Source organism: Marmota monax, unplaced genomic scaffold (genome assembly GCF_021218885.2).
Source record: "Marmota monax isolate L192 unplaced genomic scaffold, Marmota_monax_Labrador192_F-V1.1 WCK01_AAM20220418_F8-fsc00153, whole genome shotgun sequence".
Lineage (NCBI taxonomy): Eukaryota > Metazoa > Chordata > Mammalia > Rodentia > Sciuridae > Marmota > Marmota monax.
The window spans coordinates 36,429-165,631 of NW_026692146.1; the positions used below are offsets into that span (position 1 = coordinate 36,429).

General features: G+C 36.3%; 3 protein-coding genes across 5 annotated transcripts; 2 read left to right on the plus strand and 1 right to left on the minus strand.

Annotated features, from left to right (window-relative positions):
• Window positions 1–328: 328 nt before the first annotated feature.
• Window positions 329–49,437, minus strand: Aida (axin interactor, dorsalization associated). Its single transcript, XM_046418938.2, is given in 11 exon segments — window positions 329–2,116; window positions 2,261–2,378; window positions 3,200–3,267; window positions 3,269–3,317; window positions 4,998–5,120; window positions 25,975–26,081; window positions 26,343–26,406; window positions 33,726–33,780; window positions 34,137–34,190; window positions 41,614–41,683; window positions 49,159–49,437. Coding segments are annotated over 11 exon segments (915 nt in total). The 5' UTR covers window positions 49,269–49,437; the 3' UTR covers window positions 329–2,019.
• Window positions 49,438–49,490: 53 nt separating this feature from the next.
• Brox (BRO1 domain and CAAX motif containing) lies at window positions 49,491–69,849 on the plus strand. Of its 3 annotated transcripts, XM_046418929.2 has the most exons (14): window positions 49,491–49,700; window positions 49,857–49,888; window positions 52,001–52,117; window positions 55,486–55,592; window positions 55,944–56,040; window positions 59,205–59,300; window positions 60,294–60,366; window positions 61,843–61,948; window positions 62,626–62,715; window positions 64,040–64,125; window positions 64,985–65,066; window positions 65,389–65,539; window positions 66,563–66,722; window positions 67,608–69,849. In XM_046418929.2, the coding sequence occupies exons 3-14, from the start codon at window positions 52,017–52,019 to the stop codon at window positions 67,692–67,694; spliced, it is 1,236 nt and encodes a 411-aa protein (XP_046274885.1). In that variant the 5' UTR covers window positions 49,491–49,700; window positions 49,857–49,888; window positions 52,001–52,016; the 3' UTR covers window positions 67,695–69,849. The 3 variants fall into 3 exon arrangements, with proteins under 3 accessions (XP_046274885.1, XP_046274887.1, XP_046274886.1); XM_046418931.2 differs by lacking the exon at window positions 49,857–49,888; XM_046418930.2 differs by lacking the exons at window positions 49,491–49,700; window positions 49,857–49,888 and adding an exon at window positions 50,206–50,354.
• Window positions 69,850–77,700: 7,851 nt separating this feature from the next.
• On the plus strand, window positions 77,701–81,574 carry Fam177b (family with sequence similarity 177 member B). Its single transcript, XM_046418926.2, has 4 exons — window positions 77,701–78,105; window positions 78,411–78,477; window positions 80,193–80,290; window positions 80,638–81,574. The coding sequence occupies exons 1-4, from the start codon at window positions 77,932–77,934 to the stop codon at window positions 80,818–80,820; spliced, it is 522 nt and encodes a 173-aa protein (XP_046274882.1). The 5' UTR covers window positions 77,701–77,931; the 3' UTR covers window positions 80,821–81,574.
• The last annotated feature ends 47,629 nt before the right edge of the window (window positions 81,575–129,203 follow it).

Consider the following 129,203-nt stretch of genomic DNA (forward strand, 5'->3'; position numbering starts at 1 on the left):
TCTTTGGTGGCAGCTGGGGTTGTGGCTCAGTGGTAGAGTACTTGAAGGCCCTGGGTTTAATCCTCAGCACCACATAAATAAATAGAGGTTAAAAAAATAAAGCATTCTTATGTGAAGGATGCTAAATGTTTCTTCATATAAATTTTCACTTTGAGGGGCTGGGGTTGCGTGTGAGGCACTGGGTTTGATCCTTAGCACCACATATAAATATAAAGGTACTGTGTTCATCTACAACCAAAAAAAAAAAAAAAGTTTTTTGTTTTTTTTTTAAATTATCACTTTGATATACATGTTTTATAGTCTATGAGAAAACAGAAAGAACAATGTATCAGTTTTGCTACATTTTAATAGTAGATTTTAAGGGAGCAATATCAAACATCAGTAACATCAAACAAAAAGGTACTGAGTACTCCACAGGGTACAGAGTGCTGCCCAAGCACCTTGGAAAGTTTACATGACATGGAGAAGATGAGGCCCTTCTCTTGAGAAGTTTACAGTCTGGAAATTTTGACTACTCAGAGTTTCAGTTGAGTGAACATTTTATTAAGGCAAATTCTTCATTTCCTAGAACTACTGTAGACTGAACTATTTTTGCATTTGTGAAATTAACCCAATCCAGATGAAAGACTAATTTTGGCAGAGAATTCTTTCGGGCTCATATAGTTTTATTAATATTCATCTAGTAAACAAAATTGACCTAACAGACAACTGAAAAATTAAAGACTAGATCTCTTGAAGTGCAAGGGCTAAAACAACTGTTATTCATTTTAAAAAGCAAACGGATGGTATCATTAGGGTTTACACTAGTTTAAAAATAGGCCAAGTATTGCATTCCCTTCATGCATTGTTCATTTAAAACAGTGAATATTAAAATACATGGGTTCTACATGTAACCCACAAAAAAGCTCCTCACAAATCTTTATGTTCTGTGTATCAAATATCCACCTCGTGTACTATGAAAGTTTTATTTATGTCTCATCATTAAGTTAAAAGTAACGTAAATAGTGAAATTATAATAGGCTAATGACCTGCATATTTTCATATGGATATCAATATATCTAAATAGGAAATAAATGTCAGTTGTATCTACCTATATTATAAAAAATAGAATATCTTTCCAGATTTTGCATACTCATCACTTTATAAAGACAAGGTATGCAGGTTTTAAGGTTTCACAATCAGTTGTCAGAAAAACAGCAGTTGTTCCTGCAGTATCTCATTAGCATCTGACTCAATTATTTTTAGATGACATGATTTAGAAGACGTAAACCCACCCCAAAATTTGTAATTATTCTGAGAGAGATGGTTTTAATGTTAACCCTAGAAACAATAGCAATGTGATGTAGAACAACTAATCAACATGACTAAAAATATGCTCACTTTCAGAAAAACAATCTGGTCATCTGGAAAAAAGTCACAGCTACAACCTGGAGAACACTCCCATATAAGATATTGATCTGGTCAAGGCACACACACTATTTCTAAGTAGAACTATCAGATGAGGGTGAATTTAGGCCAGCTCTAAGGAACAGCCTATAAGACAGACCATAACTGATCCAATTTCCTTTCAAAGCAATCTGGTACTATCCTACCCACTTCAATTCAAAAGTTTGAAGTTAATTCAAATCAAAAGACCATATCGGAGCAAAAGTGAGCAAATGTGTAAACTCTAGCACATTCTTATTGCTCTGTTAAGTTTGAAGATGAGCATACCTACCACAGCAGTATTGTTCCAGGAAGCAGGGTAGGAACAGTGGTAAATTAGGAAACAGACTATTAATTGCACAATTAATTGAAAAGTAAAAACATGTTTCAAAATCTACAATAAACCTGTATCCAAAGGAGTCATAAAAATGAGGTGCTGGACTTTAGTTCTGTGGTACAGCTTTGCAATGGACTCACTGGCCTATAGGTACGGCTCACTTCCTGCCTCCTGAAGGATGAATATGCTACACAGAGCTATGATGATTTCTACTGAGTGGTAAAATTCACAGAAATTCCACATTACTCATGTCAGAATCATTCCTTGTGCAAAGTTTGATGTAGATGAAGATAAAGTGGTTTCTTGGTCAATAACTGCAATTTCTTTCTTTTAAAGTCAGTGGGTTTCTTGTATCTGTAACCACAATAGAAAGATCATTGTTTAAAATACTTTGATGATTGATCTACTCCAATGTTACATTCTAGATAAGAGGGACTAAGAAGAAACATGAACTAGTAACCATTAAAACAGTAAGAATCCTATATGTATATCACTTACAGTTCTATTACAATTGGCCCAGGTTTAATCTCATCCATCTCCATGAAAGCAAAACACTTGGTGCTGGTAAAACTTTTTTTAGGCTTGTAGTGTTTGAATTCAAAGAAGATAGCTGCACCTAAGGAATTAAAACAAACCACATAAGCCAGAGACCACACATTTCTTACGTGTCACCAGAAGCCTATGATTTTACAAATTAACATGTGTCAAACAGTCTGATGACACAACTGTTGATAACTCACTGTGGCTGTCACTCCAAGCTCTTCTACCATGTCTGAGTGACATTTCTCCATATCATTTAATTCTACAAAGTACAACAAAATTGTATAGCAAGAATGTAAGTTATGTACACAGGTAGAATCATAAACTACCAAAGAATATAAAATATTAAATACCACAAGAAAAACAGAAGTTACTTAAGTATCAGCAGTACCTATAGAAATGGTTTCAATAAGCACCTATATTAGATAGAATAGAAATTTAAAAGAGTTCCTTTAAAAAAAAATTCTAGCTTACATCATTTCTCTCCCTCCTGAAACCACCAAGCCCAGATTGTCCTTTCCATATTCTTACAAACTAACTGCCAGTTATAGTATCTTTTTACCCAATGCATCTTATTGAAAGAAAAATAAATAATTCTTTAACTGTTAGAAAGTAATCATTAGGTTCCTAAAAGGACTTAAGGTAATTATTAGGGACCCTGCTTCCTTAACTCTGTATTATGAGAAAAACTTCCCTATCAAATAATATTTAACCACATTATTACACAACTAGATAATGCAACTGCTAATTCTCATATTTTTTAAAAAATGTTGATTTGACTTTCTTTAAGTCAATATTCATAACTATGTGACGTAAGATCTTGTGTTAAGTATACTATGAACACAAACCCAGATAAGTACTGTGTCCTTAAGAAGTCAATAACTGATAATTACAAACCTTTGGTTAATTTTTCAATATGCTTCTGGAGCTCAATGTCCACATTAAAATGAACATATGTATCTTCTTGAAGCCACAGGAGTATCTTGCACAGGAGTTAAATCTATGCCATTCAGATCTGGAGAAACAAATAAGTTTCTGCTTATGAGCATTCACATATACAGAAGGAAAATCTAGAAACTGAAAAGGTTACAGTTCCTAAAGAGGCATGGAAGGAGCTGAGAGGAGATTCTCAGGCTAAGAGATTCCTATTTGGTGTGAGCAAGTATGTGAGAGTTGTTGAAGTTCATGGGGTATGTGGAGAGAAATGAATATAGACTGGATAGGAGACCTCATGAAGGGGACAAGGAAGCCTTTACATGGCCAAGTGGACAAAACTTGATCTTCATAGTGAAGTGGTAAAAAGAACAAACATGTTTTCTTTAGGGAATAGCCCACTATATTTTTTTATGCAAAAAAAAAAATCTGGAGTATATAATTTGCCACAATGGAGCTCTGCCACCAATTTCTAACTTTGATCAAGTATATGGCTTATTTAGAAAAGCCTTTAAACCTAACCTTATCATAATTTCCCTGTTAAGAACCAAAAATGGATGAGAACAGCCAACAAAAACCCTTTTGTTAATGAATAATTTTTCATATATATTATCTAAATTCTGGTTATACTGTTTACAACATACCCTGAATTTACAACAACCAGATGGTACATTATATATAGTTTTAATTTTCCGGGTTTTAAAATTCAGTTTAATCAAATTCAACATGGACTCATTTAATAACTCCTCAGTGTTTATGTGTTATTCATTTATGTATCTCAAAAAGCTCAAAAACAATTTAGTACAGTTAATAATTAAAAAATATTTACATAAAATATTTCAGTTTAACATATGCAAAGGTAATTTAACATTTACAACATCATTAAATATTTTTGTGTTTTAAGTATACTTTCTGAATGAGTATGCAGTTTTACAAATGGCCTATCAAATAATATAAATATTTCCCAGTACACTATATATTTGATAACTGGTAACATCGGCATTTAAAAGTGTACCAGTATTAGTGCTGTGGATTATGTTCTTTAAATAAATGTTTTTCTTTGTGGTCATATTTTTCTTTTAATTAGCACTAATGAACCCATGGATCTGACTTTATTTCTGCAATTGATAAAAGTTCCTCCATTTAATTTCAGCGCCGATCTGTTCCTTTGGTGCAAAACTACAGATTAAAATAAGCCATTTGTACTAACTATAGTTATTTCTATAAAATGGTATAATTTATTCCTTAATCACATCATCATCCCACGGGATTGCATTCAGGGCATGGATGTTATGGACGCACCCTACTTCCCTGTCCCCTGATTTTCATCTGCCTCTGTAGGACTCACCTATGTAGATACCTCAGTAGCACAGGAAGAAGAGGGGCTGAAGCAGGAGAGATGGGAAAACAGGATATGGGGCTTTGTGTAGAAAACTACACACCCATGGAAGGTGAGGGGTACTATTGTTAATCTACATCCTGAAGGCTGTAGCTGCTGTTAAGGACAATGTGTATGTTTAGTCCGCACGTTAGATGGAATCTGAAGAGCAAAAATCTATACAAACTCAAAAGCAAAAGTGAGTGTATAAGTAGGAAATATTTTTTGTAAGTCTTTCAGAACTATGTTCTGTTATGATCTCTTCTAGGATTTTGCCTCATTATAGAATGCATTAAAGTAAGTTGTCACATATACAAGACCATCCCCTGTCAAAAACTTTGTCCCATATGAGAAAAAACATAATGCAATTTGCCAGTTATTTACCCTTTACACTAACTGTAACATAGGGATCGATGCACTGTCCAGCATCTTTCAGACCAATTTTCTCAATCCTGATAGTGAGTAATGTCATTCCCGGTTCTGATGGCAACCTTGGTAATAAAGTACCTGGCAACAGAGAAACCTCAATAAAAGTTAGCTCCACCAATAATTCAGAGTAAATACTTTGACAAACAGAAGATATAGCCTACCTCTTAAGAACTAGCTAGGCATTATGTATTTTTATTTCCAAAATTCATGAACATCTGATGTTATACTTTTTTAGAAAAATATTTAATTTTACACATAATATATCTGCATTTCCCAAGCATACAATCACCTTTAAGCAGAAAATAATAATTTCTATAATAATAGTGTATAGTATGTATAATAAAAGTTTGTTAAAACATCACTTGAGGAAGACCAATTATACATAATAGTATAATACGCTCACATAATATTTATATTCCATATGTACTTCTATATTATACTCAGCATCTTAATATGAAGTGGTAGAACAAAGACAAGAAAAGCTTTTAAAATACTTGTTATACTGTCCTAAATCTGAGACATTTAATATCAGAGTTGATCAATACATTCTTTCCTTTAGTTACTCCTAATAAAGAAAATAATTTACAATTTGATATTTATGTTTCAATTTAACTATATAGTCTAACTTCTATTCTTCATTCTATTTTGTATGATTTATTCTCTCAGAAATTAGTACTATACAGACTGCCATATAAAAGGGCCATTTGTATAACTGAAAATTTTCCCCAAAACCAACTAAAAATTTTAAAACTAAAAACCCACCCAGAACAACATGACAACATTCACCCACCAAGAACATATGAAGGAAGAAATCAACTGTTCAGTATGTTCCCTTTTTTGAAACTACCAATAGAGAACAGATGCAAATAAGCTGATTTTAATCAAGTATGTATACAGAACCTCAAAATACACTTAACAAAAGATTTTGGTTGATGTTTTTCAAGTTTCTATTCAACAATGTGTTATGCTACTTTTAATGATGAGTTATTTGAAATACATGAAGCAATCAACACACTACATTTGAAAATACACATTTGATTGATGGCAAATATGGCTTGAGGAAATTTTGGGAGGTGATGGGAATGTTCTGAACTTGTGTAGGGATGACAGATGCAAAACTCTATAGAGGTGTCAAAAAATCAATGAATTTTATACTTACAGAAGGGAAATGTTATGATATGCAAATTATACCTCAACAGTGCTGTTAAAAATGTATTACTTTTAATTTAAACAAATATGAAGACAATACAGACAAATGCAAGAATGGGAAGGCCTGGAGGCTGCATTCCACTGTTGCATTAACAAACCTAAATGGGCTCAGGCTGATATCATTAAATATATACATAATACCTTTTATGCATCTTCTTTGATTGACAAATTAGGGTACTTTTAGAAGAGGGGCTTGTACCTGGACATCTGGGATGAACTTCAGAGAGTTAAGAAACACCTCTGAAATTTTATGAAAAATGTGAATATGTATACATTTATATTTATATACATACATATTCACATGTATGTATATCATATATGAATTTTTCTGCAGAAAAGTTCATTGTATTAAGTAGTACATGGCTGTATAAATATGCTACAGTTTATGTACACATTCTTGTGTTGATAGATATTTGAATTACTTCAAGTGTTTGGATATAGTTAACAAGGCTATTATAAATACTCTTCTGAACATCTTCTGGTGCCCATAAGCACCCATTTCTGAAACAGAGGAATCACTAAGTCACCTGGCATGTTACCTCCATACCTACTATGTAACGACAATCCATTTCCCAAGGTGGTTGTGCCAATTTTTTTTCCTAGCCCAAGTGCAGTAGTGTTCCCATTGCTCCACATCCTCACTAGGTACTGTTTTCTCAGATTCTTCATGTTAGCCAATTTTGGTATAAAGAGATCAATCATTTTAATCTGCATTCCTCTGAAGATTAATAAGGTTGAGCACCTTTTTGAATAAATCAAATATATGATTTCCTCTTTTCTGAAGTGTGTTCAATTATTTTGCTCGATTTTTTATTGAGATGTCTATCTTATTGAGCTGTAGGAGGTCTCTATTATTTTGCTGGACAAATGTTTTACAAGTAGCTTCTTAGCAGTTTTCCTTTATAAAGACTTTTTGTTGAAGTAGAGCATATACATTTTAAAATGTACAAATTGGAGATCCGGGCTGACTGATCCATGCGGCCCGCCACACGGCTACAGACGGCGGGGCACCACCAAGAAGCGACCAGCAAGCAGGGAGAAACGTTGCTGCAGATTCTGTGGAATCCTGCCGGCTGAGCCCCCACTAAGCCCCGGGCTGAGTTCCGGATTTCAGACGGGGAAGGAAGTGGTACAGTTCTATCCCCCACAACGGAAACTCCACCAAAGAAACCAGCGGCCACCATCTTGGAGAGCTGAAGTAACCACCGCCACTCTCCGACAGATTGCAACAATAAAACAGGTGTGGATTACTCAGCTCAGCTCCCATACAGTGGGGAATTCGCATAAAATCTTTCCTAGGCTTTCCGGGGGTGGGATTATCAGAGCGAGCCTGCATAAAGACGTGGGGAAAACTAGAGACACCTGACCTTCAACTCCCCCTCCCATTAGCAGCGAATAGGAAACCTGTCTAGCCAGCGCTGGGGGAGGGGCAAGCGGAAAAAATCAAAACAGTAGAGTGCTGAGGTTCCCAATAGACACCCTCCACACCCAACAAATGGCAGGCCCAGAGTACAGTTTGAACTGCCGAGAGGCATCACTCAGGGGAAATCTGGTCTAGCAGGAGAAACCAGGACTAGCAGGAGAAACCAGGGGACTAGAGGCCAGACCCTCGCTACTGGGCGGCTGGAGACCGCATGCCCGCTGGCGACCTATCGCCCGCCGGCTGCCCGCGCGACTGGGCGGCTGGAGATTGCCCGCCCGCCGGCAACCGACCGCGCGACTGGGCGGCTAGAGATCACCCACCCTACGGCGACAGCCCACCCACTGCCCCTGTGACTGGGCAGCTGGAGACCGCACGCCCGCTGGCGACCGATCGCTCACCGGCTGCCCGCATGACTGGGAGGCTGGAGACCGCCCGCCCGCCGGCGACCGATCGCTCACCGGCTGCCCGCATGACTGGGAGGCTGGAGACCGCCCGCCCGTGACCAACCGCGCGACTGGGCCGCTGGAGACCGCACGCCCTCTGGCGACCGATCGCTCGCCGGCTGCCCGTGTTACTGGGAGGCTGGAGACCACCTGCCCGCCAGCGACCGGGAGCTGAAACCAACCAGAGACAGTCCAGTCCCACCCCCCCATTCGGACACCCGGCAAGGAGCCTGGGGCCAGCCATAGCAGAGAGGTGACGTCACTGGAGCTCAGCGGTCGGAATTCCTTCCCAGCGGATTCCACTTTAGCAGGCATAGTCTACCAACACAAAGGAGAGACAACAGAGATATACAAAACCAAAACAAATCTATAGAAGAGAGCAGAAACACAGCAATCAAATAGAGCTGGAAAGTAACGTGAACATCATGAAAAAACAAGGGAAAAAAGGAGTACAAACAATGCAGGACAACTTAATTCTACAGGAGGACCTAGAAGCATCAGAAACAGGGATAGGGAAAGAACTCAAGGCATACCTAACTCAGATGGAAAGGAATATTAGAGAAGACATGAGGTAGCAAGTCCAAGCAATAAAAGTATATTTTGAAAATGAATTAAACAAACAAATTCAAATGGCAAAGAACGAGCTTTACCAGGAGATAGAGATCTTAAAAAAATATCAAACAGTAATCCTAGAAATGCAGGAAACTATAAACCAAATTAAAAACTCAAACGAGAATATTACAAATAGACTAGATCAAGTAGAAGTCAGAACATCAGATAATGAAGACAAAGTTTATCAACTTGAAAAGAATATAGTCAACACAGAAAAGATGCTTAAATCCCAGGAGCAATTTATTCAAGAGATATGGGATGTCATAAAAAAACCAAATTTGAGAGTCATCGGGATAGAAGAAGGCATAGATTCAAACCAAAGGAATGAACAACATATTAAATGAAATAATTCTAGAAAACTTCCCAGAGATGAAAGATGGAATGGATTGCCAAATCCTGGAAGCCTACAGGACCCCAAACATTCAAAACTGCAATAGACCAACTCCAAGACATATAATTATGAAGATAGCCAACATACAAAACAAGGAGAGAATATTAAAAGCTACGAGAGAAAGGAGGCAGATTACATTCAAGGGTAAACCAATTAGGTTAAAGACTGATTTTTCATCACAGACTTTGAAAGTGAGAAGATCCTGGAACAATGTATTTCAAACGCTGAAAAACAATGGATTCCAACCAAGAATACTGTATCCAGCAAAATTAAGCTTCATATTTGACAATGAAATTAAAATCTTTCACAATAAACAAAAGCTAAAAGAATTTGCAGCCAGAAAACCAGCATTGCAAAGCATTATGAGCAAAATACTACAAGAAGAGGAATTGAAAAATAGTGGCCAAAACAGCGGGAGGAAAATAACCAAAAAGTAAAAACTAGCCAAACTAAAATAAATAAATAAATAAACATGACTGGAAGTACAAATCATATTTCAATTGTAACCTTAAATGTTAATGGCCTAAACTCACCAATCAAGAGACATAGGCTAGTAACCTGGATCAAAAAAACAAATCCAACAATATGATGCCTTCGGGAGACTCATATGATAGGAAAAGACATACACAGGCTGAAGGTAAAAGGTTGGGAAAAATCATACCACTCGCATGGCCCTCGGAAGCAAGCAGGGGTGGCCATACTCATATCGAATAAAATCAACTTCAAACCTAAGTTAATCAAAAGGGATAAAGAAGGACTCTATATACTGTTAAAAGGAACCATCCACCAACAAGACATAACAATTATCAATTTATATGCACCAAACAATGGAGCTGCAACGTTCATAAAACAAACTCTCCTCAAGTTCAAGAGTCAAATAGACTACAACACAATAATTATGGGTGACTTCAACACACCGCTCTCGCCATTAGACAGATCCTCTAGACAAAAACTGAATAAAGAAACTATAGAACTCAACAGCACAATCAATAACCTAGACTTAACCGACATATATAGAATATATCAACCATCATCAAGTGGATACACGTTCTTCTCAGCAGCACATGGATCCTACTCAAAGATAGACCATATATTATGCCATAGGGCAACTCTCAGTAAATATAAAGGCGTGGAGATAATACCATGCACCATATCTGATCATAATGGAATGAAACTGGAAATCAATGATAAAAGAAGGAAGGAAAAATCCTACATCACATGGAAAATGAACAATATGCTACTAAATGATCAATGGGTTACAGAAGACATAAAGGAGGAGATAAAAAAATTCTTAGAGACAAATGACAATACAGACACAACATACCGGAATATCTATGGGACACAATGAAAGCAGTTTTAAGAGGGAAATTCATTTCTTGGAGTTCTTTCCTCAAAAAAAGAAAAAAACAACAAATAAATGAACTCACACTACACCTCAAAAACCTAGAAAAGGAAGAGCAAAACAACAGCAAATGTAGTAGAAGACAAGAAATAATTAAAATTAGAGCAGAACTCAATGAAATTGAAACAAAAAAAAACTATTGAAAAAATTGATAAAACTAAAAGTTGGTTCTTTGAAAAAATAAATAAGATCGACAGGCCCTTAGCCATGCTAACGAACAGAAGAAGAGAGAGAACTCAAATTACTAACATACAGGATGAAAAAGGCAATATCACAACAGACACTATAGAAATACAGAAGATAATTAGAAAGTATTTTGAAACCCTATATTCCAATAAAATAGAAGATAGTGAAGATATCGATAAATTTCTTAGGTCATACGATCTGCCCAGATTGAGTCAGGAAGACACACACAATTTAAACAGACCAATAACAAAGGAAGAAATAGAAGAAGCCATCAAAAGACTACCAACCAAAAAAAGCCCTGGAAAATAAGATACTTGGGAATCAACCTAACAAAAGAGGTGAAAGATTTATATAATGAAAACTACAGAACCCTAAAAAGAGAGATAGAAGAAGATCTTAGAAGATGGAAAAATGTACCCTGTTCATGGATAGGCAGAACTAACATCATCAAAATGGCAATATTACCAAAAGTTCTTTATAGGTTTAACGCAATGCCAATCAAAATCCCAACGGCATTTCTTGTAGAAATAGATAAAGCAATCATGAAATTCATACGGCATTTCTTGTAGAAATAGAGAAAGCAATCATGAAATTCATATGGAAAAACAAAAGACCCAGAATAGCAAAAGCAATTCTAAGCAGGAAGTGTGAATCTGGAGGTATAGCGATACCACAGTTCAAACTGTACTACAAAGCAATAGTAACAAAAACAGCATGGTACTGGTACGAAAACAGGCGGGTGGACCAATGGTACAGAATAGAGGACACAGAGACCAATCCACAAAATTACAACTTTCTTACATTTGATAAAGGGGCCAAAAACATGCAATGGAGGAAGGATAGCATCTTCAACAAATGGTGCTGGGAAAATTGGAAATCCATATGCAACAAAATGAAACTGAATCCCTTTCTCTCGCCATGCACAAAGGTTAACTCAAAATGGATCAAGGAGCTAGATATCAAATCAGAGACACTGCGTCTAATAGAATAAAAAGTTGGCTACGAGCTACATACTGTGGGGTCGGGCTCCAAATTCCTTAATAGGACACCCATAGCCCAAGAGTTAATAACAAGAATAAACAAATGGGACTTACTTAAACTAAAAAGTTTTTTCTCAGCAAGAGAAACAATGAGAGGTAAATAGAAAGCTTACATCCTGGGAACAAATTTTTACCCCTCACACTTCAGATAGAGCCCTAATATCCAGAATATACAAAGAACTCAAAAAATTAAACAATAAGATAACAAATAACCCAATCAACAAATGGGCCAAGGACCTGAACAGACACTTCACAGAGGAGGACATACAATCAATCAACAAGTACATGAAAAAATGCTCACCACCTCTAGCAGTCAGAGAAATGCAAATCAAAACCACCCTAAGATACCATCTCACTCCAGTAAGATTGGCAGCCATTATGAAGTCAAACAACAATAAGTGTTGGCAAGGATGTGGGGAAAAGGGTACACTTGTACACTGCTGGTGGGACTGCAAATTGGTGAGGTCAATTTGGAAAGCAGTATGGAGATTCCTGGGAAAGCTGTGAATGGATCTACCATTTGACCCAGCTATCGCCCTTCTCGGACTATTCCCTGAGGATCTTAAAAGAGCTCACTATAGGGATACTGCCACATCAATGATCATAGCGGCACAATTCACAATAGCTAGACTGTAGAACCAACCTAGTTGCCCTTCAATAGATGAATGGATTAAAAAATGTGGCATCTATACACAATGGAGTATTATGAGGCACTAAAAAATGACAAAATCATAGAATTTGCAGGGAAATGGATGGCATTAGAGCAGATTATGCTAAGCGAAGCTAGCCAATCCTTAAAAAACAAATTCCAAATGTCTTCTTTGATATAAAGAGAGCAACTAAGAACAGAACAGGGAGGAAGAGCATGAGGAAAAGATTAACATTAAACAAAGACGAGTGGGGGGAGAGAAAGGGAGAGAGAAGGGAAAGCATATGGAAACGGTAGGAGACCCTCAATGTTACACAAAATTACATATAAGAGGTTGTGAGGGGAAAGGGGGGGGGAAACAAGGGAGAGAATTGAACAACAGCAGATGAGGTAGAGAGGGAAGATGGGAGGGGAGGGGAGGGTGGATAGTAGGGGATAGGAAAAGTAGCAGAATACAACAGTCACTAATATGCCATTAGGTAAAAATTTGGGGTAAATTTGGGTAAAATTCTGCAATTTGTATTTGGGGTAAAAATGGGAGTTCATAACCCAATTGAGTCAAATGTATGAAAGATGATATATCATGAGCTTTGTAATGTTTTGAACAACCAATAAATAAATAAATAAATAAATAAATTAAAATGTACAAATTGTTAGTACAGTTTGCTGAACTTTCACAAAGTGAATACACCTGTATAACTAGTATCAGATCTAGGAAAGATATGATCAGCCTCCTGGGAGTGTCCTTCCCCCCACCCTATCCAATTCACTCTTCCAAAAGATAGCAAACGTTGCTAACTTCTAACACCAAGTATTAGTTTTGAATGTTAAGAATGACTTTTCTCTGCCATGGTGTCTTCTGATTATGATAAATACTTACTGCTAGTAATATCAAATTTCTTAATATCTTCCTTTATAATCAGTGCTTTTAATGTCATATTTAAGAAAACTTACCCCACTCCAAAATCATAAAGGTATTATCTTGAAAGCATTTTATTGTTTTGCCATTCACACTTAATTCTATATGTCACACAGAATTATTGTCTATGGTGTATAATAGGTGCTTTAATTTCATTCAATTTCACATAAATACTCAATTGTCTCAGCACTACTCATTAAAAAGACTGACATTTTCCACCACTGATCTGCAGTCCCACCTCAATCATAAATCATGTGGCAATCACTTTCTGAGTTTTCTATTCTGTCTTACCGGACTGTTTATCCTCTTACCACTAATACAGTATCTTAATTCTATAGCTGTATAAAAGGTCCAGGAACTACAATAAAAATTCAGATGAGTTTCAGAAAGAGTCTATCTTTATAAACTGCTTCTTCTAATTTATGAACTAGTATATATCTTTACATTTTAAAAATCATAACATTTATTTAATAGAACTTTATTTGACCTAAAAGCCTTCAGAAATAAAGACCTACAGATCCAGGGAAAACTCCTGTTTTTATGTTTATGTTCCATGAAGAATGGATGGCCATTTAGAAGTGACTGGAAAAAGGGGTGTGAGCTAATGGTAAAAGGCTGCCAGGGTCCCAGCAAGCCCTGTCTGGTCAGATTCTTCTTGGCCTCTCTGTATAGCCTTCTTTCCTTCTGGACCTAAGGCAGGTCCTGTCTGGAATGAGGGTTTTAAGGGAGTGGGGAAGGGAGGGTAGGGGGACAGGAAGGGAATAGCAGGGAGGGAAGGAAAGAAAGAGAGAGAGAGAGAGAGAGAGCGCTTTCTAGGTTTTATGACTGGCTTTGGGAGAGAAGGGTGAACGGACAGGAGGGCAGGAGGAGGGCAGAGGCTTTGCTGCTGAGGTTGCTTTTGGGATTCCAAACTCCTTCAGTTAGAAGTTCTCAGCAGGCCAAAACCCCACCCTTTGGGCTATCATATTCTGATCTGACCCTGCCCACCTTCCCCCTCTCCCTCCCTCCTCCTCCCTTTCTCCTTTTAAGAAGGGAATGTATAGATCTTTCCATCTTCTAAGATCTTCTTTGATTTCTCTCGTTAGGGTTCTGTAGTTTTCATTGTATAGATCTTTGACTTCTTTTGTTGATTCTCAAGTTATCTTATTTTTTTTTTTTTTGAGGTTATTGTGAATGGAGTAGTTTTCCTCATTTCCTTCTCAGAGGCTTTGTCACTGATATACAGAAATGCCTTTGATTTATGGGTGTTGATTTATATCCTGCTCCTTTGCTGAATTCATTTACTATTTCTGGAAAGATCTACCTTGCTCTTGGATAGGCAGAATTAATATTATCAAAAGGACCATACTACCAAAAGCACTATATAGATTTAATGCAATTCCAATCAAAATCTCAATGGCATTCCTCATAGAAATAGAAAAAGCAATCATGAAATTCATCTGGAAAAATAAGAGACCAAAAATAGCTAAAGAAATCCTTAGCAGGAAGAGTGAAGCAGGGAGTATCGCTATATGAGACCTTAAACTATACTACAGAGCAATAGTAACAAAACCAGCACGGTATTGGCACTAAAACAGACTGGTAGACCAATGTTACAGAATAGAGGACACAGAGACTAACCCACAAAATTACAATCATCTTATTTTAGACAAAGGTGCCAAAAACATGCACTAGAGAAAAGATAGCATTTTCAACAAATGGTGCTGGGAAAACTGGAAATCCATATGCAACAAAATGAAACTCATAACTCTCACCATGCACAAAACTTAACTCAAAATGGATCAAGGACCTAGGAATTAAGCCAGAGACTCTGCATCTAACAGAAGAAAAAAGTAGGCCCTAATCTTCATCATGTGGGTTAGGCCCCAACTTCCTTAATAAGACTCCTATGGCACAAGAATTCAAACCAGGAATCAATAAATGGGATGGATTCAAACTAAAAAGTTTTTTCTCAGCAAAAGAAACAATCCATGAGGTGAACAGAGAGCCTACATCCTGGGAGAAAATCTTTAGCCCTCACACATCAGATAGAGCACTAATCTCTAGGGTATATAAAGAACTCAAAAAGCTAAGCACTGAAAAAACAAGTAACCCAATCAAAAAATGGGCCAAGGACTTGAACAAACACATCTCAGAAGAGGATATACAATCAATCAACAAATATATGAAAAAATTTTCAACATCTCTAGCAATCAGAGAAATGCAAATCAAAACTAAGATACAACTCCAGTCAGAATGGCAGCTATTATGAAGACAAACAACAATAAGTGTTGGAGAGGATGTGGGGAAAAAGGCACACTCATACATTGCTGGTGGTACTGCAAATTGGTGCAGCCAATCTGGAAAGCAGTATGGAGATTCTTTGGAAATCTGGGAATGGAACCACCATTTGACCGAGCGATTCCTCTCCTTGGACTATACCCAAAGGACTTAAAAACAACATACTACAGGGACACAGCCACATCAATGTTTATAGCAGCACAATTCACAATAGCTAAACTGTGGAGCCAACCTACATGCCCTTCAGTGGATGAATGGATTTGAAAAAATGTGGCATATATACACTATGAACTTTTTAAAAAGAGAATAAAATCATGGCATTTGCAGGTAAATGGATGGCGTTGGAGAAGATAATGCTAAGTGAAGTTAACCAATCCCCCCCAAAACAAATGCCAAATGTTTTCTCTGATATAAGGAGGCTGACTCATAATAGGGTAGGTAGGAGGAACATGGGATGAATAGATGGATTCTAGATAGGGAAGAGGGGAGTGAGGGAAAGGGAGGAGGCAGGGGATTAGCCTCCTAATGAATGTGGAATGAATGTGATGGACATCATTATCCAAAGTACATGTCTGAAGACACAAATTGGGTGTCAACCTACTTTATATACAAACAGAGATATGAAAAATTGTGGTATATATGTGTAATAAGAATTGTAATGCAAAAAAAAACAAGTACATGTATAATGTGAATTGGCGTGAACATACTTTATACAAAGATATAAAAAATTGTGCTCTATATGTGTAATAAGAATTGTAATACACTCCATTGTCATGTATTTAAAAAATAAAATCAATAAATGAAAAAGAAGGAAATGGGGAGTGGGTAGGGAAAAACTGTGGAATGAACCCAAACTAACTTTCCAATGCTCATATGTGAATACACTATAATGAAACCCATCATTCAATATCTATAAGATAACTAATTTTAAAAAATGTAAATAAATAGATCAGTAAAGTGGATGAAAGGGAACAGTGGGAGGGAGGATGGGGAGGGTGAAGGGACTGAATTGGAGCAAATTATATTCCATGCATTTATAATTACTACAAATGAATCTAATGTCTAATGTTCACTATTATGAACAAATGAAAAAAAGAATAATGACTTCACTGTTTTTATAAAATGCATTCTCATAAACAATTCAATCGAGAGAAATGAAAAAAATAAAAGAGAATGTACAATTCAACATCTCACCAACCATAACAATTATTAAGTCACTCTTCCATCTTTTTCCCTAATTTCAAGATTGCTCCAGTTTCCTTTTCCTTTTGATATTCTTTTATTTCTTTCAACAAAGGTTTATTTTCTACATAAAATTCTTATATTTCTTTTGTTGAATTTATAATAACGTCCTTGATGTTATTTAATACTACTATAAATATTATAATAGTTCATTTTCTAAGCAACTATTACTAGTTTGAGATAGAATTGATTTGTCTGTACAGATTTTATATCCAGGAACCGCATTATCTTATTAATGAGTTATGAATAGGTTTTTTTGCATATTCTCTATATATTCATAAATATGCAAATAAAGAACATCCCCCCTTTTATATTTCATTTTTCTTGTCCTAGTGCAGTAGCTAGGGCTTCCAAAACAAGGCTGATGAAAAGAAGTAATAGACACTCTTGTTTTGTTCAAATTCACCATTAAACGATTTTGGGCTGTAAATGCCATGTAGCCATGTTTTATCAAGTTAAGGATGTTTTTCTGTTCTTTGCCAAGAATTGTTTAAAATCAAGGCTGTATTTCAAACTTAACTGAAAACTTTTTCTGCATTATTGACAACATTATGAAATCTTTCCCCTTAATCTGCTAATGTGAACTACCTTGATAAATTCTGCTAACAATATATTTTGAAAAATCACTCATTAGTTCATGGAGATTTTCTGAATTATTTTCTACAGCATCCTATGTATCATAGTTTATTCAGTCAATCTTCATATGGCAGTTACATTATTATACTTTTTATCATTATAAAAAACACCTCAACAGAGAATCTTGTGTATATGCAAGTGTTTCCCCCTCTTTTTCCTGTATTTTGGGGGTGCATCTTCAGAGTAAATTCTCAGGAATGGGATTGCTAAGGAAAAACATATGTACTTATATGTTGTTAGAGAATGCTCAGTTCCCCTCCAAAGGAACTGTACCATTTTTCTATTCCCACCAGTGATTAATAAGTACCTATTTCCCCTAAGACTCACCAACAGTAGCTTTAATTTATGTTTTTTATTAAAAATAAAGTTGAGTATCTTTTTATATGTTTAACGGGTATTTTTAAATGTGTGTGTGTGTGTGCACGCTCGCGCGCTCGCTCATGTTGTCTGTTCCTCTCATGTATTCTGCTTTGGTTATTACAATTAAAATTTTTCTTTATATATTAAGAATGTTGGGTTGGGATGTAGCTCAGTGGCAAAGTGTCTGCCTTGCATTTGCAAAATCCTGGATTCGACCCCCAGTTCTAAAAAAGACAAAAAAAGAACCCCCCCCCAAAAAACCCCCAAGAATGTTATCTCTTTTATGTCTTACCTCTTTACTACCTTTTTTTGACAGTCAAAAGATGATTGCTTTACAACTTTCAAAGTCTTTTTGATGTTAAGATTATTTTTTTTCCAAGTTGATATTAAACTTGTTGTTACTTTGGGGTGAGTCAATTTTATAACCTGTCATCATCTAGATCTTTCAGTTGAAATGGTAGGGCTGATGCTACATTCCTTACCAACAATCTTTTTGCCTGAGACTACACAGTAAGGTTTAATGTAATCATTATACTTCGAATAATTTAATATGGAGGCAGTGATTTCAAGTCTGAATTTCTTGTTTAATTCAAGGTAGAATGTCAAACATTGTGCTCCATGATGAAGGAAGCTGACTGTAATTAAGATCATAGATTACATAGAAAGGTGCCTATTTAAGGTGTTTCAGAATGGTCTATGATGTGCTCTCTCTCTGCATGGTCAACTCCTACATACTCAGTGAGTCCTAAATCTGGCTAGATTTATTGAACTCCCTCAGTCCTTCTTTTTGCCAACCTATGACATTGGTGCACATCTCTAATCATAATCATGTGCTTTTGGCTCTGTCTTGCTGACTACACAATAAGCATCCTGAAAGGTGTGGGAACTGTTCCTTTTGTAGTATGCACAAGGAATAAACAGATCTTTGTTGAAGAAATATTTTATTGAATGAATGACTGAATTTCCAGTTCTAGAGGTTATCATGCTCTAGTAAACAAATGGCTAGAGAATCTATATCAATGAGTGAAGAAATAATAAACATAAATGAAGATCAAATACTAAAATAATACCATACCATCTATAGCTCCCAGGTTAGATGAAAAAGGGTGCATGTTTTTGCATCAAAGATAAAACCATGATAGTTGTAAATTGAGCCAATGCATTAAAAGGAAGATTTCTAAGTGAAGGATTAACATATCCAATTACATAGTGTAATATGAGAACAAGTCAACTACATTCATAAAATTCGAAGACTAACAAGGATAAGAAAGAAATCACTACACACAATCCAGTGTAAACTGTGCTATTACAGCTAGATCATCTGCTCTCAGATCTAGAGCAAAGATCAGAAGAAATGTTCTTCCACATGGAATTGCTATGTAAATAAGAAATAGCTAACACTTGTGAGTATTTGTGATGTGCCACATACTATCCTAATCCTCTCATCTAATCCTCACAACAATAGTTTAGTTCTATTTTTCAGAGGTGAAAAGTGAGGCATAGAAAAACAAATTATCCATAATCACACAGCAGTTTGGCTACAGAGTCCATGCTTTTAACCATCATGTCCCATTTTAACATCTTTATTTTAATTGTCCCTAAAGCCTTAAAAGGAACTGCAGGAGAACCTCCCCATCTCAAGCTTCTGCAAAGTTCCTTTTGCCATGTAACATAACAGTCACAGGTTCCCAGGATTAGAATATAGACATTTTTGTGAGGCCACTATTTATGCCTCATACTTTTAAATATGGAAAACTCTAAATGGCTACAGCTGTCCAAACCAAGTTTTCAATAACATCCCAGGGATGTTATTGAGCTGTCACTAAGAACTCCAAGTAAGGGAGTGATTAAAAAAGAGTAACATTTGAACTTTGTACACTGGGCAATGCACATTCACAGGAATGGACAGAGACTGAGTAGCCCAGATAGCAATATGATAGGTCTTTAACACTCATATAGCAGTGAGCAGCAGGACTGTGTTCATTTGGTTAATTCCACTTTCAGTTTTTACTGCAAGACAAAGGAAGCCATTGGTAGTTCGTGAGCCCCAAGTTGTACTGAACACAGAAAGCACGTCTTTTTCTGACTTATCTGCCCCAACCACCTCTTATGCACCAACCAGAGCAAGCATGCTCTCACTGGTGTCAAAAAGAGTTGGAAGGAATTACTCGATTCAGTGTGATTTTCTGCGAGAGGAAGATTCTAAGCCTAAACCTAAAGACGACTCTGATAAAGTAATGACAATGAATTAGAAGGTTTGGAACCATTTCACCACACTACTGTAATAGGGGACACCAAAAAGTCCATCTTGTTGATGGAAACTGTTTATTAACAGGTGGTACTTGGGTAAAAACTCAAGTTGCTCTATTTCATTGTGCTTCATCTGTGGAAAACAATTTATGAAGGTAGCTATGGATCCCCCAAATGGCTGTTTGTTAAACACAGACAAGTTCGCTCAAGAATGTTTTAAAAACTGTGTAAAAGTGTCTGACCTAGCCAAGAATGTTACAGCCACTGCCACTGTGGAGAGGAAAGGGAATTGTGCAAGTAAGGCCTCTGCTGGGCACCCCACAGCACTGACACAGACCAAGCAATGAAGCACCACTCTACCTGCAACAGTACAGAAAAACAATGGGAGAGCATCTGAAGCCCCCCACCCCCTGCCCACAACTTCTTTGTTCCAAGAGGATGCTGAGAAAAATGAAGGTCTGAGTATCAAAAGTAGGATGGCCCCACATTCAATAGTCTCTGTGTAGCCATAGAGATCATGGAGAATCAGACAATGAAAGGACCACCAGCCTGAGGATGAGTCTGGAGTGACATGGATATGAAGGTCAGTGGGATCCTTAAGACCCTGTCCTCACATGCAGAAGAGGAAGTCATTTTTTTCTTTCAACTTTTTATTTTTGCTTTTTAAAAACTGCTATTGTTTACATCTCATATCATACCATAAGGACAATTTCTAGTCCAAAATTGGAAATGGCATGACAGTCTTTGTTCCAAAACACTACATTATTGTCTAGGTCAGAACATTAAAAGAGGAAAATTACCAAAGATTATATTTTTTTAAAACACTGATTTGAATTTGCTTATTGAATAATTTCATTTGCTTGGCTTTTTACATGATATTGTACAAATGTTTGTCACAGGCATTTACTTCAATAAGAGGTGAGTCAGTCTTCATTTTGCCTTGGTGCTTGGTGAATTACATGTCATGAATAAGGAGTACAAAATTTTTTGTCCATACTTTTAGGACAGAGATGTACCTGATATCTAAAATGTAAACTAAGCATTATCATATGTATGTGATTATATATGTCTTCTTTGTTTTAGATTTATCATACTTGTAATTAAATTCAGATGTCTGATACTACCAATTCAAAGTCTGTCACACACTTTTTTTAAAGTGCACATTTCTTTGTAAATGCAATAAAATATATATAAAATAATATTTTCTATTATTTTGGGATAATTTTAACATAATTTAAAATAATGGTATTGTCAAATCATTATTTGGTCATAACATTTTGTAGATGGCACAAAACATGAAATGGGTCTTAAAAATCTAGCAAGAGAAAAATTTTGCAATTTGTACTGCACATCTGCAATTTGTACACACATACAAATTGTGTGAAAATATGAAAACACATGCACAATTTCTTTTGGTTGGTAACTGACTAGTAGTTGAGGAACTGCTCCAACCTTTCAAGATAAAGAGTAAAATCATAAGAAGTTTGTTCACTTTGAAATTATATTAAAAGTTGGATAAAAATCTTAGAGGTCATTAGCATTCAAATAATAATATTTCTAGGTCTGTCAAAAATTATATCTGATTAAAGTTGTTTGTATATAGGTTATATGAGTATATTCTTGTTTTTATTTTCTTTATTGACTGGTACTAGAAATATGTATTTTTCTGTGTTCAGAAATATGTGATTTGGATAATGGCTGAATTCTTAAGTGTCACCATCATATCTGGAAAAAAATAATAAATACTCTCACAAAACCTAAGATGAATCAGTGGGTATATGCTTCATACACAGATGCCATTTAGCATGCAAGGAAGAGTTACTACAGGTGTTGGGTTAAAAATTTGAGTGGCCAGAGCACTTTCAAGAAAAAGCAGGCCAGATGTTGCTTAGAGCCTTGATGAAGAGCCTACTCAATAGACATTTCCTATGAACCAATTTCTGCAAAGCTCTGGAGAAAACCTTTTGACTTCAAGTGACAAGATTCATGGATTAAAAAAAAACTGAGCCAGACATAGTGGTGCATGCCTGTAATCCCAACAACTTGGCAAGTTAAGGCAGAAGAGGCCAGCTTGGGCAACTTAGCAAAACCCTGTTTCAAAATAAAAAAATAAATCAAAGAGCTGGGGATGTAGCTAGGTAGTAGGGCACCCCCGACTTCAATCCCAGTACTACAAACAAACAAGAAACAAATTATAAAAAAGAAATCTTAAAATGTTTCCAAAACTGCTTGAGAGTAATAGAATATTAACAAGCCTTAAAACTATTGAAAAACAGCTAGGAGAACTACCAGATAACATTGAATGGTATTTTCCTTTCCTTTCAATATAAGTACATGACTGGATGAGGGACTCTGGCTCTGACTGTTCGGCTCAGTCTGAGAATTTGAGACTTTGAGAGAAAGGAAGTGCTCGGAGAGCCAGAGTCTAACTGCACACTTTGGCGGTATTTACTGCTTAACCCTAGATATATTCTGAAATTCTGTGAAATAAGGATGCCCTAATATTCATGGAACAGCAATGAATATTTTGTTGCAGTTTTCAACTTCCTATATGCATGGGTAAGAAAAAAACTGCACTTTAGCTGAAAATGAAATCCATATTTGCTTAACTCTCAAGTTCAACTCAGAATTGAATATTTATGCAGGAAAGAAACAAGTACAGGTTTGATATTAAAGAAGTAAGATTCACTCTTCATTTTGAGTTTCAAAAAAACATTTTTTGTACATATCTAAGACTATATAAAAGATGAATAACCAATACAAATTTAGAATAATGTTGAGATTGCTAGGCTTACATTTAGGTCATTCAGAAATGTTTTTTTAAATTTTGTCTAAAATTGTGTCATGGCTATTTGTGCATGTGGTACTAGGAAACGAATGTAGGGCTTCACACAGGTGAGGCAAGCACCCTACCACTGAGCTACATCCCTAGTTCTTTCTATTTTGAGACAAAGTCTCTCTAAGTTGCCCCCACTGGCCTCAAACTTGCAATCCTCCTGCCTCGATTTCTCAAGTAGCTAGGATTATAAGCATATAATCCTGGCCAGCTATTTTTTTTTTAATTTGTATTACTCTGGTTTATCATTTAGAAGCTTTAATAATCAACATGATAAATAAATTTTCAGGTAATAAATAATAGGTTATAAATTTTTATCCTCTATTTAAATGAAATCTACTGAGATTACCTTAAGAAAATTAAACTACTATTTGGACTTAAGCCAGTTAGTGTTTAAAGCAGTGCACAAAAGTTACTGTTTGTCTTATGAGAATTGAAGGCTTTGAAAATGATATTAATGTCAAAGAAATTTTAACAATTTTTTATTCTTTTCAAGAAAGGTTGGATAAAAATCCATTTTTTCTTTTAAATGGGAATAAACTACTCTTGGTCATACCATATTCACATATTATACTTCATCTCATTAGCTTAACAGTAGTAGTGTTTAGCATGTGTGTTTGTCAAAACTCATAAAGCTGCACACTAAAAAAGATGCCTTTTATATATGTAAGGGACACCTTAATAAATCTTTTTTAAAAAGATCACAATAAGCTAGATGCTATGGTACAAGCCTGGAATCCAGGTGATTTGGGAGGCTGAGGCAGGAGGATCCCAAGTTTAAGACTAATCTCAGCAACTCAGTGAGGCCCTCAGCAACTAAGTGAAATCCTGTCTCAAAATAAAAAATAAAAAGGGCTGAGGATGTGGCTCACTGGTAAAGTACCCCTGTGTTAAATCCTCAGTACCAAAAAAAAAAAAAAAGGTACAACAAACTTACAATTATATAAATTACATAAAATAAAGGTAATAAAAATGTTATAATTCTTAGAAGCACCCTGCCATGATAATGTAGACACAACAGCCTTATCACGAATGAAATCTTGGATGTCCACAGTATAACAACTTTTTTCCCATTCTACAATTAAGTTAAAGGTTAAATTGTCCTTCAATGACATTTTCAATTTTATAATGACACAGGCCCTGGAAAATATGATCGCAAATCAAATATAGCCAATTGAACTATATGTACTCTTTCTTACTTTGAGGAAAATAATTCAGGGAATAGAAGGGTTTAGTGAGCTTTCTGTATCTCTGAAATAAAATACCAAAATGCTATATCAGAATACAAAAATCTAATTACTTTGGGCTTAATCTTTCATAGCAAATAGACTTAATTTACAGAGTTTCTTTTCAACTCAGCAACCTGAACCCCATAAAGACCTTAATCTGTCCATTTCATGACTTACATCATCTGCTTCAAGGATCTTGTCTGCTACAGAAGTATAGCTAGTGAACAAATAACCAAACCAGAAATTTATAGAACTGGAATCTATTTCAATTACAGCATGTGGTTTGAAAAGGAAATAAAAAATACAGAAAAATTTTAGCAAATTTATTTACCTCATCATCTCAGCAATCTTGAAATTTCCTACAAATATGACAAGTAAAATATAGCTCTTTCTTCATAAGGACAAGCAGATTGGAAATAATTACCTTGTACCAAAGAAACACTAACAATAACATTTTATAGTGACTGTAATTTTTCCAATAATCCTATGGTATAGGACTGTTAGCACCATTTAGAGGTGATAATGAAAATACAGTGGCCACCACTACCCCAGCAAATGAAAAGTATCATGCCAAATGCTTTGTATGTGGTGCCTTAATTTTCATTGTAACCCTATGAATTAGGCATTGTCAACATCTGCTTTTATAAAGAATTAAGTACAGTCACTTAACTACTGATTGGCAGATGTTAGACTCAAAAGCGCAGGTATCTTGTTTGTCTAAGCCTATACTGTTTATATTTCAAACGTCTTCTACCAAAGAGTATTTAAATTACTGGAATATGACTTTAATTATGAAGTTTTCTGGATGATATGTATATTATATTTAATTATACCATAAAGCATAGAGTCTTTTAAAAAAATGCATCACAATAGTACAGTGTTATTTCTACACTTCCAAAAATGAACTAGTTCATCAGAAGTAAAAACTGTGCACTGTATAAGAACAGAAGAACGTATAGAAGTGGAAGAGGCAAATAATTTACTCAGGGTGCTTGACTAGGGTATTTTACAACCTTGTCAAGATCTTCCACAAATAAAAAGGACTTGCTATGTATTCTTTATTTCCCTGTTAAGGGCAACTGTTTAGTATCTATTCCTCCAGGTCCAGGTTTCACAATCATATATGATTATTTAAAGAACAGCTAGATACATAAAGAAAAGAATTAACATAGCAAACAGTTACTCTAGAAAGCCTACTTACAATGTTGGTCCATGGGAACCTGGATTTCAGCAGGATTCCCATCATGCCCTGTTAAGAAGATCACTGTGCCTAAACCGTCCATGCAAACAATATGGTTTGTGCTGAACACTTGCTTTCTTCCTGGAGTCTGTAGTTTTGGTTCAGGCTAACCCCAATAAGTGTCTTGTGCACTGAATCTCTACAGTGCTTCCCCAATAGACAATATTTTTCATTTCACAGGTGTGAAAGAATGTTGAGAGAATCAAGTACATATTTGACTCTGCTGGGAGAGGACTCTTAGAAGTTTGGTTTCCTCTGGAATTTACCTGTGTGCTTTTACCCTTTGCTGATTTTGTTCTTGTGTTTTCTTGTTGTAATGACTCAGAATACAATTGTGAGTACAGCTATATGCTGAGTCCTGTGGGTCTTCCTAGCCAATCACTAAACATGGGATGTTTTGAGGATCCCTGACACAAATAGTAAGATTCTTTCACAATAAACCGATAGCTACCGCTAACAGAATGGCCATGGTAATTTGCTTAAGATTGGCAAACCTGGAGATGATTTACCCGCCACTAACTAGTACAAAAGTAAGTTCCAAACACCTGACCTTGAATTATATAATGTACATTTTTTTGTACCCACCAGGCACTCTAGCAGGAAAAGAATCAGGAGACCCTGCTCCAGCACCACCTTCTTCTTCATCTTCTTCAAATTCCAAATGCTCTTCCTCACCAGGGGCTAAAATTCTCCTATATAAAAAAGGACAGAAAAATTAGTGAGCTACTCCACTTAATACACCAGTTAACCCTCATAGCCACTAACTTCCCAGATAAGATGCTGATTATTAGGTTAATGTTGATATAAATGTCAATCATCTCATTGCTACCAATGGTATCAGTCATATCACCAATACCAAATTTGATAGGGAAAAAAATCCAGAAATATTTGAAAAACAGGCATAAAATAGATAATAAAATCAGAAGACAAAATATGGATGCTTATTTATTTACCTTAATGGGACAGGCTGAACATCAAATGGAAATTCTTTATTATATGTGAGAATATTCTTTAGGACTAGAATAAAGACATAGACAAACATTAGTCTTATATCTTATATCTTAGTTTTACATGTTATATAAGTCTTATATATTAGTTAGTCTTATATGTTATATCGTAAATTGATACTTTTAATCATATTTTATAGTGTGTTAACTACACATTAATATATGTACTTTAAATTCCGAGCTTCACTATCATTTCAAGACTCTGCAATTGACTACTGAGTGTCTTAGCAAAATAAAAATGTCCATAGTGGACTGCAGGTACCAGTATTTTCAGAGCACTGTAAGATCTCCAAGGAAAGTCTCAGAGCCCTCATAGAAAATGAACCATAAAATAGTTCTCCAATATACAAGGTCCTAGACGATATGGGGTACCAGTGAAAGAGAATACCTCTTCTCCTGAAGTATTTTAATTAAAAGACTGATACTGAAGATGACTAATTAAAGAGAAATAGATAATCACATCTTATTCTTTATCCTAAGTAGATTTCCCTCAATACTTATCACACTGGTAAGGTTTGTAGCAGCAAGGTTATAATTCTAACATTCCTTTTATGATGAAATTTATTGTATATGTGTGTGTGTGTGTGTGAGTGTGTGTGTATATATATATATATATATATATATATATATATATATATATATATATATATATGTGTGTATATATATATATATATATATATTTACACATGTGTACACACACATACACATACACACATGCAGACTTTCTCCTCAGGGAAGTCATCAAACAACATAATGCTATCACCTCTTGTGTCCTGGTTGATTACTTTCTGGCATGTAAGCCTACAGACAGATGTTCTACAATTCTATCTGTATCTGGAAAAGTATTTTATGAAATTTATTGTTTAATTTCCCAATTTATGGGTTCCTAGTGACTACCTGCAATTATTTCAAGGTGAATATTTAGCATTATTAATTGGGCAACCCATGGTTTTTACTCTAATTACTCAGACTTTAATTTTGGAGTCTTGCAGATTTGAGTTAAAAGGAGTATGGCATATTGGATTCCTAAATAAGGAAATTCAAAAAGAACAGGTTGTAATTACATAACTTATTCCAATAGGAGTCAATCATCCAGTGAGAAAGAAGTTGGAAACTTGTACCTAGATTCTCATTACTCACTCTTATTCTCTCTCCCTTTAGCTCTTCCTCATCCTTTATCTCTTTCTTCTTCTCAACAAATGCATACCGAGTACTCACAATGTTCCAATCACTGTTTTAGGTGCTAAAGATACACAGTAATCAAGAACTCATATTTGGACCTTAGACCTTACTAAGGAAAAGTAGACAATAAATATGCCAACAAATAAACAAGATAATGTAAGATGTGATTAGTGGTATGAAGGATACAAACAGGATGCTGTGTAAAAGCAGAGGGAACTTGGTAGAGTAGCTAAGGTAGACAGGGTGCCTTTCAAAACTAAACTGTAAGAAGACATTTGAGCCAAGACCTGAGTTGAAAGGAATCATCCACAAGTGGCTCTAGCATAAGGACTTCCCAGGTATTAGAGAACAGGCTGGAGCAACAACAAAGGTTCCAAGTAGGAAACAGTTTGCCTTATTCAAGGCACAGAAAGGACTGTGGGAACTTAAGTCTGACAAGCAAAGGGGAAGCAGCAGGAGATAAAAGTAGAAGGTTTAAATCAAAACCTAGCCCTACAATTATAACAATAACTTGAACATTTACATAAATACTCTAATCTCCCCAGTTCTAAAATGAGAATGCTACTTCCTTTACAGGCTATTGAGAGAATTACAGCCTAAATAAATGTATACAAAATGGCAAGGGAAAATCTAAAATGGACATTCACTCTCTCCATGACCTTCTTGATCTAGTTGACTAGAATCCTAATATTTCTTATCTCACTAAGAAGTACTGTTTATTTTTTAATACAAGAACATCTTTTCTATACTTCTACATGATCATTGTTACTAAACTATTAAATCAACTCAATATTAATAAGTAATATTAATAAATATTGATCACTTACACAACAATGGAATAGATACCAGGGAATAGATATCATATAGATATCAATAGATATCAATACCAATGGAATAGATATCACTTACACAACAATGGAATAGATAGAATGGGGAGCAGATAACAAAAAGATCATGTCTCACTCATATCAGAAACAAAAACACAGAAATGATCATATTGTAATAAGAGTTCAATGAAATGGGCAAAAAAATCAACCATTAAAAATGTATATAACAATAATTTTTAAAAGTTGATCCTGTTATGGTGGCATGTGTCTGTAATCCCAGGTACCAAAAGCCTGAGTCAGGAGGACTAGAAGTTCATCTGCCTAAGCAACGTAGGGAGACCCTGTCTCAAAATAAAAATAAAACAATAAAAGGGCTGGGGTTGTAGTTCAGTGGTAGAGTGCTTGCCTTGCACATGTGGCACTGGGTTCGATCCTTAGCACTACATGAAATGAATAAATAAAATAAAGGTATTGTGTCCATCTACAACTAAAAAAGTTTTAAAAAATAGAAATAAAAAGGACTGGAAATATAGCTCAGTGGTAGAGCACCCCTGGGTTCAATCCCCAGTACGTCAAAAACAAACAAACAAAAAAGTTGAAAAATATCTTGGTTATTAAGAATATCTTCGCTGAGTGTGGTAGTGCACACCTGTAATCCCAGAGGTTTAGGAGGATTAAGAATTCAAAGCCAGCCTCAGCAAAAGTGAGGCATAAGCAACTCAGTGAGACCCTGTCTCTAAACAAAATACAAAATAGGGCTGGGGATGTGGCTCAGTGGTTATCTTGCATTTGTATTGTAACAGAATAATTAAATAGTATTTTCTTTTCTTTGGTATCAAAGCTCTAAAGAGGAAGTATTTGCTTTAGAATAATAGCTTTGTTATATTATTTTTACAAGTTAAAGTATTATCAAACATTTAATTTATGTGAATAGCTTTAGAACTAAAAAAACAAATTGTGTTTTACTTTCTATAACTGTAGTATAGGTTTACATTTTCAACAACTATGGAATAACAGATTCTATTGTTCTTTTAAAATAGCTTAAACTTTACATAGAGTTTTCTTTCTACCAATACTAGCAATGATGTCTTAGGAGGATCTGAAGAGGAGCTTGAATTTTACAAAAGATATTATCATAAGTATGAAGCATGTCATGGGTTGGAGATTCATTGGCTGATTTGGTAGGACTTACACACTTTGGATCACTACATGGCAGACATCTGATGCTACTCCACCATGGAAAATTCAGCACTCCCAGCCTTTCTCTTGGAGCACGGACCTACCCTTTTGAAGCTAACCCTCAAAAGATGACACACAGGCAAATATCAAAATGCATTCTGCTTTTGTGACTGACGTGTTTCATTTTTGTGGTAGAAAAATGGGCAGCTGCCTCAATTTTGAAAGGTTATTTTTTAAATTATAGGAAAAGATTCCTTCAAAACATTCAAATCTATTTAAGTCAACACAATCTTGCCAAGTTCATACTACATTTAAAGCATTCAATAGGCTCTGGGGTGGGGGAAGAGTCCATTCATAATCTTTTTGAGGACTGAAACAAATACAAGTGAAAATAACACATGTGAGAGTCTGACAATGGATAGTTAAAATGATCCTATACAGGAGAGGAGGCAGAGTTTAATTATGCCTCTATAGAGACAGCAGAGAAAGCTTTCAGGGAGAGGTGGGATTTCTGTGAAGCCTTGAAGGGTGGCTTAATAGAAGGGAATTTTGCAGGGTGGTGGTGGGGAGATATGCTTGAGTAAGCAGCAGTACATTACTGCAATTAACATAAGAAAAAATGGCTCAGACTTTCACAATCATAGTTTTAGTATTTTCAGACAGAATATAAAAGATTTCAAAATGTTGAAGTAAAGAATACATAAGCCTAATAAACCAGCCAAGAGCTAGGGATGTAGCTCAGTGGCAGAGCATTTGCCTTACATGGGCAATGCCCTGGGTTCGATCCCCAGCACCCCACACGCACAAAATTAAATTTAAAAAAACTTTTTTTTTAAAAGAAAGGAAACCAGTTAAGTTCAACATATTAAAAGTTAGAATTCACTATTTTTCCTTAGAAGAGGCTTAACTTTTTAAAAAGCAAGCTTGAATAAGTATACTTAATCTGAAATATTACTAAATACCAATTTGTAGAAAATATTTAATTCCAACTCAATAATTAACTCACAACAAGTGCCCTGCTTGGATAAATTCCAAATTACAGAGTCTACCCTACTGAAATACAGAATACTTATTTATGTTTCTTTGAGAAGCAACAGCAAATTAAAATCATCTAAAAAGATAATTATCAAGAAGGGAAAAGTACAAATGAAAAACATTATATAAAGTATAATAAAGTGAATCTCCAAAATACTCTTTCCATTTCTATTCAAAATCTTTTTTAAAAAGCAAAAAAGTAATAGATTTTAACCTGATCTTCGACTAATATATGGGTCAATAATTTCTTAGGAATTTGAACTGGAGAGCTGTACTTAGGAATGATGTAGTACAGCACCACTACAGGTATTAATAACAGCATAGTGAAAGAACCGGTCCAGGTGACCCTAAAACTCATTCCTGGGATTTACAAGCTAGTGTCGGTGTTGTCCTTAGCAAAATGTAACTGAGAGGATTCGAGTGCTTAGCATATAGATGCTATTCTAAAAAAAAAAAAAAAGGGCAATTAATGAAAGAACTTGTGAGGCAATAGAAGTACTTGAGCATGCTCAGAGGAAGAGAAGAGATAATAAATATATGAAATAAACATCCACAGTCTTTACAGCCACTCTGTGTATCTATAAGATTCTTAAATTTTGTTTGGAAACAAACAACTAATAGGAAATAGTGACTGAATAAGAAGCCAAAATCCTAATTATTTTTATCATAAAAAACTGAGGGCTGGTGACGTAGTTTACTGGTAAAGCACTTGTCTAACATGCCCAAAGCCCTTGGTTCAGTCCCCAGCATCGTCTCTCTCTCTCTCTCTCTCTCTCTCTCTCTCTCTCTCTCTCTCACACACACACACACACACTCACACACAAACATAATTTTTAGTAGAACCACCGTATAAACAACTGTTGCAATCTTTTATTTAAAGCCATCAATGTGTTTTTCTCAAAATAATCTTATATGTAGCCAGTCATAAAAGATCATATATCATATGAGTCCATTTAAATAAAATGTCTACAATAGGACAATTTATAGACAGAAATCAAACTAATGGTTTCCTAGGGCTGGGAATTGGAAGGGATTTTAGGGGGATGGCAAGAAGTGAATGACTGCTCATGGGAATAGGGTTTCTTCTTGTGGTGATGAAAATGTCCTAAAATTGATTATGGTGATGTCTGCATAACTCTTCCAATTTACTAAAAAAATTGAATATGATACGTTAAATTGGTGAATTGTGCTTTATATAAATTATATCTCAATCTTATACAAACTATTTATTAATGCTTTTGAAAAATAAAGTTTTAGGTACAAAAAAACCCAAAAATTTGTGAGAAATATTACATTGATTAGTATCCTTATATACATTGGATATAGGCATAAGAACTATTTCTGAATATAAGTTGTGTCTCTTATAACATCTCCAACTCTTATGATCTAGGGCTGGAGATGTAGCTCAGTGGTAAAACGCTTGCCTAGCATGTGTGAGGTCATGGGTTTGATCCCCAGAACCACAAAGAAAAAAAAAAAACTTTATGATCTGGATTACATAAAGTAACCAAAACTATTAAAATGACAGAGTTCATCAGAATTCTTGCCATATTCAGAAGGATGGTGTTCTGAAGAAATGAAATATGATCATCTAAAACTGTGGAAAAGCCACCAGAATCACAACAAATCTGCTATGCATTCCTTTGTTGTTGTTAACTTCTCTTTTCCAACCCAAACAACAGAAAATCAGATCCCCTTCAGTATACTCTGAGAATCCTTTTTCTACCCTGGATCTGCAATACAATCACATTTCAGCTATCTCAATAATATATGTCTTTGTTAGAATTGCTATAAATGAATTAGATATTGGCAGTTTGTGAAATTTATAGGAACATTCTATTTAGTTCTTTTTTGGCAGGGGGTACTGGGATTGAACTCAGGGGCACTTGACCACTGAGCCACATCCCCAGCCCTATTTCGTATTTTATTTAGAGACAGGGTCTCACTAAGTTGTTTAGTGCCTTGCTTTGCTAGGGCTGACTTTGAATTTGATATCCTTCTGCCTCAGCCTCCCGAGCGGCTGGGATTACAGGCATGCGCCACTGTGCAAGGCTCTCTTTAGTTCTTAAATTAATTTTTTACCTCTTACTCAAAGCATGTTTACATTAAAAGGATTGCACTAGTGTGAACTGAGATAGACTGACAAATGTTCTGAGATTTAGGCCCTGCTCAGTTACTGGGGATTGAAGTGAAACAGGACAAACAAATCATTTCATTTCTTTCCTCAATAGAGAATGTGACCACAAGTCTGAGACTCCTTTCTGTTTGAAAATGCTTTGATTTTATGATTCCCTACTTAAAAATCTTACTTAGTTGGATAAATAAAATCTACTATTCCCTAGTCACATAAATGCACTGAGATGTGCAATCTTATCTCAATAAAAAAAGAGTACAGGAGCTGGGTTATAGTTCAGTTGGTAGAGCATTTGCCTTGCATGTATGAGGCATTGGATTCGATCCTCAACACCACATAAAAACAAATAAATAAAATAAAGGTATTGTATCTGTTTACAACTAAAAAAATTTTTTTAAAAGGCTACATTAACTTATATTCATTCAGTTATTCACACTGTGCCTTTGCCCATACTGCAGACAGTTCTAAGAGAGCAATAATTTGAAACAGTAGAAGGCTTTATTTGGGAATATCCTAACCAACAAGATAACTGAAGGAATTTTTTACTTTTTAAAAGTTTTGAAGAAGGGAAAAAAATGGAGACAACAAAAAAACACTTTGTAATGCATTCCCAACATTCAGACTGTAGTTTTCAATAACATGTAATGTGAATAGGCATTAATGACTGTAACCTTATATTCTCTACTGGACTCTACTGAAAATGTTTATCAAAATAATTATAATCTTATTAAAGCCATTAAGACAAATTAAAGGTTAATTTGGATATTTAGATGAAGTACAACATATATATTCTATAATAAAGATTAAATCCAAATGGTAATTAAAAATGCAAGTATTGTAGGAATTTTAAAAGCACCAAAAAATAAGAGAAATAAATCCAATCACTTTCTGTGCTAAACAATCTTAATATTCACAACGGATAAAACTCTCTTCCTAAAGGAATATCACTAAAAAATATAAAACAAAACTTACTTGGTTCTAGCTTCTTCAGGTCCTCCAGTTTAAATTCTTCCTGGGACTGTGTGGACTAAATTTAAAATATGCATATTATATCTTTTCATTACAAAGATTTCACTGCACCCTATGTCTTTTAAGTGGCAAGAATCAAATATTTAAAATAAATATATTTCTTGCTTTAAAGGTAGAAAATGAAAAGTTCCAAACTGAATTTTGGAATATTCAAGCTAATAGAAACAGAAAAAATTAAAATCATATCTTTTATTTCTACAGTGTACAAAGTATGAACTAAATCATTTAAGTGTGAGTTCAACTGATCAATTCCAATTGTTATAAAACCCTTCTGAGATAATATTGCTTTGGGCATGAATGTCTAATATCTTATCAGAACAATTTAGAATAATTCATTAAAAAAAATCCATTTACCTGTAAAGCTGCGCTTCGCAATTCCAAGCATGTTGCAATTTTGCCTATGGTTTTCTGTAGGGAAAAAAAAATGCTATAAATCCCAAGATAATTTTAACTGTCAGTTACTAAAATCAAGAATTTTTATTTATAACAGATCTATAGGGACTGGGATTTTAGCTCAGTGGTTGAACACTTGCCTCACATGTGTGAGGCACTGGGCTCGATCCTCAGTACTACATAAAAAAATAAAATAAAACAAAATATAGTGTCCATCTACAATTTAAAACATTTACAAAAGAGATCTATACTTCTTTAAATAAATTATTATTCCTTTTCTAGCACCTTGCAGATTTTAGAGAAGAGAATCAGAAGACAAAGGGCTGAGAAGTGGGAGAGAGATGAGTATATATTCTCTTCTAAACTAATATGCCACAACCAATTCTAAATCAAGTTTGGTTTGGTGATAGGTCTAGATATGATTTAAAGGGCAACAAAGATAGCCATTATGGAAAGCAGGGTGGAGGTTCCTCAAAAGATTAAAAATTGAACTACGATATGATCCAACAATTCCACTCCAGGATATATGGCCAAAGGAAAGGAAATCAGTAAGCTGCAGAGACACCTGCACTCCCATATTCATAGCAGCACTATTCCTATTAGCCAAGAAATGGAAACCTAAGAGTCCATCAACTGATAAATGGATTAAAAAAAAAGTGTTATATATACATAATGGAATACTATTCAGTCATAAAAATAAAGAAATCCTATCCTTTGCAACAACATGATGGAACAAGATCATTATATTAATGAAGTAAGCCAGGCACAGAGACAAGACCCACAAAATCTTATTCATGTGGAATACAAAAAAGTTGATTTCATAGAAGTTGAAAGTAGAATGGTAGTTACCAGGGGTTGGAGCCAGTAGGGGTGGGTGGGGGGATAAATAAATGCATCCTACATTTCAAAAGAAAAAATTTTGAAAGTTTTTAAACATAAGAAATGATAAGTGAGTAGAAAATGTTAACTGGATTTAAATATAACACAATATATACATGTATCAAAACATGTTACCCCATTTATATGTACTATCTTTGTTATCTGTAAGTTAAAATATTGACTTTATTTATTTTAAAAAATAGCTTTTTTTTAGTTGTAGATGGACATAATACCTTTATTTTATTAATTTGTTTTTATGTGGTGCTGAGGATTGAACCCCAGTGCCTCACACATGCTGGGCAAGCAAGCACTCTACCACTGAGCTACAACTCTAGCCCCAAAATACTAACTTTAAAAAAGAAAACAGAAAATTAAAAAGGGGGAGGGCAATGAAAAGGGATTTTTGACATCTTCCCTTCCAACCATCTTCTCATAAAGCCTGAAATTTACTAAGATATCTGAAAGATAGCACAATGGTCTAATTTAATTCTGATTTAAGCTCAATTCTGACTTGTTTAAAAACGTAGGCAATATTAACAAAATCAGTATTTGTGATGAATGGTGCAAATTTTACAGTCAATCTGTTTTTTAAAATAAGCTATAAAACAGATGTGATAGGGCACTGTCCTTGCTTTTAATATGCTCATGTTCTATTATATGTGATAAAACATATACAAAATCACTATATTAAAAAGAGAGACACTCAATCTATAAGCTTCAGCAAAATAAGTTCCTTTTATGTCCTAAAGGAAAAGAACAAGATCTATATTAGGAATCCAGTCCCAAAGACTAGGGAGGATTTCCAAATCAAAGAGTTTGGAAAATTGTCATGGTTCAATTACTTAAAATCCCCAACTGAAAGCAGAGGGGTAGGTTTGAAAAGTAAAGTGAAGTAGGGCATAGTCATTCTGAAATGGACCTTCCACAAACTCCTTGCTGAGGAATCTAGGATTTCTTTAACAATAAGTTACACAGAAGTGTGTTTTTATTGTTCTTTTTTTTTTTTTAACAGACATGCCCTTAAGAACACTGTTGTGAGCTGGACATAGTTATGTGTACCACCTACTGGGAAGGCTAAGGCAGGAGCCTAAGAGTTTAAGGCCTGTGTGGGCAACACAGTGAGACTCTTTCTAAAAAACAAACAAAAAACCCCTTGACTGTTGTGATACAGGTATGCAATGCATACATAATTTAAAGGAAAGGGGAAAAACTGAAGGAAAAATCATTTAAATTATTTCAAACTGTCTAAACAATATTCAGAATAAGAATATGAATAGCTAAGGTGGAAATGAAAAGGGGAGATTCATGAGATTCATAAAAGAAATTATCAGGGCAGGCAGCTGAACAATGCCACTGAGACTTCTAGGTCCTTCCAAAAAAGATATTTCTGAAATGTCTTTAGGAATAAGTCTAGATCATAAAAGCAAAGAACTGTGTACATCATTTACAATGCTTACAAAATGACATATTTTGGGAAAAAAACTGACATGTTTTTCTGAATGTATTTTATGTATGACTTACAAAAAGTTTAGTAAATTGGGGATTTGGTGATTTTGTGTTTGGTTAATGTTCTTTGAAAGGTAAAAGAGGAATAAAGGGAAGTAACAGTATTGTCCTGGCCCCTGGTGCTTAGGCTAGTGGACACTCTTCAATTACTGTATCTTCAACAAACAGCTAGGATAGCAACTCACAAAAAAAACTATTATTGAGCAAGATATGCCTCTCAGACACACAAGTAATAATATTTAATTATCTCCATAATCTTTTTAAAATTTCAATATAAAAGCTTAGAAAATATGCAATTTTAATCTGAAAAGAGATTACATTTGAAAATTATGTTTATACATAGTTTGCAAAATACTCAGGTTTATTCATCCTCTTAAATAGCTATGTATAGAAACCAGCAGTAAGCAATCTTTTCTACATAAAGTCTAATATCCCCAATCATTGTTGTTCAAATATACCACTCAACTCCAGCAAAACTAGTAAATAATTAAGTATAAATATAATAATCAAATAATTTATTAATAACAAACACTATTAATTATTAACCACTTATTAATAACTAATGAGCACTTACTGATAGGCTCTCCTAAGTGATTTATAAACATTAATTTAATTAATCCTCCCCACAACTCTGAGTTAGCTATGATCATTTTACAGGTGTGAAAACTGAAGTATGGACAGGTTAAGTAATTTGTCCCAGTCATCAATGCCTTCTATACAACACACAAGATATTCAATAAAACCACACACTTCCATCAATTCCATTTAGCTATGACTTACTATATTCTTTCAAAACTGATCTTATAAAAGAATTTTGCTTGTACTGAGATGTATCAATGAGCTAATCTTCAAAATAGTAGTTAGCTTTTTTTCCTTCTTGACTTTAAAATCCATTTTATTTCACACTTCAAACATTTAAGATAAAAATGTTATAGCTGAACAATAAGAGACCACTAACAAACTATTCTCACTTAAACATTTCTTCAAGTTAAGCAAAGGCAATAGCTTTTTATACAGAAATGTACTGAACTATGGCAAAATACCACCGGCCTTATTCATAACTATTTTAAGGGACCACACCCAGCTTCAGTATTAAAAAAGAAGTGAAACACTATTATTTCAGCTGTGGCAATAACTTTTAAAACATGTAGAATTTATTGATGTCAAAATCAAGTGCTTGCTACTGAAACAGTGTCACCTTCCTTAAAATGAACAGTTCAGAAAAGTGATAAAGAAGCACAAGTTCACATATGCCAGAGTATAAGTATTGACTAATTTAATTAATGTACATTAAACCAAGCACTGAAGTGATGTTTGATTTTTAGAAAGACTTAAATCACTAGCATTTTATTCAAATTAATTGCTCATACCTAATATGATAAGAAACAGAAAACAGTATCATTTTTAGAGTATTAGCTACTTTAGTTTATCATTGCTAAGAAAATTGAGAGCTCTAAAGATCAGTTAAAGGAAAACATGGAATAAAAATGGACAATTAATGAGCTAAATGAATTTTGCTAAAATGTATTCAGTTTATATAATGAATAAAATCAGTTTAAAAATAAACATAATTCAGTACAGTCTTACTTAATCCAGACTTAACTTTTAAATATTTAAGCAGCCACTCATCTTCCATCTAGCTGTTGGGGGAGAGAAAACACTGGGGTAGAGAGAAAGTGGAAGTAGAAAGGTGGAATCGATAAAACATAAAACAAGTATATAGTGCTGGGATTCTCATTACCACCAAGTTTGACTCAAAACAGGGAAAAACTTTCTAAGTGTCATGAGACAGGATGTTCTATTTTGTCCAGAAACTTACATGAGAAAATCTACTGCACCAAAGTAGGGAATTCCATGGAATGAAAGCTTTTGGCAGCTTTTTGTTGGCCACTAAACCCAGTTGTTATAATGACAAAACTATTGAAAACTGAAATGAAAGCTAAGTGAACTAATCGTGAGGGAGGATCAAATAAGAATCATAAACTCTTGTTTTAACTAGAAATCTTTGAGAATATTAAAAATAGGAAATAAATGTGAAGTTTTTATTCTATCACCAATTAATATGGTTTAGACAGATTAGTAGTTCTGCTTTAGAATTCTTTAGATATAAAATAAACATTGGAAAAATATGTTATTCTCTTAAAAATTAGGATTTATTTTAATATAAAATAAATATCAATAATCTAAGATCCAATAAAACATTTATTCATCAAATATATTTGAGAGCTCACTGTGAACTAGACAGCAAAAAGTTTCATAAAGAAAGCACTTTAGTAATAACATTGGTTTTTAAAAACCAAAAACATTTTTCAAAGTTCCACTAACTACTGAATGGTTGGCATAATTATATAACTTGTCACTGCTATCAATACATGAAATAGTATAAGCATAAGAAATATAATTCAAAATAAAACAACATTTTTGCAAAGAATAAGGTTAAAAGCATTTTCTATTTTCCTTTTTGGAGAAAAATATAATTCAGTTTTCTCTCCAGCTTATGTACAGGCATAGTATTTAATGCAGATCTAACAGTATGTGTCAAAATTTCCTGTATTATGTTCTTTAGAACACTAGATCCAATGAAATATTCTGTAAAGAAAGGAGGGGAGCTTTTCAAAAGCAAATAATTTTTAAAATACTGCACAACCAAACTCTTTAAAATATCCAACATACACATTAGAATATTAAAAGTCCAGAGAAGTCACAAACTGTGTGCAAGTAATGCCTATTGGGCTGGGGATATAGCTTACTGATATACAGAGTGCTTGTTTGCCTAGCATGAGGACCTGGGTTCCATTCTTAGCACAACACACAGACACACAGACACACACAGACACAATCTATTAATTTTTAAGAGCCAGTGTTTCCCAGAACATGTCTTGAAGACCTCTCTTTTCTAATCATTATTAACTGAAGACTTTGATAATTTTTTTCTTATGGAACAATCATATAAGGCCTACACATCAATATGAGTGTTTCTGTCTGTTGTGAATATTTCACTTGCATTTTCACAGAAATTTAAACCTTTAAATGCATATAACTTGCCTTATATAGTAGAACAGAATGACTTGGGGTTCTTCTCCAAGACCAAGGAATAGACAGGCAGACAGAAGCTCTGTCTGTAGTTACACCTGGCAGCCAGAAATGCCTCCTGGGCAGGTATTATAAATAATATGTTCCTCAGAAATCAGGCTTCCAGGAAAGGAGGAGGTACAGACCACTTCACAGGTAGAGGTCACTGGAGTTTTAGGAAGGAAAGACCTTTTAAAGTCACTTAAGAGTTCTCTAATCTCTCATTTCTTATATAAGGAAAATCAGGCCCAGAGCCAAAGCCAGGATGCAAGACTTAAGTCTTCTGACTCTAGGTCTCAGCTCTCTCCTTTAGGTCCTGCAGTCTCCTGGATCTTTTGGAGTACAAGATCTGGGGGTCTTTATAACCAAAGACAAGCTGAACAGCTATAAATTAAAGAATCAATAGCATTATCAACACCAACTCTAGTCTCAGAATACTAAAGAAAATCAAGAAAAAGTTAATTTTTTCCTCATCACTTAACAAGGTTCATTTTTTGATATTAACCTGTTTGTTTTGTAATTTTAGAATGTTTTAGGAAGTCAAAAGACTTTAATCTCAGGCCATGTGGCTCACAGGTTCTACTCCTGAGCAACAAATGCTGGAGAAATCTAACTAACTGAAGGCAAACAGGTGACTAAAATATGGGATCATTGAAACTTTGTTACATTTTTTTATTTTGTCTTCATATTCATAACATACTTCATTAACTATTAATTTATGTACCTGGATATCTAAGATTCTATTCATCAAGATTTAGATATTTTAAGTCTTAATTCAGTGATGCCAGCTGATCACTTCCTAATCAGCTCCTAGACAGATTTCACAAATCTTACAGAAGTGGTATAGTGTATAGTCTTTGTTCCTTTCCTTAAGCATATCAGCTATTTCCTTTGTGATAATTATTTTCCAGGACTAAGATCCTAAGTCTCTTAAATCTATTGTGGATATTAGCACTTATTAAGGAAAAAAGAAAAACACCCTTTTAAATTGCAGTAACATAATTTTTTTTGAAGTAGATTTTAAATATTTTAAAAATACAAATATACGTGGGCAAGAAATACGGCTAACCCTCTGGGGGCTTTTTCTCCCCAAACTCCTGTAACTAAGAATCAATAAACACAGGCCTATGGACTAAAAACTTGCTTAGGTTTAATTAAAACAGTTATGCAAAAAATTACTCCCATTTCCCCTTGTGCAAAAAAAGAAAAGTATTAATAAGAGTGAATTAGGTCACTAGGGTTTTCACACTACCTTTTCTTAAGAGATGAGGAAAAGACTAGCACATATTTTTCACTATCTACAAGATTAAAAATTGACTTAACACTAGTTACTCTGAGCCAGGAGAAAATGGGAGTTGTTTCCTCCCATTTCTTCTCTTCTTTTAGAATAAAGTTACTTTAAAGTATCCCCTTTTACATAATCTCTATCAGGGAATCAACTTGACATACAAAAATTTTAATTCAAGGAAGAAAGAACAGTACTGAAACATTTTGCAATCTTATATATTTATTTGGCTGACAGATCTGTACGCCAACTTCTTGACTTGAGCTAATTTTTTTTCCATTTGTTTTTTGGTTTGGGGGGTTTTGTGTGTGTTTTCTGTTTTGCTTTGAGAGGTGATACATAAAGAGTTATGAAAATTCAGAGTTAAGCATTGAGGTGGAATGCACTTATTCCAAATCCTTCTGTTTTTCCAAGTGACTCGGAACAAACTCCAGTCTTTGGGTTACCAATGCTTTTGAACTAAAGTGTGGATGACTTCCATTAGAGGTAAATAAGGCCTAAATAGTTAAGTAAAGAAATTCATTAAGTGATAAGTTATATATCTGTATAAATGTTCACTTAATGTTAGGCAAAGCATAATCAATCTGATTTTTTTTTTAACTTAAATATAAAAGTTTTTCGTTTATTTTTCTGCTTAATGGACTCAAGACCAATTTCATTTGGAATTGAATATATCTAGATATTATTTGATGGTACCTTTTGCTCTTCTGTGAATTCAGAATTGTTGTGTTGAGCTTGGGCCTCTTTTTGTAGATGTCTTGCTAATCTGTAAGAAGAAAACATTTTTTTTTTTTTAAACTGAAAGCAAACTATCTCAACTGCAACAAAGTAAAACAAATTAAATCTCTTAAAAACAATAAAGTGCATAATACTTTGTTCTGTTTTTGAAGTAATTCCACATTTTCAAGGCAAATCTACATTACCCTGAGAATCAAACTTTTTACAAAAAAAAAGTTTGTACAAAATAATGATGAAATAAGATACTTTTCATACCATTTCACTGGGATGAATTTCAGAATCTTAGAGCTGCAAAGAATCTCAAAAAGCACATAATTCAACTTTCTTTACTATGCACTAATTTCTTCTATAAACAACCAATAAATAGTTGTCTAGATTCTACTTCAACACTTCCAGTGAGCACCAATAATAGTATCAACCATACATATGTTATCATTCTATCATAATTAATTTCCCAATAAGATTTGCCCAAATCCAAATTACAGCCATGACAATAACTCCATCAAAATATGCTTTTGAAACATTTTTTAATGGAAAATAAAGAAAAGCCGTCCACCAATCAAAAACAGAAAATACTGCTTGCCCAGTTATCATCATATCTAAAAATGGCAGGAGGCCTTGAGTGAGTTTTCCAGGATGAATTTATGATGCTAGTCCAAGCTCAATGGTGAAGATACAAAGCTATTTTCTGAGACAGCAAAAGGCAAAGACTTACTCTTATGAAGAAAGAGAAAAAAAAAAGACCAATTTTAGACACAGTATTTGATTAGACATGTTTCTAAACAAGATATAAAAATGGCCAATAAACACATGAAAAGATATTTAGTATCATTAGACATCAGGGAAATGCATATCAGGATCATAAAATAATTACTTAGCACCCATGCAGATGGATATAATTTTAAAAAAAAAAAGAGATGAAGAAAATAATAGGCGTAGGGAGAATACGGAAAAAACTGGAACCCTGATGCATTGCTGATGGGAATGTAAATTGGTGCCAGCCGTTGTGGAAAAGTTTAATATAGTTAAATACAGAGGAACTGTATGCTCCATCAAACTCCTAGATGGATATATCCAAAAGAACTAAAAATAAATGTTCACACAAAGCACATGTACACAAATGTTTACAGCAGCATTATTTGTAATAATCAAAAAGTCATACAACCAAAATGTCCATCAATTAATGGATGAACAAAACGTGGTACATATATTCAGTAGAATATTATTCAGTCATAAAGAGGAATGAAACTCAGATAATATGCTAGCTACAGTATGAATGAACTTCAAAAAGATTATGCTATATAAAAGAAGTCAGATGTAAATGGTCATGTTATATGATTCCATTTACATGAAATGTCCAGGAAAGGTAAATTCATAGAGAAAGAAAGCAGATGAGTGGTTGCCAGGATATGGAGAAATTTAGAATGACTGACACCAGGTATGAAGTTTCTTCTGGGAGTGGGAGAAATTTTTAGGAATTACAATAGTGATGGTTATGACACATTGTGAATACATTAAAGACCACTTCACTGTACACGTTAAAATAGTGAGTTTTATGGTATATGCTAAAAAATGCAAAAAAAAAAGCTAGCAAAAGATTTTGAAAATAAGATTGCTATTCTGGTTGAGGTATGGGAGTAAGAATGGCAGCAAGTGCTAGCTAGAAAAGGCAATTAAAGAAGAGAGTTCATCACAGTTCCAAAAAACAAGTACTAGATAGGAGTTCTATTCTATGCAATCATATCCTTAAAGATCAAGTAGTATTCTCAATGGCCTCTATCCTCTTTATGAAAAGTCTGCATTCTTTATAATTAAGCAAGAAATTCTTACAAGAAATCTTAACATTTGCTAAGATAGCTCCACCATGTTACTTAGTCAAATTTTCATCCATTTACTTACTTGCTTCCAAAGTAGGAAACCACACAATATATTTTCCTAAAATGTCATTCATTGACTCATAGCCTCACATTTTTATGAATTCTTATGCAGGAGAAGGTACAAATAAATATGGCCCATTGTCCTTTTTCTGGATTTGCTTTCTTTTTTTTAACTCTTGCTGACCTATGTGGACTCTTACAGAAATTCATGGTCTATACACCCTTAGCAATGTCAACTATACATCCCTGAGTTCAGGGAAGTTATAGTGTAATAGTTTCTTTATTTGAATATTTCTACATATAATTTGCTAGGAGTGGCTATCAACCTAAGCAGGATTCTTTCTTTTTCTTTAAATAGTTTTGTTTTGTTATTTTTTTAGTTGTAGTTGGAACCAATACCTTTTATTTTATGTATTTATTTTATGTGGTGCTGAGGATGGAACCCAGTGCCTTGCACGTGCTAGGCAAGCACTCTACCAATAAGCCCAAGCTCCAGCCCCAGCCCCTAAGCAGGATTCTTGTCAGGAAAAAAAAGTATAGCTTTCAACTCCTGCTTTTTTTTTTTTTTTCTTTTTTTTTTATTGGTTGTTCAAAACATTACAAAGCTCATGACATATCATCTTCCATACATTTGATTCAAGTGGGTTATGAACTCCCATTTTTTACCTCAAATATAAGTTGCAGAATCACATCGGTTACACATCCACATTTTTACATAATACCATATTACTCCTGTTTAAATACTAAAAATCAGGGCTGGGGTTGTGGCTCAGTGGTAGAGTGCTCGCCTAGCATGCACAAGGCACTGGGTTCGATCCTCAGCACCACATAAATGTAAAATAAAGATATTGTGTTCATCTAAAACTTAAGAATAAATATTTTAAAATAAATACTAATAATCAGAATAAAGGAGACTAAATTAAAACAATCTTGTTTTCAAAAATTAGGCAACAGATTGGGAGGAAATACTATAAAAATAAAGAACTTTTATCTGTAGTACATAAAGAACACCTACAACTCAATAGGTAAGAGATAATTCAATTTAAAAATAAGTAAAAGATTTGAACAGACATTTCACAATCAAGATTTACAGAGGGAAAAATAAGCATATGAAAAGACATTCAACATTATTAGTCATTAGAAAAATGTAAATTAAACCTATAGTTAAGTATACTGATAATGGCTACAATCAAAAAGACAATAATAAATGCTGCTATACAGAGAAACAGAAAACCCCTTCATACTGCTGGTAGAGATATAAAATGGTACACCCAATTTGGAAAATTTGACAGCTACTATAAAAAGTTACATACTTAACATATGACTCAGCAATTCTACTTATAGGTATCTATTCAAGAGAAATGAAGAATATGTCCACATAAAATATTGCACATGAATGTTCAGTGCAGTTTTATTGATAATAACCAAAATTCAAATGTCAACCAACTAAGGAGTGAATAGGCACATAAAACATGATACAGCCATACAATGTAATCCTGTAAATTCACCAATAAAAGGGAATAAAATCATAATACATGCTATGACATGGAAATATGCTAACTGAAAGAAACTATATGCATAAGATCACATATTAGATGCTTCAAATCATATGAAATGTCCAGAAAAAACAAATCTATAGAGAGAAAATATAGATCAGAGGGAGTGGTTGCAAATGGGCACAAGGAATCTTTTGAATGTGATGAAAATGTTCTCAAATTTGATTGTGGTGATGACTGCATGACTTTTACTTTTAGAAATCAATAAATTATACATGTAAAACTGATGAACTTCATGGTATATAAAGCATACCTGAGTTGTTTAAAGAAAAAACTTTTTAAAGCCTCAGCAAAACGCCCCCCCCCACACACACCTTCAAAATCTAAATCCACAAAAGATTGTATCATTTTAAGACAAAGTGAGACCTGATTTTGTCTACTGTGAGAAAATCTACATGTTCTGGATTTTAGATGAGCAAATATAAGAGTCGACATTCTACTAGTAAAGGTGAGAAACCTATCAAACATTCTTCTCTAGAGACTCCTCTCACAAGTAAAAGAGTATTATTCTCAAGGGGGAGTTTTAAATATATGTTAAATACATAAACAAGTGACTGATGGAAATCCCACATGATTCCAGACACAGAAATTAGAGCTTTTCAACCTGCAGCAAAAGGATAGTTTTTCCTCTCAATTTGTCCCAAGCTAATATTTTTGTAAAACACAAAAATATGGTCAAGATGTCAAGTTGCTTTAAAGTTCCTAAATGTTAACTCTTTATTTCTTTCTTTATTTTGATGCAGACCAGCAGGTTTGTGGACCGGCCCCAATGCATGGACCACACTGTAAGCAGCAGAGACAAAGCTTTCTAAAGATGACTAAAACCAGGTATTACTCAGTCTTTAAATTCATCTACTCATTTAACAGATATTTATTGAGCATCTGTGTGTTAGAGAAATATCTCAGGAGCGATTCTGTGGAACCTCTTACTCTGGACAAGCTTCTATTCCACTACACCACAAGTTAAGAGTCATGTATGCCCAGGTAGCTGAAAGAGGTAGCCGCTGAATGGAGATATTGTTTTTAACTGGCCATGTGTATTCTGAATAACAATTTTAATTTGACATTATTTCTTTAAATCTTCTAATAGTATTTTGGCATCAGCTCATTAATGCTACAATGTACTCCTGAATCCATACCTTCAATAGAATGTGATAATTATATAATATATAAATTAAAAATTATGTCTCAGTAGTACTCTGGAACACTAAGTTTACAGAAGAGAACAGAACAGATACTGCCCCCAACCCTCAAAGAACTTATAGTCCCTTGGGGAAACAATAAGCAAAACAAATACATAAAAAATATTTTAGATGAAGTTTAGATTGTAATAAGTCCTGTAGGAAAAAATTAAGCAGGAGGGAGGTAGGAATGGTGGGAAAGGGAAGGGTCAGTGGAAAGAAACAGACTAAATTAGAAGAAAGGAAAAAAAAAAAAAAAAAAGCAGGAGCGGGGAGAGGTGCCAGAGGGGATGTGCCAGAGGATGGAGTGGGGATGGACAGGAGGCTTTGCACTTTTAGACAGGGTGGCCAGAAAGGACCTTGCTGAAAGAACATTATTTGAACACAGACCTGAAGAGGAAAAGCCCTAAGGCAGAAGTGTGCTTCAGGAAACAGCAAAAGTATGGGAACATTCACTTTTGTTCTTCACTGACTGAAGTACCTTATTGGTCTAAAATGTTCCAGTAAACTCAGCGCTTTGGGGTCAGATACCAAATTTTATTCATCTTTCTCCTCCCAATCCTCATTGTTCAATGATGAAATTGTTTAAGTTATAGTATTCTCACATTATGGTAGTAAAAACATTCTCTTCCCACCCCTAAATCATGTTGACTATAAAGACATCACTGCCTACTTAATTAGGAGTCACATTTATCCTAGACTTTCCCTCCTTCACTCTAGATATCCAGTGACTAAATCCTGTCAATGATCATTCACATCATCATTGTGGTCCTCATTGGTCTCTTTTGCTGTAGCCTTTCTTTCCAAATAGTTCTTTCAAATGCAAAATATAATTTGCCTTTATTTCTGAATATATTCGAAAATTTAAACAAACTCATTTTACACGTGGCCTGTATGTCTACAAAACTGAAGTCAATCATGACATATTTCTATTGAAATTTACACTACAGTTTTTATAATTGGAAGACTACTTCGAATCCTGGAGTTCAAAGGATAGGGCTGAGATCCAACAATAGCTTTGTATGTGCCTATTACCTTCATTCAGAAGTTTCTAGAAATTCCGACTAAACAGCTTGCATATTCGATTTTCCTTTGTAATTTCAATTAGACATGGTATTCTTCACTTTCCATTGGGAGGTCTGCTGCTCAGTGCCCACAGCTGCTAAATCCCACAGTATCACAAGTAAGAGGCAGCTTTACATTTCAGGCTATGCAATTTTCATTATCATATAGGATAAGTATACATCGATGCTAACTGGTTAGCATATGGAAGGGTATGTTCACCAATGAAAGAAATCCTGAAATTTGTCCAATTCACTTACAGAATAACTCTATCAATGCTTTATCAAACAAGCACCTTAAGCATTTATATATTAGAGAACACCAGATTTGGAGTGAAAAAAAAATTCCAGACTTCAGTGATATCATTTTGCGATTGTGAGTAATCTGTTAACTTGAATTTCAGTTTCCTTATTTTGTAAAATGAAAATAATTATATTCACTGGACAGTTGTAAAAGCAAATGAAATCAAGTGGAAGTGAAAAATAAGTGCCAAAAGTTGTTAGGCACAACCAGATATCCCAGAGCACAGTTGTTTTCAGGTACTTTTTGAAACTACAGGCAATTCAAAGTCAGAAAGATGGGGTAGAAAACATATACACATCTAAATTATGTTGGTGGTCAGATAAAAACAACTATTGTTCAGGAGAACAGAAGTTTTGGATTTTCCAAGTACCAATTTTGTATTCTCTCCAGAAGGTGTGTGTGGGGCGGGGGGTGGTGGTGAATTTTACTCGTGCATGATTTCATATTCCATGAAACCTCAAACAATAATTTGTTTTAAACCAATAAGCAAGTAATGGCAAGTTTGGAAACAACAGCATTTTAGTAGGCAGTTCTTAAGTTCAGTAATATGTTCAAGAAATTAAACAAGGTTTTTATACATACATAAATCTTGTCTTTTCATTTTAAAACCATCTTTAAAGTTTTTGGGCGAAAGCAGAAAGGGCAAAAAAAAAAAAAATCAGTCTTAGGTTGATAAAGGAAACTGGTACCCACATGTACCCTGAGGCTATACATTATACACAGGAAAAGGAGGAGGGATCCTAGGAGGGAGGGGCAGCTCCTGTGCGTGGTCTATTAATTCACATTTTGCTCTCTTCTGTTCACATCCTGCGCGGACTCCACCCAAAGAAACCGAGCGAGGGGGTGGGTGGGACTCACAGTCCAGCAAATAACAGTCCCAGAAACCGAAACGAAATCGAGGTGGAATTGTGAAAACACGGCTCACCAGAAAGTGGGGTGGAGAAGGAGCGCAATAGCAGACCCTTCTTTTGGCAGAAGGAGAGGCAGGATCCCTGGCCCTCGCTGCTTCCTGGGGGTATCCAACTCCTCTCTATCAAAACCAGTTCCCTCCTCTCCTACACATGGGAGGGAGGAAGACACACACAGAGAGCAAGGCCACTCATGCCTGGAACGTGGGCGGAGAACGCACAAGTATTCCTTCGAGATTCAAAGAGAGATTGGGGGGTGGCAACCTGGGAGAGGCGGAGGAAAGGAAATTGACCGCCGAGCTGGGGGCCCCGGGAGACACTCAAAGGAGCTAAGTAGGTAGCCTGTGAGAGCCGGCGCCCCAGCTAAGGACTACTACCTGTTGAATGGAACTGGTCTCGTGGAGGTGGAGGGGAAAGAAGGGCGAGACACCCCAGGGAGCGGACCCTTCTCCTCCAGAGCAGCCTCGCGGGGCCAGTGGGATCTCAGTCCCCCGTGCAGGGGGCCCCGCCCTGGGAAGCCTTGACTGCAGACACTGTGATGAGAGACACCAACAGAAACAAGGGGGAGGCGGCCCACTGCAGCCGGTCTGGCCCGCTCCCGCGGTTAGTCACTCACATCTGATACTCGTCTATCGCCTCCACCAGCTGGCCCCAAGAGTCGAAGTCGGCGCCTCTCCTAAAACTGGCGCCCCAGCGCTGCAGCAGACTCCGGGTCACCTCCGACATGGCCGGTCCCCACCCCGTCCCCTCCCGCCCCTACCCAGCAAGGCCGGGCTCTAGGGCGCCATCCTCCCCGGGCCTGGCCCCGACATTAACAGAGCCAGGAGGAACCGCTAAGGCCACCACCGCCACCCGCCGAGGAGCCGCCCAAGCCCATTTGCCGCCACAGCCAAACTTTGCGGCTCCGAAGCGGCCGCCCCGCCAAGGCCCCGCCCCCGAGGCCCCGCCCCTGTTAGGTTGAGGCCGCCCCACTCCGCCGAGGGCCGCCATAGCTATTGCGGCATCCTTTCTCGGCTTGGGAAGCCCACCACCTCTTTCCTTCCTCTCGGGGGACGACACTGAAGCCCAAGAGGAAGGACCAGGGAGAAGTTAGAAAAGTCCAGTGAAAGGAGCGTTTTGAGGTGGCTGCGACAGTGCGGCAGCCCCCGCCCATGCTCGGTGAGCCCTGCCGCCTCGGTAGCTGTCATGGCCGTCAGTCACGTGACCCAGACTCGGCCCGGGCTTGGTTTCCAGTCGCTCTAGTTCAGTACTCTTGTTTCTTCGATTCCCTCCTATTCTCTCTTGCGGACTCTAGTACTGCTTTTCTTTCCTCAGGAAGAGTGCCGTACAGACTCTTGAGAACCCGGGTAAGTATGTCAGAGGACGGGCGTTCCTCACTAATATCCCTCTCTGTTATTTCCTGGAGTCCAAGCATTAGGATCACCCCCCTTTTACACCGGTCTCTTTAGATCCTTGGATGGTGATCTAAAAAAGCCACCTTCTAACGCCTTAAAGAGAAAGAAAACCCATATTGGTCCCGTGAATCAATGGCATTAACAGCTGGATTCGCCGAATCCCTTTGCCCCGTATCTCTATTAGCTGTTAAGAGCTTTTATAAGCGAAGTAGGATTTCTTTCGGTAGTTGTTTGCCCGCCCCTCTTGGGTTAATACTATCGGCTTTCCACCAAAATGCCTATTCTCAAAGAAAGGGGCGCGCTAGTGTTGGCGCGTGCGCAGGGGTGCTGCCCGCTGTCTGGAACGCGACGGGGCTCGGGAGGAAGAGGCTGGGTGGTAAACAGGAAGTGGACTCTCAGAGCTCCGGACCCCTCTCAGGTAGGTTTCTCGGGGACCCACGTTAGTGTTGGTGGTCTTATGTGCTGCTGGGCTAGTTGACTTACTCGAATGTTGTGTTGGTGCTTTTAAAGGCACTCTTGCACCTGCGGAGGGGGCTGTCGCTTCCACCCACCCTCGGAATTCCTGAATACGGTAGAGTGCAGGGTCACCGAAAGGTTGGAACGGTGGGGGAGAGGCAGAGTACAGTACTTAAAATCAGTATTTGCAGAAAGTATGCTCTCGGAGAATTAAGCTCAGAGTGTGGCCCTCTCTCTAGAGAAAGCTTGGGAGTAAGCGCACGCAGATGCTGTCTGTAGGCTGAAAAAGAGGCTTATGTGGAAGATGTTTAGATGACATTTTCTAAAAGGACTTGTTAAGTGTTTTAAGTCGTAAATGAACCTGCCCAGTTTTTCCCTGAGTGCACAAGGCATTCTGTTCACGAAATCATTCGGTGCTTCTCAAAACCAGTTTTGTCATGAATAAATATCTTAAAGGAAGTGCTTAATGTAGGTTTTTTGTACACTGTCAGTCGACGTATTTTTTCTAATAAGAAAATTTTGATTGGCAACCTGTGTAACAGTTTTCAAATTAAGTAAACATGGGAATTTTTTTCAATACTGTTTCCGGGAATCTAATTGCCATATGTAAATCTTTGGCTTGACTTTCCTGTATTATTACATACACTACCTACCCGGGGACTTTTAGGTAAAAGATACAGTAATACTTTTCTTTTTTAAACTTAAAATCTGTGAAACAATTTTTTTTTTAAATTTGGCATTTCACTTAGGTAGGTTTTCAAAAGTTTTTAGGTTACAGTTATTAATCAAATATTGAATAACATTTTTATTATAAAATATTGACTCAGCTATTTTATAAAAATACATTATAAAACACATAAGTTATCCATTGGTGCCTGCAATATGAGGGAAATATAATTAACTTAAAGCCTTAACAGTATAAATGAGGGTCATCATTTCAACCTCTTATGGAAATTTCATTCCTCTGATCTTGTATTCTTACTTGCAGCTTTCCAACCAAAGTCTAGTACTTTACTACTCAAAAGTAGTCTGGGGAGTTGCAGCATTACCATTTCAGGTTTTCTCCAAGACTGTTAAGTTAGAACTTTAATTTCAACAAGAGCACTACACCCTCAGGTGATTTTTTTTTTTTTTTTAACCCACCCGTTAACATTTCTGCTCTGATATATTTTAACATTAATGTTACTGTGAGCATCTTTCCAAATGCTGTTTTTGTTTTTGTTTTTTAATTTTTTTAATATTTATTTTTCAGTTTTTGGAGTATACAACATCTTTATTTTTATTTTATGTGGTGCTGAGGATTGAACCTAGCGCCTTGTGCATGCCAGGCGAGTTCATTACCGCTTGAGCCACATCCCCAGCCCCAAATTCTGTTTTTTAATAGGCCTGATATAAACATAGACTACTATAAATAAGCCACCACCTAAAACAAACTTGATTTGTGTAGGTAAAGTATTTTATTTATATATGTAAGTAATATATCTTTTTTATATATAAAATGAACATATTCTATAGTAAGCTCTCAACTTAAAAATAACTATTTCTATACTACATTCATTGTTTATGAAATATTTTATTTAATTTTATGTATTTTTGTTTTGTTTACAGAAAACATCCAGAAAAAATGACCCATTGGTTTCATAGGAACCCTTTAAAAGCTACAGCTCCTGTCTCTTTTAACTACTATGGTGTGGCCGCTGGTCCTCCTGCTTCAAAAATTTGCAAGTATGTGTTAGACTCACAAGTATTTTTGCCACTCTTGGATAAATGCTACTCTTTAGATTCCATGGTATTACAGAAATATGTAACACATTGTTCCTAACTTGCAAATTTATAAATGATAGAGGAAGAGTTAAATTTCGGCAGTCATCTAGCCCTTGGTCCTTAATTTAAGACCATTAAATGAATCTTAAATTTACTGGGTCTAAAGCAATGACAAAAAAGTCAATAGTAAGAGACTCAATAAAATAGAATATGGACATTTTTAATTGGCCAGATAGTAAGTTCACTGAGTTCAGAGCAGGGAGAGATCCTTATGATTTGCAATGACTATTAAAGTGATATAGGAGAAAGAACTTGAACTGGAATTTACATAAATTCTGTGACTTAATTCAGGGATTAGCAAACTGCTTCCCACAGGTTCAGCCTACTGCTTGTTTTGGTAAATGAAGTTTTTTTGGAACACAGATCCACATTTATTTATGTATTATCTATAGCTCCTTTGGGCTGATTTCCTCTACAATAGCAGAATTGAATAGTTCTGGCTGAGACCTTATGGCCCACAAAGCCTGACTATCTAGCCCTGTATAGAAAGTGTTTGAGGATTCCTGATTTAGACAGGGGTGAAAAGAGTGATTTCTATCAAGGAAACCATTGTTCTAGGGATAAGAGAGCAATTTGGCTGGAGCAAAAAGGATAGATGCAAGAGGTATTTCAAAGGAACAGTTAGCTGACTGGACTGGCTCTGAGATTGAAAAGGTTTCAGTCTGTTTTAGATGTAAAACAAATAATTCAGATATTGGTGATACCAATATAGGACAGTCAGGAGAGATACTGCGTTGGAGGAAAGAAGTGATTGTAGTACAAGGCAGGAAAATTTGTCTTATTAATCTAGACCAGAGTCTGGATTACTTGGGCATGTGCCACTGTGCCCAGCTTCAGCAAACTTTTTGAAAAGCACTAAATAATTACTATTTTAGGCTTTATTGGCCACATAGAGATGTTGTTTTGTATTCTTCTTTGTTCTTTTAAGTAGTCATTTTTTAAAATATTTTATTAGTTGTTGATGGACCTTTATTTATTTATATGTGGTGCTGAGAATCGAGCCCAGTGCCTAATACATTCTAGGCAAGCACTCTACCACTGAGCCACAACTCCAGCCCTTAAATAGTCATTTAAAAATGTAAAACACATCCTTATTCTGTGGGCCATACAAAAATAAATTATAGTTTCTTGACCCTGAATCTAGACTTCAAGAGGCAAGGCCCCACTTCAATTGCTTTTTCCGTAGCCTTAGACAAGTTCCTGAACTTCTTTGGACTTAATTCCTAATCTATAAAATAAACACCCTACATCAGATATTTACATTTTTCTCTAATTCTATAATTTTAAAATGAATATTATTTTACCCAAGTTGAACTATAGGTGATGATTGAGGACCTACATGGAAAATTCTGGCAAACTATTTTAGTCTAGAATAGGCCTTAAGGATTCACATTTCTTCCGAGTTTAGGAATCACTTCTTTCATTTTCTAGATAAAGTGAAATCTAGATGCCTCAAACAATGACGTATTCATAAGGTAGCCTGTCCCATTTTCAGTCAACTACATGTAATTATTGGTATAATAAATTAATAAATTTAATAATTTAATAATAACTTTGAAATAAGCCTCCTCAGAATTAGTACTAATGAATAAGCACTGTATCCACCTCATTCAGGATTTAGTCCATGCTCTTTTCTAAACATCATGACTGTGTTACAACCCTCCTAATCTCAAGAAAATATTTGCAAAGCTATTATTCTTTCACTCAACAAGTAAGTTTGAATATGTGTTTTATCCTAGCTACCTACTGAATTCTATGTATGCAGCCCGTATTCTCTTGGTGCTCACATTTTAAATCCAGTCTGTCTTTAATTACCTAATTGAACTTGCAATCCTCCTGCCTCAGTCTCCTGAGCTGCTGGGATTATAGATGTGTGCCACCATGCCTAGCAGTTACTTAACACACATTTTAAGTGTCTTCAGTCATTGTTATGTAATATGATTTCTGGAACACTGACTGAGCTATTTGCCTTTGGGATTAGATGTGGATATGGACAGAACCAAGTTAGAGCTGACAATGAAGATCTAGGAATAAAAGGTAGTTTTAAGATGTACTAATAGATGAGATCTCAAAAGATAAAACCAGAAAGCCCAAGATTGAACAGTTTCATAGGTGGAAATAAGAAGGGGACATAGAAAAACATGGGGAGAACTTTTAGATATAAAAAAGAGCACCTGGAAAATTTAGTAACATTGGAATTATGGGAGAAAAGAATTTCAAGAAGGAAAAGGCAGATCTGTGGTGTTTTGTTTTGTTTTGCAGCAAAGAAGTAAAGGATAATAGAGTGTAGGGAGCCATTTTAAAATGATTAATAGCCACATGTTCTATGCATTGAACTACAGAATGCAATTTCACTTTTAAAACTTTTCTACTTAATAAAGTGTATTTTGACATTCTGTGAGTAATGTCTAGTTTAGCCATTTTAAACCATTAAGTCCCAAGTTTTAATTCTATAAATATTTCAACAAAATTGACAAAGGTACTTTAAAATAGGTTAGAAATCACATTCTAGAGCTTATATATTAATATTATGGTATATTGCATAATTACATGTTCTATACTGTATTTAAGTTTTTATAGGTATTTCACATCTGGGATGATTGGAAAAAATGGATTAAGGAGATACTAAAATCAAACACAAATATGACTGTCAAATTTCCATATTTCAAGAAACTTCTGCGAACTGGTTATTCAGTTCTAATTCTTCCTGTCAATCTTAAATGCATACATTTGTTTGATTGATTTTGTGTGTGTGTGTGTGTGTGTGTGTGTGCTGGGAATTGAATCCAGGGGCACTTTACCACTGAGCTACATTCCCAGCCCTTTATATTTTTTATTTTGAGACAGGTCTCAATAAGTTTCTTAGGGCTTCACCAGTTGCTGAGGCAGACTTCGAACTCGGGATCCTCCTGCCTCAGTGTCCAGAGTAGCTAGGATTATAGGCATGAATGCATGCATCACCATGTCCAACCTTGATTTATTTTTTATAAATTAAAACTTGCTAGGTATTCTTATTGCATAATTTTTATTCATAAAAATTGGACTAGGTTTATTTAGTACAACTTTTTAAATGTTTTTAGAAACTTCATTTATCTCCAGTGTTAGTCCTAATCAAATTTATTGCTCTGTACTTGATGATACCTTAAAGGAGATAGTGGAGGATGATGGGTGTTATTTTTTTAAAACTTTTACATTGAAATCTTTAAGCCACTTTTACACAGTCATTGTAGTACAGCTTACTTAATTTTATTGTCTCTGTTTTGTACAAGTGACTTGAGAACATCCAGGGCACGACTTCTTGAATTATTCACTGATTTGAGCTGTAATCCAGAAATGATGAAGAATGCAGCAGATTCATACTTTTCACTCTTACAAGGTCAGTTACTTGTATGAACTTCTCAGCTAAAAAATAAAAAATTATGCAGAAGTTAATATTTAACTCTTATACACTTTTCAAATTTGGACAGTTTAATTTCCAGGCCATACTTGTATGCTTGAATTTCAAAAATGTGAGAGTGTAATGGTAGTGTGTGGTTTAACATTTTGAGAATTAAATATGTACATATTTTATATTACATTATCTCAGAAAAAGGTGTGGGATGTGGGAAGAGAGAAGGGGGCCAAAAAAATTCATTCAGGCACCTGGAAAAGTAATTATCTGAAAATATGTCCAAATAGAACACATGATATTTATTCTAAATCTAAAATGTCTTGTATCTTTTTGTAGGTTTCATAAATTCACTGGATGAATCTACCCAGGAAAGCAAGTTGCGATATATTCAAAATTTCAGGTGGACTGATACGTTGCAAGGACATGTTCCAAGGTAAGCAATGTTAATGTACTAAATGGAAGCCAGTTTTTGTAACTATATAGCCAGCCATTAACTCATAGATTCTGTATTTGAAGAATAAAAATAAGGTCTGATCAGCATTTTCTCTTGTCAGGAAATTAATTAGAAGCATTGGATTCTAATTCAAATATATAATATTAAGTAAAATTATTAGTTGTTTCTCCCAGAGCATGTCTATTTTTTATAAACTCAATACAAACACTAATAAAAATTGAACAGTCTTATTTTAATAAGACACAAAGAATGTTTTAGAAATTTGAAACCTAAACTGACTTTCAGTCTTTGCCTATCTTCAAGCCAAACAGAATTTTGGTTTTCCCCTACTTTCTTTTTCTAAGGGATAGTTCAGAATACTTTGGTCAGTCTGTATCTGTCTTCTTAACTCCATAGTCTTTTGATTCTAGATATTTGGTTTTTTATTTCTTTTTACTGTTTCTACTCTGTTTACAAACTTTCCTTCAGAGCTTTTTCATCACTCACTTGAAACTATCTAAGATGAAATTATAGCAGGAAATATGTCATAGTATTAACTTTATTCAATTACTTTTTTTGTTTTTAAACATCTTTGAATTATTAAAAATACCTGTATATTTTCATCTCAATTTGCTGTAGAATTACTGTTTTGTAAGAAAGAAAGGGCTGGGCAATTGCTGGAAGAACAGGGCAAATAGTGCATTATATAGAAAGAGAATGGAGGTTGAATTTACACATAGCATCTAGGTATGTAGCACAGCATCATACCTAGATGCTATTCCACGTTTTCTGCAAAGGAAACATCTGCTTCTTCAACTAGATTTTGGTGTTATAAGACTTTGTGAGGAACAAATAAGAAAACTTAGGTTACGTGAATAATATTATAATGCCAGGCATTTAAGAAGACATTCACTAAATGTTAATTCATTTTTTTCCTTGGGAATATCTCGTGTAGAATTTATAATTGGATAGGAAGTAGGGAAGATGGATCCTTTCTAAATAGTTTCAAGTTAATATTCAAACCTTTATTATTACTATAGACTTTGGCAGATTCTAAAATGTTTTGCATTGTGTAAATTTGGCCTACCTACCAAATTTTTATTCCATGTTACAGCAAGCTACTATTTATTGTGGGTTTTTTTTAGCATTTTATGAGAGAGTGAAAAATTATGTGATGAAAACCTTAAGTAACACTGAAAACTTAGTACATATGAGATTTCTAATTTACTTTATGCTTTATTTCTACTTATTCAGCTGAGATTATGCTGTGAATCTTATCTGCTCGGAAAAATTATTTCTTGGATTATAAATGCTCTGACTGCTACTTAGATGTGGTGTCACAGAAATGGATTGTTTTGGAACAAGGTGGATTGAAAAAAATGAGTATAAAAAGAAAAGAGTTATTCATTAGGCTTCATGTAAATTAAGAAAACTGTCATGTGATTTAAAAGTAAAATTATAAATTAGAAATACACAGTAGATCACAGGGTGTAATTCATTTGAAATTTCTCAAGTTTCAAAAAGAATAAGCTATTTAACTGTGAATAACTTTTTTTTAAGATGGTAAAACTGTTTTGTGAGGTTTGTTTATAAACTTTTTCATGTAATGTACATGAAAATTACATTAATTTATGAATATAATTTGTAAATTATATTTAAAATTATTTATAAATTAACTATCTATAACTTATTTTAATTACAATGTTTTCTAGCTTTCTGTGTGTGTATGTGGTGCTGGTGCTAGGGATTAAACCCAAGGCCTTACACATACTAGGCAAGGGCTCACACCTCATAAATTTTGTTTGTTTTGTTTTTGTGGTACTGGGAACCCCAAGGCCTTGCACATGATAGGCAAGCTCTCTACACTGAGCTACATCCTCAGCTCTTTAATTTTTATTTTGAGAACAGGTCTTGCTAATTTGCCAAGCTGGTCTCAAATTTGTAATCCTTTTTCCTGGGATTACAGGTGTGTGCCAGTTTGCCTGGCCAAAATCAATAAATAAAATACAAAGTAGAGACATCCTTCAAAGCTTTTCCCTTTTGGTAACTTTTCAGTATCTATCTTATTTTGCATAAGGATGTTATTTCTGCTTTCTTATTTCATCAGTTGAAATGAATACGATAGTGTGTAAAGAATTTGCAGGTTCTTAAAATGATGGTGAATAAATTGGTGTTCATATCATTTACTTAATGCCATTTGCCATCTTTTAATGTTATAGTAATAGAATAGGAAGGAAATAAGTACATATACTTGTTTTCAGGACCTTTTCTTTGTAAAATACTGATTCAAAATCTTCTACAGTTTACTTCATTTTGACATTTCATCTTTCTTTTCATCCATTTCTTTTTACACTATCTGCTCTAATCAAGCAGTTTGGGTCAATTCTATCAGAAAAATCTTTATACTTTCTTGTGCTTTGACAGCTTAAGTTTCTCACCTAGAATGTCTTTTGCTTCCCTTCTAATCATCTCTCAAGGCACAATTCAACTTTTATATATACCATTAATCTCTTTGTAATCATCCTAGCCTAAAACTACCTCTCCTCTTAATTCTGTTTTCTTAATATATGGTATAAGAACCATCCATTTCAGAATCAATTGAGTATTTTATAGATTCTGGGCTCCATTCCAGACTTTCTAGCTTTTTGAGGGTAAGTCCCAGAAATCTCTGTTTTTAAAGCTACTCTATCTACAGTAATCTTTGGAAGTACTATTCTTATATTATTCAGTTGTATAGTACATATTGCATTACTATATTTAGCTATTCATTGATAATTATTGGGTCTTATCTCCCCATCTATATTAAACACAGAACCATTTTCATTATTCCTACTCACACATGAACACACACCCAACCACTTACTTTGTAATTCTGAGTTGGATATTCAATAGGCTTCATGTAGCAATAGCTCAATAATTTTATAGAACTCAGTTGGGTGTGGTGGCACATGCCTATAATTCCAGCAACTTGGGAGAGCAGGAAAATTGGAAGTTGGAGGCCATCCTCATCAATTTAGTGACACCATGTCTCAGAATAAAATAAATAAATAGAAATGTCTAGGGATGTAGCTCAATGGTAAAGTGCCCCTCAATGGTAAAATCTCCAGTTCAAAAAAAAAAACCAAAAAATTTACAGAAAATAATAATCATGTTTTTAATTTCAGTGCCCAGCAGGATGCTGTTTTTGAATTAATTTCCATGGGATTTAATGTAGCTCTGTGGTATACCAAATATGCTTCAAGACTGGCGGGAAAAGAAAAGTAAGTTAAAAGAGAAAGGGTTTATGTATGTAATATGATGTTTTTCAAATATTTTGAGTTTCATTATAAAAAGTTTAGGCTGTTGATTAAAGAATACCGTGTTGAGTGAGTGCACATATTTTAAGTTTTAGAATTAGGGAGCCTAGTGTTAAGAGAAGAAAAAATTTTAAAATAATCTTGTAATGTGAAAGATTTTCCTAAATAAGACTCCATACCAAGAAACTGTAAAAGGAAGGATTGAATATTTGTCCGCTTAGAAGTCCTATGAACATAGCTTAAGAAGCACGTGACAGAATTGGTTTAAAACATTGCAATGCATATGGTAAATTATTCATTTCTTAAAATGTATACTCTTACAAATCAACAAAGACCATCAAATTAGTTAAAAATAAGCAATGGACATGAATAGGCTATTCATAGAAAAAGAAATGCAAAAGGTTTTAAGTATATGAAAAGATCTTGAAGGTCTAAAAGAATTACAAAATAAAATGAGGTGAAATTTTTATAATAGCTAAAGTGTCTAGAGCAATAGGAAATTGGCAAAATTGTTATAATTTATCCATACATAGGAATAGTATGATACCATTGAAAAATGAAGTTGAATCTTGTGTACTGATATAAAATTATCTCTAAAGTGATTAAAATTAGGAGAGTAGCGAATATAGATAGCTGTCATTTCATTCATTTCATATGTATAAGTGCTTGTTTATAACAGAAGACTGTAGACGGTAAGACCAGAAGACTTCATTTCAGAGTTCACCTCTAGGCAGGTCTTTTTTTTTTTTTTTTTTTGGAAGTATCTTCTCTTTGGATCTCGTTTGCATTTGTTGCTTTGACACTTAAAAGTATCAGGATTAGATTTTTTAATTAAATGGAAGAAAACTAGTGATGAGAAATGCAAACAATTAATTTGGCTTAATGATAATGTGTTAGTTGTTGTTTCTATTACCTGAAATGCGATTCATCCTCTAACAATTTAACACTGTCTTTAAGCATAACAGAAGATGAAGCAAAGGAAGTCCATCGAAGCCTGAAAATTGCTGCTGGGATTTTCAAACATTTAAAGGTAAAAATATAAAATTTTATGTAGAATTTCTAATGCTTTAATTCTTAAATAATTTTTCCTTTCTGGCAAGAGAGGAAGAATGTTTACACACTTCATTATGTATAAAGAGCTGGTACTGTCCCTCCAGTATCTGCAGGATACAAACTGCTCCCTTTCCCTAGGGATGCTAAAATATGTGGATGCTCAAGTCCCTTTTATAAAATGGCACAGTGTTTGCATATAATGTATGTACTCCCTCTCGTATTAAATCATCTTAAGGGCTGGGGATGTGGCTCAAGCGGTAGCGTGCTCGCCTGGCATGCACGGTGCGCTGGGTTCAATCCTCAGCACCACATAAAAATAAAAAAAATAAAAAGATGTTGTGTCCACCAAAAACTAAAAAATAAATATTAAAAAAATTCTCTCTCAAAAAAAAAATCATCTTAAGTTTGCTTATAGTATCTAATACAATGTAAATGCAAATGTCGTGTCAATAGTTATTACACTGTGTTGTTTAGAGAATAACGACAAGAAAATAGTATACGTGTTCAGCACACATGCAGAGTCTTTTTTTCAAATCTTTTCAGTCCAAGGTGTGTGTGTGACGATGTGGTTGTGGAAACTGAATATGTAGGGCTAACTGCATATGTTCTGTTTTCCATATTTAATAGTACCTTATTGATGAGTTCAGCCAATTACTATCGGTTTCTGCATTTTACTTTTAAAAACATCAGAGACTCTTACAATTAGAAATTTTCAGTTGTAATACACTGTTTATTTTTCTGTCTCTTCTGAAAAGTTATAGACAGAAACAAAGCGTTTCTCATTGTTCTCTGAAGCAGGTATCAGCAGCAGTCACAATTCCACAGAACTGAACTTCTGACGTATTCTCAGTACATCAGTGAAAATGTTGGAGAGGCGATTATGGCACTCATACATTAAATTGCCTGGAGCTATAGTGGGCATTAGGAGAAAGAAGAATGTGTTTTCCAACTAGAATTCCCCTTCTCTTCATTCTAATTAAACTACTCTTTATTAAAGAACTTACGGAGGCTCAATGTCAGGGTTTCTTCCCATGATAAAATAAGATGCGTCTACAGTGATGAAAAAGCTAGGATCCTGAATTTAGGTGGAGAATTGTAGTATTTTCTTTGTATCTTTAATTATTAATATAAATGAGCAATTCAGGCTATCATACAAAAAGAAATTTTGTTTACTATTTCAGTGAAACATTTTCTAAGGTAAAAGTATGGATTACATATGGAGTAGTCTACTATAACCAAAATTTTGCTCTTGAGTTTCTTTTTCTTATAAAAGCTAAATTTTAGTGTACAGAGGCTGATATTATCTGTAAGCTTACTGTTGCTCTTTTTTTACAATTTTTGTTTGTACATTAAATTTCTGGCAAATTTGTCAATTGAATGTCTCGTTAGTTTCATTTTTTCATCTCTTAACAACGGGTTAACATGAAATTTGGCATCTTCTGTTTTCCTTCAGGAAAGTCATATCCCAAAACTTATTACACCTGCAGAAAAGGGAAGGGATCTAGAGGCACGGCTCATAGAAGCTTATATTATCCAGTGTCAGGCTGAAGCTCAAGAAGGTATCCTAAATATTGTAAGATTTTTCTTGTTTTTATTTTGGAGAAAGTCTATATTTGCATTTAATTAATCTTTTTTAAATAATCAGAATTAGCTGCAATTGAGTTTCAGTTTTTAGAAATTTCAGGAGGAATAATTCTACCTTTGACATTGAACTAGCAGGAACAGATCTTACAACTTAATGACTCTTTTTTTAAAGAGGATTTTCATTCCCTGCCATTTCTGACAGTACAAAACTAGTTCTTTAACTCTTTGTTTCCCCAACTACCACGTTCATTCTTTTTTCTCTTCCACTGTTTGGTTTAGTTTGAAGTCTTTATCTTTTCAGTGGCAAGAAACAGTGGGACTTATGTGATAACAGGAAACAACTTTCTAAGCTTTTGGATTTTTTCCAAATGCCAGTGCTCTGAAAGTATGTTTTATATCAATCTACATTGTAGTAATTCTCTGCAGTTAACTAGTAGTTGGCTATTGATTTATTTAATGAAATGGTAACAGAACCAACAAGCTGTGTTTTCTGTTTGTATTTGCATTTTCTATTCTTTTCATAGTAAAACTTAACAATAATTGTTTGAAAACCCAAAAAGATTATCAGACTTTCTTTTGCTATTAAAACTGAACTTACTCTGAGTGGAAAAGAATGTAATTATAGGTTCCTTTTATTGTGTGTTGGTTTTAGTAACAATTGCCCGAGCAATTGAACTTAAACATGCTCCTGGACTAATTGCTGCACTGGCATATGAAACAGCCAATTTTTATCAAAAAGCTGGTAAGCTAATTCTGTTGTTATACTTTTATTCTTTATATTTTCAGATTTATTTGCTTTTGATTGAATAGGAAACAGAACAAAAAGATTCTAAGTTTTCCATTATTTGCAAAACTAGAATCGTATCTTCATTACTTCATTGATGTTTAAAGAATTAGAGTTGCTCACAGTTAATATGCTACATAACTTTTAATGGAAAGGACAGTGCTGTACTTTTTAACCAGTCATCTAATAACTATATGGTCTTTTGCTTTTAAGTTTTTGATCTTTACTGTAATCTTGTAATTACTATCCTTTCTTAGATGAGAAACAAACCAAAGAGTTAACATGATCAACCCAAAACTTAACTGCTAACAGGTGGGAGGTTGAGACCAGAACACATTTCCTCTAATTATCCTATTATTCTTTTCATTTACTAATTTAAGAGCTTTGCATGTGTTTCTTTTTATGAGATGGTTACTATTTTACTTGCTGAGTAGAGATAAGTTGAATAAATTCACAGCTGAGGGGAGTAGACAAACATGTAATTATATTATTGTATCATGAGTTTTATGATGATGTTACAGCAGTGAGATGAGAACCTCAACAGTCTGGGCATGCTAGAGAAGGCTTTCTAGAGGAAGGTTACATCTTAGTCTCATTTTGAAATATACATAGAACTTTTTGTTATGTTTCTTAGAAAGCATTAGTGTGTGAGAATAGAACATTTTATGCTATTTACAATTTAAGAAAGAACTTAGCACATTTTGGCACTTTCAGACAGTTGTAGCTGAAACACAGAATGAGTAAAACGAGAAGAGATTGGGAAAATACATTTGTGTGAGATAAAGAAGTGGTTTATAAGCCTACCTAAAAAGTTTGGCCTTGATTCTGTAGATATTTGGAATCCATTTTATCTTAACCAGTGAGTCTGACTGGATTTGATTTGAATTTAAGAAAGATCTTTCTGGTTGCAGTATGAGATAGGCTTGCTGCATGAAGTAGTAGGCTGACTTAGCACTTAAGAAGAAATTCTGCCTTTGGAAAAGGAGAAAATTTGGAAGCAACATTATTTAAAATTCTTGGTCCATATCTATTTTTATCTATGTTTTTGTCTTAATCATCAAATCAAAGAAATGCCATGGTATTTAACTAACCCTATTATGTAGCTTGAAATATAATTATGGGAAGCTAAGTCATTTTTAATAAAGAAGGTTTTTTAAAATCTATAAATGCTTGAGTCTTAGACTTGAATGGCATTCTGCTTTTAGCATGAAAATACATGAACTAAAAGTCTTCTAGTGAATCAGGGTGAAATTATGTTTTACTTTTTAAAATGTAACTTTAGATCATACTTTATCCAGTTTGGAGCCTGCATATTCTGCAAAATGGAGAAAATATCTTCACTTGAAAATGTGTTTCTACACAGCTTATGTAAGTATTAATAGCCCTAAATATGATGTAAATTACTCTCTTTCCATCCCCTTAAGTGCCAGGTCTCTCATCTTACCAAAGTCTTAGCATTTTGCAAATAACGAGCAGTTCTGAGTAAATGTTCACTGACATTGTAGCCATTGTGAACTAACACAGGTGGAAAGAGATGATGTAGAATTGTAGACCTAGATTATAGCAGTGGAGTTGCTGTTTGATTCAAAACTCCCTATAGCCTTCTATGTGCTTAACAGAAATTTTCTCAAGTACAGTTGACTAAGTCTAGTCTTAAGGCATATCATATACTATACATATCACCTAGATTGGTGAACCATTACTACACACTATTTATCTGCTTATTATACCCACCAAACTTAATTATTATTTTATTGATTTAGTGCTATGTGAGAGAGTCAAAACCCTTTTTTCAAGTCTAAATAAATGTATTTATTTCTTATAGTTTAAAATCTGTTTTTACATTTACTACTTGGGACCACATGTAATCCCTGCACATTTAAGGAGTAAACTTTCAGGCTGATACATTTCTTTTAAAACTTCTTTAGTCCTTAACCTCAAAACAGTAGCTCTGCATTAGCGCAGTAATTTCCTCCTTTATCTGCCATGTCCTGATTTAACAGATTTTAACAAGTAATTTTTGCTCTCAGGAAATGGTTAGAAGGCTAAGTTCAGCTAAAGGCTTGATATAATTCTATCTTTTATATGAATAGAGATGGGAAAAGCTTACTCAAGTAAAGAGATCTAGTAGATTATTTATACTTAAAAGAATGGATAAAGGCATTTATCTGAAACATGTATAAGGATAGGGAGAGAATGAATAAAAGTGTGTTTCTCTTTTTATTAGGCTTATTGTTATCATGGTCAGACTTTGTTGGCTAGTGATAAATGTGGTGAAGCAATCAGGTCTCTGCAAGAAGCAGAAAAATGTAAGTATTCCTGTCAGAATTTTAATTCTTTTATTAAAATAGGTATTTTACCATAAAGGGGGATAAATAGGCAGTTAAGAGGTTTTGGCCAAGATCATGAAAGGGAATGAGGACAGGTGAGGTAATTGGAGGGAGAAAAAGTATTTCAAACTTAGAAAATGTAGAAAATGCCCATCTTTCCATTAGAGTATTATTATTGATATTTCTATTACTCTATGGAAGAGAAAGCAGCAGAAATCTTATCTTCTGATTTAAAGCTTTTTAAGCATAAATAAGGAACGTTTTATTATTATTAAACAGCTTTTATTCCTTTCATGTGCAGTATATGCAAAAGCAGAAGCATTATGTAAAGAATATGGAGAAACTAAAGGACCTGGACCAACAGTCAAACCATCGGGACACTTGTTCTTTAGGAAACTTGGAAACCTTGTGAAGAATACCCTAGAAAAATGTCAACGAGAAAATGGATTTATGTGAGACTAACTTAATATATAATATTAACATTATATCAGTTTATAGTTATATTGGAATATTAATTAGTAATATCATGGTTTCTATTAGTCTGTGTTCTCAAAGGGTTTATGTTAAAGTGCACTTAAGTTTAGCATTATTTTTTTCTTCTTTATAGTAGTGATAAAGTTCAAGTGTGTAGAACCTTTTGTGGTACTGGAGATTGAACCCAGGGGCTCTTAACCACTAAGCCACCTCCCAGCCCTTTTTATTTGTGTTGAGATGGAGTCTGTCTAGATTGCTTATAGCCTCACTAAGTTGCTGAGGTTATCTTTGACCCTGCAATCCTTCTTCCTCTGCTTCCTGAGCCACTGGGATTATAAGCATGTGTGACTGTGCCCAGTTTAGAACCTTTTAATTACTGATATGTAGCTTACTTCTTTAGGATACTCCCATGATGTTCTTATTTTCTCTGCATGTTTTATGCGTACCTTCCTACAAACAAACACACGCACATACATATACATATACAACCATACATCTTCTCAACTCCCTTTGCATGTTCACCTCACTCTGATTTTGGCTACCTGTTAAGCAGGATAATTAATTTTTTCCAATCCTTCCTATTCCTTTAAAATAGTTTCCCTTATTTGTGTTCAAACTGTGAACCACCACCTTCGTTGGTTTGTAGAATCTATCTTGTCCCTGTTTTTAATCTCTGTACATTTTCCTCTTTATATTCTGCATATGATCGTTCCAAACTTTTCACTTTCTTAAACATGTCTAGTTCACATTTCATCACTTCCTTTGGAAATAGTTACTAATCTGTGTTAATGATCCTCTTTGTATTCTCATGGCACTTTATATCATAATAGCTTCAGTTAACTCTGCATTGTATTTGACAAGGTTTCTTAACTTTCTCACCTACTCATCTGTGAACTACATGAGACAGGGAAATCTCTGACCCCTCATTACATTGATGATTATATTAGGAGATCAGTTACTGAATAAATGAATGAATCACTATTTAAATTGCTTTTTTGCAGTTACTTTCAAAAAATTCCAACAGAAGCCCCACAGCTGGAACTCAAAGCAAATTATGGGCTGGTAGAACCCGTGCCTTTTGAATTTCCTCCTACAAGTGCTCACTGGACACCAGAAACGCTGGCTGCATTTGATCTCACCAAGAGACCTAAGGATGACAGTGTATGAGAGAGATTTTTCTTCTGCTCACGAAACTTTAAAAATGCTAATTCAGAGTTAGCATTTTGATGTTTTTCTCTATTTAAATAGATACCTGTTTGTCTATGTTAAATCAGCTAATTGTAGTGTAATCTTTTGTAGAGCACTGTGAGATAAAGCCTTTAGATCCTCAGTGGCCTCTGATTTTAAACATACTGAATGACATCAACACATTATCTTGCCTTTTTACAACTTGTCAGTGCTTCTTCCTTAAAAGAGAGTGGGAGGAAAGATTATCCTTGTTTGTATTACCACAACAATACTCTTTTTTTCATTTAGCATATTGCAGGGTATCTAATTCCAGCATTCCATGAATCATCCAGGAGTAAAATACTTTTATTCATTTATATTTAAGTAAATCTTGGTGTTCTAAATCAAGCTCAAGAGGAAATTTTGAGATTTAACTGCCAGCAAACTAGAAATCTATGACAAAAAGAATGGGAATAATTTTGCAAGAATAGCTCCTCCCTTCAAACTGCATTTTTTATGTAATTCCCTTCCCATACTAAAATCATTATTCTTTAAAATAACGATCTTTATATCCTGATCAGACTCTTAAGAAATAGCCTATTACTGTCATAAGTTCATTCCAAACTTAGGGGTTCCATAGGCATAGATTGATTATTCGTTTCTTCCTCGGAGAGTATAGGTTAGGAAGACCATTTGCTTGACTATAGGCAAAAGTAACTGTTTCTTAAAATGAGTTGATTTGTAGCTTCTGGGACAGCTTGTTATTCTCAATGTTACTTCATTCAGTATTGTACCTTTTGAAAGTCTAAAGTAGAAAAGATCTCCTGTTTGTTTTCTGAGTTTATGTAAGTGCTTAATATTTTATTTTTCCTTCTTTAGGCCAAACCTAAGCCAGATGAAGAAGTAAAACCTGTGAAAGAACCAGATATCAAACCTCAAAAGGACACGGGGTGCTACATCTCCTAAAACACAATATGTGCTTAGAATTCTACAAGTAGAAGAGAAAACTGAGAACTCTACAAGTAGAAGAGAAAACTGTAGAACTTTGGTACACATTTCTTGAAATGATTTTTCTGAAGCTTATAGCATAATTATTACATTCAGAGGGAATCTGCCTTTAGTTCGTTTGTTCTTGATTTTTAAGGTGGTAGACATGTTTTTAATCAGGACAACATTTGAAAGGTTTTATTGTGCCTCTGACAGGTGTATTTGAGGGTTAGATCTTTTTTGAATTCTGGTTAGTAAGTTTCAGCTTAATGTATTATAGGCCTGAATTGTTTTTCAGGTATGTTTTTCTATCTTCACAAAAATGTTTATTTTTTTTCTCTTATTTGATACCAGAAGAATGGCAAGAATGAATTTTGAGCAGAGATGGTCTTTTTCCCCTCACCATTGTGTTAATTATAGCACAGACTTGTTATGTTCTGAGTCATTTATCTTTTCTGGTGGGGGAAAAAAGCTCTTAATAGTTGAAGATCAGAAAATGTTCCTGCGAAATCCCTCAAATATACTGGAATCTATAATTTACTCAAAAATTAGTGTTTATAAATAAGTTGAGACCTCTAAGAACTTTTTCTTATTCTTGTATCTGCTTCATTCAGTCTCAAAAACCCTACAATGTTTTTTTTTTTACAAATACCTTTTCTAATGGGTTTTTTACTTAGAGGATAGAACTTTGTAAGTGTTTAATGTTTATATGTAAGGGAAGACAGAATGAAGAATGTTTTTTGAAGAAGTAATATTGCATGATAATAAAAAAAAAACTAAACGTGAATGAGATAGGTTGTCCTGTATTACACCGGTAACTACTACTTTGTTAGAGAAGTTTTAGTAAAATATCTTTGTTAGCTGATTTTAGTGTACATTGTTTTTATATGGTTTTCTAATATATATATCTATATACATATCTCCTATCAGAATTGCATTGTTTTAGGTCAAAGGCCATAGCAAAAATTTAGAGAACAAACAGATACAATATAATCTTATAAAATGGATTTAATAAGGCTGGGGATATTGCTAGAGCGCTGGGTCCAGTTCCCACTGTTGAGGGGGGAAAAAGATTATAATCATTTGAAACAGTTTAGTATATACACAGAATTGAGAAATAATGCATAATGCTTAAACAAAATTCACACATCTGTAGATTTACCTTGTGTTGATTATTCTCCTAGAGTGTTAGATAATTTGCTATTATAAATGACACATTGGTTTTTACTAGAAAAATAAAAGTAGTGTATTTTGAGAGCTTACTATGTGCCAGTCACTGTGCTGAGCACATATATAGATACACCATAACGCACCTTTAATAAATATGTAAAATCTGCATAAAGTGTCAAAATAGGAATATATGCATTTCATTTTGAAGAATGAACAAATTATGTCTAGCTGAACCAAGATTGTGTTCAAATAAATAATTGCTTAAATCAGATATCATAGCTTTCACCGCTTTTAAAAAGCTGCATAGAAATCAAGTTTTTTTTTTTTTTAATATGTGGAAATGCTAACTACTATTTTCAGTATATAATATTTAATATTTGAAGCTACAGTTTCCAGAATATTTGGAGCAATAAATGAATAGTTTTATTTTGCTGTTTATGGGAAATATTAAATTTCACTGTAAACAGTCACTACAAATTGACTTGTTTCTGTATGTTATCTGCTGACAATTTTAAACAGTACTTAAGGACCTATTTATCTTAGGTACTAGTGCTTATTTAACCTAGTTACTAAATTTTCACATTGATATTTTTGTGGATTATACTACCTTGTATGAAATGGAAATATGCAGTATGCTCAGTGCTTCTGTAAAATGCAGTTAATACTGGTATTTAAATAAATAATTGTCAATTTTGACATGATCAAATAGTATTTTGTTGACTCAGCAAAGGTAACACTTTATCCTTTTAATACCCCATTATATATAAGATTTTTTGAAAATGGTGTTGGAAATGATCAAATGTAAAGAAGTTGCATGAAGGCTAGAGGGAGATGTAACTATTTGTATTAACCGTTGCATAAATTTCATACCAGGCTATGACAGCTTACATATTGCTTCTGCCAAGTATTGTTTGTATAATGAATTATCTTTTTATTTATGAAAATAAAAGCAATTTTACCTACATTTTCATTGGACTTTTTGCTTTTTTTTTTTTAATTTTTTTTTTAGTTGTTGATAGACCTTTTCTTACTCATTTATTTATATGTGGTGCTGAGAATTGATCGAAGTGCCTTACACATGCAAGGCAGGTGCTCTACCACTGAGCCACAACCCCAGCCCAGAATTTTTGCTTTTTGATGAATATTTTTATACTTCCTAAGCCAGTAGCATTATGCGAAATGTTAATATTCACATTAATGATTAAAAGGACAAATACAGAGCTGGGGTACAGCTGAGTGGTAGAGCGCTTGATTAGCATGCACGAGGCTCTGGGTTCAACCCCCAGAATTGCAGAAAATTTTTAAAAAAATGACAGATTCATTTGTTTTTTGCTTTGTGTGCTTACTAATAAACCTTAATCACTCCTTGACCTGTTTGGTTTATACTTATGTTTATTGGTACCTATCACCTCTTAATCTCAAAGTAGGATTTTGATGGACCTGTTTATTTTTGATGCAAAAATATAAAGAATGATGCAGCATTTGTGTACTGTGGTAAACTAAATTGGGGAGCTTATCATTGTTGTGCCATAATCTGTTGAAAAGCTTTTGTACTTTGCACACTTGAGGTGGCATTTAAATAAAACCACTTGGAAATATTTCCTTACTTTCCAGAGTTTAATTCTAGTGCTTCAGAAAATACTGCATTTCTAATCTCATATATAATAGTAAACTCATATCACATTGGGTTACCATAACTGTCTAAAAACTTTTTTATTTGTCATTTGAGTAATTGCTTAAAACTTAATTTTTAAAATTTAATTAATAGTTAATAGTTTATGAATTACAGAACAGAAAACATATTTGATCATGCTCATCTAAAGGCCTTAGCTGTCACACAACCCAGTTGCATCTGATTCCCGTGATGTACTTGAGATAGTCCTAAGCTCATATAGTCACTTAGTATTCCCCTGAGAAAATGGTAGATGACCCAGTATCTTGAATCTTCATGTTGGTTTTTAGCCTTCTGGGAGCCTAACTGGCTAGGACCTGAGGTGGCTAGAGCTCCTAGGCTGGTCACTTTCAGAATTTCAAACAAGTTTTCTATAGTGTCATATAGAAAAAGTTGGGAAACACCCCAGTGGGGAAGCAGGTTAAGTAATTTGGTGCATGTATACAGTTTAACACTGAATGAATAAAAAGATTTAATAATCTTGCCAAGTGCTACTCTGTCAATAATTTTCAAGGATCGAGCAGCAGTGGTTTGCTTATACATTGTGTTTATTCATATTTCACCATCCTGCTTCTGCTGCACATATGCGTGCGTACACACACACACACATGCACACACAGACCCTAGGGCCAGTTGTCTCTGAAGCACTGTGTCTAAGGCCGAGAAGTGGGGTTTTGATGGTCCCTGCCCTGCTCTTACAGAGGTTAGGCCTTTAAGACAATCTCAAGGGAAGAGGGAAAAGTGGAAACCAGAAGGGGTGCCAGTGGTGGCCCAGGCAAACAGTGCCAATGAGCTCTTGTGTAAATTGCCCGGCACTGGTTCTTTGCTGCAATTTAACCTTATGCATTTGAAAACATTGTCTAGATAAAACTGAAAGAACTCTTTGCAAATTTTAGATATTACACTTTGAAGTTAAATGCCAAGCTGTAGAACTATTAATAGTGTTAATATAGATTACAATTATGTGTTTCAGCAAAGGAGTTAAATGAGTAGTGCACAGATGTAATGAGAAAATATTCATTTTCAAAATCAGGAAATAAAACAGTTGCAAGGCTGTTCTTATTCTTCCAACCTATTATAGAGTACCTTCTCCCACCCATTAAAATTAAATATGTGATTCATTCATCAAACGTACACTGAGTTCCAGCTATGCATCAGAAGATAGCAGCAGAAGATAGACCAGTGAACATACAATTAAAAACCTTTCCTACTCTGCTAAAGGGCTCAGGGAGGGAAGGGAAGAGGGAGGAAAGATGGGTGAAATGTTTTTGATGTTGATAAGTACTAAGGAGAAAAATGAAGCTGGAGGTAAGAAGTTCAGTGGTGGAGGGTGGTGGCGAAAGGAATGGTAAGTTGCCTGGGAGGAGTTACAGGAGCTCAGGGTGCTACTTGAGTTAAAGACCTGAAGTAAACAAGGGAACAAAGTCTAATAGAAAAAAGAACTGTGGAGAGAGCATCGAGCACAAAGGTCCCTGCAGGAATGGTGTTCCCTCAAGTGACTAGAGAGGAGGCCATGTGGTTGGAGAAATGTCACTAAGAGGAGAGTCATACAAGATGGAAGTCCAATGACAGCCTGGTAGGCCATCATAAGGGCTTCATCTTTTACTCTGAGTGACTCACTGGTGAGTTTTAAGCAGACAAGTAGCAGGATCTGTCTGACGTAATTTTTTTTTTTTTTAAGAGAGAGAGAGAATTTTAATATTTATTTTTTAGTTATCGGCAGATACAACATCTTTGTTTTGTATGTGGTGCTGAGGATCGAACCCGGGCCGCACGCATGCCAGGCAAGCGCGCTACCACTTGAGCCACATCCCCAGCCCTGTCTGACGTAATTTTAACAATTCTAACTGCTTTTTAACTGTAGAATGTAGAGGGCTTAATAAGACCATTGCAATAATATAGGTGAGAGGTGATGGCTTAGAGCAGGTGGTGGCAATGAAGTGGTGAGAAGTATTAGAATTCTGGAAATACTTGAGAAAATTTCCTGACAGATTTAATGTTAGGTGTGATTAAAGGAAAAGAATCAAGAATGACTATGTTTTTGGCCATAGCACCTGGAAGAATAGAGTTGCCATTTATTGATATGGGAAGACTGCCAGAGGAGTAGATGTAAATTTGCGAATGGGCGTTGGGGGTTGGGGTGGATTGGAGGGGTTTGCACTCAAAACATGAGCAAAGATTTAGACAAATCAGAATCGTAAAGTCTATTAGACATTCAAGAAGAGGTGTCAAGCATGCAGTTGCACATGTAAATTAGATTCAGAGGAAAACCCTGATGTGGAGAATGTAACTGTCCAAGTCATCTGTGTGTAGACAGTATTTAAACCACAGGGTCAAAGAGGAGCATCAAGGGATGCAAAGAAAAAAGGCCCAGTCTCTGAGCCCTGGGTTACTCCAATATTGTACAGTTGGACAGAGTATACGATCTGCTAATTATATGTTTTATCCTTGATAACCTAGATTGGAGTTTTTAAGGCAGAGGTGTTCATAAGAACTAAACTAAAGTCAAAAGAGCTTGATACAGAGAGTATTTGGTCCACTGAAAGAGCACTTCTAGAATATTCATGTCTAGGTAGTGGTGTGAAGTTAGCAGTGCTCCCAAGGTTTATGAAAACAGATTTCAATCAGCTATAGAGCCCCCTCTCCATGACAGGCCCTGTGATGACAAGGATGGATTCTGCATAGTATATTCTAAAACGCCCATTAGGTGGCAGAAAAAACATTTACTAAATCAACTGTGAGCTAGATCTCTTCCCTGCTCCTTTAAAATCTCCCTAAAAACCTCTAAATTAAAACATGTCTCTGTCTGTTTGATGTATATAACTATTATGAGGAACAGAGACTAGTGTTTGCTTTAGAGAGCCAACATAACAGGATTGAACCAGATATGTGAAGGATGGGATGTGTGCACATGTATGTTTTATTTGGTTTGGAAATACATGGGTTTGGATGGTCTTAAGAGGAGTAAATCAACTATAAATGAGATTAAAATCCTTCTTTTAAAATTTTTTATAGTTGTAGATGGATAAAATATCTTTGTTTATTTATTTATTTAATGTGGTGCTGAAGATTGAACCCAGTGCCTCATGCATGTGAGGCAAGTGCTAACTATTGAGCTAAAACTCCAGCCCTTTTTAAAATTTTTTTTTATATTTAAGCTTTTTAAGTAGGGTGGAGCAGAAGGAGGCTTAGGAAACAGAAAGCAAGAAACCTTCATGGAAGGTGTTTTGGACCCAGCTTGCTGTTTAAGCTTTCTGTAATACAAGTTACTGAATCACACAAGACTTTCTGTTTCAACTTCAGTTTCTTTCCTCTCGCTTCTTAGGGCACTGGACTCCAAACTTGTCTATATGGTGGGTTCACCTGAGCAGCCTTTAAAACAACAATGATGTCTGGTGATTTAAAAGATGGTGATTTAAGTAGTCTGGACCGTGGCCCATGTTTGGAATTTTTTTCAAAGCTCCCTAGCTGATTCTAATATAAAGACAAGTTTGAGAGCCACTGAGTATTGTTAATGGTGACTGTGTAAATCCTATAGACCTTTCTACAACTCAATCCCGTCCCACCCTACAAGACAAACACAGGAGAACACTTCCACGTCAGCATACTCAGGGGCTCTGTTTGGCCTCAGCCTAGTTTTATCATCTATCAAACAAGTGTAGAACCAAATGTTGCCATACTTCCAACACCAAACAGAACTAATTACATCAACAAAAGAAAATACAGCAGGATTATGTGAGTTGCTCTCTGGAAATGTTCTGATTTTGTTTGTTGTTGCACATTGTATTTTAGTTCTTACAGCACTGGTAATATTTACTTTTTCAATGCTATTATGCTTAGCAATTATTGGTCTTAAGTAACAAATTTAAATGGGTATTTTTTGACTGCCCTATGGCATCAGAAACTAAAGGGTAACATATCTTCCTATTTCTTGCTCAAGGCTCTTCTGGGATAGATTGGCACTAATTAAGTCAGGGAAAACAAATGTTTCATTCAGGTCTCCTCAGAGGTCCCTGGAGGGTCAGGTATAACTTCATCTCCCTGTGGAAGACCAGTTTAACCCTTTGTCTTCTAGGCCTTTGAAACTCTGAGCTTGGTAATGACAAACTCAGCATTACACAATAAGATTTGGTGATTAAGGGCTGGGGATGTGGCTCAAGCGGCAGCGCGCTTGCCTGGCATGCACGGGGCGCTGGGTTCGATCCTCAGCACCACAAGAAAATAAAATAAAGATGTTGTGTAAAGATGTTGTGTCCACCGAAAACTAAAAATAAATATTAAAAAAATTCTCTCTCTCTCTCTCTCTTTAAAAAAATAATAAAAAAGATTTGGTGATTAATTTAAAACTACTTAAACTTGTATATGAGTACATATAATATATGCATGTATTCATATGTTTGTATTGCCCATAAAATGTTCTTAGAATTTGTTAGTCCCCATTTTAATATACGGCTGACAATCTATTTACATTTGTAATAATCACTGATTTATTTGGAATCATTTCTAATAGTTTATTTAGTATTTTTATTAATCATGCTTTTTCTTTGCTCTTTTTTATCCTACTACTTTTGAATGTATTAACCTAATTTTGAAGTTTCCTATTTTTCTATTATTTGAATACTTGTATGAGGACTGTTATAGTTTGAATCTTGAATGTCCCCCAAAGCCTATGTGTTAATAATGGCTTGATCCCCAGCCCATAGTGCTGTTGGGAGGTGGTAGAACCTTTAGAAAGTGGGCCTTAATTGAAAAAAGTTAGGTCATTGGGGTGTGCCCTTGAAGGGGACGTTGGGACCCTGGCCCCTTTTTCTTCCTCCCTCTCTTTTTTTTTTTTTTCTGGCCATCTTGAGGTAAGAAGGTTGTTTGACAATGTGCTCCTGTTATGATTTGGTGCCTTATCACAGACCCAACAGCAATAGTGCTAACTGACCATGATTTAAGACCTCTGAAACCATGAAATAAAATAAACCTTTCTTCTTTATAAGTTGATCACCTCAGGCATTTTATTAAGGTAACAGACTGCCAACAAACTTAAGAACTCTTACAATATCTTCATCTGCCAAACCTTCCTAATTATGGTCAATTTCTTTGTATTGTTTATGACGTTTTGTAATAAGTACATCTTCAGCAAGGGTTGTTTTCAGTAGAGATTCATTATACCATGTCTTATTGAAGTTACTCCAAGGTGGTTTCATGTTTGTCTTTGACAGAGTTCTATGAGTGTCTGTCTTTAGCTCACTTGTCTTCATTTTAGGACATCATACCATATGAAAACTGAATTTGGGCAGCATCTACTACTGGCCTGAGGTTCTATTTTTTTTTTTTCATGTGAAAGTTTCTACCTATATTTCCAAGAAGTGGCAAATATCTACTTTTTGCAGGCAAGGGGTAGCTTTTCCAGTCCGTATATTATAGATAAGATAGTGCTTTATTACTTAGATGTGGGTTTAGGTAGCTTCACTTATTATTATTTTGTAGATGAAGAGAATATGGTACAGGTATAATAAATAATAATATTTTTAAAATCTAGGTAGTCTGGCTCCAAAGCTTTTCCATTTCATTGAGATATAATTTAAATATAGTAAAATTAACTAATTTCAGTGTCAAATTTGTTTTTTTTTAATTTTTTTAAATTGTAGATGGACACAATACTTTTATTTATTTATTTGTTTTTATGTGGTGCTGAGGATCGAACCCACTGCTTCACACATGCAATGCAAGCACTCTGCCACTGAGCCACAATCCCAGCCCCTCAAATTTGTTTTGACAAATGTTTTCAGTCAAGTAACCATTACTTCAATCACAATATTAAAATGTTTCCATGACCCTAAACAGTTTTCATTTGTCCATTTGTAGTTCATCTCTTTCATCATTTCCAACAAACACTTCTGTTTTCTCTTATTATATTTTTGCCTTTTCTAAAATTTCACATGGAAAAAACACATACTCTGCAGTGTCTGGCTTCTTTCACTTAGCACAATGCATTTGAGAATCATTCATGATGTTGCAAATATTAGTAGTCTGTTATTTTTAATTGCTGAGTAGTATTCCGTCAGACACACATATCACATTATGTTCACTCACCAGTTAATGGGCATTAAAATTGTTCTCTGTTTTATACTCTCACAAATTAAAACTTATGAATATTCACATACCAGTGTTTTCATTTCTCTTGGGTGAATATCTAAGGGTAAAATTACAAGATCATATGGTAAGTGTATGTTTGACTTTTATGAAACTGCCCAACTCTTTTCTGAAGTGGCTGCACCATTTTGCATTCCCACTAGCAATGTGTTTCATCACATATTCCCAATACTTGGTATTCGTATTTCTTAATTTTAGACCTTGTGATGGCTATGTTGTTATATTTCACTAGAGTTACATTTTGTATTTCCTCTCTAAAGGTACTGAGCATCTTTTCAGGTGTTTATTTGCCAATTGTAAATCTTCTTTGATAAAGTGTCTATTAAAATCTTTTCTCCATGTTTTAATTGAACGGTTTGTCTTTTATCCATAGTTTACATCTGCAGCATTTCCCCCAAAGCTCACATATTGAAAGCATGGTTCCCAGTGCAACTGCAGGTTTCAGAGGTGGGGCTTATATTGCAATAATTGGATCATACCATCTCTGCCCTCATTCAAATAGCTGAATGGACTACTAGGGGGTGGGAATCTAGTTAGAAGACGTAGGTCACTAAGGCATGCCCTGAAAAGAAAGGCGCCCCTATACCCCTATTCTCTTTTTGTCTTTCCTAGCTTTCATGAGCCAAGCAGCTTTCTTCTGCCTTGCCTTGCACCATGATGTTTCTGCCTTAAAGCCAGCTGATCGTAGACTGAATCCTCTGAAACAGTCTGAAACCATGATCCAAAATAAACCTTTCCTGCTCTGAGTTATTCTTGTCAGGTATTTTATAGTCACAGAGACCAATAGCTGATGCACCAATGAATTTATATATATATATATATATATATAATTTTTTTGCAAATGTTTTCTCTGCATAAAGTCTGTACTCTTAACACTCCCTATATTGCCTCTCAGTTTAAATCAAAATGATGGAGAAACTTCTAAGCAGGGCAGTGGCCACTTTCTATTAGCAGTTGTGGGCTTTGCAATCAGGAAACCCTGCTGGAATTTTTGTTTCAAGATCCAATGAAAACATTTTCACTAACTGAGTTTCTTCCATTTTAGCACAGTACTGAACAGTTCTTTCTTGGACTTGAAGAACTGATGAGCCTTCGGATGTAATTACCTCTGAACTCTTGTTTTTACTGTTAGTTGAAAATAACTAGACACCTCTCAGCTATATAAATACTGCCCTGGGCAATTTGCCCTAAGGTGTCCTGTTTTTAAGTTACTAGTTGTCTTGTTTCCTAATGAAGAAAGACGATTTCCACCAATTAGAACAAGAGAAGAGTGAATCTTCCAAGAAGACTACTCCCAAAAGGATTATCCATTTTGTTGATGGAGACACCTTGGAAGAATATAGCACAGAGGAGGAGGAGGAGGAAGAAAAAGATGGACAGAGAATGAATTCAACACTTGACCCTGTAAGCTTATAGCATCAATACTGGTGCATATGGGGCTGAATAAATAAGAGGTTGAGCCAGACAAGGTTTATAGAAAATTGAGTTTTACATTATTAAGCTCTCAGATCCCTTGTTTGCTTTCTAGATCCATATATAGACAGCTTATCATTTTAATCATCTTTGTTTTCTCATCTATAATAAGGAACATGGAACATTATTAAGCAATTTGAAATCTCTACATTAAAAACTCTGCAAGAAAAATAAGACTCTGCAGTCACCACACCTGTTATTAATTATTCGAGTTTGATTTCTCTCTTTTTTTTCAGTCTAAACTCTCATGGGGGCCCTACCTGTGGTTTTGGGCAGGACGAATAGCAAGCAGCTCGTTTTCTAGTAAGTATGGTTAAGATTTTTTTTTCTAGTCTTGATTATGCTCTGACAGACCCTCTGAGCTAGATGGGACTTGCAAAGGTTTAATCCACTCCATTCTGAAGAAGTAACTATTGGTCACAGAATTCTGAGTCTGTCCTTTACCTTCCCAGAGGTATGGAACCTCACCTCTTCATGCAGAACCTTCCATCTTTTGCCAACATTTAGTATTCTTCCTTGTCTTGGCCCAAATTTTGTCTTCGTTTCAGAAGTTCCTAGTCCTCCTGATTGTCTTTCTTAGAGCTATCCAAATCAGTCTGGATCCCTCTTTCACAGGACAGAATTTCAAATATTTGAAGACAAGATCCAGTCCTTCCTGGGTTGACTCTTCAATAAACTTTTATTTTTTAAAAAATTATTGTTGTATGACACAGTTTTAAGTTCCTTCCTCCTTATTACTCTATTATGAATATAAACTTCATCAGCCCCTACCAGGGGCATAATGAGTGGCCTACATGCCTATTTACAACAGGAGAAACACTGAATTTTATTTCATGTGACTTTTACCCATCTTCTGTTGAACATAACTGGCAACATCGAATTACTCATTTCCTTCTAACTTGCATATTCTTGTAAATTTGACAGGGAGGAAACTTACTTTAACATTCTTAGAAAATAGAAAATGCTTCTCTTAGAAATTAATCTTTATTCTTTCATCATAAAACCATTACTGAGTGTGTACTATATTCCCAACATTGGGCCCTGGGACACAAAGACAAATGACAGTCTCTGCTTTTAAGACACTCAATGTTCCTACACTGGAGAAGAGAGTCAAAAGTCCTATGATTTTAAAGGAAAACATTTCTAGGAGACCCCTTGAGGAATACACTTATTGTTCACGCCAAATCTCAATCACTGACTCTAACAGTGTGCTCTAGGTGTCCTTGCTACTATGACTGGAAGCAGACGAGAAAGACCTTGAACTTCTGCAAATAAATTCATTTTCGCTAGGCATGGTGGTGCGTGCCTGTATACCCAACAGCTTCAAAGCCAGCCTCAGTAAGGCCCTGTCTCAAAAGAGGGCTGGAGGGCTAGAGTTGTGGCTCAGTGGTAGAGCGCTTGCCTATTATGTATGAGGCACTGGGTTCGATCCTCAGCACCACATATAAATAAATGAATAAAATAAAGATCCATTAACAACTAAAAAATTTTAAAAAAAGGGGATGGGGATGTGGCTCAGTGAGTAAGCACCCCTGAGTTCAACTCCTACTACCAAAAAACAAAAAACAACAACAAAAAAGCAAACAAAGAGAAACCCAGAAGTTTGTCTTCATCCATGGAAGAAGGATGATTTTGGTAACACTGTATTGAGTTTTTGGTACCATTTGAAATACACTCCTAACTGATGTCCAGTGATTCATCTGGCAGAGGGCAGAGTCTTTTCTGATTGTTCAAGGCCCATACTATATTTGTTCAGTGTTTCAAAAATTCTTCCTGACATATTTATCTGGAAAGGATAGCTCAAATATAATACCATATGAAGATAGAAGATTTCACAAATTTCCTTTGAGTCCTAGAATTTTTTGAGAGTCCAAGGCAGTTGAAATATTTTGTCAGTTAAATGTACTTAAAGTTAAGTGACAAATCACTTGCAGGCAAGTTTAAACCCTTGGCTCCTCAACTGATGCTAAGCAATAGTTATTGACTCAATTTGCCCAAGTTCTTATTCTCTTTTTCAGCTTGTGAATTCCTTGGTGGAAGATTTGCTGTCTTCTTTGGTCTTACTCAACCCAAATATCAATATGTGTTAAATGAGTACCACAGAATACAATATAAGGTATGTGACATCCTGATAGGGACATCAAGGGCACTGAAAGATTTGACTGTTCCAACTTCAGGCTGGTATAAAAGAAGATTTTTCTACCTAGTTATCAAGAACTACAGTTTCATTGAGCTCCCACAGTCAGACAGCTCCCACGGTCAGACTGACTGACTGTTCTAATTCTCATCCAATGACATTTGTTTGTGTTTGTATTTTTCCCACTCCCATGAAGTTAGTATGTCATGAGATGGGTGACAAAAGTAGTTGACTGTAAAGCCTGAAATTGCTTCTTGCACGGGCATCTTAATAAAAGGGAGAGTTTGTTGCATAGTTAAACTTTTCCTTATTTCTCTCCAAACCAGGAAAGTAACAAAGAAAGGGAAGAGAATGGATCAAAGGACCAGGCAGCTAAGTCTTCTAATGAAAAGTGTCGCCTGAAGACTGGAGTCCCTGAATATGGGACCAGACAACAGGACCTGGCAAAGGCCATTCCTCAGCAGGGCACCTCATCTAGGGAGGGCTTGGTGGCAGATACCAGCTCATGATGGGCATCAGAGACTGTAGTTTCCTTGTATCTCTGTCTTGAGCTATTGGTTACCATGGCAACAGCACCGCAGGTAGCACTTTTTAGGCCAGAACTGGGACTAAGCTTGTGACTCTAAAATTGAGGAATTGCAAACAGTGAGTGATTTTGGATACTTTCTCAATATAATTTTTTTATATAAGTTCCCATCCCAACTCCACCCAGTAATACACTCTGTTAGTCTTGACATTTAGATTTGGGCTGAAATTCTTTGTTATAGGGCTAGAGTAAAGATTCTCTGTTCCTCAGAAGAAAATTCATAGAGTGTAAATAAATTCCTTTTTTAGGGATTGAAATAAGGTATATACTTCCTGTCATCCTGTCTTAGTTGGAACTCGCTTTATGATTAGCAAACATTGATAGTAGCACTATGAAATGATATTTATCAACGTTTTTGAGAATTATATACACCTCTGCCCCCCCCCCCCAAAGAATTGGAAAAAAAGTAATAAGAGCACTACACAAGTTTTAAAAAAATGGATGATTTCTTTGTTTATTTGTCAACAATTTTTCCAAACCTGTAAAGATCAAATGTGAAAATCAGAGTTACATAGCACAGATTGTACTGGACAAATAAATAACTGTGAATTAGTAGACAGAAACAAAACTTTCAGTAATAAAATTTGACTTCTAGTTCACTTTTTCCATTTACTAGTTTTGTGATTTTGAAGGTGTCCAGATTTCTGATCCCAGTTTCCTTCTTTTTAAAATATAGATGACATTTATGTGGCTTTTCTTGGATTGTTGTTAAACAAAATAATAAATGTGAAAACACTTATAAAGATGTCAATATCTGTTGTTAATATATAATTAATGATTACTATATTGGTGGTCCCCAAAGAACCAAGGATTCTGGAATTCATACCCTTGTATAGCTCCACCCACATCGACTCTAGGCTCGACCATGTGACTTGCTTTGGCTGCTGAGATAGTAACAACTGTGATGCAAGGAGAGGTTTGATAAGCACTTGCATATTAGGGTTTGTCCACTTCAGAAGCTCCATGTTGTAAAGAAGGTTGAACTAGACTTCTTTTATTTATTTATTTATTTATGACAGCAGAATGCATTACAATTCTTATTACACATATAGAGCACAATTTTTCATATCTCTGGTTGTATACAAAGTATATTCACACCAATTCGTGTCTTCATACCTATACTTTGGATAATAATGATCATCACATTCCACCATCACTTCTAATCCCATGCTCCCTCCCTTCCGCTCCCACCCTTCTGCCCTATCTAGAGTTCGTCTATTCTTCCCATGCTCCCTCTCCCTATCCCACTATGAATCAGCCTCTTTGTGTCAAGGAAAACATTTGGCATTTGGTTTTTTGGGATTGGCTAACTTTACTTAGTAACTCCATCCATTTACCTGCAAATGCCATGATTTTATTCTCTTTTATTGCTGAGTAATATTCCATTGTGTATATATGCCACATTTTTTTTATCCATTCATCTATTGAAGGGCATCTAGGTTGGTTTCACAGTTTTTCTATTGCTATTGTGAATTGTGCTGCTATAAACATTGATGTGGCTGTGTCCCTGTAGAATGCTGTTTTTAAGTCCTTTGGGTATAGACCACAGAGAGGGATAGCTGGGTCAAACGGTGGTTCCATTCCCAGTTTTCCAAGGAATCTCCATACTGCTTTCCATATTGATGCACCAATTTGCAGTCCCACCAGCAATGTATGATTGTACCCTTTTCCTCACATCCTCGCCAACACTTATTGTTGTTTGTCTTCATATTAGCTGCCATTCTGACTGGAGTGAGATAAAATCTTAGAGTGGTTTTGATTTGTATTTCTCTAATTGCTAGCAATGATGAATTTTTTTTTCATATATTTGTTGATTGATTGTACATCATCTTCTGAGAAGTGTCTGTACAGGTCCTTGGCCCATTTATTGATTGGGTTATTTTTTTTTAATTTTTATTTTTTGGTGCTTAGCTCTTTGAGTTTTTTTTATATACCCTAGAGATTAGTGCTCTGTCTGATGTGTGAGGGATAAAGATTTGTTCCCAGGATGTAGGCTCTCTATTCACCTCATAGTGTTGCAGCCCGGCTGGCTGGGCAAAATAACCGGGGGGTGACGAACAACTTGTGTAGATTGATACAGCAGGAGTAGGAGCCGTTTATTGTAGGACAACAGAGGTATTTATACATTTTGCACAGCTTATCTTAATTAGCATAAACTAGATACATCAGTCAACCAATAAGAAATCTCCACACTTAATGGCTCGCTGGCATTACTTCACAAACCACTCCCTCTGGCATTTTGCCAGGCGCCATCCAGACTTGTTTACAGACTCTAACATTTCTCTGGCAAAATGCCAGGTGCCATCCTGACTTGTTTACAGACTCTAACATCATAGATTATTTCTTTTGCTGAGAAGAAACTTTTTAGTTTAAATCCATCCCATTTATTGATTCTTGATTATAATTCTTGTGCCACAGGAGTCTTATTAAGGAAGGTGGGGCCTAATCCCACATGATGGAGATTTGGGCCTACTTTTTCTTCTATTAGATATAGGGTCTCTGGTTTTATTCCTAAATCCTTGATCCATTTTGAGTTGAGTTTTGTGCATGGTGAGAGTTAGGGGTTTAATTTCATTTTGTTACATATGGATTTCCAGTTTTCCCAGCACTATTTGTTAAAGAGGCTATCTTTTCTCCAATGCATGTTCTTGGCACCTTTGTCTAATATAAGATAATTGTAGTTTTGTGGGTTAGTCTCTGTGTCCTCAATTCTGTACCATTGGTCTACCCATCTGTTTTGTTGCCAATAACATGCTGTTTTTGTTACTATTGTTCTGTAGTATAGTTTAAGGTCTGGTATAGTGATGCCACCTGCTTAACTCTTCCTACTAAGGATTGTTTTAACTATTCTGGGTCTCTTATTTTTCCAGATGAACTTCATGATTGCGTTTTCTATTTCTATGAGGAATGTCATTGGAATTTTTATCGGAATTGCATTAAATCTATATAGTGCTTTTGGAAATATGGCCATTTTGATAATATTAATTTCTGCCTATCCAAGAACAAGGTAAATCTTTCCATCTTCTAAGGTCTTTTTATTTCTTTCTTTAGAGTTCTGTAATTTTTATTATATAGATCTTTCACCTCTTTTATTAAGTTTATTCCCAAGTATTTTTTTTAGGCTATTGAAAATTGGGTAATTTTCTTCATTTCCCTTTCTGATGATTTGTCACTGATATACAGAAATGCCTTTGATTTATGGGTGTTGATTTTATATCCTGCTACTTTGCTAAATTCCCTTACTAGTCCTAGAAGTTTTCTGGTGGAACTTTTAGGGTCTTCTAGGTATAGAATCATATCATCAGCAAAGAGTGCCAATTTGAGTTCTTCTTTTCCTATGTATATCCCTTTAATTTCTTTCATCTGTCTAATTGCTCTGGCCAGTGTTTCAAGAACTATGTTAAGTACAAGTGGTGAAAGATGGCATCCCTGTCTTGTTCAAATTTTTAGAGGGAATGCCTTCAATTTTTCTCCATTTAGAATGATGTTGGCTTGGGTCTTAGCATAGATAACCTTTATGATGTTGAGATATGTTCTTGTTATCCCTATTTTTTCTAGTGTTTTGAACATAAAGGGGTGCTGTATTTTGTCAAATGCTTTTTCTGTGTCTATTGAGATGATTACATGATTCTTATCTTTAAGTCTATTGATGTGATAAATTACATTTATTGATTTCTGTATGTTGAACCAACCTTGCATCCCTGGGATGAATCCCACTTGATCGTGGTGCATGATCTTTTTGATATGTTATTGTATTTGATTTGCCAGAATTTTATTGAGAATTTTTGCATCTGTTCATTAGAGATATTGGTCTGAAGTTTTCTTTTTTTGATGTGTCTTTGCCTGGTTTTGGAATCAGAGTGATATTGCCCTCATAGAATGAGTTTGGAAGTGCTGCCTCTTTTTCTATTTCCTGAAATAAATTGCAGAGTATTGGTATTAGTTCTTCTTTAAAGGTCTTGTAGAACTCAGCTGTGTGTCTGTCTGGTCCTGGGCTTTTCTTGGTTGGTAGACTTTTCATGGCGTCTGCTATTTTGTCACTTGAAATTGATCTGTTTAAATTGTGTATATCATCCTGATTCAATTTAGGCAAATTATATGACTCTAGAAATTTGTTGATACTTTTGATATTTTCTATTTTATTGGAATACAAGTTTTCCAAATAATTTCTAATTATCTTCTGTATTTCTGTAGTGTATTTCCTTTTTCATCACATATGTTAGTGATTTGAGTTTTCTCTCTCCCTCTCTTTGTTAGCCTGGCTAAGGGTCTGTCAATTTTATTTATTTTTTTTAAAGTACCAACTTTTTGTTCTGTCAATTTTTTCAATGTTTCTTTTGTTTCAAGTTCATTGACTTCAGCTCTGATTTTAATTATTTCCTTTCTTCTGCTGCTTTGGTATTTTGTTCCTCTTTTTCTAGGGCTTTGAGAGGTGGTGTTAAGTCATTTATTTGTTGACTTTTTCTTCTTTTAAGGAATGAACTCCATGCAATGAACTTTCCTCTTAGAACTGCTTTCATAGTGTTCCAGAGATTTTGATATGTTGTATCTGTGTTCTCATTCACCTCTAAATTTTTTTTTAATCTCCTCCTTGCTGTCTTCTATAACCCATTGTTCATTCAGTAGCATATTATTTAGTCTCCAGGTGTTGGAGTAGATTTTATTTCTTATTTTATCATTGATTTCTAATTTCATTTCATTATGATCTGATAGAATACAGGGTAGTATCTCTACTTTTCATATTTGCTAAGAGTTGCTTTATAGCATAGTATATGGTCTATTTTACAGAAGGATCCATGTGCTGTTGAAAAGAAAAGTGTATTCTCTCATTGAAGAAATGAAATATTCTATATATGTCAGTTAAGTCTAAGTTATTAATTGTATTATTGAGTTCTATAGTTTCTTTGTTCAGCTTTTTTTGGAAGATCCATCTAGTGATGAAAGAGGTGAGTTAAAGTCACCCAAAATTATTGTGCTCTTTTCTATTTGACTCTTGAATTTGAGAAGAGTTTGTTTGGTAAATGTAGACATTCCATTGTTTGGGGCATATATATTTATAATTATTAAGTCTTGTTAGTGTATGGTTCCCTTGAGCAGTATGTAGTGTCTTTCTTTGTCCTTTTTGATTGACTTTAGCTTGAAGTCTACTTTATTTCATATGAGGATGGAAACCCCTGCTTACTTCTGCAGTTCATATGAGTGGTATGATTTTTTCCCAACTCTTCACCTTTAGTCTGTGGTTGTCTTTTTCTATGAGATGAGTCTCTTGGAGGCAGCATATTGTTGGGTCATTTTTTTTTCGATCCAATCTGCTAGTCTATGTCTTTTGATTGGTGAGTTTAGGCGATTAATATTCAGGATTATTATTGAGACATGATTTGTTTTCCCATCCATTTTTGTTTATTTTTGGTATAAATGTGACTTGGTTTCTCCTCTGATTAGATTTTCCTTTAGTGTAATACCTCCCTCTGCTGATTTTCATCACTGTTTTTTTAATTCCTCTTCTTGGAATATTTTGCTGAGGATGTTCTATAGTGCAGGCTTTCTCATTGTAAATTCTTTTAACTTTTGTTTATCATGGAAGGTTTTTAGTTCATCATCAAATCTAAAGCTTAGTTTTGCTGGATATAAGATTCTTGGTTGGCATCCATTTTCTTTCAGAGCTTGGTGTATGTTTTTCCATGATCTCCTGGCTTTGGGGGTCTGGGTTGAAAAATCTGCTGAGATATGAATTGGTCTCCCCTATATGTGATCTGATTCCTCTCTCTTGCAGCTTTTAAGATTCTATCTTTATTCTGTGTGCTAGGCATTTTCATTCTAATGTGCCTTGGTATAGATCTGTTGTAATTTTGTACATTTGGTGTTCTGTAAGCCTCTTGTATTTGGTTTTCCAATTCGTTCTTCATACTTGGGAATTTTTTCTGATATTATCTCATTGAAGAGATTATGCTTTCCTTTGGTTTGAAACTCTGTGCCTTCCTCTATCCCAATAACTCTTATATTTGGTCTTTTGATGCTGTCCCATAATTCTTGGATGTTTTGTTCATGGTTTCTAACTTTCTTCACTGTGTGATCAACTTTATTTTCCAGATTGTATACTTTTTCTTCATTATCTGATGTTCTTTCTTCCAAGTGATTTAGTCTGTTGGTTATGCTTTCTATTGAGTTGTTTATTTGATTTATTATATCCTTCATTTCAAGGATTTCTGACTATTTTTTTTTTCAGTCTCTCTCTCTTGAAATAATCTTTTGCTACCTGTATTTGTTCTCTTATCAATTTTTGCCTGTATTTGCTCATTTAGGTCATTCTTTAATGCACAGATCATTTTAATTATGAACCTTCTAAACTCCTTCTCTGACATTTCATCAACTTCACTGTCCATATGTTCTGTTATTATAGTGTCCTGGTTTGTTTGGGGCACTTTCCTCCCTTGTTTTTTCATGTTGTCTATATGTCTTCCTTTCTTGTAGTGTGGATCTGATATATTAAAGTTTCTTCCCTCTATTCTTGTAGTGCCTGTACAGATAGTCTGTACCTCACCTTGATGTTGGGCTTACAGACCCTACTGGTGTCCCTCAATGAGTGCTACTGAATCCTAGATCTGGGTCCTGCATAAGTTGGAGTGGGTGGATCTGGGCTTGACCTCCTATGGTAGTCTGCTGGTTGGAAGAGGCAGTCTTGTGCCAAAGGCTAGGGTCTGGTGGTGTCTGCCCCTCTGGGGGAGGAGTGAACTGGGCCTACTGAGAGCCTGGATCCCTCATGGGCTGGTGTGGGTGGTCTGGGCTGGATTTTGGCTCCTGTGGTAGTTCACTGGTCAGTAGGGGTGATCCTGCACCAGAGGCTAGGCTCTGGCAAGTGTCCCGCCAAGAAAGAAATGGATCAGGCCTGCTGTGCACCTGGACCCCACACAGGCCAGTGTGGGTGGATCTGGGCCGCTGGGCTTGACCTCCTGAGGTAGTCTGCTGGTCAGAATGGGTGGTCCTATGCCAAAGGCTAGGCTCTGCAGGGTGACTGCCCCACCAGGGGATGGGTGGATCAGGCCTGCGTGTGCCTGGGCCCCGCAGAGGCTGGTGTGGGTGAATCTGGGCCACTGGCTTGACCTATTGCCTTGAACTAGACTTCTAAGTGATGAGAGGCCACCAGTAGAGAGGTCTCCAGCCATTCCAGTCCCAGTAAAGCTCACAGCTGGATGCAGCCACATCAGTGACCTTCTGATACCCTACCTGGAACAGAGCAACCATGCGTTTGAGCTCAGTTAACCCACAGAATAAGGGAAAAAAAATAACTCATTGTTGTTTTAAGTAGTTCGTTATATAGCCATATATGATTAAAATAATAGCTCTGAAAGAAGGAGAAATCGGAATTAATTTGATATGAAATCAAGATCAGAAGTAGGCCTACAGTAGAAGGTATAGTTAGTGGAATATGCTAGAATAAGTTAAATTGCACAGATAGCTCCAAAACCTCAGTGGCTTAAAACCACCAATGTTTTTCCTTTTCACGAGAGGTCAATTAAGGTAAGGATCTGGACTGGTTTTCTCTGTGTTTCTTCAGTGTTGCATGTTCTTTGATCTTATGATTCCTCTGCACTGTGTGCACAGGGCTGCTGAAGCAGGAGTAGACATTAAGCACTGGTAATTAACATCCCCACTAAGAATGAATCTTGTCACCTTCACTTATGCTTCTTCTATCAAAGCAAGTCACATGGTCACAATGAATTTCATAAGAGGGTAAGTCACATAAGATAGCTGAGAAAGGCATAAGAGATAGATGATAGACTTGAGAATCGATGGTATGGGTTTAATTTCATCTCTGCTGCCTCTTCATGATCCATGACAGTGCAAGTCACTTAACTTCTCAATGTTCTGATGTATATAAAACTGGTTTGATATGGGAAGTAAATCCAATTTGAACTAGCTTGTATAATTTTTTTAAAAAGGAGCTTTTTGAAAGTATACTGAGAAATATCATGGAATCTAATGGAAGATAAGTCTCAATAGGGTCTAGAACAGTCTGAGAGCAAGTGTTCTCCACTTGTCATCTTTCTTATGTATGAGTTAGATGATACTCTATATTGCTTTATAACTCTTCCATTCCAGTGACTGATATACCAGCCCTCAGTCCCATTTCCAGACATGCTGAGAATAGAATATGATTATTCTTTTTTTTGTCATATAACAAATTCCTTACTCAAACAACTGTGACCAGGGAGGTAGATCTTGTAGTAGTGACATGATTGTAGGACCTATTTCTGGATGAGGATGATTCTAAGGAAAAGATAATTAAAGTGATCTAGACAGATATTCCATGATTATCCTTTGTGAAAATCTAGGAAAACACTTGGCTTTAAGTACTAAAGTTAGGATGTCAGTGATAAATATTAATATTTGTGATGATTCATTCTATGAGTCAACTTGACTGGGCCCTAGGTTTCCCAGATTAAACACCTTCTGCATGGGTCTGTGAGGGTATTTCTGGATAAGACTAGCATTTCAATCCATGGACTTGATAAAATAGATTACCTTTTCCAATGGGGTGGGTATTGTCTAATCCATCCAGAACAAAAGGCTAAATGAGGAGGAGGAATTGGCCTCCCCTTACTCTGCTGTTTTTTTGTTTTTTGTTTTTTTTTTTCCCTAGCCTCGCTGCTTGAACTTTTTGGAAATCTCATTTCTTCTCATTGTGCCCTCAAACTGGGATTTATACCACTGGTTCCTCAGGTTCTCAGGCCTTTGTACTCAAATTGGGATTTATATCACTGGTTCTCCAAGTTCTCAGGCCTTTCTACTCAAACTGATTTCTATCACCAGCTTTCCTGGGTCACAGCTTGCAGACAGGAGATTTTGGGACTTCTTGCCCTCCATAATCATGTGAGCCAATTTCTCATTCATATTCTCTCTCTCTCTCTCTCTCTCTCTCTCTCTCTCTCTCTCTCTCTCTCTCTCTCTCTCTCTCTCTTCACCCCATTGGTTCAATTTCATTAAAGAACCTAACTAATACAATATTGAATAAGAATCCTGATTGGAATGGTTACTTCTCTCTAAGGAATCAGTCTTAGTTCTTCATCTGATGTGCTGTGTTAGTCCACTTTCAAGTAAATCTGAGAGTTTTATGATATTGCCACATCTCACAAGTAAGCTTTGGTTATGTAAGTCTCAGGTGCCAGATGATAGGAAAATCTATACCTGATTTTCCTGCTATTTTGCTTCAGAATAAGTCCTGGTGATTTTTCACTTTTACATTTTCCTCAAAAAATATTATGGAATATATACTTGATGATTATTCTAGAGAAGTAGGTCAACCATATATCAAATGTGAATTTTGCCTAGTAAAAAATATACAATCAATTAAATTTTCTTTTCCACTAAAAAGAAAGGAGATTGCTTTCCTCTGTGGTCAGTGACTATAAGCAAATCAACTGAATCTTGAAAAAATTATAACAAATATAATAATAAATGTATAATAAAGAAAACAAATAAAACCCAATGTCCATATCTTACCAGGTTTGACTGCAAGAACACAGTGCCTTTAATATTAATTTGGCATCTACTATAAGACAGGTCTTATTTTAGGTGCTATCAATCAGACACAAAAGTTCTTGTTGTTGATCTAGATTTACTAACAGGTAAATTGTTAGGACATCCAGTTTTCATATAACCAGTCTCCAGATGGTCCCAAATGATCTCCATCTCCCTAGTATTCATACCCTGTGTTGTCCCTTCCCACACTAAACAATGGTGGTCTATGTGGCCAATCAAGTATGGTGAAAGTGATAGTGTGTCACTTCTGAGATTGTTAAGGTTTCTGTCTTGATCTCCCTATTTTCCTCTTGGATCACTCAATCTGGGCAACACCAGCTGCCAGTTTTGAGGACTCTCAGGCAGTGCAGTGAACTGCATATGTCCCCTGCCCCCAAATTCATATGTTGAAACCCTAATCTCAACGTGATGGTTTTGGGGGTAGGGCCCTTGGCAAGTAATTCAGTCGCAAGAGCAGATGAATAAGATTTATGTTCTTATAAGAAGAGATCAGAGAGTTATTTAGCTCTCTTCTCCCCATGTGAAGATATAATGAGAAGTCAGCAGTCTGCATTCCAGAAGAGAGACTTCACCAGAGCCCAACCATTTTGACGCCTTGATCCTAGACTTCCAGACCTCAGAACTGTAAGAAATCAATTTCTGTTTATAAGCCACCAAGTCTATGATATTCTGTTATAGCAGCCTGAACTGATCAAGACTAGTAGAGGTCCATGTAGTAAGGAACTAAAGTTATAGCAAATAGCTAGTGAGGTATGGGGCCTGCCACTAACCACATGAGCGTGCTTGGAAGACCATCTCCTTCTAGCCTGCAAATGACCACAGCTCCAGCCAACAGCTTGCCTGCAACCTCACAAGAGACCCTGAGCTAGAACCTCTCAGAGAAGCCACTCCCAGATTCCTGACTATAGAAAATTGGAGATTATAAATGTTTGTTGTTACAAGTTTTGAAATTCTGGGGTATATTTTCACATGGAAATGGGTAATGAATATATTCCAAGTACTCCTAAGGATACCGCATAACCATCTCCTAAGTTTCATATCCTGTTTCACTTGCCACCTTCCCATTCACCCAAACCCATCTTCTATGTACTAGAAAAATAGTTCTTTATAATATCAGTCATAAGCCTCCCAAAGCAAAAAAAATGTATAGGCTCTGTTATGGTTTGGATATGTGGTATCCTCCAAAAGCTCAGGTGTGAGACAATGCATAAGTGTTCAGAGATGAAACAATTAGATCATAAGAGTTGTAACCTAATCATTGGCTTAATACACTGATATGGGTTAACCAGGTGGTAACTGTAGGCAGTTAGGGTGTGGCTGGAGTGGGTAGCTCTCTGGGGATATGCCTTTGAGGTTTATATATTCCTCTTGGTAAGTGGAGTTCTCTTTGCTTCCTGTTGTCATGTCCTGACCTGCTTTCCTGTGCCATGCTCTTCCACCATGATGATATGTCTCATCTCAGGCCCAGAGCAATGGAGTAGGCCATCTATGGACGGAGACCTCTGAAACTGTGAGCCCCAAATAACCTTTTTTTCCTCTACATTGTTCTTGTTGGGTATTTTGGCCACAGAAATGAAAAAGCAGACTAAAACAGGTTCCCAGAATATGCAACTCTTTTGTGATATAACATGTACACATCTGTGACCATTTTCTCCAAAGTACCATCAAATGTCAAGTTGCCTCAGTAGGAAGGGATTCTACTGTTTGCCATGTTCTCTAACAAGAACCAACAAATCCCCACCAAAAATCTAAACAGTGGTATACTTGTCACCAGTTCAGCGTCACTTTCTTTTGTGTTAGGTTTCCTCTTGGGCATTTATTATCCTTTCATGCCACCTAGTCTTTGATCATTGTCATCCCAGTCCAGTCCCAACTCATTTTTATATATTTGAACTTTGGAGAAGGTTCAAATATAAAACTTTAGAGAAAATATACCCCAAAATTTCAGAACTTGAAACAGTCACAGTTCTAGACCTTTTCTTTTCAGAGGACATATCTGCCCCTTATAAATTTATGGATGCTGAACAATGTTTGGGGAAAATGTATTACCCAGTTCTACCTGGTGGCTTCCAAGATTCCATGGCATATTGGAAAAAGGGTAACTAAGTTCTTTCAGCAGCACGTAAGTCTCTGATTCTTGCCAAGTGGCAAATATCCCCAATTAAATAAATTATGTTGCAATAGTCTTTCGAGTTAATAATCTACATTGAAATCATATTCATATTCTTGATATTTAGGCTATTATTATTATGTGTCAGGTAGGTAAATGAAAGTCAATTTTATTTTATTTTTCTCTTTCTAATGATTAAGTCACCCAAACTTTAACCTTCAGAGTGGAAATTCAGGAAGTCTGAGGCGATCTGAGGAGCTCTTTGGCAAATGAACACAGGCATCCACCCTTTATCTCCATACATAAATCATTCTAATGTTTTTCCCTGAATGAGCAGACCTGCCAAGAAGTGTATGGGTCTTTTTCATCTTTGTAGGCTTGATGGTGATGATGCCCATCAATTATCCTTGTAAAAGTTTCCATCCTCTGCCAAATTGCACCGCCTTCAAATTCAAGATATAATTATTTCCTATACCTACAGCAAAATGAAGCCAAACACCTTTAAAAGGGGAAAGTGGTGAGATCTCCTTAGGAGAAAACAAAATCTTCCTTGTGGCTTCTCATTTAAGTTGGGGACAGGAGAGGAATGGCAAATGGTTCTATCAATCTTTATTTAATTTGGGTGGAAAGCATTTTTACTGGGAAAAGTAACATGAAGGGCACCCAACAAATTACTCTAAAGGAAGTAGATATTATTTTTCTGGAACATTTATTTTATTTGTCTCCTTCAAGGCTATTCTCAGGCTGACCAGCTTAAATAAATCAGGGAAAAGGTGATAGAAACAAAATTCTATTCAGAACTGAGTGAATTTCTGAGGAAAATTTGTCCTAAGACAAGTATTTCATGATGGTCTTTGATGGTCTTAGAGGAAAAATTATTTTCAGTGACAGAGCAAGATAGCCCCAAGGACATGATGGTTCTCAAGAATGTGTTGATGGAGAGGAAACCTACTTGATCTTCAAATTGTAAGAAGGTACTTCTTAAAGCTTTATATATAAACTATTAATGCTCATTTTAAGCAACTGATTTAAATATCCATTTTTTTCCTCATTGGATGAGGTGATGTATAGTTTTATGTGCCAACTTGCAAAGGTCCTAGTACCCAGTTATTTAATGAAAGCTTAATTTAGGTGCTGCTGTGGAGGCATTTCATAGATGTGGTTAATAGCCATAATCAGTTGACTTTATGTAGAGATGATTGATCTTAGTAGAGAGGGTGGGCCTTTTCCAATCAGTTGAAGGCCTTTAAAGAGGTTTTTCTGGAAAGGAAGACATTCTGCTTCAAAACTACAGCATCAAATCTTGCCTGAGTTCCCAGCCTGCTAGCCTGCCCAACAGACTTCAGACCTGCCAGCCCCAGGAAGTATGTGAGCCAATCCCTTGAAATAATTCTTTTTGATTCTGTTTCTCTGGAAAACTGTGATGGATACAGATGGTATCCAACATGCACTTAGGAAGTTACCACTACCATATTTAGTGAGCTACTCTACAGGCCAGTTGGCCAACATTACCATTATGCAATGTGCAGGATTGTTCTTTACTCTGCTTCATGTTTTTTTTTTTTCATACAGTCCAAATTTAAACACGTTTAAAGTCTTCCAATCTTACGCAAAACCCCTTTTCTTGGCTCCCCATGGCTCACCAAATGACGTCCAGCATCCTAATATTTACGAAGAAATACCTGGGTCTGTGTTCCCTCTGCTCACAGATTAATTGTGCAATCACGTAGAACCGTATGTAATGGAGAATTTCAAGTCTCACATCCAGCTGGCTGTGGGACAGTGAGTAGATGAAAGACAGGCCCAGCAGTTCCCACCAGAGCCTGAAAGTGAATGCTTGGAATCTGGGAATGGGAACGTGTCTTGGCGTTTAAAAGAAATACATAGAGCATTCAAGAGCCAGGGAACCTAGATTTCAGTTCCAGTTTTTGTTTTTTTTTTTTTAGCTGGCTGGACATTATACAGGTCAAGCATCAGTCTTGTCTTGAAGAGGAATAATAAAAACAGCCTCCTTAAGAAGGGTGAGAATGAATTATGGTCCCATTATGTGAACACACTAGTCCAAGCTCTATTCCAGTGGCACCCATCAGTGTTACTTCATCTCCTTTAGTCTCCTCCACCCCTGTGGAATAATACTTAGAAGCTGTAAATTGTACAGTTAGAACGTATGCTAGAGATTATTCTTATGCGTGTCTCTGCTTGAATTCTCACTAGAGGTATGATTTTGTGGGAAATGAAATGTGTTACATTCAACACTCCCCAACATTTATAAACAGCTAGAGATGGTTCATTTTAGCCAGTATCTACAAAATGTGTCACTTGTGTGGGATATATACAACCCAAATCGCTTCCCTGAGGAAAGTAAGAGTTTGTGGAGAAATAATTTTTATACTTTCACACCATGAGCAGCTAAACCGAGGGAGCTTTCTCAGGAGTGTAACCTCAATAACTGAGGTCAGAGAGCAGCACCGAGACAAAGATCCTTGGCTGCTGAGATCAGACTCCATGGGAAGGAGGGAGACAGTATTTTGAGAGTTGTACATAGAGCAATGGGACCAATAAAATGAATGAAGAATATTCTTCATTTTGAAAAGAAGAGACATTGACTTACAGGGGGCCAGATTAGGAACTCTATTCTGGGTCAGAGTGAATTGAGAGGTTTCCTCTCAACTGGTCCCCAAGTACTCAGCAACCAATTTTGTCTTTCTGCTAGAAAGGTAGAAAGAGATGACAGAGAGAGGTTAAGCTCTTTGCCAACCTGAAACAGCTTCCTGCCTGAGGTGGAAATGAGAGAACAGAGCAAGATAGGACAAATGGAGTCTTAAAACCCCTGGTTAAGAAAGAGACATAGGCCATCTTCAGAGTAACTAAAAAATGAGAATAATTTTGTTCCTGTACAAATATTAATGTGTGAAGCTACAAGAGGTAGAGAGTCTACAGTAATTTCCAGAGTTTTTGATTATAAAATCACTTGTACATGTAGCATTGGGAGAAGCAATAATCTGAAGAACTTATTTTGAGAAACCCTAAACCAGGTAATCTGTAAAGTGACTCTAATATTCCATAAGAACCTTCCTTGGAGGTTGCCAAGGAAATAGACATTTACCAGGTGTGAATGACATGCTAAAGCAGGAAACATTTTTTTTATGTTTACTGGCATCTCCTTAGACGTGGCTCTTTGTAATGAAGTCCCTATTCTTGCAGTAAGGTGAATTGGAAACTTCAGTACTTTAGGGGCAAGCTTGAATATCAGCTCTCAATCTCTCCATTGCTAAATCCTGACAATTCGTTCTTTATGGTATCTGGGAAATTCATTTCAAATCCTGCTTCCATATTTTACTGCTGGACCTATTTGTCCCCCCATTTGTTTGTTTGTTTTTGTTTTGTTTTGTTTTGTTTTTTGGTAGGGGGGATTGAACCCAGGGGCTCTCTACCATTGAGATGCATTCCCAGCCCTTTTGATTTTTTATTTTGAAACAGGGTCAAACCCAGGATTGATGGGTCTAATAATATCTTGGGTGCAGTTGCGATTTTCAAGGGATTTACTAAGTTGCCCAAGCTGTCCTTGAATTTGTGATCCTCCTGCCTCACTTGGCCTCCCGAGTAGCTGGGATTACTATGGGCATGCACTACTGTACCCAGTTGGACCTATAGGAAATGATAATGTCTCTAAGTAGGGAGAACATGAAAAGTCTCTCTTTCCCTCCTTGTCTATCTTTTTTTTTTTTTTTTTTTTGGTTGTAGATGAACACAATATCTTCGTCTTATTGTTTTATTTATGTATTTATTTATTTATTTTTATGCTGAGGATCAAACCCAGTGCTCACACGTGCAAGGCAATTGATGTACTGCTGAGTCACAACCCCAGCCCCTCCTTGTCTATTCTTTACCTTCATACCAGAGGGTCTGATTCCTAACTGTGAATCTAATCAGGTCACACTCCTTCTCAAAACATTTCAAAGATCCCAGATGCTTACATAATAAAATTTTAAATTCTTCAAAGTTATTTATGTTCTTATGCCTCACTTATCTTTTCTATATCTATAAGCTAAGCTCCTTGTTCCTTTAAAAAAATCTTGTTTCACACCTTTTCATCTCTGTTTGCATAATTTCCCCTCCTTGAGATTCTTACCTCTTATCTCTTCTTAGTAAAACAATTGACTCCAATAAGGGCTTTGTAGTATTCAAGGCTCAGGTCTAATGCCACCTCTTTGAAACCTTCCCTGCAGCTCTAGTCATGTATTCTTCCCTCTCTGTATCTGGTTATTACCTCTCTCATCTTATATACCTCCTGCCAGGATTACAATGATTTATGGTCATACTAATAATTATTTTTTAATATATATTTTTAATATCTTTATTTATTTTTATGTGGTGCTAAGGATTAAACCCAGTGCCTCATACGTGCAGGACAAGCACTCTACCACTGAGCCCAGCCCCAGCCTATGTTAATAATTCTTGAGATAATGGATTTATTGAACACAGGGCGGGTGGGGATGGATGAGAAAAACACTGAATGACTGGACTAATCTTAAACACTGGGCAGTCATGTCAATCATATCTGATTGATACCCTGCAAGGACTTACTGCCTACATGCAAAGAAGCCAATTCCTTGGCACTCGTTTTGCAAGAAGAAGGATATTTATTGAAGGTTAACCAATGAGAAACAGGAAGTTTGCTCAAATCTGTCTCCAAGATCAGATGGAAAAGAGAGTTGTGTTTGTTTGTTTATGTGGTGCTGGGGATCAAACCCAGTGCCTCACATGTGCTAGGCAAGTGCTCTACCACTGAGCCACAACCCCAGCCCGTGGAAAGAGGGTTTTAAATGGATCTGGGGAGCTGACAGGTTGATGGGTCCAATAATATGTTGGGTGCACTTGTGATTTTCAAGGTATAGTCCCATGTTGTTGTCTCATGATCAGTGCCCATTGCTCTTGATTTTAGTTTGTATAGCTCCCAGTCCTGAATCCCGGGTAGTGTTGGTCTGAGACTTTAAGCTACATTCAACTCAAGGCCATCCTTCGGTCAAACTTTGAGGTGCCTTCCAGGTCATATTCTATAAAATATTTTCCACAGCAGTTAGAAGTGAGATTATTTTAAAATGTCTCACAATATGAGAAAGCACTCAGCTCCATTCTGATATGGGTATTTTAGAAGGAGGGGAAGGACTGGTGCTTAGAGAAGTACAAAGTACAAAGGGCGGGTTAGTGTTCCTGAGAACAGTCCAGCTGTGTTTGTTAGCTGATAGCAAAGTTAGGACTCTGTCCTCCCATGGAGTCTTGGAGACAGTGGTCTCATTCTTTTCATGATTTCATCCTTGGAAATTACTCTCAGCTCCTACTTGAGAGATGCTCCTGATCCTTACAGTTATTAGATATTTTAGTAAATAGCTAACAAAAAGTGTGGCCTATTGAGCAAGGACTTTGTTTCATGACCTCATTCATTCATCCATTCATTCACTCACTATTCAATGACTATTCATCATGTGCCAGGCACTGGGGAACATGAGGATGGTTAAGACCTTAGAACCAAACCCTTGTTTGCCCCAATCCAGCTCCAGGTCCTTAAGGAGAGGCCCCTGTGGGAGTCCACATTCCAGATCTCCTATATCCTTCCTGAGCCACCATCAGCAGAATGACTGCACAAGCCCCTAAATGCCACTGCTTAGTGTCCCCCTTTGCCCAGGTGCTAAGCATGAGAATTTGAGATCCTTAAAACCCAACATTAAAAGACACCTGTCCTTTGATCAAACCTGCAAAGCCTCATTTCCAGATTCATCCTATTAAGGCTTTGGAACAAGCCTGCACTAAACACTCCACACCCTGGTGTACTTACTTGAGTATTATTTACTGTAACCTCCAAGAAGCGTGCCATAAACACACAGAAGTCCCCAGTGCTCAAGGCTGGAAAGATGCGGCAGGATGATAAATACGCTTTGATGATGATTTCAATGGATGGTAATTTCTTGCTTCCACAGAGACTCCACAAACACAGCTGTCAGAAGTGCATTGTGTAAATCAGATGCTAATTAAATTAAATTCCCACTAGAATTAAGGCAGCAAAGTATTTTGTCTTGTTTTCTTGCAGACTAGGCCTCTCAATCAAGACAGCTGGAGCACTGGCATTTCAGGTACATGGAGGCAACAGCTGCAGTGAAGCAAAGCAACTGCTTTTCATGATTAAATTGCCATCAGTAAAAGGAAAATAGATGCCATTTTTGACAACATTAGTAATGTTAAAAATGCAAATGGTCTAGTAGAAACAGAGCCGGACTGGAAAAGAAGGGTAGGTTCTGATGTAAGTTTTGGTGGAATTATTTTACAACTCTAAGCCGCAGCATCTTGTTTCCTCCCATCTCCTTCTTTCCTCCAGTCCTTCCTTCTTTTCTTCTGCTGAGTATTTCTTGAGTGCCAACTACTTCATCAAAGTACAAATGACACTGTCCATCCTCCAGGTGCTTCTGGTTCTTCTTGAAGAACCAGGAGGTGGAACTCTAACTTCTCGGCACCCTCTGGGAGTCAGGATTCTGTTGTATCAAATAAGAACTTTGATTCCACCATCAATTCTGTTGTTCAGCATTTCATTCCAACACTCTATGGAAGGATATAGAAGACACATCCTTACCCCTGGCATCAAGTTTTAAAAGTCTTGTTAGAAATCAAATCACATATAACTGAAACAACAATTGAAATGTTCTATAGCTATAGATAAGCTGATATAAGAAAATACTACCAAAATTATGTACAGAATTTATCAAGGCTAAAGCTTGGGTAAGGAAGACATTCAATGAATTTTGTTTTCATTCACTCATTCATTCATTTATTCATTCATAAACCGTTTACTCTGTGTCTGGTTCTATGCTGGGGATACATGCATGACAGCGTCTGCTATAGAAAAGCTTCCAGTTAATTGGAGAGACAGATAAATAAAAAGTTAATTATGATAAAATGTAATTGCATAATTACATAATTGATGGATTCATTAGATGAGGACACACAGGGAGGGAGTTTTCCTTTAAAAACAAGAAAAATCAAAGCACTATTGAACGTATTCTGCTTCTACATTCTTTTAATTGTCTCTGAAGTTTTTGTTCCACACATGATTCCCCATTGATGTTCTCAAAATTAAAATCCCAGAGGAAGGTATGGTGTATTTGCTTTGTATAAGATACATTTTAGCATAGGGTAGTGATATCTCTCACAAACACAGTCTGAAACCAATGATTACTCTCTCAACCATACATGATGCTACAATAGAAAAAAAGGAAAACAAATTAGTATATTTATACAATGGGATACAAAGCAGCGATAAAAAGGAACAAGTTACTAGAATATGCAAAAAAAAAGAGAATAAATCTCAAAATGTCATGCTAAGTGAAAGAAGTACAAAAGAGTAGATACATGTAATTCTGTTAATGTGAAATTTTAAAACAGAGAAAATTACTATAGTGGAGGAAAACCAGATTGGTGGTTGCCTTTGGGAAGTAGGAGAGGGGATTGATTGAGAAGGGGCTGAAGGGAGATTTCTGGGATCATGGTAATATTCTGTAGCTTGAAAGCAGTTTAGATCACACAGATGTTTGCATTGGATTACACAATGCATGCTTAATATTTGTACATTTTGTTTAATACAAATTTTACCCCAGATGGAATAAAAAACAAATGAGCTTTAATGAATGATCCATGTACTGAAATGGTTAGAAGGAAATGTACTGATGTCCAAAGTTTAGTTTAATATGCATCAAAATTAAGACAAATTAATGGATAGATAGAAGAAAGAATAGATGGATAGATATACAGACAGCAAGTATAGTAAAATATTAATGGTAGAATCTAGATGATGGATATAAGGGAATTCATTGCAATATTCTCCCAACTTGTCTGTATTTATCAATAAAATTTAGGGGTGGAAAGAAAGCATGATGTCTCCAGATTGCTGGGATAAGCACCTGCCTAGTGCTTTCTTTCAGGTATCATGCATCTCTCTGAGGTTCTAGTATGGGACTGAGCACTGGGGATCCTGTGAGGCAGTGGTTCCTGACCATAAGATCATATCAGAATCCCCATCATACTTTTTTTTTTAATGTGGTGAATTAATAGTTAATATTATATAAGAATAAAGGAAGTGTCATAGATTTATGCTAATGGAGATGAGATATTCAATATCTTTATTGAATGAAAAACCAAAAGATTGCTCAACAGCATGTGTGACATATATTTAAAAGCAAATCATCTTAGGGGAAGGAAGATGGCGGCGAGGGGAGTGCATTACCCCCGTGTGCTGCTTCACTGTGTGGGAGTATGACAAGTCAGGACGGCTAAAGGATATCTTGTTAGGAATTTCCAGCAATAGTGGGGTGCGCCGGAACCTGGAGGAAGGATTTCCATCGCACGAGGATCGGCTACGGGGACTCAAACGCGAGAGGTTTGTCGCACGGAGGGTAAAACTGCTTATTCAGCAAATCGCCCCGCAGCTAGAGTCTGCAACGCGCGCTGGGATAGAGACGCAGGGTTACAGTGCTGCAGTTTCTGCCAGCCGCGCAAGAACCGCACTCAGGGCTGAATTCTGGGTTCGAGACGGGGGAAGGAAGTGGTCCATCTCGGTTCTCCACACCGGTCAGACCACAGAGGAGGCCAGCAGCCACCATGTTGGTAAACTGACGTCACCATACCTGTTTTCGACTGACCGCAGCTCATTCAGCCATAGAACAGGTAATTTCAGGCTGCAATTCGCCTGCGGCTTGCAGACAGATTGCTAGGGTTCAGCGCCTGGGTGCTTCTTAAAATCTGATCTTATCGGAGTGAACACCGAGGGCGGGGCGGCCGAGTTCCAGGGCTGCGGAGCCTGTGGAGGCTGCTTCTTGGACCCTGCTACTATCAGAGCAAACACCAAGCACTAAGCAGCCGAATTCCGGCTCCGGGAACTGAGCCCGCGGGGACTGCTTCTTGGAGCTTACACTTATAGGAGCTTACACCGAGCACGGAGCGGCCGAGTTCCGGCTCCCGGAACTTCCCTGGACCGGGGCTAGGAGCCCGCGGAAACTGCTTCTCGGTCCGGGTCCTGCTGAGGGCCGGTCAGGACTCACCCGTTGCTTGGGTTGCCCGGCAAGGGGAACGAAATGCTGCCATTCGCATAGGATACCAACATGGCAGAGATCTGATGTCAGCAGAAAGCGGTGGAGGAGAGATCTTCATCAATACCAGCGGTGACATAAGCAGTTGGTCTCCTGGTAAGGGGGGTGAGGCTCAGTCACCCGAGTCTCCTCAATTTGTCCTCCAGCCAGAGGGAAGGAGCCGGGCCGCCGCCAGCCCCCGGAGCAGGCCCAGCGGCTCGCCAGCGTGGTGACCGCGTGACCCCAATTGGAGAGGGGGCGGAGCGGAGCCGCCACCCACACCCGCCAGGTGGGCAGACCCACGACCCAGTAGTACATGGGCGTGGTAGGAGGGGCAGGGCAGAGCCGCCCTTCGCGCTTGCAAGGTAAAGAGACCTGTGACAGCCTGGCGGGTCAGACCCAGTGGCCTGCCAGTGTGGTACACACGTCACCCCAACTGGAGTTGGGGCAGAGCAGATCCTTCTCCCACGCCCGGATCAGGCCCTGCTGTGTGGTGGTCACGTGACCCCAATTGGAGTGGGGGCGGAGCGGAACCGCCACCTGTGCCCGCAGGGTGAGCAGACCAGTGATCAACCTGCAGATCAGGCCCAGGAGTCCCCAGGCGTGGTAGGAGGGGCAGGGCAGATCCGCCGCCCGCGCCTTCAAGGTAGGCAGACCTACAACAGACCGGCGGATCAGGCCCAGGAGCCTGCCGGCGTGGTACAAACACCACCCTAATTGGAGTAGTGACAGAGCAGAGTCGCCTCCCTTGCCAGGAACAGGCCCAGCGTCCTGCAGGTGGGGTAGTCACGACACCCCAATTGGAGTAGGGGCAGAGCAGAGCCTCCACCCGTGCCCGAAAGGTGGGCAGATCTGCGACCGACCAGCGGGACAGGCCCAGTGGCCTGCCGGTACGACAGACACGTCACCCCATTTGGAGTAGGGGCAGAGTAGAGCTGCCGCCCGCGCCTGCAGGGTAGGCAAACCTGCAACCGACCGGCGGATCAGGCCCGGTGGCCTGCCGGCGTGGTACACTCGTCACCCCAATTGGAGTAGGGGCAGAACAGAGCCGCCACCAGCTCCCAGAACAGGCCCAGTGACCTGCTGGCGTGGTAGCCACGACACCCCAATTGGAATAAGGAGAGAGCAGAGCCGCCGCCCGCACCTGCAGGAAAGATACGCAAGCAGTATGAAAAGACAAGGAAAGAAAGGACCACAAGCAATGCAGGTCAACGCAACTTTAGAAGAGGTAACAGCTGCAGCAGATGGAATGTCAGATAAAGAATTCAGGATATACATGCTTCAGATGATCTGGAGTATCAAGGAAGACATTAAACAGCAAAATCAGACAATGAAAGATCACTTCGACAACGAATTACGCAAACAAATCCAGGAAGCAAAGGATCAACTATACAGGGAGATAGAGGTTATAAAAAACAAGCAATCAGAAATCCTAGAAATGCAGGAAGCAATAAACCAACTTAAAAACTCAATGGAGAATACTACCAGCAGAGTAGAACACTTAGAAGATAGAACATCAGACAATGAAGACAAAGTATTTCAACTGGAAAAGAACATAGACAGCTCAGCAAGACTGTTAAGAAACCATGAGCAGAACATCCAAGAAATATGGGATAACATTAAGAGACCAAACTTAAGAGTCATTGGGATACAGGAAGGTACAGAGCTCCAAACCAAAGGAATGAGCAGTCTATTCAATGAAATAATACAAGAAAACTTCCCAGACTTGAAGAATGAGACAGAATCCCAAATCCTAGAAGCCTACAGGACGCCGAATGTGCAAAATCATAAGAGATCCACACCTAGACACATTATAATGAAGATGCCCAACATACAGAATAAGGAGAGAATTTTAAAAGCTACAAGAGAAAGGAAGCAGATTACATTTAGGGGTAAGCCAATCAGGATAACAGCTGATCTTTCAACACAGACTCTGAAAGCTAGAAGATCCTGCAATAACATATTTCAAACACTGAAAGAAAATGGGTTCCAACCAAGAATTGTGTATCCAGCGAAATTAAGCTTCAGGATGGAGGATGAAATTAAAACCTTCCACGATAAACAAAAGTTTAAAGAATTCGCAGCTAGAAAACCATCTCTTCAAAACATCCTCGCCAAAGCATTACAGGAAGAGGAAATGGAAAATAACAATGAAAACCAACAGTGGGAGGTAGGACAGTAAAGGGGGGGGGAATAATCAAAGAGGAAAACAAACCATGTTTAGTAACAGAAATAAACAAATATGGCTGGAAGAACAACCCATATCTCAATAATAACCCTAAATGTTAATGGCTTAAACTCACCAATTAAGAGACACAGGCTAGTAGAATGGATCACAAAACAAGACCCAACAATATGCTGCCTACAGGAGACGCATTTGATAGGAAAAGACATACATAGGCTGAAGGTGAAAGGTTGGGAAAAATCATATCACTCATATGGACTTCGGAAACAAGCAGGCGTGTCCATACTCATATCAAATAAAATAGATTTCAAGCCAAAGTTAATCAAAAGGGATAAAGAGGGACACTACATACTGCTTAAGGGAACCATACACCAACAAGACATAACAATCATAAATATTTATGCCCCAAACAATGGTGCAGCTATGTTCGTCAAACAAACTCTTCTCAAGTTCAAGAGTCTAATAGACCACCACACCATAATCATGGGAGACTTCAACACACCTCTCTCGCCACTGGACAGATCTTCCAAACAAAAGTTGAATAAGGAAACTATAGAACTCAATAACACTATTAATAACCTAGACCTAATTGACATATATAGAGTATACCACCCAACATCAAGCAGTTACACTTTTTTCTCAGCAGCACATGGATCCTTCTCAAAAATAGATCATATATTATGTCACAGGGCAACTCTTAGACAATATAAAGGAGTAGAGATAATACCATGCATCTTATCTGATCATAATGGAATGAAACTGAAAATCAACGATAAAAGAAGGAAGGAAAAAGCATACATCAATTGGAGAATGAACAATAGGTTACTGAATGATCAATGGGTTATAGAAGACATCAAGGAGGAAATTAAAAAATTCTTAGAGATAAATGAAAACACAGACACAACATATCGGAATCTATGGGACACATTGAAAGCAGTTCTAAGAGGAAAATTCATTGCTTGGAGTTCATTCCTTAAAAAAAGAAAAAACCAACAAATAAATGATCTCATACTTCATCTCAAAATCCTTGAAAAAGAAGAGCAAAACAACAGCAAAAGAAGTAGAAGGCAAGAAATAATTAAAATCAGAGCTGAAATTAATGAAATCGAAACAAAAGAAACAATTGAAAAAATTGACAAAACTGAAAGTTGGTTCTTTGAAAAAATAAACAAAATCGACAGACCCTTAGCGATGCTAGCGAAGAGAAGAAGAGAGAGAACTCAAATTACTAGCATACGGGATGAAAAAGGCAATATCACAACAGACACTTCAGAAATACAGAAGATAATCAAAAACTATTTTGAATCCTTATACTCCAATAAATTAGAAGATAGTGAAGGCATAGATAAATTTCTTAAGTCATATGATCTGCCCAGATTGAGTCAGGAGGATATAGAAAACCTAAACAGACCAATATCAATTGAGGAAATAGAAGAAACCATAAAAAGACTACCAACTAAGAAAAGCCCAGGTCCGGATGGGTATACAGCAGAATTTTACAAAACCTTTAAAGAAGAACTAATACCAATACTTTTCAAGCTACTTCAGGAAATAGAAAAGGAGGGAGAACTTCCAAATTCATTCTATGAGGCCAACATCACCCTGATACCTAAACCAGACAAAGACACTTCAAAGAAAGAAAACTACAGACCAATATCTCCAATGAACCTAGATGCAAAAATCCTCAATAAAATTCTGGCGTATCGGATACAAAAACATATCAAAAAAATTGTACACCATGATCAAGTAGGATTCATCCCTGGGATGCAAGGCTGGTTCAATATACGGAAATCAATAAATGTTATTCACCACATCAATAGACTTAAAAATAAGAACCATATGATCATCTCGATAGATGCGGAAAAAGCATTCGACAAAGTACAGCATCCCTTTATGTTCAAAACTCTAGAAAAACTAGGGATAACAGGAACATACCTCAATATTGTAAAAGCAATCTATGCTAAGCCTCAGGCTAGCATCATTCTGAATGGAGAAAAACTGAAGGCATTCCCTCTAAAATCTGGAACAAGACAGGGATGCCCTCTCTCTCCACTTCTCTTCAACATAGTTCTCGAAACACTGGCCAGAGCAATTAGACAGACGAAAGAAATTAAAGGCATAAAAATAGGAAAAGAAGAACTTAAATTATCACTATTTGCAGATGATATGATTCTATACCTAGCAGACCCAAAAGGCTCTACAAAGAAACTATTAGAGCTAATAAATGAATTCAGCAAAGTGGCAGGATTTAAAATCAACACGCATAAATCAAAGGCATTCCTGTATATCAGCGACAAATCCTCTGAAATGGAAATGAGGACAACCACTCCATTCACAATATCTTCAAAAAAATAAAATACTTGGGAATCAACCTAACAAAAGAGGTGAAAGACTTATACAATGAAAACTACAGAACCCTAAAGAGAGAAATAGAAGAAGATCTTAGAAGATGGAAAAATATACCCTGTTCATGGATAGGCAGAACTAACATCATCAAAATGGCGATATTACCAAAAGTTCTCTATAGGTTTAATGCAATGCCAATCAAAATCCCAACGGCATTTCTTGTAGAAATAGAGAAAGCAATCATGAAATTCATATGGAAAAATAAAAGACCCAGAATAGCAAAAACAATGCTAAGCAAGAAGTGTGAATCAGGCGGTATAGCGATACCAGACTTCAAACTATACTACAGAGCAATAGTAACAAAAACAGCATGGTACTGGTACCAAAACAGGCGGGTGGACCAATGGTACAGAATAGAGGACACAGAAACCAATCCACAAAACTACAACTATCTTATATTTGATAAAGGGGCTAAAAGCATGCAATGGAGGAAGGATAGCATCTTCAACAAATGGTGCTGGGAAAACTGGAAATCCATATGCAACAAAATGAAACTGAATCCCTTTCTCTCGCCATGCACAAAAGTGAATTCAAAATGGATCAAGGAGCTTGATATCAAATCAGAGACGCGCCGTCTGATAGAAGAAAAAGTTGGCTACGATCTACAGTCGGTGGAGTCTGGCTCCAAATTCCTCAATAGGACACCCATAGCACAAAAGTTAATAACTAGAATCAACAAATGGGACTTACTCAAACTAAAAAGTTTTTTCTCAGCAAAAGAAACAATAAGAGAGGTAAATAGGGAGCCTACACCCTGGGAACAAATCTTTACTCCTCACACTTCAGATAGAGCCCTAATATCCAGAGTATACAAAGAACTCAAAAAATTAGACAATAAGAGAACAAACAACCCAATCAACAAATGGGCCAAGGACCTGAACAGACACTTCTCAGAGGAGGACATACAGTCAATCAACAAGTACATGAAAAAATGCTCACCATCTCTAGCTGTCAGAGAAATGCAAATCAAAACCACCCTAAGATACCATCTCACTCCAGTAAGATTGGCAGCCATTATGAAGTCAAACAACAACAAGTGCTGGCGAGGATGTGGGGAAAAGGGTACACTTGTACATTGCTGGTGGGACTGCAGATTGGTGCAGCCAATTTGGAAAGCAGTATGGAGATTTCTTGGAAAGCTGGGAATGGAGCCACCATTTGACCCAGCTATTCCCCTTCTTGGTCTATTCCCTAAAGACCTAAAAAGAGCATGCTACAGGGACACTGCTACATCGATGTTCATAGCAGCACAGTTCACAATAGCAAGACTGTGGAACCAACCTCGATGCCCTTCAATAGATGAATGGATAAAAAAAATGTGGCATTTATACACAATGGAGTATTACTCTGCATTAAAAAATGACAAAATCATAGAATTTACAGGGAAATGGATGGCATTAGAGCAGATTATGCTAAGTGAAGCTAGCCAATCCCTAAAAAACAAATGCCAAATGTCTTCTTTGATATAAGGAAAGTAACTAAGAACAGAGTAGGGACGAAGAGCAGGAGAAGAAGATTAACATTTAACAGGGATGAGAGGTGGGAGGGAAAGGGAGAGAGAAGGGAAATTGCACGGTAATGGAAGGAGACCCTCAGGGTTATACAGTGGAGGGGGTAGAGAGAGAGGAGGGGAGGGGAGGGGAGAGGTGGGGAGGGGGGAGGGTGGATGATGGGAAAGGCAGCGGAGCACAACAGACACTAGTATGGCAATTTGTAAATCAATGGATGTGTAACTGATGTGAATCTGCAATCTGTGTATGGGGTGAAGGTGGGAGTTCATAACCCACTTGAATCAAAGTGTGGAATATGATATGTCAAGAAATTTGTAATGTTTTGAACAACCCACAATAAAAAATTAAAAAAAAAAAAAGATAAAAGCAAATCATACACCCAAGGCACCAGAAAGGAGCAATTTGTTATATATAATATTGTGTCAATGTTTGTTTTCTAATTTGAATAATCATGTTGTGATAATATCAAGAGAGTGTTCTTATTTGAGGATTATACACACTGAAGTATTTAGGAGTAAAGCAGTGCCGTGTTTGCAATTGAATCCCAAATGTTTCAGAAAAAAGCAATTTTACGTGTGTGTATGTCTATATGAATATGTAAACATATACATGTATATATAGAGAAAGAGAACAGATGGGAACAATGACAAAGCAAAGGTGAAAATTTGTAATATTTCCTTCATAATTTTTTAAAAATCCCCATATCATAACACACCCTCAGAAATTCTGATTTCAGGAGTGGGAACCTTGATATCTGTGCCTGTAAAATCTCCCCAGTACATGAGTCCCTGCTATGATCTCCTGTCACAACAAATGAAATTCCTTGACCACTAACTGGTTCCAGAACGAGAGCACCCATCACAACAGGTTTTGTTAGTATGCTCTGGGGCCTTGGGGATTAATGGTCATCATACCTACCACGGGAGAAAAATCATGAGCAGGGTTGATGGTGGGATAGCCTCTTCTGGAAGTGCTACCTCCCCATTCAGAGGTGGGTTCACCTTCACATAGAACCCACTGTGAAAGGAGGTGAAGCACGATGACATTGAGGTGTCCCTTTCAGCTCAGGACATCTAATTCCATATGAAAGTCTGTGCTGACCTATGGAGATGCAAAGAGCCAAGGAGAACTTGTGTGAGAAGCGGTTAACCCAGGCTCCAGGTTTGGGCAGCTCATTTCTACTTCCTGACTTATAGGTGGAGGGAAATTCCTACTTGCTCAATGTCCTCTTCTTGTTCTTTATTTCCTATTTCCTGTGTCCTCTTCTCACCCCTCCTCCTGTCTCCTCTATCACTTTAAAATGCAAACACACATGGCTGTGTCTCCATCTCAGTTCTAACCCACTTGGGCTTTGGAAGACCACTGTGTTCTGTTTCCATTTGTAGCACCCATGACACTAGCGCAGGACGTTTGCATGTGGCAGTTGCAGAATTTAATTCAAAGGAAGGACAAGGCCAGGGTTGGAGGTGAAGAGCAAATGAGGGCTGCTTTCTACCTCACCTAAAGACTGAATGAAAGTTTTGTCAGTTTCCCATGGGCTTCAGTGTCCGTTAATGAGTCAATTCTTCCTCATCAGTAGCTATTGTTTCCTATGTATCACATATTTTTGAAGGTATAACCACTTGGAAGTTATTCAGTTATGGCATTTGGTGAGCTGAACTTTCTGTGTGAAGTTGGCAGCTTTTTCAGACGCCGTTTTTCTCAGTTTCAACATAACTGAAAAAAATATTGTTCTGAGTTGATACTTCTGCAGGGAGAAACTTAAAATGGTCCATATTGTTTTGAAGGAAAAAAACCACATTGATGTACATATGAAACCCAATGACACAAGCCATTCCCAATGGTTAGGCTAATGCCATTACTGCTCTTCCCCAGTCCACGTAGACAGTGTGTTATACTGTTTGTCTTTGCCGAGGACTCAACCTACAAAAATATCACACTCCATTTCACTAGAAGCTGCTGTGGACTCATTCTTGTGGTAAACAGCTGGAAACATGTCCCAGGATTGGGGAGGAAAACCCTTTCATGGGTCAGAGAAGAAACAAAGATGAAAACCTGAAGAGCCATAAATTAGAGAATGAACAATGAAATAGTGTACAAAGGGACAAAAATAGATTTAAAGGAAGGTGAGCTACTTTTTGACAAAGGTGCCAAAAAACATGCACTGGAGAAAAGATAGTCCCTTCAACAAAGAGTGCTGGGAAAACTGTAAATCCATATGCAACAAAATGAAATTAAACCCCTATCTCTCACCATGCACAAAACTCAACTCAAAATGGATCAAGGACTTAGGAATAAAACCAGAGACCCTGTGTCTAATAGAAGAAAAAGTAGGCCCTAAACTCCATCATGTGGAATTAGGCCACAACTTTCTTAAAAAGACTCTTGTAGCACAAGAATTAAAATCAAGAATCAATAAATGGGATGGAATCAAAGTAAAAAGTTTATTCTCAGCAAAAAGAAACAATCTGTGAGGTGAATAGAGAGCCTACATCTTGGGAGCAAATCTTTACTCCTCACACATCCAATAGAACACTAATCTCTAGGATATATAAAGACTCAAGAAGCTAAGCACCAAAAAACCCCAAATAACTCAATTAATAATAAATGGGTCAAGGACCTAAACAGACACTTCTCAGAAGATGATGTACAATCAATCAACAAATATATGAAAAAATGTTCATCATCACTAGCAATTAGAGAAATGCAAATCAAAACCACTGTAAGATTTCATCTCACTCCAGTCAGAATGGCAGCTATTATGAAGACAAACAACAATAAGTGTTGGCGAGGATGTGGGGGAAAAGGCACACTCATACATTGCTGGTGGGACTCCAAATTGGTGCAGCCAATCTGGAAAGCAGTATGGAGATTCCTTGGAAAACTGGGAATGGAACCACCATTTGACCCAGCTATCCTTCTCCTCGGTCTATATCCAAAGGACTTCAAACTGCATACTACAGGGACACAGCTATATCAATGTTTATAGCATCACAATTCACAATAGCTAAAATGTGGAACCAACCTAGATGCCCTTCAATAGATGAATGGATAAAAAATGTGGCATATATACACAGTGGAATATTACTCAGCAATAAAAGAGAATAAAATCATGGCATTTGCAGGTAAATGGATGGAGTTAGAGAAAATAATGCTAAGTGAAGTTAGCCTATCCCAAAAAACCAAATGCTGAATATTTTCTCTGATATAAGGAGCCTGATTCATAGTGGGTTTGGGAGGCGGAGCCTGGGAGGGCCTGGGGTTGGAAATGATGGTGGAATGTGATGAACATTATTATCCAAAGTACACATATGAAGACATGAATTGGTGTGAATATACTTTGTATACAACCAGAGATATGAAAAATTGTGCTCTATATGTGTAATATGAATTGTAATGCATTCTGCTGTCATGTATAAATAAAAAAGTTAATAAAAAAGATAAAGAGCAAAATAGTTGATTCCAAAATTAGTAGATACAACTACTAACTTGGCATTTCTTATAGTATGATCCTTAGAATATTAGTCCCATTAAGTGCTCCATTAACATACACATGCATGCACACACATATACCACTTCCACCACTTTTCTACCTTTCATTTGACCCATTTTATTTGACACAGATAATATCTATTGTAATACTATGGAACTAGTATTCTAAAACAATGGTTTTCAAACTCTTTGGTCTCGGGGCACCTGTATCAATCTAAGTCTTGTTAGGAGAGAGAAATCACATAGTAATTTGAATGGGGAATTTTAAAAAATTTTTATTTATTTATTTTAGTTAGGTATATATGACAGGAGAATGTATTTTGATTCATTGTACACAATTGCAGCACAATTTTTCATTTCTCTGATTGTACACCATGTAGTATTGCACCATATGTGCAGTCATACATGTACCTAGGGTAATAATTTCCAGTTCATTGCACCATCTTTCTTGCCCCCAGACCCCCTCTCTTCCCCTCCTCTTCTTTGCCCAATCAGAGTTTCTCCATCTCCCCTGCCCCCATTATGGACCAGCATCCATTGATCAGAGAGAACATTTGGCCTTTGCTTTTTTGGGATTGGCTAACATTGTTTAGCATGATATTCTCTAACTCCATCCATTTATGGGCAAATGCCATAATTTTATTCTTTTTTAATGCTGAATAATATTCAGTATTAAAGGAACCACAGTTCCTTGATCCATTCATCTGTTGAAGGGCATCTAGGTTGGTTCTACAGGTTATCTCTCATGAACGGAGCTGCTATAAACATTGATGTGGCTGTGTTACTATAGTATGCTAATTTTAAGTCCTTTGTATATGGACAGAGGAGTGGGATAGATGGGTCAAATGGTGGTTCCATTCCAAGTTTTCTAAGAAAGCTTCATATTGCTTTCCTTATTGGTTGCACCAATTTGCAGTCCCACCAGCAGTGTATGAGTGTGCCTTCTCTCCCACCTCCTTGCCAACACTTATTGTTGTTTGTCTTCATAATAGCTGCCATTCTATCTGGTGTGAGACGAAATCTTAGAGTAGTTTTGATTTGCATTTCTCTAATTACTAGAGATGCTGAACATTTTTTCATATATTTGTTGATTGAATACATATCTTCCTCTGAGAAGTATCTGTTCAGCTCCTTAGCCTGTTTATTGATTGGGTTGTTTGTTTTTTTGGTGTTAAGTTTTTTGAGTTCTTTATATATCCTGGAGATTAGTGTTCTCAAATCTTTCATCGTGAATGGGAAATTTTTAACATAAAAACTATTGCTACAACTTGGGACTGGCTAGTAAAACATAAAGAGAACTCTAAAGAATATAAGAATAGTGGACATCAGTAACAGTCACCAGCTGCTCTAGAGATGACACAGGGTGCACAAGGAAGAGCTCTCATACTTCAGTGCTCAGACCTTGTTGGAGAAGGAAAGACCCTGGCTCACTGAATGGCAGAGCAAGCTGCTGTGATGGCATGCCAATAGAACTTACTGGAAACTTCTCTGCCACCTGCTGGGAAACTCTCTTCCAAGATGCTGGAAAAAGCTGTTTATGGAGAACAGTCTCAGTGGAGACATCCAGTTACAAAACCACCTCAGAGGAGGGGTACAGGACAACTGTTGTCTTTAGGATGCTATTGGTTACACATCAGATACTGGAGAAGCTGCTTGTATTGTTGGAGTTGAGTGCTGGGGAAGCCTTATTTGTGCTACAGGAGTAGATGGTGGCAAAGCTGCTCCAGGGCAGGTGACAGAAGAGATCATATCAGAACCAGGAAGGAAAACCCTCTTCTTCTGTGATGCCTTTTCAGCTTCTTTTATTGGTGAAGGTGACTGCCAGGTAAACAAAGGTTAAAATAAAACGTAAAGGGTCCAAATCCATTTTCATAGAGCAGGCAAGGAAGGGTTAACATGAAAATGAGGGGTGATGAATTGATAGCTAGCACATTTGCAACAATTTGAAGTTATATATTCATTTATTACTTAGTAGCTAATGTGAAGCGATCATTTGTTGTCAGGCACTGTGCTAAGTAATTTGCATTGGTTCATTTAATTCTCTCACAAATCTTTATAAAAAGTACTATTAATATCCAACAACTATTTTACACATAAAAGAACTAAGAAATGTAAAAATTAAAATTTTTACCCACTGTCATAGAGCCAGTGGGTGGCAGGTCTAACATCCAAATCTAGGCCTGTGAGTTTAGAGTTTCTCTCTCACCTGAGAACAGGAAACAGTTTTATTTTATGCAGTGTTGTATCTACAATCCCTGAATAAAGAAAAAATTCACAAACATTTATTGAACATATGGTTCAATGTTTCTCAACCTTTTTTCATTATTGTCCCCTTAAGGAGCCTTTTAAAATATTTTTTTTCTAATTGGCCTCCACTGTGAAATTTTAATGCCACAGATACACTTTATATATATATATATATATATATATATATATATTTATTTATGGACTCTCTGTGCTTTATAGATGAAATGAGCAAGATTCCTGCCCCTCCCCCCTGAAACCGTTCTTGCTCCTTTGGGAGTGATATCACTCCTATTGAGAATGCTTAATAATACCTGCACAAGTGACATTCTTTCATTCTCTACAGGTATACACAAGGCAACAGAAGTGTGAACATGGGTGAATCACTTCACCTCAATGTTCAGATCTATTTGGGATGTGAATTCAAATATCCAGAGGGTCCAAATTCATAAGATAAATATGTGAATTAGGCCAGTGTAACAATAATGTGTAGGACAAACAGTGGTAAATTAGAGATAATTAAACCTGGTTGGAGTCATACATACTACAATTTTTAATGACACTTTGCCTGCCAAGCAAACACTTTTGTGGGCAGGGCTTATCCCCAAAGGCTACCAGTTTACATCCTTTGAACTAAGGTCCTTTTTAGTTCTAAGATTTTTTTGTCTTCAATTAAACAAATAAATAACACATGGTATCTTTGCCACTATAGAGGTCTTAGTTGTGTGGTTTCAAATTTTGTTTCATTTTGGTATGAATAGTATTATCAGAAATATTCTTTGACATTGCTATGGTTTGGATAAACATTGAAGGCTTGGTTCTCAACCTATGATGCTATTCAGAGGTGGTGAACCTTTAAGAGGTGGAGGCTAGAGGGAGAGGTAGGTCATTGAGGTATGATTGTCAAGGGGATTGGGGGACCTCAAACTCTCATCTCTCTATTTTTGCTTCCTAGCTGCCATGAGATAAGCACCTTGTTCAACCATGGACTCCCCACCATGATATAGTGCCTAGACACAGGCCTGAAAGCAAGAGCCAACAGAGTGAAACCTCCAAAACTGTGAGCCAAAATTTTCTTCTTTTCAAGTTGATTGTCTTGGGTATTTTTCCAGAGTGATGAAAAGCAGACTATTACTTGATACTTGTAAGAATTTCTCTTGGGTGGTGTTGTGGTTTGGATATGAGGTTTCCCCTGAAATATTCATGTGTTAGGCAATTCGGGAATGTTCAGAGATGAAATGATTAGATTATGGGCTGTGACCTCATCCGTGGATTAATCCATCTGGTAGATAAACAGTCTGAATGAGTGGTAACTAGGCAGGCAGGGCATGGCTGGTGGAAGCAGTTCACTGGGTCATACTTCTGGACTCTATCTTGTCCCTGGGTCATCCCTCCCTACACCCCCTCCATACTTCACAGTTGCCATGAGCTAAACTGTTTTCCTCTGAAATGCCCTTCCACCATGATGTACTGCCTCTCCTCAGGCCCGGAGCAATGGAGTTGGTTGATGGTGGGTGGAGACCTCTGAAACCTTAAGACCAAATAAACATTTCCTCTTCTAAGTTGTTGTCAGATATTTTTGGTCACAGCAACAAAAAGCTGACTAACACAGATGGTGTCAATTGGCTGCAGGAAGCCAATACTAAGACAAAGTTAGAAAGGCAGGAGATTTATTGAGGTCAACACCTGTGAAAGATAAGGAGTACAAGAAGCAAGAAGTCAAGGAGAACCTTCAGACTCCGGTGCTAGGCTGACCTGTGAAAGTACAAGAGGAAGACATGATGATCGGATGGGAAAAGGCTCAGATATTTCCTATAGTGTAAGTGTTGGCCAGCCCCATGAGGAGCTCTAGAGCAAAGCTCATCCATAGAGGAATCCCTTGTTGGCTACAAACACCAGTCTCCCACTAGTTCTTGATGAGGGACTTCCCAGGAAGCATGTGGCCTTGGCTTGAAAGCTGAGGCATATAGAGTCACTCACAACTGGAGGCTATCAGCTACTTTCATTCCCTGTAACAGCATCTCTCTTCAAGGGAGTTATGAACAACGAATCTCCACATTGGTATATATTAGCAGTGGATTATAACTTTTTGATCCTATTAGTTAAAAAAAAATAGTGCATCTGGGAGAAAGGAGTGGAGGTTCACCAGATTGGAGAGGGAGGGATGGGAATGGGAAAGGCAATAGAATGAATTGGTCATAACTTTCTTGTGTTCATATGTGAATACAATATCAGTATAAGTCTACTTCATGTACAACCACAAGAATGGGAAGTTATACTCTATGTATGTATGATACACCAAAATATATTCTACTGTCATGTATAACTAAAAAGAACAAATAAAAAAAGAAAAAAAATAGTGCATCTATTATATTGGTGAAAAAATACATATAATTTTTAAAAATTGATGAAGAAAATAATCACTTAAATATATGTGCATATTTTTTTTCCAAGGAAGGCAGTAGACTGAATATAATACCCTGATACCCTCCTTTGGAACCTCTATACAGCTACCAACCGCATGGATAAATGGACCATCTCAGGGAAGTATCCAGGTGGGATCTGTAAAGTATAATCAGGACCTTAGATTCTGGCATATCAGGGACATGGAAAGTCTTGGAAAGCCTTATTTCCCCTCTGGATCCTACAAAATGTTGGAGATCTACAGCAGAAAGCACTGGGGCAGAGAGCAGAGTGTGATTCATGAGCTCTTAGAGGAAGGGGAGCCTCAGCCTATGTTAGTGTTCTTGAGGGCATCTGCTGGCTTCCCTGGCTCCAAGGAGCATGGAGAGAAATGAAGAAGCCAGCTGGCTCCTTACCACTCACTCCTAAGGCTGGCAGGGCTCCACCCTCTACAGCTGAAAAGACTGCAAATTGAGAGGTTTTCTCCTGGAGAAGGAACTGATGACTCACTGCTGGTACATCTTTTCTCACGGTTCACAGAATGACTACTGCTGAAGACACACTTAAGAACTAGACCCAGACTGTCATGTATAACCAATTAGAATAAAAATATGTAACTAGACCTGGATTCCAAGGGTGTATAAAATCATGAGCAGGCAAAGATATGCAGCATTACATTTATGAAGACTAGTAGCCAGGGAGAGACCAGAAATAGGACAGATAGAATGTACAGGTATTATAGAATGGAAATGTTTGAATAGGAACACAATTACAGTATGCAAGGTACTGTCTGGAAAAGAGGATTTCATAAATTTAAAATGTATAGATAAATTGAAAGAAAAAAGCATTCACTGTAGAAATCCTAATGCATTTCCTGGATGATCAAATGAAAGCAATATCTTGAAATATAAGCAAAAAATGCAAAGAGATGGAAAGAAAGAACAAAAAAATTAAAAGATTTGGAAGGCCAAAAGACAATACCTGTGAAAAACAGGGGTGCTGGGAGGGAGGGCTGAGCAGGCAGAGCACAGAGGATGCTTAGGGAAGTGAAACCACTGTGTATGGTACTATAGTGATGGATTATATTTTTCATTATATTTTTGACCAAATGCACAAGAGCTAGAGTGAACCCTGGGGCTGAGGGTGATAATGATGTGTCAAAGATACATTGTCTGTTGTAATAGACATACCACTCTGATGCAAAATGCACAATGGTGGGGGGGTGGAGGAGGTTGTGCATGGGTGGGGATAAGAGTTAAGTAGGTCATCACTGTACCTTCTGCTCAGTTTTCTGGTGGACCTAAAATACACACACACACACACACACACACACATATTTTAAATAGAAGAGTTAAAAAAAAGGGGTTGGCAAAATAACAGATGGGAAAAAGACAAAAATCAAACAATGGAGAAAAATGTCCCTGACCTAAAGAAATTCTTAAAACTGAAAAATGCTCAAGTTCACCAATTTTTATATAGAATTTAAGGGGAAAAACCCCACACACACCTAGACATACACCAATTAAAGAAAAGTCTTATTTAAGACATAAGACATAAAAAAAATATTTTCAGAGGAAAAGAAATTAGATTGGCATTTGCCATCTGTTGAACTAAAAACTAAACTACAGTGAAATAACATCTAGTTTCCTGACAGGAGGGAAATGATACCCAGGATGGCTTCATAGCTAGAACTTACTGGTTTAACCACATCTTTGGTTAAAATATTGAAATACTTCTACATCAGATAGGAATAGTTGTGGCCCCAAGCGCCTCCACCCCTTCCCATCCCTCCCTGCCCCTCCTAGGGACACATTGTGCAGGATTCAACAACTGAAAAATTGCTACCCAGCACCTTTGCTAGTGATTGGCCAATGTCTGGTTAAGTATTTGAATATCAGTTCTGCTGCCAAGGTATCACCTGACAGAGGATTGAAAGTTATCAGAGAATAAATGAGCCATGTACCACATCTGAAGTAAATGTTTGAGAAAGAATTCTTGACAAGTTGGAAAAGACTCCAAACAGATCTTAAGAGAGAAGATTGAGAAAAAGATAAAAATAGTGATGAAGAATGAATCTTGCAATATACACTAAAATTTAAATAAAGAGTGGCTGGGGTTATACAGGGAGAATTTGGATTTTTGAAAGAGAGTATATTTTCTTCAATGAAAATATCTAATAACATGTTGAAATTAAGGCATCAAATTACCTCAGCAAAACCTATGGATGGAGGAAAGATAAATAAGGAAACTCAAAGCAAGAAGAAGGTCTCATAGCCTTGTCTTTTGTAGGGGAGGGGTTGTATGAGGCATGTGTAATTAATATCCACTTTTTTTTTTTAGTTGCAGTTGGACACAATACCTTTATTTTATTTATTTATTTATATGTGGTGCTGACGATCGAACCCAGTGCCTCACACATGCTAGGCAAGTGCTCTACTGCTGAACCACACCACCAGCCCCTTAATAACACTCTAGAGACACTCTTTTTGAAGAGCCAGAGCAATGACGAGTATAATACCTGAGTTGGGCAGATAAGATCTTGTTTTCACAAAATTGTCAAAGAAGATATTTGATCATAAATGTCAGGAAAGAGACAATAACTATTAGGGATGGGAAAGGAGGGTGAAATTTTTCAAATGAACAAGAAGACAAAAAATTATTATACCAACAAAAACAATGAAAAGGACATGAAAAAACCACAAATCAAAGTACATAGTAAAGATAAAGATGAAAGTGATGAAAAGGAGTACATCAGCTATTTGATTGTACATGAAGAAGATAATTTCATCCATGAAAAGATAGAAACCTCGGATACAGCAAAAAATAAAAGTCAACTCAGATATTTATATATCACTACTAAAGTCATGAAGATAGTAAACAAAATGCAAGCAAAAAGAAATCAGGAATGGCAAGGACAAGATCAGACAAGGTAGAATAAAAGTGTAAAAGCATGAAACAGGTTTAAGGAGAATATCCTGCAAGAATAAGAGACAATTTACAAAGGAGATATGCAATAATTATGTATGTGAAGTAGCATTGCTTTAAATATGTGCAACCACATGCAATTAAAAATTCAAGAAGTTGATAAAACACAACCATTCTGAGAAATTCTAATTCACGTTTTTCAGAGCAATAGATCTGGTCGAAAGAAAGGTAAGGACAATGATTGAATCATGCAAAAGTCAAAGGTTTTATGTTTAATAAATGAAGAATTTTTCTGTTGTCCATGAAACATTTTCTTTTTTTAAAATTTTTATTGTTGGTTGTTCAAAACATTACATAGTTCTTGATATATCATATTTCACACTTTGATTCAAGTGGGTTATGAACTCCCATTTTTACCCCGTATACAGGTTGCAGAATCACATCAGTTACACATCCTCTGTTTTACATATTGCCATACTAGTGTCTGTTGTATTCTGCTGCCTTTCCTATCCTCTACTATCCCCCCTGCCCTCCCCTCCCATCTTCTCTCTCTACCCCATCTACTGTAATTCATTTCTCCCCCTTGTTTTTTTCCCTTTCCCCTCACTTCCTCTTGTATGTAATTTTGTATAACAATGAGGTTCTCCTTCCATTTCCATGCAATTACCCTTCTCTCTCCCTTTCCCTCCCACCTCTCGTCCCTGTTTAATGTTAATCTTCTTCTCATGCTCTTCCTCCCTACTCTGTTCTTAGTTGCTCTCCTTATAGCATAGAAGACATTTGGCATTTGTTTTTTAGGGATTGGCTAGCTTCACTTAGCATAATCTACTCTAATGTCATCCATTTCCCTGCAAATTTCATGATTTTGTCATTTTTTAATGCAGAGTAATACTCCATTGTGTATAAATGCCACATTTTTTTTTATCCATTCATCTATTGAAGGGCATCTAGGTTGGTTCCACAGTCTTGCTATTGTGAATTGTGCTGCTATGAACATCGTTGTAGCAGTGTCCCTGTAGTATGCTCTTTTCAGGTCTTTAGGGAATAGACCGAGAAGGGGAATAGCTGGGTCAAATGGTGGTTCCATTCCCAGCTTTCCGAGAAATCTCCATACTGCTTTCCAAATTGGCTGCACCAGTTTGCAGTCCCACCAGCAATGTACAAGTGTACCCTTTTCCCCACCTCCTCGCCAGCACTTGTTGTTGTTTCACTTCATAATGGCTGCCAATCTTACTGGAGTGAGATGGTATCTTAGGGTGGTTTTGATTTGCGTTTCTCTGACTGCTAGAGATGGTGAGCATTTTTTCATGTACTTGTTGATTGATTGTATGTCCTCCTCTGAGAAGTGTCTGTTCAGGTCTTGGCCCATTTGTTGATTGGGTTATTTGTTTTCTTATTGTTTAATTTTTTGAGTTCTTTGTATATTCTGGATATTAGGGCTCTATCTGAAGTGTGAGGAGTAAAAATTTGTTCCCAGGATGTAGGCTCCCTATTTACCTCTCTTATTGTTTCTCTTGCTGAGAAAAACCTTTTTAGTTTGAGTAAGTCCCATTTGTTGATTCTTGTTTTTAACTCCTGTGCTATGGGTGTCCTATTAAGGAATTTGGAGCCCGACCCCACAATATGTAGATCGGAGCCAACTTTTTCCTCTATTAGACGCAGTGTCTCTAATTTGATATCAATCTCCTTGATCCATTTTGAGTTAACTTTTGTGCATGGCGAGAGAAAGGGATTCAGTTTCATTTTGTTGCATATGGATTTCCAGTTTTCCCAGCACCATTTGTTGAAGATGCTATCCTTCCTCCATTGCATGCTTTTAGCCCCTTTTTCAAAATTGTTCTCATTTTAACCAGAAAGTCATTAGCAAATTTTAGAAAGTAGAGATATCTTGGCCAAAATTCTTTCATCAAAATTTAATAACATTAAATATAAATAAGCAAAGGATGGCAATTACGTTTCTTCTACTTTGAAAAATTTAAGTGTCCTACTAAATAACTCCTGAACTAAAAGGAATTAAGTGGAAAAACTGTATTTTTAATGAATTAAAAAGACAATATCATAAAATATCAATTTTTCAAATATTAATTGACAAACATAAAGTATAAGATTCACTATTGTTTTCTTTAGTGAGAAAAAATGATCCTAAAGTATCTAACGAAAAATAAATGTTAACGACATTTAAAGAAAGTTATGAAAAAGGAAATTAATAAGAGAGATTCACTTTTTTTCAGATATTATAAGACCTGTGCAATGAAACGTTATGGTACTTATCCCTTTAACATAATGCATTGACCCTCTTTATTCCTGGTAATGTTTCTTGCTCAGAAGTATAGTTTGTCTATTATTAATTTAGCTTCTCCAGTTTTCTTTGATTAGGACTTTTTTCTATCCTTTTAGTTTTAACTTGTATATGTATTTTTACTTAAAGTAAGTTTCTTCTTAAAAAATATATTTTGTAGGATCTTACTTTTTCAATCAATCTGATTAGTAGAATGAAACTGAAAGTTTGTACCTGTTGTCCAACATCTCCCCAATCCTCCCATCCCGAATCCCTAGAAACCACGGTTCTACTTTCTGCTTCTGAGTTTAACTTTTTGAGAGTCCACATATAAGTGAGATCACGCAGTATTTTTCTTTCTGTGTCTGGAAGATTTCACTTAACATAATATCCTTCAGGGTCATCCATGTTGTTACAAGTGACAGAATTTCCTTCTTTGTAATGGCTGAATAATATTCCATTACATCTATGTCTATATCTATATCCCATATTTCCTTTACCTCTCCCTCCATCAGTGTACACTTAGATTGTTTCTGTACCTTGGATATTATGAATTATAGTGCAATAAACACAGGGGTAGAGATCTCTGCAAGATACTGATTTCATTTGATTTCAATATATAGCCAGAAGTAGGATTTCTGGATCATATGGTAGGACCCTCCACACTGTTTTCTGTAATGATTGTACCAATTAACATGATTACTAAAAGTGTACAAGACTTTCCTTTTCCTTGCATTCTAAACGACACTTGCGTGTTAGTCAGATTTTTGTAGCTGTAATCAAAATACCTAACAAGAGCAATTTAGAGGAAGAAACAGATTTATTTTGAGCTCACAGTTTCAGAGATTCAGTCCATGGTCAGCCGGCTCCATCATTTTGAGCATGAGGAGGCAGAACAAATCATGGTGGAAAGAGGTGACAATGGGAAGCTCTCCTGGCTCCCAGGAATCAGAGGGAGAGAAAGTGAGAAACCAGGGTCAAAATATAATCCCTGAGATGGAAAGACCTCCCATGTTCTTGGATAGGCAGAATTAATATTGTTGAAAAGATCATTCTACCAAAAGCAATATACATATTTAATTAGATCCTCATCAAAATACCAATGACATTCTTTACAGAATTAGAATAATCTATCCTTAAATTCATTTGAAAGAATAAGAGACCAAGAAAAGCCAAAGTATTTCTGAGCAAGAAGACTGATACAGGAGGCATCACACCACAGTACCCAATCTTGAATTATGCTACAGACCTATAAAAACAAAAACAGCATGGTATTGGCATCAAAACAGACATGAAGACCAATGGAATAGAATAGAAGGCACAGAAACAAACCCACACACTTAAAACCATCTGATACTTGACAAAGGTACCAAAAAATATGCATTGGAGAAAAGATAGCCTCAGGTATTAGACCAGAAATTTTGCATCTGCTAGAAGAAAGCAGAGGGTCAACCCAGTATCAGAAAGGTACAGGCACCAACTTGCTCAACAAGACCCCTAAAGCTCACAAAGTAAAACCAAGAATCAATAAGTGTTACAGCATCAAATTTAAAAGCTTCTTCACAACAAAGGAAACATGAAGAGTATAAAGGGAAAGGCTATAGAATGGGAGACAATTTTGCTTCCCTGCAAGGGATTAATATCTAGCATATATAATCAACACACACACACACACATACAAAACAAACAAACAAACAACAACAATAAAAACCAACCAATAAATAGGCAAAATAAACAAAAAGATATTTTTTCAAAAGAAGAAACACAAATTGCTGACAAATATGTAAAATAACATTCAGCATATCTAGCAATCAGGAAAATGCAAACCAAACATTAAACTAAGACTTCATCTTACTCCCGCTCAGAATTGCAATTATCAAGAACACAAATAATAATAAATGCTAGTGAGGTTATGGGGAAAAAGTTACTCTCGCATTGTTGGTGGGACTGCAAATGAGTACGACCACTCTAGAAAGCTGCATGGAGCTTCCCAAAAAACTAGGAATGAAATCACAAGACCCAGCTATCCCATGGCATGGTATTTATCCAAAAGAACTAAAATCAGCATACTGTAGTGGTAGAGTCACATCAGTATTTGTAGCAGCACAATTCACAATAGCCAAATTATGAAATCAGCCCAGTTGCCTATCAATAGATGAATAAATCAAGAAAATTTCGTATATATACAAAATGGAGTTTTACTCAGCTATAAATAAGAATGAAATGATGGAATTTGCCATTAGATGAATGGAAATGGAGAAAATTGTGCTAAGTGAAATAAGACAGACTCAGAAAATCAAGCTCCCAAAGTGAATGTCACTTTTATGTGTATGGAGAACGTTACCAATCAAAAATAAATAAATAAATAAATAAAGAGAGAGAGAGAGAGAGTAAAAGGGAAATCAGTAGTGTAGAGGGAGGGAAGAGGGGAGGGAAAGGGGGAGGATGGGGATTGAAATCAAATTCCAGGCTTGTATGATTTTGTCCAAATGAGCACAACTATTATGTATAAATAATTATGATGCTCTAATAAAAAGCAATATATATTCATAAATATGTGTCTATTCAAATGTGTTATCCACTAATGAGATTATAGTCTCATAATCAGTCATTTTATCTCTGAACATTCCTGCCTTACCTAACATGATCTTTTCGGGGGACACTTCATATCCAAATCATAACAATTTGTTATCATTTATCTTTTTGATAATAGTCACTCGAGTAACTTTCCATAAACCCATTGGTGACTTGTATGTTATACACACACACACACTACATTTATTTTATTTATTTATTTTTTATGTGATGCTGAGGATCGAACTCAGAGCCTCACACGTGCTAGGAGAGCACTCTACTGCTGAGCCACAACCCCAATCCCCGTATATTTTCTTTGAAAAATTATCTATTCCAGTCCTTTCCCATTTTTGTTAGGGTATTTGCTTTTTGTTTTGTTTTGTTTTTATTGAGTTATGTGAGTTCATTATTAGTTGTGAAGATTAACCTCTTGTTGGGTATATGATTTTCCATTCTGTATCTGGTCTTCTCATTTTGCTGTTTCCTGTTTCCTGTGCTGTGCAGAAGCTTTTAAGTTTGATGTGGTCCACTTGCATGTATTTGCTTTGTTGCCTTTTTTTTTTGGTGCCATATCCAAAATGGTCAGTAAAAATAACCAAATGACAGCAGTAACTCCTTGCTTTTCAATAATTACTCTAAATGAAAATGAATTGAATTCTCTAGTCAAAAGGCAGAGTGGCTTTGTATAGATAAAACAAACGATATTCCCCAAGATGCTGCCTATAAGAGACTCACTTTAGCTACGAGAATACATGTGGACTGAGAATGAAGAAATGGAAAAAAGATATTTCATGCAAATGGACACCAAAAGAGAGCAAGGATGCTGTACTTATATAGACAAATTAGACGTTCATTCAAAATGTGTCATAAAAGAGACAAAGAAGGTCACTATGATGATAGAGGAGTTAATTCATCGAGAGGATATAGCAATTGTAAGTATATCTGCACCCAACACTGGATCACCCAAATACATAAAGCGAATGTCTACAGAATTGAAATGAGAAACAGACAGTATATAATAAAGCTAAAGGACATTAGTATCACACTTTCAACAAGGCATAGCTCATCCAGACAGCAAATCAATAAGAAAACCGTAGGCTTGGCTAACACTACAGACCAAATTAACCTAATAACCATACAGAACATTCTGTAGAATGACAGTGAATACACATTCTTTTCAAGTCCACACAGTCTACACATCAAGATAAATAATATTTTGGGTCACAAAACAAGTCTTAACAAATTGAAGAGGTCTGAAATAATAAGATCTCTCTTTTCTAACCACAATGAGGTAAAACTAGAAATCAACAATAGGAGGAATCTTAGAAAATTCACAAATTTTGTGAAATAAAACAACACACTCCTGAACAACCAATGGGTCCAAGAAGAAACCAAACAGGATATCAAAAACTATCTTAAGACAAATAAAAATGGCAACAACATACCAAAACTTATAGGAGAGAAGAAAAGCATTACTAATAGGAAGTTTACTGATAAGTGCTTATATCAGGAAAAAAAAAAGAAAGATCTTAAGTAAACAAGTGAACTTCACACTTGAAGAAATTATAAAATAAATGAAATAGAGATTAGAAAGGCAAGAGGAAAATCAATGAAACTAAAGGTGTTTGTTTTTGATAAGATGAACAAAATTGATAAAACATTAGCTAGACTTACTGAGGAAAAAAAGAAGACTCAAATAAATAAAATGATGAATGAAAGAGGAGACATTATAACTGATACCACAGAAACATACAGGGTCAAATAGACTGCTGTGAACAATTATACACCAATAAATTTGGATAGTTTAGAAGAAATGAATATATCCCTAGAAATATATAATATACCAAGACCAAATGATCAAGAAATAGAATCTCTAAATAGACTGAAATAAGTAAGGAGATTGAACCAGTAATCAAAAAACCTCCCGACAAAGAAAAGCTCAAGACCAGATAGTATCATGAGTAAATTCTACCAAACATTTAAAGAGTCCATGCTAATCTCTCTCACATTCTTTCAAAAAAGGAAGAGGAGAGAACAGTTCCCATTTCTTTTTAAAATAATAGCTTGAGTGCTATGTTCATCATCTTTTCTTTGCTGTGACAAACTACATGAAAAAAAAACAACTTAGAGGAGGAAAGACTTACTTTGGCTCACAGTTTTAGCGTCCATGTTTGGCTGTCTCTGTTGCTTTGGGCCTGAAGTGACGCAGGACATCATGGCAGAATGTCAGAGCAGAGGAAAGTTATGATTAACTCATTATAGCTGGAAATCAGAGAAAGGTCCAGGGATGCGAGATAGTCCCAAAGTGAATGCTCCCAAGGACCCACTCCTACAACAGGTCCCACCTCCTACAGTTTCAACCACCTCCCACAAATGCCATCAAATTATTAATCCACTGATGAAGTCAGAGCCCTCATGATTCAATCACTTCCCAAATGCCCCACTTTGGAACATTGCTTCAAAACTTCAGTCTTTGGGGAAACATTCCAGATCCAAACCACAACAATTGCCTCTCAGCAGGATTGTAGGAGCATGTGCAGATGGTTAACCTGGAAAAAGCATGTGCGTGTCAGCTCTCACTAGCCCAAATCTTGATGGCTAGGATGATTTTGGCCATAATATAGCTTAAATTAAATTATTTTTGATCTATAATGTTTATACTTTATGGTAGATCATTCAAGAGGAAAGTACTAAGGAAATCTGATGGGAAAATATATCAAAATAAGTTAGATAATAAAACAGTTTAGTTTAATAAGTTTTACTCAAGAAAATGACCAACCCCTGGTTTGACTAGGATAGCTAGACCAGCACAGCTCCAAGAGTGCCAAGTAGAGATGATGATAATGCCCAAGGGAGAGAAGAATCTTATCCATCACAGCAAGATGAGGACCAGCAATGATAGTTTCCAGTGTCTGTCAACTGGGGCTGGCGACCAGATGGAACAGGAGTCTCCAACCACAGGATTTCCTCTTCCCCTTGGGAGTTCTCCGTGGTGGGACAGATGGTGTAGGGAAGATATATAGAAACCTTGGGAAAGAAAGGAAAGCCAGCAGAGGAGGACTAAAGAATATGGACTTCTACAGGAATGTGTTGAGGAATTTCCCACCTAATTGTGTCAAAAATGCAGGCAACATTGGTTTCAGGACAAGACATGGATTGATATAAGTCTTTGATTCCATTTGACTATTTAGAGGTCTCATAGCTGTCTTCCCAGGGTGCAAGGAATAGGAAGTCTAAGTATCCAAATGTCACTTCTAGTGAAGGCTTTTGGCAGGGGATTGGGGGGGTGGTATTCTCCATCATTACAAGAAGAAGAAATTAAGGCAGTGAACTTTAGTGTTCTGGCTAGATGCTGGTTTCCAGTGTATCTATATAGAATTCAGTTGGGGATAATAATTCCTTCCTTCTCTTGAAAAGCAAGGTAAAGACTGTCTGTTGGCTTATAAGCCAATGATCCTTTTTTTATATTTTAAATCTCAGTTTTCGAATTCTTAAATGTGTGAAAAGAGAAAAATAGAACCAGACCGGAACTGCTGCCTATGGTGGTACCTAACAAGGACAATTCTAAGGAGGCACTAAGAATAGGATATAAAGGAAAGGCAGACTCTCAGGATGTGGGCTCTGAACATCAAGTAGGAGATAACTATTGCTGCGGATACTGATTGTTATACTGGCATTCGTTAGGTGTCTACTATGTGCCAATGCACAGTGCTAGGAACCTGTGCTGTTGAATCATCAGACCACTGACTGTCCTTTGTCCAAAGCCCCTATGGAGCCAAGAACCCATAAAGGTCCTATTTATTTCCATTTCAGTGTTTTGTTTCTCCATCAGAAAGATGCATTTGTAAAGGTAGTCCTTTAGTTAAGAGTTTCTCTAGTCCAGGTCAGGACCCAATACACTTTGAAATGGATTAAATGAATCTCCAACATCATTTTTTAAAAATGAAATGGGGTTTTAAAAAAGAAAATATCAGAAAGCAGGCAAATAGATAATTTCGTAAAGCGTTTGTTTCAGTTTTGTAGATGTGTACTGGGTCTCTGAAGAAAATGTATTTCTTTCTCTGGGTCAAGGTTAAAAGGTTTGCAGAGCACTGATCTATTTCACTTATCTATTTGCACTGAAATGTACAGTAGTTTTCATCCAATAGACATACCAGAAGTGAATTATGTGTGATAAAATTTCGTTAAACGAAGGGGTCTTGCTCTTTAGGGATATTGCCAAAGACATTCTCAGAAGAGAGAGAAAAGGACAAGTAGATTGAAATATTTCTGATCACACTGAGTTTTTATGAATAATTATTTCCCAGAAGGGTACCTACCATGTATCAGTTGCTGAAGCTCAGAGTAAACTATTTGCTCAAGCATATAGCTTTCTTTCATTAATTACACCCATTCTTGTGTCATTTATTACATTTGGTGGTCATAAATCACTTTATTCCTCTTCTCCCAAAAGACATCTTTGCTATATTTCTTAAGCCCACATGCAATCATCTGAAAACACATTTTATAAATCTCTGGAGCAAGGAATATAGTAGGGACAGATGATAGAATTGTGTTATGAATTATTTAAGGCAGCATACATTATGAGTGCCTGAAATGAGAATTCAATTGGCAGTTTAAAACCAAAATCCCAAGAAAGGTAAAATGTAAAGAATGATACAATTCCTGCGCATGGTATTTTCAAATATAATGCTGACTTGGTTGTTTGTAGAAATCATTTTCTGACAGAGGAAAGCAACAGAATCTTGCAAAGTGTGCAAAACCATTTTTTTTTTTAGTCTTTTAGAGTGTGTGTTTTGGTTTTGAAGAAGGGAAGGAATGGTATTTTTGCAATTTCAAACAGATTTTAAAGCTTACTTTGGGAGCTCCAAGATGATAAAGTGATCCCGTTGTAAGTAAAGGGGTCAAAGACCCTACTGTCTCAGAGAAATGGAGGAGAAACCTAGGATTAAGAATTGAATTGTGCCAGATACCCGACAGTCTTTTTTCCCCCTCTTATTCCTTTAATTTATTATTTGGAAAACTATCAAACCTACAGAAAAGTTGAAAAAAATAACACAATAAACATCCACAGAGCCTTTATCTATCTTGGATCACTGATTATTAGCATTTTGTCACATCTGCTTTCAAATGTATGTATAAAGTAAGTTGCAGACATTGCCAAGTACTCCTAAATACTTCAGCAACTATCTCCTAAGACAGAATAAGAATACTCTCTTCTATAATCATAATATTTAACGTTGATTCAATAATGTCTCCTAATTCAGAGCTTAATCTAAATTTTTCCAATTGTTCTAGCACCTGGTATTTTTGATTCTGTGCCAAAATTGCATTCCTCAGCACTTTCAAATCCCAAACTGAGCAATTCACTTAAGTCAGCAATACATCTTCCTTACTCCATATAAGAGGCCAATTCTGTAGCTAGAACTATACATTAATATTCCACTCACAACCCCCCTCCAGCATTAAGGAATGGAAGGACCATGACTGACATAGCAGAGGGGCTGTGGCCAGTCTGGAAGTCC

Excerpts from the sequence above, each read along its gene's own strand:
- Brox (XM_046418929.2), top strand. The coding sequence starts at position 52,017 with ATGACCCATTGGTTTCATAGGAACCCTTTAAAAGCTACAGCTCCTGTC. Across the intron at positions 55,593-55,943 it reads ATACTTTTCACTCTTACAAG|GTTTCATAAATTCACTGGAT; the intron begins GTCAGTTACTTG and ends ATCTTTTTGTAG. Across the intron at positions 65,067-65,388 it reads TCTGCAAGAAGCAGAAAAAT|TATATGCAAAAGCAGAAGCA; the intron begins GTAAGTATTCCT and ends TTTCATGTGCAG.
- Fam177b (XM_046418926.2), top strand. The coding sequence starts at position 77,932 with ATGAAGAAAGACGATTTCCACCAATTAGAACAAGAGAAGAGTGAATCT. Across the intron at positions 78,478-80,192 it reads AGCAAGCAGCTCGTTTTCTA|CTTGTGAATTCCTTGGTGGA; the intron begins GTAAGTATGGTT and ends TCTCTTTTTCAG. Across the intron at positions 80,291-80,637 it reads ACCACAGAATACAATATAAG|GAAAGTAACAAAGAAAGGGA; the intron begins GTATGTGACATC and ends TCTCCAAACCAG.